General features: G+C 47.7%; 7 protein-coding genes and 1 non-coding gene across 17 annotated transcripts in view; 3 read left to right on the top strand and 5 right to left on the bottom strand.

The window, feature by feature from the left end:
* Positions 1-5,599: 5,599 nt before the first annotated feature.
* Positions 5,600-46,810, bottom strand: PIR (pirin). Of its 5 annotated transcripts, none has more exons than XM_061563925.1 (11): positions 46,715-46,810; positions 44,451-44,868; positions 40,568-40,676; positions 33,660-33,758; positions 33,097-33,177; positions 30,061-30,270; positions 17,294-17,378; positions 9,963-10,007; positions 8,563-8,645; positions 6,857-6,923; positions 5,601-6,325 (listed from the first exon to the last, which is right to left on the bottom strand). In XM_061563925.1, exons 3-11 carry the CDS (start codon positions 40,658-40,660, stop codon positions 6,207-6,209), a joined length of 882 nt encoding a protein of 293 aa, XP_061419909.1. In that variant the 5' UTR covers positions 40,661-40,676; positions 44,451-44,868; positions 46,715-46,810; the 3' UTR covers positions 5,601-6,206. The 5 variants fall into 5 exon arrangements, with proteins under 5 accessions (XP_061419912.1, XP_061419909.1, XP_061419910.1 ...); XM_061563926.1 differs by having other exon boundaries at positions 46,688-46,786; XM_061563928.1 differs by lacking the exon at positions 40,568-40,676 and having other exon boundaries at positions 5,600-6,325.
* Positions 46,811-48,352: 1,542 nt separating this feature from the next.
* On the bottom strand, positions 48,353-61,576 carry RAB30 (RAB30, member RAS oncogene family). Its single transcript, XM_061563930.1, has 5 exons — positions 61,516-61,576; positions 56,852-56,954; positions 54,939-55,022; positions 52,228-52,411; positions 48,353-51,549 (listed from the first exon to the last, which is right to left on the bottom strand). Exons 2-5 carry the CDS (start codon positions 56,936-56,938, stop codon positions 51,272-51,274), a joined length of 633 nt encoding a protein of 210 aa, XP_061419914.1. The 5' UTR covers positions 56,939-56,954; positions 61,516-61,576; the 3' UTR covers positions 48,353-51,271.
* A 2,134-nt stretch (positions 61,577-63,710) lies between these two features.
* On the bottom strand, positions 63,711-79,799 carry FAM199X (family with sequence similarity 199, X-linked). Its single transcript, XM_061563931.1, has 8 exons — positions 79,738-79,799; positions 74,292-74,338; positions 72,444-72,656; positions 70,414-70,630; positions 69,197-69,376; positions 68,896-69,057; positions 67,266-67,559; positions 63,711-66,244 (listed from the first exon to the last, which is right to left on the bottom strand). Exons 1-8 carry the CDS (start codon positions 79,777-79,779, stop codon positions 66,074-66,076), a joined length of 1,326 nt encoding a protein of 441 aa, XP_061419915.1. The 5' UTR covers positions 79,780-79,799; the 3' UTR covers positions 63,711-66,073.
* Positions 79,800-81,425: 1,626 nt separating this feature from the next.
* On the top strand, positions 81,426-81,497 carry TRNAE-CUC (transfer RNA glutamic acid (anticodon CUC)). The gene has a single exon. It is a non-coding gene; the product is annotated as a tRNA-Glu (tRNA).
* A 5,065-nt stretch (positions 81,498-86,562) lies between these two features.
* Positions 86,563-96,548, top strand: SCRG1 (stimulator of chondrogenesis 1). Its single transcript, XM_061563935.1, has 3 exons — positions 86,563-86,730; positions 93,038-93,324; positions 94,842-96,548. Exons 1-3 carry the CDS (start codon positions 86,716-86,718, stop codon positions 94,909-94,911), a joined length of 372 nt encoding a protein of 123 aa, XP_061419919.1. The 5' UTR covers positions 86,563-86,715; the 3' UTR covers positions 94,912-96,548.
* Positions 96,549-97,032: 484 nt separating this feature from the next.
* Positions 97,033-115,531, bottom strand: LOC133349999 (histone deacetylase complex subunit SAP30L-like). Of its 3 annotated transcripts, none has more exons than XM_061563934.1 (5): positions 114,087-115,531; positions 112,317-112,569; positions 105,527-105,619; positions 102,234-102,332; positions 97,033-98,986 (listed from the first exon to the last, which is right to left on the bottom strand). In XM_061563934.1, the coding sequence occupies exons 2-5, from the start codon at positions 112,485-112,487 to the stop codon at positions 98,864-98,866; spliced, it is 486 nt and encodes a 161-aa protein (XP_061419918.1). In that variant the 5' UTR covers positions 112,488-112,569; positions 114,087-115,531; the 3' UTR covers positions 97,033-98,863. The 3 variants fall into 3 exon arrangements, with proteins under 3 accessions (XP_061419918.1, XP_061419916.1, XP_061419917.1); XM_061563932.1 differs by having other exon boundaries at positions 105,527-105,652; positions 112,308-112,569; XM_061563933.1 differs by having other exon boundaries at positions 105,527-105,652; positions 114,087-115,528.
* Positions 115,532-117,465: 1,934 nt separating this feature from the next.
* Positions 117,466-122,920, top strand: LOC133350003 (high mobility group protein B1-like). 2 transcript variants are annotated; one of them, XM_061563940.1, is made up of 5 exons: positions 117,466-117,614; positions 120,744-120,961; positions 121,079-121,227; positions 121,553-121,727; positions 121,838-122,920. In XM_061563940.1, the coding sequence occupies exons 2-5, from the start codon at positions 120,812-120,814 to the stop codon at positions 121,988-121,990; spliced, it is 627 nt and encodes a 208-aa protein (XP_061419924.1). In that variant the 5' UTR covers positions 117,466-117,614; positions 120,744-120,811; the 3' UTR covers positions 121,991-122,920. The 2 variants fall into 2 exon arrangements, with proteins under 2 accessions (XP_061419924.1, XP_061419925.1); XM_061563941.1 differs by having other exon boundaries at positions 117,523-117,614; positions 120,747-120,961.
* A 2,426-nt stretch (positions 122,921-125,346) lies between these two features.
* GALNT7 (polypeptide N-acetylgalactosaminyltransferase 7) overlaps positions 125,347-144,179 on the bottom strand; it is a 40,857-nt gene continuing 22,024 nt past the window's right edge. For 2 of the 3 annotated variants that reach the window (XM_061563937.1, XM_061563936.1), the window contains exons 8-12: positions 141,276-141,398; positions 140,060-140,278; positions 138,337-138,435; positions 137,264-137,392; positions 125,347-134,769 (exon numbers count right to left, since the gene is read on the bottom strand). In XM_061563937.1, coding sequence (XP_061419921.1) covers positions 134,632-134,769; positions 137,264-137,392; positions 138,337-138,435; positions 140,060-140,278; positions 141,276-141,398 — 708 coding nt within the window. In that variant the 3' untranslated portion in view covers positions 125,347-134,631. Of the gene's footprint in view, positions 134,770-137,263; positions 137,393-138,336; positions 138,436-140,059; positions 140,279-141,275; positions 141,399-142,240; positions 142,358-144,179 lie in introns of all 3 variants that reach the window. The other variant, XM_061563939.1, reaches the window with a different exon arrangement.

The following is a 144,179-nucleotide window of genomic DNA, read 5'->3' on the forward strand; positions in this document are numbered from 1 at the left end:
AGAGGAACGGGAGGATGTGGATGGAGAAGAGGGGAGTGCAGGAGAGGAGGACATCGGGTCGAGGGAGAGATGACGAAGATGCTGATGATGCTTCAGCTGCTGCTCTTCACACGGTGATCCTGCTGCTGCTGCTGACGTTGACCTAAGTCAACCCTGACCTGCACATAAACTAAATCCCAGAAATGTTTACGCAAGCGATCGTTACTGTCGCTGTAAACAATACAATTAAGACTGTCAACCCTTTTAAAACTCGCACGAGAAACGTCACGCGCGCTTGTGCGCAGCCATTCATTTCACCCCGGGGCTGCTCCGGGTCGGCGACGGCACACCACATCCAGTATACCCCCCTCCTGCCCCCTGCCTTCCCGCTCCAGTCTGGCAGTGACCCAGACAAGACCCAGCGAGACCTTCGATGCATGTGCGTCCCTCCACGCATCCACAGCACACGCCGAGTGACGTTCGCGCGCTTCACGATCCAGCCGCGGTCCGTTCCACCGTGCGATGAAGACTTTCCCGAGCCGCCGCCATCAATTCGCCCTCCTGCGACGCAACAATCCACCGAGCTGACCTCATCGCTCCATCTCCTCGATGGATGTGCTCTCGGGAGCGTTTCCAATCTTCCTTTTGGCTGCCACTCCGCCGTTGCGAACGAAACTTTTACCCTTTCATCCGTGACCCTATTATAATTTTTTAAGCTATTTTATTTTTTATTTTAACAGGTAAGCACCACTGAACTACACAGTGGCTTGTCATCGTGTTGAAATGTAAAGCAGCCAAATACTCAACTCTTAAACGCGTGATGTTGATTCTCAACGTGGAAGGGGGGAAAAGCCGGAGGACCCGGAGAAAAATCCACGCGAGCACGGGAAAAGAGAGAGAGAGAGACACGCAAACTCCAAATATACAGCAGCAGGCGCCAGGGTCGGGGATCGAACCACCCACCCACTACCTCCCGTATACCAGGCGAGGGAGTTAACATCTCACCACCTGAGTTGCTTCATTGCTGTAACTTTATTTTCTTTCGTTTTCCTTTTGTCCGTTTGGTGAACCCCAGATCAGTCGCTCTTGCGAATGCGACTCATAGCTGGTCACTTTTGAGTTGTCAGCGTGGTTAATAAACAGAACAATGAACTCAACTCGCCGTCGTATGTATGCATGTCGAACGTCTTGCATAGCCAGCCGACAAGCAAACTAAACACACAAAGTCAGTCCGAAAGAAATGTGCTCTCCAATACACGCGGTTCGTGTCGTGAGTGAGCGACTGCAGGCCCGCGCGCCTCTACTCAGGACGGCGAAATATAATAAACTACATTTAAACAAAACAAAAAAATCCCCCTACTTAGGCGCGCATACCTGAGTCAAGTTAGCAATGTTAAGGATGGCGTGCGACAGTTAAGTTCAAGCAAATGTTACTTCGGGTTGACGTCACGTTTACATCCTGGGGAAAATTATAGCCAACACTGACCAGCTTCTGCAGGAATTCTCAATCGCAGCTCACGCGCGCGCGTTATCGTGAACAACACACGCACACTCGCCCACGCGCGCGCATACACACACATCCACAAAGACAAAGCCCCCTCCCCCCCCCGTATAGCCTTAACAGACTCTTGGGGCAAGTGTTGTTAGCGAGTTGCACCTATGATGGGTGACCAGCATCACGCCCCGATCGCCTTTGTCTCCCGAGTGGCCACCAGGTACTTATTTGAGGCCGAGTCGACCCAGGAGAGGTCCAGGACCGGTTCAGATAATCGTCACTGGTGTTGGCCGTGAGCGGGAATCGAACTCGGGTGGACGGCTTCGTAGAGCTCAGCGCGCTAACCGCTGCACCACCGCTCTCCATACATCAACACACACGATCTCACCCACATCCACAGGCTCATAAACACACACACGCGCACTGATAAACATATACACACTCACCCACATAGGCATTTACACTGGCTCATACACAGAGAAACATAGACAGACGCATGCATTACACACACAGAGGTACTCACATGCACAAACATACACAGACGGAAGCGCGCACACACACAGACTACCGATCTCACCCAAATACACAAACACAGACGCATACACACAACGACAAAGATCCCCCATATAGCCTTTTAACAGATTGTTGGGGCAAGGGGTGTGCCGGGTGGGTGTAACCAACACCACGCCCGGCCGCCTTTGTCTCCCCAGTGCTGATATTCACACACTTTACCTGGCGCTCGTTTAAGGCTGAGTCGACCTAGGTGAAGGCCGAGGACTAGGACCGGTTTCAAACAATCTGCAACCGTGAGCGGGAATTAAAACTCGCGTCGCCGGATTTGTAGCGCAGTGCGTTGACCACTGCGCCACCACTCACGGACAAAGCACACGGTCTCTGGGCGCAGTTCAGCTGCGCAAGGGAGAGAGGGTGAAGCAAGACCGTAGGCATGGAGTCAACATTGGGGGGGACCAAATCTTCCAGGGGGTCTGGGGGTCCCCCCCCAGAAAAAAAATTGAAATTTGAAAACGATCGCGTGGACTGTTCTCTGGGACCTCCGGGGTTTCTCTTCACATTTAAAATCAACGTGCGTTTAAAGTATTTGGCAGCTATACATTTCCAACACGATAAGCCACTTCGTTGAGCTATCATTTGTGACCATGTCGCTTCTGAAAAAGAGCTGCGTAGCTCAGTAGGCCTAACCTAATAAAATAAAAATAAACGTTTTGATTAGTTTTAATTTAGTCCTCGTAAATGTTTATTACATTATACACGCTATACGATCCAATCCCAAAATAAACAAACGACGCATCATATGCTGGGAAAGCCTGCAACGAAAATTAACGGGGATAAGGATTCCCGTGCGGCTCTGATCGTACATCAGCGTCTCGATGACGCGCATTGGAATGTGTCGTGAGTGGCAAGGCAAGTCGGTGGACTGGCAACTGCCAACGAATGACCTGAATGTGGCCCATGTGGCTCAGAGGTCAGAGGGCCGAGCTGGCACCGTTGAGATCCTGGGTTTGACTCCAGGTAGCTGCACGTGACTAAAACCGTGTAGTGAGCTGTTGGTCTCACCCCCGTTCTGTATGTATATTGAACTTCTTTCGCATCGTACGTCAAAAACGGTGCTAATCGGAGGTGCAGGGGAAGGACAACTAATCACAAAAAGCAGTTCTAAAGAAATGAGTTTTCAAACCCATTACCAATGACTGCACACACAAACTACCACATCAAAATTTTTTTTGATAAATTCCAGCACTGAAAATTTACAACAAAAATTGCTTTGACTGTCACGTCAGAGCGAGCGGGTAAGGTCCAGGTAAGGCCCACTGAGCGATTTCGCTCTTTTTCAGTAGCGACCTGGCCACAAGTGATATTCCAATGAAGTGGCTTATCATCATGTGGATATTTATAGCAGCCAAATACTCTAAAAGCGTGTTTAAAATATGGAGGGAAAACCCGGAGGACCCGAATAAAATCCACGTGACCACGAGGAGAGACACGCAAACTCCAAACATATAGGTGTCAGGGTTGGGATGGAACCCACGACCTCCTGTATACCAGGCGAGGTAGTTAACATCTCGCCACCGTGGTGCCCTAACTTGAAGAGATCTCGGACGTAGTTCTGCGACATCCACTTCGGCGGGGCCTTTGCCCATCACGAAGGATTCGCGCACCAACTCTGCGAGAGATCCCAACGGATTCTTCGTCCGGTGACGGACGCGATGCCAATAACGCACTCGGGACGGAAATGGTCGGTAAATGATATATATTTATTTTAAGCCTGGAAATAAATCGATAGAGAATTAGCGATTTGCCAACGATAGAGTCGTACACTTTGAAGCTTTCGTGACTGCAGGAACCGATACTCTCTGGTTCTTTCGCTGAAGTCACGTGGACAGAAAAAATCATAAAAGAACACGACGTTTCGATCGCAACACAAGCGTCCGCCATCACCTGATGATTATTTTTGTCTACGTGACTTTACCGAAAGACCCAGAGAGTACGGAGTGACCTCTTTCCCACACCGCAGTCCCAAGGCTGCTTGCTCCAATACCACCACCACTCCCACCCGTAAAATAAACCGCCTCCTACCCTGAGAAAGTATGAGAGCATGTAAACATCAGAGAGAGAAAAAAAAACCCAAGCGATCCCTATTCATAGCAGACGGCCAGAGCGGGTGCAGCTGTTGCTGTAGGGCTGCTGTAATTACTGAGCGCGGGGCTTGCTGTGCTCGGTGAGAATGCTGTGTGTGCGGGAGCCCCGCGCGTGTTTTTCACCGGCAAGCGCATTCACCAACAGCGCTTGCCCCAACAGTCTATAAGGCTACAGGCGATACAAAGACAAAGCTCCCCCGTATAGCCTGAACAGACTGTTGGGGCAAGTGTTGTTAGCGAGCACCTCTGAAGGCCGGCAACGGCACACCGACTGCCTTTGTCTCCCCAGTGGCGATGTTTTACACGCCGCATCAGGTACACATTTGAGGCTGAGTCGACCTAGGGGAGGCCCAGGACCAGTTCAGATAATCGTCACACGACAGGCTACCGGTGTACACACTTTAAGGCGGCAGGCGTATAGACACACACACGTTGACCGTTTTTAGAGGTATTGAATGGGTTTGGAAGCTGATGGTACCCACTTTTTACCCCACCACAGGCAATCCAACGACTTTACACTCACCTATGCTACCTGATAATGATGCTAATGTTAATGAGGATGTGATCACAATGATGTGATTATAAAGAAATCAATACACATATAAGTTACATGCAACAGTGCTTTGAGATTTTTTCCCCTTAAAAGTCTTAAGCACATGTATATATTAAAACTATTTAGTAAGCAGGAAATTAACTGTTGGTAAGACACACCCACACACGACGATGACAGTTTAGAGATGGCGATGGGGTATTGGTGATGATGTAGGCGATGGTGCCGTAGGAAGCTATCGTGGCGACCGTTTTGTCGGTGATGGTTGCGGTCATGTAGGTGAAACATGTGCCGATGATGATGGTGCTGATGAGGCCCATGATGACCGTGTGATGGTCATGGTGACGGCAATGCAATGGGTGACGATGACGGTGGACTTGGTGAAAGCGATGGTAGTGGTCGCAGGCGATGGTGGTGATGATGCCCACTGAGCAGAGGTCGCAATCGGGTACCCGATACCCGTTGCCCTACCCTATACCCGGCTACCCGTACCCGGCTGGGTACGGGTACGGGTACCCGTTTGCGACCCTGGTGCGGCCGGGTACGGGTACGGGTAGGCCGTGAGTCACTGGTGAGTAACCGTTTGTAACTCATTTCCCAACGTCTTGTCTCTTTAACACGTAGGCTTTCGCGACCAATATTATTCATAATCAACGTTTTTGGGTTTATATCGCGTTATTTATAAATGTGTCGTAACCCTCCACCACCCGACACGGCCAATCAGTAAAAAAGTGTCACGTTGACAAAAGACAAAGAGTTCACTGCTTTAGCCCACCAGTGTGTTGAAGCGCGAAACCACAACATTTACAATTTGAGTACGACGTTTCGCTGGTAATTGCATCCAGCATCACCATTCTGGCAAATTGCCCGATGATGCTGGATGCAATTACCAGCGAAACGTCGTACTCAAATTGTAAATGTTGTGGTGTCGCGCTTCAACACACCGGTGGGCTAAAGCAGTGAACTAATTGTCTTTTCCCAACGTCTTGTCTCTTCTCACAATTCAAGTTCGTAGAATCAACCCACCCGTGCCTGCAACCTGGCTTCATCCCAGAGGTCGCAATCGGGTACCCGTATCCTACCCGATACCCGGCCGGGTACGGGTAGCCGGGTATCGGGTAGGGTACGGGTACGGGTACCCGTTTGCGACCCTGGTGCGGCCGGGTACGGGTAAGGAATAAAAATCCGTTTGCGACCTCTGCCACTGAGAAAAGGAATGAAAAGCTTTGATGATGGTGGCTGGCCGTAGATGGTGACAATGATTGTGGTGAACACAGAAGCGACACAGTAGGTCATGGTGATGATGGTGGTGGTGGTGGTGATGATAGTCGTCCGATCGTTGCTGGTGAAAGTGAAGATAGCGGTGGTGATGACTCAGTAGGTGACAGTGAAGAAACAGAGTGATTGAAGTAACAGTTCAACATACATAGTGTCGATCGTGATGATGGTGCTGGAGATGGTGTCAATGATGATCATGGGAACGATGATGATGATGATGGTGGTGGTGCTGTACGCGATGATGCCATCAACGGCGGTTCCCATTCTGGGATTTCCAGCCCTTGGCTCGCTCGAAACCGTTGGTTCCGTTGCGGAAGTCAGAGATGGCCTCCTCAATCTCCTCCTGCGTGTTCATCACAAAGGGTCCTGCAAGACAAGCATCGACATCAACACAAAGACAAAGATCCCCCGTATAGCCTTTAACAGACTGTTGGAGCAAGTGCTACTATCGAGCACCTATGAAGGCTGGCTCGGGGCGATGTTTGCACACCGCACCAGGTAATCATTCTAGGCCGAGTCGACCTAGGGGAGGCCCACGACCTAGGGGAGGCCCAAGACCGGTTCCGATAACACCAGTGACGATTATAATCGCGAGCGGGTGTCGAACCCGGGTCGCGCCGGGTACGTAGCGCAGCGGCGCTGACCGCTATGTGCCACAGTTCCCCGTTGTGGTGCAGCGACGTTGCAGCGACGCCGCTCAGTCTTGACACGAGACGCCGCTGCCTCGGCGTGTGCCAGTGGTGGAGGCGTCGTGTGGACGCGCGGCCCCTGCCAAAGGCGTCTGGGAGTCCCTCTCTGACCCCGAATGTTTCCCACACCCTAAATTTAGACACTGCAGAAATCCATACTGTTGTTGTTGTTGATGATGATGGTGGTGGTGGTGGTGTCGTTATTTACCGTGCTTGACGATCGGCTCATTAAGAGGTTCCCCGGCCACGAGCACGAAGTGAGCCTCCTCCAGATCCTCGGGGACGGCAAACGTCGGGGAGATATGGGGAGACGCGGAGAGATGCGGGGAGACGCAGGGAGACGTGGGGAGACGCGGGGATCGCGGGGAGACGTGGGGAGACGTGGGGAGACGCGGGGATCGCGGGGAGACGTGGGGAGATGTGGGGAGACGCGGGGAGATGCGGGGAGACGTGGGGAGACGCGGGGAGACGTGGGGAGACGCGGGGAGATGCGGGGAGACGTGGGGAGACGCGGGGAGACGTGGGGAGACGTGGGGAGACGTGGGGAGACGCGGGGAGATGCGGGGAGACGTGGGGAGACGCGGGGAGACGTGGGGAGACGTGGGGAGACGTGGGGAGACGCGGGGAGATGCGGGGAGACGTGGGGAGACGCGGGGAGACGTGGGGAGACGTGGGGAGACGTGGGGAGACGCGGGGAGATGCGGGGAGACGTGGGGAGACGCGGGGAGACGTGGGGAGACGCGGGGAGACGCGGGGAGACGTGGGGAGACGCGGGGAGACGTGGGGAGACGTGGGGAGACGTGGGGAGACGCGGGGAGACGTGGGGAGACGTGGGGAGACGCGGGGAGATGCGGGGAGACGTGGGGAGACGTGGGGAGACGCGGGGAGATGCGGGGAGACGTGGGGAGACGCGGGGAGACGTGGGGAGACGTGGGGAGACGTGGGGAGACGCGGGGAGATGCGGGGAGACGTGGGGAGACGTGGGGAGACGTGGGGAGACGCGGGGAGACGTGGGGAGACGTGGGGAGACGTGGGGAGACGCGGGGAGATGCGGGGAGACGTGGGGAGACGTGGGGAGACGCGGGGAGACGTGGGGATCGTGGGGAGACGGGGGGAGACGTGGAGAGATGTGGGCAGACGGGGGGAGATGGGGGGTGACGTGGGGAGACGTGGGGAGACAAGGGGAGACGGGGAGAGATGGAGGGAGACGCGGGGAGACGTGGGGAGACGTGGGGAGATGCAGGAGACGTGGAGAGACATTAATTGCGTTAAACATGTGAAACATTGGAAACACATGAGATATTGAACACAAGAAACGTGTGCAGCACACAGAATACGTTGCCCATGCCAAATGTTGTCTCTTTGTTATGTCATAAGCCAAAATCAGGCCTGGATTTAATTACAGCCTCTCAATGGCAGTGGAGAGTGATTGGTCGTGAAGTCTGTAATCGTTAGTCTGTAGTCATCTGTAGTCATCAGGTTTGGTGATTTGAAAAGTGTATTGGTTTAGCCATGTTTGTTTGTTGTAGTACAGAGTTAAACTGATGGCCTTAATCTAAGTTGTCTTGTGGTTGTTGTTGGTTGTTTGACTTGCATCCCACTGGGATTTTTGCACACAGCGTTGGTGTACGGTGCTTTTTCTGCAATGTTTTGCTGTCTTTTCTTGGATTTTCTGTTTGCACTCAGTCACATAGTCACTTTAAGATGTTTTTGTTCATGTTTTTTTGTTTGTTGCGGTTGCACCCGATTCAAGAGCCGAATGGCTCACAGTGACTATACCTAATACATGAACTTGGTCGTGAAGTCAATGTCCGTTTGGAGTTGGCCATTTGGTGGTGGTCATGAGTCAGTATTTGTTGGGTGTTGCTCGTTGGTGGTTTGTTCGGTGCTCGTCGTTATGCGGCGGTCGGGCACCTGGTTCTGCATGAGCACGTGGTCTCCGTCGCCCAGCACCACGGTGTGATGTGCTTCCACTCGCTGCTCCGCTCCCGCTGGGCCTGCCAGAGGCAGCGGCAACATTGGGGATTGTCAGCAAGGGCAAGTTCAGAACATCCTAGTGCCCGCCTACTAATCCCTCTCTCTGCTCCCCCCCTCCCACCCCCACCACCGACGCGAACTCTGCGGTGGACTTAGACGGATGTGGGTAACCGCGAGCATAATCACCGAGTCGCAAGTGGATTTCGGCACGATCACAGAATTCATAATATAGGTTTTTGGGTCAGATCGCGTTATTTATAAATGTGTCGTAACCCTCCACCACCCGACACGGCTAAACAGTAAAAAATGTGTCACGTTTTCAAAGGACAAAATAATTCACTTCTTTAGCCCACCAACTTCTTTAGCCCACCAACTTCTTTAGCCCACCGGTGGGCTGAAGAAGTGAATTATTTTGTCCTTTGAAAACGTGACACATTTTTTTACTGTTTGGCCGTGTCGGGTGGTGGAGGGTTACGACACATTTATAAATAACGCGATCTGACGCAAATAATGGGCACACCTTCCTGGGTCAGGACGTACTCGGATGAAGGCCCTCGTTCGTCCACGCTGGGATGGTGGTGGTGCAATCATTATCATTCGGGTCATTGACCCATCGACTTATTCCATATTTATAACACTCTAGGTAGCGCTAACCACTACACCACTACTCCTCACTCACACTTACGTTCTTACACTCACTCTCTCAAACTCTCACACTCACTCACATACACTCACTCTCAGACTCACACACACACACTCACTCTCAGACTCACACACATACACACACTCTCACTCTCACACACTCAGACTTACACACACACTCACTCTCACACTCTCAGACTCACACACACTCTCACACACTCAGACTCACACACACTCTCACACTCTCAGACTCACACACACTCACTCAGACTCACACACACTCACTCTCACACTCTCAGACTCTCACACACACACTCACTCATTCTCACACTCTCACACACACTCACTCTCAGACTCTCGCACACACACTCACTCTCACACTCTCACACACACACACTCACGCACACTCACACACACTCACACACTTAGACACTTTCACACACACTCACACACACTCTCAGACTCTCACACACACACTCTCACACACTCTCACACACACATAATCAGACTCACACACACACTCACTCTCACACACTCACACACACTCAGACTCACACACTCTCTCTCTCACACACACACACGTCCCCCCATGCTCCCCACGACCGTGTTGGACGCCGCGTCACAACCCAAACCGCCGTTGCCGCCAGCGACAGCGTGCCGGGCGACGGCGCGATCGAAGTGGCGGTGTGGCTCACCCAGCGTCACGGCGCCTGCCAGCGTGTACACCATGCCCGTCCAGCCTGCAAAGACAACGCGCATGTGCTGTGTCATCCGTGACGATTTCTGTGTTTTCAGGTCAACGGCAAATTATTTCGATTTAAAGCTTTCGTGACTGCAGGGATTCATCTTCTTGGTTCTTTCGGCAAAGTCACGTAGAAGGGAAAAAAAAACTTATATAAATTTATTTTATTATTTTATTTTGTTTTATTTTATTATTTCCCTTCTACGTGACTTTACCGAAAGAACCAAGAAGAGGCAAATTATTTGTCCGCGATCTCGAGCCGCCCCATCCCTTTGCGCCGGGGGGCATCTGACGGCACTTCCATACCGCGACGAGCGTCTTACACGACATCTCCTCTCCACGCGGGTGAAAGGGCACCAAACCCAGTGGCTGCTGGTGCTGCCTAATCGGCATCCATTCGAATTTGGAAAAATTTGAACCGCGGCAACTGGGGCACAACGGCCCACGGTGAGGAGCGAGGAGAGTTTTACGATGGGGGGCAATGCCCCCCCACCCTCCCCGCCATCGCCCCCTACCTCCTGGATCCGCCACCGTTGCCTTGTGCATCTCAAACAATCCATCTCCTTACCGTGACCCACCACACTGCCCCCCCCCACCCCTCCTGCAGTTCATGAGAAATCGAGTTTATCAGAAATACAGCCTGGGCACTCCATTTCCATCCCCCCAGAGAACTCGGTCTGCTATTCCTCCCACACGCAACGCGTGGAATTGGCCAAAACTACCCAACAGAGCTGGCGCGATTACGTCGAGTGATGGACGAAGATTCTTCTGGACTTTTTTTTCTGGTCATTTACTCGGGGCCCCGTTTGAAATGGCAGCTGCCCCCCACGTCCAAGTGCCTCCCGAAGGAGGGAAACCCCCAACAAGCCACGCCCAGCGAGACGTGGCTGACGATGCCGATGCCACACCAAGCGCTGACCGTCACCGGTCATTTTATTCCGACCATTTTCATTTTATCCGATTGTTCGACGAATCAACCGACGATCGTCAAGGGTAATCGATTACTCACATAGCAGATAGGACAGTTCTACTCGTAAATTCCTCTTCTATGACCACCCCTTCCTCTCTCTTTTTCCACACCTCCCCGTCTCCCTTCATGACTTCACCTTCCTCAATCCCATGCCCCCCCCCTCCTTTACTCCCTCGCTCCATCCCTCTCGAGCCCCCCTCCCCTACCCTGCCCCCCCACGCTCACTGGCCACGGTATCTCGCGATCGCGCCCGGAGTATTCGCGCCGTGGCAGCAGCCCGGCCCCTGCGATGCCGTTTGCGGCTCGTCGAGATAAAAAAAAGCCCAGACTCACGCAACCACGGCACACGGCGTGGCCAAAACCACCACCACCACCGCCACCACCAAAACAACAACCAGACACAACCGCGTACTGCTGCGCTGCAGGGGGGGAGCAGCAGCAGCAACAGAGAACCACGTGTGTGTTTGTGTGTGTACGTGTTTGTGTGTGTTTGTGTGTACGTGTTTGTGTGTACGTGTGTGTTTGTGTGTGCGTGTGTTTGTAGCGGTAGTGTAGCAGTTAGCGCGCTGCGCTATGAACCCGGCAACCCGAGTTCGATTCCCCAACACTAGTGACGATTATCTGAACCGGTCCTGGGCCTCCCGTAGGTCGACTCAGCCTCAAATGAGTACCTGGTGCGGTGTGTAAACATCACCCCTGGGGAGACAAAGGCGGTCGGACGTGGTGCTGGCCACCCACCGTTCCGGCCTTCATAGGTGCTCGCTAACAGCACTTGCCCCTAAGTCTGTTAAGACTACGCGGGGGATCTTTGCCTTTGTGTGTGTGTAGGAGCGACGCTCACAACAAACGAGCTGAGTGCCGGGCGGATAAACACACAGCAAGTTGGCACAGTTGAGGTGGCGGTGGTGGTGGTGTGGGCACAGATGATGGTGGAGAGGGGGGGGGGTGGGCACAGGTGATGGTGGGGGGGGGGGCACAGGTGATGGTGGGGGGGGGGGCACAGGTGATGGTGGGGGGGTGGGCACAGGTGATGGTGGGCACAGGTGATGGTGGGGGGGCACAGGTGATGGTGGGGGGTGGGCACAGGTGATGGTGGGGGGGGTGGGCACAGGTGATGGTGGGGGGGGTGGGGACAGGTGATGGTGGGGGGGGCACAGGTGATGGTGGGGGGGTGGGCACAGGTGATGGTGGGGGGGGGCACAGGTGATGGTGGGGGGGGCACAGGTGATGGTGGGGGGGGGCACAGGTGATGGCGGGGGGGCACAGGTGATGGTGGGGGGGGCACAGGTGATGGTGGAGGGGGTGGACACAGGTGATGCACCTGCCAATCATTTCAGTCAACCCGGGGCACCCGGGGTCTGCCCTGTGACCTTCTGCCATCGGCCGGCGCAGGCGCCATGGTGACGTCCCCGCCACTTAGTGGCAAATGACGGTTGTTGTTGTTATTGTTGTTGTTATTGTTGTGCCGAGGGGGTCGACTCAGCCTCAAATGAGTACCTGGTGCGATGTGTGATGGTGGTGCTGGCCACCCACCCCCTCGTGTGCCGTGGTGGCCCTCATCGATAATATACCCTGCGCAGGCTGCACAAGGGCATATTTGACTTTGTACCTGTGCGCGTGCATTTGTGGCGCACACACGAAGCGCACCTAGCCTGGCACAAGCGCTGTCGCGACGTCAACCGTCGCTTAGCGGCGAACCGCGGCCGCTGTTTTTGTGTCGGCAGGCTACTCTAACAGTCTGACTTTGCTGGTCACGGCTCCAACCAATCTGTGCGGATGGGGGCCCTCCCCACCATCACCAACTCTGGCTCGTCGATCAGCGCTCGGCTCGGTGCGGTGTGCAAACATCGGCACGGTGTGGCGGTGGCTGGGGGGGGGAGAAACAAGGTGGTAGGGGGCCGGGCGCGTGTGGTTTGCATTTTCTTTTCCACCGGCCACACGACCGTCAACTCGCCACGCGTCGGTGCTCGACTCACGAAAGGAACTCGTTGTGCCCCCAACCACCGCAGCGGTCGACGTGGTGGGGTGCGGGGAGCCCGCTCGTTGCCTCGGTGTGTCTGGGTTCTCGAGGTCCCCGAGGTGTTTGTCTTTACTCTCTGATGGCATCTGGTTCTCGGTTTTGTGTTTTTTTGTTTTGTTTGCTCCCCCCCCCCCCCTCCCTTAAAACTCAAATGAGTACGCACACGCACACAGATCCCCCCCACCCACCCACCCACCCTGCTTCCACCCCTGTATAGTCTTAACAGACTGCTAGGGCAAGTGCTGTTTGGCGAGCACCACGCCCGGCCGCCTTAGTCTTCCCCGCAGTGCACCAGGTGCCAATTGAAAGGCCGGGTCGGGTATAAATTCGCCACTCGTTGATCGGCCGCGAGCGGGATTAGAACTCGAGGTGGCTGGGTTCATAGCGCAGTGCGCTGACCGATTCTGCTGCCGCTCCCCACACACACACACACCCATCCCAGCTCCACCCTCTGCCACACACACACACGTACGTGCGTGTGTGTGTGTGGCAGAGGGTGGAGCTGGGATGGAACACGGGGAAAGCCAACATTTAAAAAATATATAATAAATATAATAAAACCCATGGAAAAGGGGGAGAGGGGGAACAAAAATGATGAAAGAATAAAAATAAAATTGCCGCTTGCACACAACATCCGCTGGAGAGGGCGACTCAGTGGAAAACCCGCGCGGTGGCACACACACGCGCACACATGCACCCATTCACGTGCAGACACACACACACGCACATGCACCCATTCACGTGCAGACACACACAAAAACGCACATGCACCCATTCACGTGCAGACACACACACACGCGCACACATGCACCCATTCACGTGCAGACACACACACACGCACATGCACCCATTCACGTGCAGACACACACAAAAACGCACATGCACCCATTCACGTGCAGACACACACACACACACGCGCACACATGCACCCATTCACGTGCAGACACACACACACACACGCGCACACATGCACCCATTCACGTGCAGACACACACAAAAACGCACATGCACCCATTCACGTGCAGACACACACACACGCGCACACATGCACCCATTCACGTGCAGACACACACACACAAACACACATGCACCCATTCACGTGCAGACACACACACACAAACGCACATGCACCCATTCACGTGCAGACACACACACACAAACGCACATGCACTCATTCACACGCACACACTCGTGCCAACACAGGCACAGGCACACACAAATACCCCCTGGGTATCCTTTTAACAGACTGTTAGAGCAGCATCTCTGAAGGCCGGCACGGAATAAGTGGGGGTGGGTGGCCAGCTCCACAACTGACCGCCTTTGTCTCCCCAGTGGCGATGTTTACACACTGCACCAGGCATTCATTTGAGGCCCAGGACCGTTTCCTATAATCGTCACTGGTGTTGGCCGTGAGCGAGAATTGAACTCAGAATAGCGGCTTTGTAGAGCAGCGCACCCACCCACGCACACACACACACAAGCATCCATGCACACGCACACACACAAGCACCCATGCACACGCACACACACACACACGCACCCATGCACACGCACACACACGCACACACACAAGCACCCATGCACACATGCACACGCACACACACAAGCACCCATGCACACGCACACACGGCACCCATGCACACATGCACACGCAAACACACAAGCACCCATGCACACGCACACACACAAGCACCCATGCACACGCACACACACAAGCACCCATGCACACGCACACACACAGGCACCCATGCACACGCACACACACAAGCACCCATGCACACGCACACACAAGCACCCATGCACACGCACACACACAAGCACCCACGCACACACATACACACACAAGCACCCATGCACATGCACACACAGCACCCAATCGTGTCAGCACAGGCACACACAAATATCCCCGGAATATCCCCCAGGTAGCCTTTAACAGACTGTTCGGGCAAGTGCTGATGACGGGCACCAAGCAAAGCCGGCACTCCACACGAGGGGGTGGGTGCACAACACCACGACCGTTGTTTCTGCCACTGCTCATGCCACACCAGGTACTCATTTATTTCCGAGTGGACAAAGCGGAGGCCCAGCACAGATTCAGATATTCGTTATCAGGCGTGAGCGGGAATCGAACTTGGGTGGCCGGGTTCGCAAGCACAGTGCGCTATCCACTACACTACCACTCCCCACACACACGCACGCCACACAGGTGCGTGCACAAATTTGTAAGAACACACACAGACGTGTGTTCATACAAAGACAAACATCGCCCATATAACCCACAAAGACTGCAGGGGCAAGTGGGAGATGGCGTGACCAACACCATGCCATGTCCCACTGCTAATGTTTACCAGCTACACATTTAAGGCTGAGTAGATATAGAGGAGGCCCACGACTGGTTCAGATATCACTCCCAACTGATGTTGGCCGTGGCTGGGAATCAAACCTAGATCGCCAGGTTCACAGCGCAGTAGGCTAGCCACGCTACGTGCACATTGAGGCCACGTGAAGTATTGAAGGCTCGCTGGCAGGAGGTCACAGGACAGACCCAGGTGCCATGGGTTGACTGACTTAAGAAGACCGGCAGATGTATACGCACACACGTGCACACTTGCACAAACACAAGTACACACTTGCACGCACAAACACAGCAGCAGGCCACACGTCACCAACAGCAAAGGAGGCCGCCGTCTGTACGCCGGACCACATGATCACCAGACCACATGTACAATCGGACCACATGAACGGCAGACCACACCATTAACGGACCACACGTACACAGGCTCGCACGGCCAGTAGACCGCTAAAACGGCAGGCCACATCATCACACAGACGTCCACCAGGCCGCATAAACATCAGCGGTCAGGTTCACATCTCGACGAATCGGCGAAAACACATCGGCTTGGCAACGGGCCCCGCGAGCCGTTTACGGAGCGAAAGAAAAAATCTCCCCAACAGCACGTGGATCCGCCTGCAAATCTTCCATCGCGCGCACGCACACACGCACGCACGCACGCACGCACGTGCGCGAGATGGCACGAACGAGCGGACCTCCCCGCGCTCGACGCGACGGAGCGAGGAAGCGCGAGCGACGCCGCGCGGTGGCTCGGCTCCCAGGGATGTAAAAAAAAACGCACGCAAAGCCGAGCGACATTTATGCCCTCCCCTTTGCTTTGTGTTTCTTTCATTTCGCGTGGCGCCAAGAGAGCTGAATCTTCTCGCCGAATTGTTTTTTTTCCACGCCGCCGGTAGACAGACCGCAGTCGGCGGGCACGCGACTACCACTCGTGGCCTGTGATGCTGCGAGAGGGATACTGGATGCGGCAGTGTGCCGGGCACAGACATGTATGTACGTATATTGAGCTTCTTTCGAAAACCTTACGTAGCCAACGATGCTAATCAGGGGTGCGTGGGAAGGACAGCAAACTAAACACAAAAAGCAGTTTCAAAGAAATCACTTTTCAATCTTGGAATGTTTTCTCGGGACGCGGACCGGGACAGACCGGGGGGTGGAAACGAAGCCCTGGTGGTGCCTCACCGGGGCGCCTGGGTTCATTCCAACACCACACCGCCACCGTCGACCGTCTGCGTCCCGTTACGGAGTGGGCGTCTGAGTTCACGCCTGAGCAAAAATTAAGTATCTGTATATAAAAAAAACGGAATTGCTTGCAAATCACTCACAGAATGAGTCCGATATCGTCGCAACTCAGAGGCAAAAGCAGAGGTTGATCTTTGGACAGTGCTCGGATGGGCAGTGAAATACGGTCAAGTAACCGCCGCAACCAGTGTGGCATGGAGGGGGAGCCTCATCCAGCAGTGGATTGAAAATGGGGCTGCACGCGTCCACACACAAACCTCAAAACAAAGAAGCACGCTCGTCAAAAGCAACGGCACTTCTTTACAGCACGCAGACAGAGAGAGACAGGGTGGTGCCTATGTGCTATGCAGAAGGGCCATTGCCTGAAACGTTGGCTAATGTATATATGTTTTTTTTTAAGGCCATAGGGTCACTGACGGGCGTGCCGAGTTCTTTTTTGTTTATTCTTCTCGCGAGTTCACCGCCAAGGCGGCAGCGGCGTCGCCAAGTAACCCGTTTCATTTTGACGACGTCCGCAATCGATCGCTCAACCCGCGCACACGCGACGGGCGGTCGGCTTTGACGCGGCAGCGCGACAGACCGCCGCTACGCTCGACGGTGGAGGGACTTGGTCAAACGTCACCGAGCGAAAGTCTCTGGAAGAAAGGGCCCTGGGAATCGCGGGGCGTCGCCGGCGTTACTGGAAGGGCGCGTCGTTACCCTGCGGCACAGGCTGGGAGTGCGTGGCTCCCTGCGCCAAGCGGAAGTCCAGGTACATCGTCGGCGTGCGGGTGTACACCTTGGACTGCTCGCACACGGACAAAGTGGGGAGACACGGGGAGCGGGAGACACGGGGCGTTATTGCCAGCACCGATAATGCTCACTCGTTCATCCACCTGCTCGCTCGCCCATCTACCCATTTTTATTGTTGGGTCACCCACAAAATTCGACATCCACCCACTCATTCACTCACTCACCCATCCACCGACTAAATCACCTACCCATCCACTTGTTGACTCGCCCATTCCGTTCACTCACTTGCTTCTAACCCACTCAGTGAACCGCTCATTCAACCGCTTGCTCATTTGATCACCTGCTCAACCACTCATCAACCCGTGAAATCGCTCGTTCATCTACTCGTGTTCCCATCTGTCATCCAATCGCTTGTTCACTTGCTCGCCCGCTCTTCGACAGGACAAACTGCTCATCCGCCCGCTTGCTTGCTCGCGTGATCATCTTGTCAACCACGCGTCCACGCATTAAATCACTTGTCCCCTTGCTCGCTTACTTATCCACCCGCTCGATCCTGTCTCTAACCGGGGCTGCCCTCGCGTTAACGGGTCTGCTGGCCGGTGGGGGGTGGAAGGGTGGGTGGGGGGTTGCGTTTTACGGTGGACATTAATCTCTCCCGCGCCGGAGACGCGGTGTTTATTTGGCTTCGTGCGGGTGGTCCGGCGACTCGTCAATTCAGCTGACCACGGCGGTGACCCCTGACCCCGAGAGGTCGCTCCCTCGAACCGCGTTGTCTCTGCTGCCGGCCGAGATAACAAAATAAAAAAAGTGAAAGCTCCCGAACTTACTGACGGCTCTCGACACTCGAACTGCGAACGAGCATCAGGGTCAACGGATGAGCCCACCATTTTTTTTACTTGATACAGCGAGCGTGCTGTGACGGTTCCACCTGAAGACGGAGGCTTGTGTTGCCTCCGAAACGTCGTGATTTTTATTTTATTTTTATTTTTTACCTACATGACTTTACCGAAAAAACCCAAGAATATGATAAAACACCTACCAGTTCATGTTGAAGAGTTTGATCGGAATCAAAAATGGCTTTCCGATTGATCGACTGGCCTCCACAATGGGAGTGCGGAATATTCACCACTGGCTCAGAGCCCACCGATGGCGATGAGCGAATGCCCAAATGTTTGAACAAATAAACCCTCTGATTGGACTTGATACCGAATATATACACGACTGTGACTAGACGACCAAGTCTAACGGTGTTCTGGAAGGTTTAGAAATTTGCCATGTGACACAAATGAAGTTGAGTCTGTTTATGAGTCGAAAAAAAAACGTGAAAACCAACATTCTCAAATCTTGAGCCCACTCACAAATTACTGTCGAGAGGCAGAGTGGTTTCACTCAAGTGGGCAGCGTTGCTCTAAAAGATCTCAAAACATACGAACCTCATCCTCGGTGAACCGAGTCATTTGCCTGCCATGGAGTGTGACGCTAAATTCAATTACTATTCTTAGGTTTTTCGGTAAAGTCACGTAGGTAAAAAAAAAATCTAAATTAATGAAAGTAAAATAAAATACAGCTGTCGGGCTGTGACGGTTCCACCTGAAGATGGAAGCTTGTGTTGCCTCCGAAACGTCGTGATTTTTATTTTATTTTACTTTTATTAATTTTGATTTTTTTAACCTACGTGACTTTACCGAAAAACCTAAGAATATGAATCCTTGCAGTCACGAAAGCTTCAAATCTAGAATCAATTACTATTACCACGACGAGTACAGCACACGTGCTTTCATATACCATCATAGACACACACGTACCGACATGTGAATTGAAGGTGCAACGCTTAACCAACCCCAGCTCCAGCAATTTGCTGAATTGTCAAGATTCAGGGTCTCCATTCGTTTAATTAAGGTCGGATTCTTGTTTTTTTACAAACACGGCGTCAAATAGGAGTAGAGCTTCCAGTGGCTGCTCCAGAGTTGATGCGAACCCACTGCATACAACAACAAATACAAATTCTAGATTTGAAGCTTTCGTTGACTGCAAGGATTCATATTCTTAGGTTTTTCTCGGTAAAGTCACGTAGGTAAAAAATTTAAATTAATAAAAGTAAAATAAAATAAAAATCACGACGTTTCGGTGGCAACACAAGACGGAAGCTTGTGTTGCCTCCGAAACGTCGTGATTTTTATTTTATTTTACTTTTACTAATTTAAATTTTTTACCTACGTGACTACTGAAAAAACCTAAGAAAACAAATACAAAGGCCGCAACAGACTCTTTGGGGCTGTCAGCTAGCGCCTACCAAGACCGGCACTGCACACGAGGGGGTGGGTGGCTAGCACCATGCCCTGGCCGCCTTTGTCTCCTTTGTGGCAATGCTTACGCACCACGCCAGGTATTCTTTTGAGGCTACGTCGACTTAGGGGAAGCCCGGGACCAACTTAGAAATTCTTCACTGGTTTTGGCCGTGAGCGGGAATCTAACTCGGGTTGCCGGCTTCGTAGTGCAGCCCGCTAACCACTACGCCACGGCTCAACGCGCGCGTACAACAACAGATACAAACTGACAAACATTTAATATCGTTTACGCACGCGATCAAAGCGCGTATCTTGATCTTGAGAAGGCATCTCAATCCATGAATCGATGCGTCATGCCACCCCGGGATTTGAGCGCACGAAGCCCAAGCGCTTGTTTTTTTTCAGCTCTGACCTCGGCTGGGGCTCGCTCGATCGGCGCACAAATGAACCTTCCGAGGTGGCAGCGTCTCCGAATGGCTCGCGGCACAACAGGAAGGCTCCCAGCGTGCTGTGCGCATGATGGCAGCAGTGTCACGGCCACCGGATCAAAAATAGCTGAACGCGCACGGCCGTTTTGTTTATAGGCATCAAGGAGGACAACAAAAGCAACTTGCGTATTCCCTTTAACTCGCTTGCGAGTCATTTAATCCGCGTGTTCCTCTTCCCGTCTCCCAGCGGAATTCTAAGCACGCACCTCTCCGTGCTTCAGCCGTTGCCCCATTTTGCAATCGTCAGCGGCCGTGTTTCTGAGCCGTACACGTCACACCGATTACGAATGTTCTCCTTTTGGCACAACGATACGTTTCTATTCCGTTGTCAGGTTCAGATTTACAAGAGTGCTCCACCCTGCTCTCATCTCTAGACTCTTCATTTAATCGTTTTCATTCCCAGTCTACCTTCAGCATCTGTCCTCGGTAGACAAAGACAAAGATCCCCCCCCCCTTCCGTGTAGCCTTAACAGACTGTTGGGGCAAGTGCTGTTAGCGAGTAGCACCTATGAAGGCCGGCACGGCACATGAGAGGGTGGGTGGCCAACACCACGCCCGACCGCCTTTGTCTCCCCAGTGGTGATGTTTAAACACCACACCAGGTACTCATTTGAGGCTGAGTCGACCTAGGAGAGGCCCATGACAGGTTCAGATAACCGTAAATGGCGTTGGCCGTTAGCGGGAATCCAACTTGGGTCGCCGGGTTCGTAGCACAGGGCGCTAATCACTACACTACCGCTCCCCACATGCACGCACTCACACACTCAAACACACACACACATATACCCCACTGTGTGTTCCAGTTGTGTGCTTCTGGCAGATACTTCCACTCGTTCAGTGAACTCGCTGTTGTACGTGACCTTTGTGTTGCTCGTATTGATCTTGAGCCCCACCTTGCAGCCCTCTTTATTAAGCGCTACTTCAATCGTTCCCTTCACCGTAGCTCCAGACCCCGTGCCGTCTACGACACCTTTCTCTGCACGTATTACGAACGACGTTGGCTCCGCTGATCACATCTGGATTCGAATAAACGACGTCCATTTCGCCTACACGAAAGAATTCATCGTGCCTGACGGGAACACCAAAACGAGTAACAGGTGGGCCGCGAGAAGGGGCTACCGTTTCCCAGTGTGACTGTGGCCCCAAACTATCGAACATAAAATATATATTTTTGGTTATACCACGTAAGGCCTACCGAGCTGTGTAGCTCATTTTCAAAAGCGACCTGGCCACAAGCGGTAGCTCAACGAAGCTGCTCATCGTGTGAAAATTTATAGCAGCCAAACACTCGAAACGGAAGAACAGCAAAACGACACAAACCCTCTCCCGTAGCTCTCTCGTGGCTAGCAGACCTCGGCACTGGCATTTAGCTCCTGAACAAATTGCTGCCATACGCAAGAATAAAAAATAATAAAAGTGTTGTACAACCCGGCACACAGTATTATGGCCAATGCATTTTCTCACCAGTTAGAGCAAGCACTGGAATTTGTTTAGGTATTACTCTGTTAATAGGTGGCCACACGGCTGGGAGACCAGAGAACAGAGCTAACACCGCTGAGATCCTGGGTTTGAATCCAGACTTCAGCGACTTCTGACCCAAACTGGCATCTCCCGAGTGTAAGTGAGTTGATGGTCTCAGCCCGTCCAACGATGACCGCACTAAATAAAAAAAAAACATCGCGATCAACAATGCGGTTCCCCACTTTATTCGGCTAAAATTCCCGCCCCGAGAATTAAAACATCGGGTCGGTCCATCACGCGTCGAACATTAACTCTCGTGCGCGGAGCGAGTGGGAAAGCGCTGCCCTCTGCGGCGCGCAAACCCGAGGATCACGTGACAGGACCTCCAGAGACGCAGCCTGGCGGCAGCCGCCTCTGTGCGTCGTTCTCCAACACGCAGGGTGAGCAACTGCTCTGACGCGAGAAAGTCATCATGTAGAAGGGAAAATTTAAAATAATAAAAACAAAACATAATAAAATTAAATTCTCACGACGTTTCGGCCACAACGCAAGCAGCCGTCCTCATGTGAAGAACAGGTCTGCCGGGAAGACAGCATCTGAATGAAACACCTTGTCAAGGCGCTCTTCCCCCTCCAACCCAGCTTAAATATACGCTCCAAGCCTGGTGGTGTTTCATTCAGACGCTGTCTTTCCGACAGACCTGTTCTTCCCCTGGGATGGCTGCTTGCGTTGTGGCCGAAACGTCGTGAGAATTGTATTATGTTTTATTTTTATTATTTTATTATTTCCCTTCTACGTGACTTTACTGAAAGAACCAAGAAGATGAATCCCTGCAGTCACGAAAGCTTTAAATCGAAAAAAAATCTCCCCGTCGCCGCCGCCGCCGCGCGACGCCGATAGCACGATCGGGGGGGGGGGATTTGGGGGTAAAACGACGAAATAGGAGGAGGAGGATGAAGGTACAACTCTCCGTGTAGCGGCGAGACGCACGTGCGTGGCGTAGGGGGCCCAGTGGGCTGCACTCCGCTCCACAGGGCCCGGAGATGGGGGGGGAGGGGGGTAGAGACCGCGTCTGCTTTCACTTAAAAAGACACGGAGCAGGGGAGGCGAGGGTTTGGCAAAACTTACAAACAAAACCTCGCTGCCGTGTCACAATCCACCAGCTGCCCGGGGGCCCCAGCCCCCCAGACCACGAGCAGATGAAAAAAAGTTTAAATGTGCAAAGGAGGAACTTTAACAACGAAAGAAAATGAGGGCGAGACAGCGAACAGAGATACTGTCTGGTGGCGCGCGCCTGTGATCCAAAAATTTGTGAGTTCATGGGCCCTATGTGAGTCTGTGGGTCGTGTGTGAGTCTGTGGGTCCTGTGTGAGTCTGTGGGTCGTGTGTGAGTCTGTGGGTCGTGTGTGAGTCTGTGGGTCGTGTGTGAGTCTATGGGTCCTGTGTGAGTCTATGGGTCGTGTGTGAGTCTGTGGGTCGTGTGTGAGTCTGTGGGTCGTGTGTGAGTCTGTGGGTCGTGTGTGAGTCTGTGGGTCGTGTGTGAGTCTATGGGTCCTGTGTGAGTCTGTGGGTCGTGTGTGAGTCTGTGGGTCGTGTGTGAGTCTGTGGGTCGTGTGTGAGTCTGTGGGTCGTGTGTGAGTCTGTGGGTCGTGTGTGAGTCTGTGGGTCGTGTGTGAGTCTGTGGGTCGTGTGTGAGTCTGTGGGTCGTGTGTGAGTCTGTGGGTCGTGTGTGAGTCTGTGGGTCGTGTGTGAGTCTGTGGGTCGTGTGTGAGTCTGTGGGTCGTGTGTGAGTCTGTGGGTCGTGTGTGAGTCTGTGGGTCGTGTGTGAGTCTGTGGGTCGTGTGTGAGTCTGTGGGTCGTGTGTGAGTCTGTGGGTCGTGTGTGAGTCTGTGGGTCGTGTGTGAGTCTGTGGGTCGTGTGTGAGTCTGTGGGTCCTGTGTGAGTCTATGGGGCCTATTAAGGTTCTACGTAAATCCGCAGAACCTATGAAAATGCATTGGTCCTTATGTTTTAAGGGCTGACTTAAAATGAGACTTATATTTTTATGATCGGAGTTAAATGAAAAAAGGTTATATAATTTGAAGCTTTCGTGATTGTAGAAATCCATGCTCTTTAGCTATATAACCTCACAGCAGCTCTCTCGCCCGCTTCAGCAGTTGTCCTGCTGTAATTGTCTCACCTGATGACGATCGCTTGTGTGGCAATCAAAACGTCGTGATCTATTATTTTCTACCTACGTGACTTTACCCGAAAGAACCAAAGAGTAAGGTTATATAATGTTGGAGCACATTTGGCAAAAAGCTCTGCTCCTATCATCATCATCATCATCATAAAATGTCAGTGTCATCTTCATCATCGTGACACCATTACCACCATCACTGTCACGAATGCGACCGCCACCGCCATTGATGCCACCACTATGACCATGATCCAGGTGTAATGGTGGACACCCGTGATGGCGCACACCTATGACCCGGCGCTTCGGAGGCAAGGGTCAGCGGATCACGCAGTGATTTGCGAGACTCCCAAAGTTATGCCGAGCTGTGAGGTGGCCCAGAGGTGGCAACACAACAGCAAGTGGGATCATGTACCAGTCTGTGCGGAACACCCCCTTGTATGCACGTGGGCTTTCTCCCACATGCATAGCACGTAAAAAAAACATTTACTAAACATTCACCAGAAGGATTCCTCCTGACAACGAGTCTTGAGACTCATTTACTAGTTGCTGGATGATACATGATTATTAATGTTCATATTTTAATATGAAAGCCTCACTGAGTAGCAATAATCATATTCACGATATTCCTGCTTGTAATATTTGGCGAATTCCTCTTAGTTTATATATCTAAAATGTGTTTTTGTGGAAGGAAGCTGGCGAGATTGGTAATGCACGCTCACAATCTCCTCTGTGTAGTTGGCCTGTCAGCGACCAACTCACTGTGCTAACAAGTAAGTCACCATGGTGGCGAGATGTTAACTACCTCGCCTGGTATACAGGAGGTCGTGGGTTCGATCCCGATCCTGACGCCTGGATATTTGGGGTTGGCGTGTTCTCCCTGTGGTCGCGTGGATTTTTCCCTTCACATTTAGCTGCCATAAATTTCCACACGACAAGCCACTTCGTTGAGCTATCATTTGTAGCCAGGTCACTTCTGAAAAAGAGCGATGTAGCTCAGTGGGCCTTACCTGGTAAAATAAAAACAATTTTTAGTTTAAGCAAGAGGAGGCCCCATCACTGTACAATTCCACCTAACCTCCACCACCAAGCTCCACCTTTGAGTTGCGTGATCGCAGCACCCGGCCAACACCAACAAAACCGCGAAAAGTTTTTTTTTTACCGCAGCCTTTTTAGCCGGAAACAAAAATTAGTAAAAAAAAAAACACAAGAACGCCGAGTGAGGTTTAAATGAAAAGGCGAGGGGCTCGCAGCGGCAACTTCACAAGCAGCTGCTGGCTCAGAACCAACGTGAGGAGACGGGGGGGGGATGGGGGACGGAGACGGGGAGATGGGGGATGACGGGATGAGAATGGGGAGATGGGGGAGATGGAGAGAAACGGGGAGATGGAGAAACTGGGGAGATGGGGGAGATGGAGAAGATGGTGCAGCTGGCCTGGGGAGGCAAAACATTGTATAATGCCGACATTGCTCACTTTGTGAACCGAGAAGAGAGGGGAGAGAGAAGAGGACTGAGAAGCAGAGATAGGTGAGGACAGGAGGTGTGGTGAGGATAAGAGAGAGAATACGTGGTAGGGGTTTAAGGAGAGAGATTAGGAGGAGAGTAGAGGAGGAGAGAAGAGAGGGGAGGAGGGGAAAGGAGTCGAGAAGAAGGCAAAGGACAGGAGAAAGGGGAGGACAGAAGAAGAGAGGACACGAACATTTTAAATAGGAGAGAAGATGGAGAGAAGGCGGAGAGGAGAAATTAAAAGGGGAGAGACAAGAGGACACGACAAATTAAAAGGGGAGAGACAAGAGGACACGACAAATTAAAAGGGGAGAGAAGACGGAGGAGAGGAGACGAGAGGACAGGAGCATGGACAGAAGAAGAGGCAAATGGAAAGGATTCTAGATTTGAAGCTTTCGTGACTGCAAGGATTCATATTCTTAGGTTTTTTTCGGTAAAGTCACGTAGGTAAAAAATTTAAATTAATAAAAGTAAAATAAAAACTAAATAAAAATCACGACGTTTCGGAGGCAACACAAGCTTCCGTCTTCAGGTGGAACCGTCACAGCACGATAGCTGTATCACTTGTTTTTATTTTACTTTTATTAATTTTTATTTTTTTACCTACGTGACTTTACCGAAAAAACCTAAGAAAATGGAAAGGAGTTCAGAGGAGTTCAGGGGCGGACAGAAGGGACGGGGGAAAGTCGATGAGAAGAACGATTAACAATCAACGCTGGTGATTTTTTTCCCCCCCCTCCCACACAAAGGCCACGCTGGACTTCACAGAGCCCCGTCGACAACCTCAGGGTAACCAGGCGACGAGGCCGCTATCGTATCACGTTTACACTCCGGCAGAGAGCGAGCGAGAAGGAGAGCGAATAAGTAAATAAATAAATACCATAAAACAGGCAACCCCCCCCTGCCCCCCTCCCCACCACCACACACCAATTTTCCAGATCGGATTTCCATCCCAGCAGGAGGCCGACACCTGGCTTGTTGGACACAGCCATGAACAGTGTCGGGTTGGTTTGAAATGTGAAACAAGGTGCTACGCCGAGTTAGAGGCAGGCGACACACGAAGATAAAGATAAAGGTCCCCCGTTATAGCCTTGATGGACTTTTGTGGCAAGTGCTGTTAACGAGCACCTATGAAGGCCGGCACGGCGCACAAAGCCGTGGACTGCCGGTGTACTACCCACCGCTGATGTTTTCACATGGCGCCGGGTACTTGCTTTAAGGCTGAGTCGACCTAGTGCAGGCCCAGGGATCGGTTTCCGATAATCGTCACCGGTGGTTGGGGACCATGAGCGGGAATCAAACTCGGGTCGCTGGGTTCGTGGCGCAGTGCGTTAACCACTGCGCCACCACTCCCCACAACGCGCACAGGCACACACGTACACGTGCACAGAGACGTGCATACGCATAGGTGCGCAAACGTGCACAGGTTCACACGTGCATGCACGCACTCATAAACACGCGCGCAGGTACAAAGAGAAACCATCGCCCACGTGCAGTCAGGCCATGTGGGATCAATTGCCCTGTGACCCCCAGCCACTGCCAACACTCCGACTGCTGACGCAACGTAGCTCCTTGGGCTGTCACCAGGACTATGACGTCTCAATTCAGGGAGCGGGTGCCTCACGGGATAATAATGACAGTGAGCATGGCGATGAGGTTGAAGGCAATTATGATGATTTCGATAATGATGACGATTACCATGATGACGCTACCATCGTCAGCATCATCATCATCATCATCATTTCCATCACTGCCATCCTGATCGGTCATAACCGCCGCTGCCACGGTCATCGCCATCATTGCCATCACATCCCTCGTTAGTATCTCCACCGCACCTGCATCACCGCCAACATCGCCGGAGTCATCACGGAGGGAGGAGGGGGGGGGCTAGGGGGAGCGACGGGACGGTGGCGGGGGGGCTCCGGAAGTCGTGCGGCCTTGGGCACGGTGCCCCCCCCCCTCTTCCCCCCCTCCCCCTCCTCCGTTTCCACGGCCCCCCTCCATCCCACCGCTTCCCCTCCACTCCACTCCCTCTCATTCTTCAACTCTCAGGGGCCTGAGGAACAAACACGAAGGAATGCCGCTGCCGCTGCCGCTCTGCTACGGTGGGGGGGGGGGGGGGTGGGGGGGGAGTTGTGGCGGCGGTAAAGTTAAGCAAATAAAAATAAATAACCTCGACGCAGAAAACACAAACAAATATTAACGGCGGCGGACGTGACAGTTCCGATGGGACCCGAGCCGTCACGTGTCCGCCGGAGAAATAACAAAAATGTAAAATAATTTAAATTCCTGTGTCGCCGAGTCACCCGGCTCAGAAATAAGACGTCCCGCAACAACAAGCTGGGCAAGCCAGCCGATGAGGCGAGCCGCGTCCACTTGGCACTGCGGTCGTCCCGATTTGACGGCGGTCAACAGGGAATGGATAAAAAAGTAAAAAATTAACCCGTAAAAACAAAGTTTTTCACTCTAAATCCTTTATATGCGTGGCGGCTAGAGTCCTCTCGTCCTCTGGCTTGAGATGGCTGCCACCTATGGGTCAGATGATTGCCTGCCACCATTAAGCAATTGGTAATTAAATATAATTATTTTTTCCTAAAAAGTGTAAAATTTAGGAATTTTTTTTCACGAAAATAAATTGTGACGCACAACGAGTCTGTGTGCAAAATGTCAGCTCGATTGTATCACGGGAAGTGGGTTAAAAAACGACCGAAAGATTTGCACGGTCGTAAGCGCGCAAGCAAGCAAGCAAGTGAACTTAATATAAAGGATTTAAAAAGGCGACGGATTTTGTACGGTGACCCCTGGGTTTTTTTTTTTTATCTATCATCATCACCGGCCACGGCTAACATCAGTGGCCGAGTGATATCTCCCGAAAGAGGTCCCCAGCGCTTGCTGGAGCAAACCCGTTGCTGGGTCGGGACATGCCCTCAGTGAATTGGAACAATGCGCACTCCCACACTGGAACTAATTATATGATGCATTATCCAGGACACCCTCAACTGGTAGTGGAAGTGTGATGGACACGTTGATTTGTACCAGGTCCTTAGCGCATTGCATTATGAAACCCCTGCTAATCCAAGTTCGATTCCAGGCCATGGATAAATTTTGCAGCAAGTGATATCTGAAAATGGTTCAGGGCAAGCCTCCTTCACCAACCTGCACCTACTAAAGTGGTGACGTATGGCCAAGATGGACAGACATCGATCGTGCGTTCAACATATCTCCCTTTTACAGTGGCGAGCCAATGAATCGTCATATCGGGGGGAGGGGTTCATGATTCGATTCGAGAATCAATTATTTTCCTCCCCCCCCCCAACACTGTGGTAAATGTAGCGGCCTCTAGTGGCTGTACAAGAGTCAGTCAGGCAATCCCATCGCGTAGAACAAATAGGAACCGAAAAACATAATTTTGCGTGCGATTCGATGCGTAGTTAGTGAGCCTTTTGCAATCGATGTTAATCTATTAACGGTCGACGAACTCCTACGCTCAACCGCGAGACCAAACGAGATCTGAAGTTCAAAGCTTGGCGATAAATGATAATTACCGAACATTTAAATTCTGGCCCTTAAGGGTAACGAAATCGGCAGAGGAACGGAATGCATGTTTTTGCACTTAAATTGCCCTAAGCTGAAGTTTAACGTCGGCTACTTTTTTTACGCGATAATGATGCCGATGGCAATGCTGTGGCCCGTGCAACGCTGTTCTTAACACAGCCCGTGGCGCAGAGTAACGTTTCGCGGGGGGAAATAACTCACAACTTTGGCTCGAACCCCGCTTGGGACTTATGTTTCGTCGTGGTAATGTAACTCTCGGTCCGATTGGCTGAACAGGCCATTGTCGCGTGGTTCTCAAGGCGATGCCAAATCCAACACGCTCGTCCCAGCAGTAGGTGGCAAATTTGGGTCAATGTTGGCATGTGGTTGAAACCATTGGATCAATGGTGGCCGAATGTTGTATGTATCATACCTGTCAACCCCTTATCAGTGCCCTACCTTATTACAGACCAATTCAGACCTTATTGGCCACCCCGTGCCCTTACAAATCTCAACGTTCATTCTACAAAGTCCCATCACAAGGGAGAAACACAAACAAACAGACACATTTTTTTTGCCTGTATTGAAACAGCTGTTCGCTGTATGGACCTGAAAACTCAATTTCCCTGTACGAGAATATGGGTAAACCGTATGGGTTGGCTGTGTCGGGTGGGGACGGGTTTTAATGACGCATTTATATATTTACGCGATCTAACCCAAAAAAAACCCTCTATCACAATGCGTTGATTATTTTTTTTTTTACAGAGGCCAAGCAGGTGCCTCCCGACGCCGAGATCTTTGTCTTTGACCGGGTTGATGATGAACGCGGCGATCAATTCAATGGAAGTGGTTCAGTTGGAAGTGGTGCTGATTGTGGTTTTGGTAACCCCAGCGGCAAGAGACGGTGGTAATGGGACATTAAAAGTTCAGCCCCGCAATTGCTTGCTCGCATCACTGCTAGCAGAAGAGGCCTCCGCTCGAGATATCTTAGCCCCTCTCCAAAGCAAATTTGGCCTACTCTTCCACGCTGGCTTAGGCGTCGTGGAAGAGGTGCGAGCACCCACACTTTTCTCCCCACCGCACGCGAGCTGCCGATCGATTAACTACGGCGCATCCAATTTGCACCGCCGCCGCGGGCCGCAGCGTTTCAACCGGACGACACCGACGGCAGGACTGAGATAGAACCGGCGACCTCTGAATCGCAAAGTCCTGCCATGTGAACCATCATCGCGCCACGGCGGCTTCCGAGGGGGGCGGTAGCAGCGGCGGTGCCGTCCCACCTTCTGGCCCAGCGCCTCCCCGGACACGACGATGACGGTGACGCCGTCGCGCGTGGCCTTGGGGATGTTGGCGGCGCGCAGCTCCTGGTAGGCGGGCTCCACCATCTTGTCACTGGCGCGCAGGTTCACCCACAGCTGCAGGCCGTGCGCTGGGCCCGCGTCGTTCACCGGCATCTCCGAGTGCACGACGCCGCGCCCGGCCGTCATCCACTGCGGGGCATCGCACGGCATGGCAGTCACCGACCCGACGAATGAACGCCGTTGGCCGGGCACACGGCAACCGGGATCAAATCGGGGTTGTCATTTATTTCGCAGGACGACAATCGTCACGATAGCAGTTTCCCTGAGCTTAGTGATTGATTTTTGTTGATTTATTGCGTCGTTTTTTGCACTTTGCCATAATTCCAGGTGGAGATTTACTTAAAAGTGTATTCAGCTGCAGTGCCCTCAACATAACCCTGGCATATTTGGTCTAATTATTTCCACTTTACAATCTGTAACGCTTACGACGGGCACACTATCCTTTCGAGAATTCTTCATGGAGTAATTAAATTAAATGACTAAAACGACGAGGCGATAAAACACGGTTACCCATAATGCAATTTGTTGGCACCTTATGAAAAAAAATGTATGCTTAGTTTATGCGAACGTATTTTAACTGTTGAAGGGTTTGTCCATTACTAAATATCTACCGCAGTACAACTGTCTCGTATTCACTGTCCGAGAACGAGGAGCCACTGAGGTCAAAACCGATAGGAAGTTGGGTAATTTCGTTTTTATCACTGTTCAACCAAGACTGAAATCATTAACGCATGAGCTCCAGTCATCTGTTTTTTGTTTGTCTGTCTGCCCATCTGTCTGCCCATCTGTATGTCCATCCGCATGCTAGTTCCAATTTGTCCAGGCTATTCCCAACAAGTCCCAGATACACTGGGGCGATCATTCCTATTTATCCCAAGTTGAAGGATTTCTATCAAAGCCCCCGGTCAACTTTCGCTCGGTGGAATTTCGCTAAATCTATGCTTCCCCCCATAATGTGGAACTCCCCTCCCTCGGCTGTACCCACTGTCGGGACTCTTCCCTCAGCCACCCGTGCTGTCGACTCCCTGCCCCTAGTCCAGACTCAAGCCCTTCACTGTTCTCCTGCCTACGACTGGCTGCCACTTTCCACAAAATTAAATATGTAAATATACCCGCTGCTTCTGCGCAGCAACTCGTAGAGCGGTCACGTTCGAATGCTACAACAAATTTGAATTCTCTTACTATTGTACAGTGGTGAACCGTTGTCCTACATTTTGAACAACAAAAACATGTGCATGCATTTATGAATATTCTAAGGGTACATTCCAAAATGAGCCTCTTCATTGGAGGCTCAGTCTAGGGAGACCGGTAGCGTTTTTGCGATCGGGCCTTCAAGGTCACGCGATGACACCGGGAAAGCGTCGTGCGGGCGTCGAGTCAAAAGAGTCCGCGGTTGCAAAACCCGGCGAAAAAAATGTGGAAGCACTCAAAAGGACGGATAACAATCGCGTGCTGGGAAAAACGACTGCTGCAAAACATTCGGCGGGAAAAAAAACGTCAGGACTACAAATGGAAGGACGATGGCTGGGCAGGAGCGCAGAGGTAGGAGAGTGCGAGTTTAGGAACTCGCAGGTTTACTTGCCGCGGGTATTAAGGTAAGTTTATATAGCCCACTGCCAAATCACTCGTAAAGCGCCCGACCTCAATCGACCTCGGAAGCTAAGCTGACTTGAGCCTGGACAGTGCTCGGATGGGTGACCACCGTGTACAAACAAGTTGCTATAGGCGGCTGCGGAGAGACTGCGATCAACAGAAGGCAGGTGCAGAAATGTCCATTGTCGTACGGTACACGACTTCTATTCAGACGAGTCCAAGCTCGCCCATTCTCACCAAACCCACAGTGACCAGCGTGACCCAGTGTGGTAAAAACAACCCCCAGGACCCGCACGGTGCGGTGAGGCCCTCATCCAGCAGTGGATAGACAAAAGGGCTCTCCAGTGTGGCCGTAAACACAGCAAGGCAGCTGTGTGCACAGGGGCTCGGTCTTCGACGACCTTTGGTTTGCGCGTACAACGATTGCGGAACGGACAAACATCGCATTCATCAATAATCATTTTCAAAATGTGGCCATCTATCAGCAGGTGTCCCGAGTGCGAGTACACAAGTAATCAGTCACTCCCCTAAAATTGTCATGTAGTTTTGCATCCTTGACTCTAAAGGGTCCTTGACCATAAACATTGGGCAGTCCACGAGCATTGGTTTACGCAAACCTGTCTCTGCTGATGCAACACTGACAGTCAAATCCGGTCCAGAGTTGTTGGCTTGTATAAAACCGATGCTGCCAATAAGATCCACTCCCAAAAGGCCATGTGGCCAGTGGGAATTGTAAACAAAAAAACTTCATGGTGGAGAGACAAATATATTATTTATTTGTAATTCCATTAAAATGTTTTGTCCACTCTCCCGCACAGGTCAGGTTTCTCAAGGAAGTAACACGCATCTCACAACTTGCACTTTGAAAAGTGCTTTTGGTTGTCGAGTGATAAGTATGTATGAATGTTGAACTTCTTTCGCGCCGTACATAGCCAGCCGTGCTAATCGGAGATGCGGGGGAAGGACAACAAACTAAACACAAAAATAAATTCGTTTCAATCTAGATATTTAAAAGTGCGTAGCTCCAGTGGCTTCCTAACATCGGAAGGAAGAGCGTTCCAGACGGCCGCAAAAGCGCATCTGAAAGCGCGCCATGCAGTGACCATCGAAGAGTTATAAGTAGAATGACAATACATTCATATGAGTAATAATGATAATTCCATTTGCTGTCACGATACGTGACTTCAAATTCTTTATGATCACCCCGATCTTGGTCAGTCCCAATGCGTCACAGTCATTCCAATTAAGAAATATGACCTTTAACCTGTAGGCCCTTATGATCTGTCACCTGTGGGCCACCACTCCCCCCCCCACCCCACCTCGTAACCACTAGCCCCCACAAGCCCCCGCGCGACCTCTGACCTGCAGATCACCGGCGTGCAGCGTGCCCTTGTGGCCGCAGAAATCTTCGTGCGTGAAGGCACCACTGAGCAGGTACGTCACCTGAGGGTGGTGGCGTGACAATGTTAGGGAGGCAAAGGGGGGAGCGAGGTCAGAACAGAAGGCAGCGATAATGTTGCGACCGAAGAAAAGGAGGGCGCGGTTGGCTACGCACGGTGCGAAAGAAGTTTCAACGCAACAATTTTTGTTTACAAAAATTATTCGACGGTTCCATCGCTAACAAAAGGGGAAATTGGCCCAATGAGATGTGACGCGATGTGTTTTGGGAGCACAGCGATGTGATCAGTGTTGCCACCTCGGAGTTACAAAAAAAACCTGGGACACATCTTGGGGTGAAGAAGATCTCATCATTCCGGAAGAGGGGAGAACTACATGTGAACGCGACCGAAACTTTTTAACGTCACGGGTAGACAACTACTGCCACCCCCTCAACAAACAGATGATGATCCTGAAAAAAACAGTGCAGGTGCCAACTGTAGATATGCTTCGAGGTCATCGATGAAACCGACGGATCATCGTCGCACCGTCTCGAAGCCGCGGTGCGGGTGATCGGGAAACCCGGCCGCCGATCCTGGCGTCGTTCGGAACTCGTCCATCAACAGGAACGGGTCCAGGTTGTGCAGCTGGCAAAGGGGGCGGGGGGGGGGGCGGTGCATGGAGGAGGGGCAGATACGGAAGCAAAAAACGTGAAGCAACGCCCGCGGGCCGGCGAGGAACCGCGCGAACGATTCAGACACACACACTCCCGATTGGCATGATCGGCTCTGTACGGTGCAAAAGAAGTTCAACATACATACGTATGTACCGATTCTTACATATGTGTTACATACAGGGCCGGATTAAGATTTTGTAGGCCCCTGGGCGACAGGCACTGTGAGGCCCCTCCAGTAATATTTCCAAAAGGAAAACAAAGTTAAGGAAAAATACAATTATTTTTTACAAGGCTAACAACAAATAAAATTCAGCATTCACAAATGAAATAACCTGGCGGAGGCCCCTGGGCTGCAGCCCCTAGAGTCTCTTGCCTTCATCCGGCCCTGCTTACATAAGTTGGCACCGTTGGGGGCACAGCTGGTGCATCTGCCAGTCATCTCAGTCAGTCAACTCATGGCACCACCTGGGTCTGCCCCGTGACCTCCTGTAAGTGAGCCTTCGACACTTTACGTGGCCTCAAAGTGCACCTGGCCTGGCACAGGCGCTGTGGTGACGTCACCACTACTTAGTGGCGAATGTCGGCTGTTGTTGTGTGAATCTATGATCTAGATTTTAAGTTTTCGTGATTGCAGGGATCCATACTCTTTGGTTCTTTCGGTAAAGTCACGTAGGTATAAAAAACGTGACTTTACCGAAATAACCAAAGAGTATGAATCTATGATGTCAATGAGCAAATGCGTGCATGTGTACCACTACACAGGAATGTGTGTGCGTGCGTGCGTGTGTTTGCGTGTGTGTGTGTGTGTATGTGCACAAGTTAAGTGGGGGTACGACTGCGTACGACCGTGCAAGAGTGCGCACGCGTACAGCTGCATCGGTAATGTGTGCATGCGTGCGTGCGTGTGCAGGTGTCCGTGCATCCCTCATTGTGCGCGTGGGTGTCACAGTGCAGGTGCGTGCGTGCGAACGCCTCCACGCCGACGCGCGTGCGCACGTGTGTATGCCTCTGTGAGCCGTGCACACGTGCGTGTGTGTGCGTGCGTGTGTGCGTGCATAAGGGCCACGCCAGGTGTCCTTGCTGGTCAACCTTGACATGACCTTCCACGCCACTGCCACAACAGGACGCTGGGGAGCCACCAACCTCTGGTCTCCGCTCACCGGAGGTCCTGGCTACTGGTGGGGGGTAGGGGGTGGGGAGGGGGGGTAACGCATCACCACCCCCAACACACAACCCCCCCCCGCCCCCCCCCCCCCCCTAAAAAACTTCATCTCTCCCCGGATTCCGGAACTGGATTCGGCATGGCTCATCGAGTCACACTATGGCACGCCAGCTGGTGGAAAGATTGAGCTGGCGCTGCGAAGAAGGAAATTCCTTTGACGGATACTACACCTTGTCGTGGGTGTGTGTGTGTGTTTTTTTACGGCTACGTAACTCCCCGCTGTGTGTTCCCGCTGGATCCCTGTTGCACACGAGATATTTGTTGTCTCAATCGGCTCTCATCGTTATTGTCATCGGCCACGACCTATATCATACTCTCAGTTTTTTCTGTAAAGTCACGTAGGTAAAAAATGAAATTAAAATTAATAATTATTTTATTTTTATTAATTTAAATTTCATTTTTTACCTACGTGACTTTACAGAAAAAACTCAGAGTACGAATCCTTGCAGTCACGAAAGCTTCAAATCAAGAATTAACGACCTTTATCCCACCGCTGAATGAAGACCTCCCCACGCCGTCGCAATCTCTGCCCTGGTCACGTGATGCCCCACAATCTACGCAGCTCCCGTACATCGGCTGACTTCATCATCGTTCCATCGCCACAGGAGATGCGGCGGTGGACTGAGGTTCTCTCCTTTAGCTGCCACTCTTTCGTTAGTCTCGACGACTATCGGCCACTTGCCCCTTAGAGCGACTTGTCCTCGTTAAGTCCACTTATCCTGCTGAACAGTCCGTGTGGTGTCATCATCATCATTCCACCACAACAGACACAATTAAGAGCAGCATTGCATCGAACACAAAAACCTCTATTATGGATAATATTGGTAGCGAAAGCCTATATGTTAAACTGAGCATTGCATGGGTCTTCACATTAAAAATGGTTTGCCCTTTCAAGGTCCTGACCCCTGCCATAAGAATCTGGAATTTCCATCACATGGCACAGAGCTGGATATGGAGATGAGTGGCACCCCATGTTCACTGGAACAGAGGACATCTGTTACTTGACAGCTTGAATTAAACTGGGTGTCTGATTGTAACGTTCCATACCGTTGTAACAGGCCATAGTATACCCACAAACCGTAGTATACCCGGAGTTAAAACGGCCTAGGCTAGATTATACCCGGGTATATTATGGCCTAGGCCCATTTATACTTTGGGGTATATTATGGCCTAGGCCAAATTATGCCCCTCTACGCCAAATCATACCCCCATGATAGTAATAGTGTTGAGCGATATACACATTAATTACTAAATATTTCCAACATTTTATTTAAAACTGTAAACACATAGACTTTGATTGCTTCAACCAGAAAAACTTTCATAATAACCCTAACCCTAAAAATGCTTCAATTAATCAAATTGAGATTCTTACTTCCATGTAGACGATTTTTAGATATCGATTGAAGTTCGTTGTCGGCTGTTCTCTGTATGAATAATTGCCTTTGAACTTTCACATGGGGCATATTTGGCCTGGAGGGATATGGTCTGACCCAGGCTAGTTTAAACCCCCGGGGGGTATAGTTTAGCCTAGGACACTTTATCCCCCCGGGTAGACTCTGGCCTGGGCCAAACTATACCCGGGTTTAATCGGGGCAGGGGTTATTTTAGCCTGTTACACCGGGATAATAAATGGGGCAGCCGTCTGAAATCGTCTCAAGATGGCCCGGGCCAGTCTGATACCTCTCAGAACTCGAGCTGGTTACAAAAAGTGATTACACATGACCTGACAAATTACTCGCGTTTCCACGCGAGTCGGGCAGGCCTTTCACAGGAATACTTCCGAGTAAGACTTTCCCAGGAACGCTTGTGAATAAAAGAACAAGACCAATGCCCGGCGGTTAACTGTACAATGAAACATCTGTGCCACCTACGACATTTTTTATTGCAACATTTTTGGTGATATATTTCCAATCGGGCCCAAACGCTTGGATGTAGGGAACACACAGGCCTGGTCTTTCGTTTAAAGTTTGCAGATAGTACCCCTTTGCTCTGGTTAATATCTAAGTTTAGGGGAGCAATTTTATACATTTTGGTCGATTTTCTGCAGGCTAAATTCCCAAAAGGCTACGCAATTTCACGCTAAAGCGTTGTTCACAATGGATCACCTTCATGAGAGCTATTGTTTCTCTCCATTATAGACGGAGGCAACGCGTAAACGCTTTCAACCCGAGTTGAAAATCGTAACAACAAAATCTAAAGCTCTACCCGAAAATGAGATGTGAAAACGAGCCAAATATATATAAATATTTTAACCAACATCGCTGCCCCGAATCGCGACAATCATCAAATCCCTGGGGGAGATTCAATCGTTACACCCCAGCAATTTTAGAAAATTTGAAAACGATTAAAAAAATAATACGAACCCCTTGAAAACTCAAGAAAGCTCAAATTACCGAACTCGATTAACTAATTGCAACACTGCCGGCCGAGCCACTGCCGCCGTGCGAGCCGTGACGGCAGGTGGGGCCTTTGTGCTGTGTGTGGCCCCTTTCATAGAAACTAAATCAATTTAAAAAACACTCGGGCCCTCAGAATAAACCACGAGCACAAAACGCCGCCTTGCAGAAATTCCACGAGCAATTGAACTGGCGGGTAGTCAGAAGTGGGGGGGGGGGGGGGGGGGGGGGCTGTCGGCTAGGTAGGAGAGGAAAAATGAACCGTGCAAAAACATCCTCTCTTGAAGAAAAAAAACAGCCTGAGCTTTTCCAAAAGCGGTGTGTTTCGCACGTGTAGGAGTACTTGCGGCCGTGGTGGTAGCACCGAGCACGCGCACGGCTTGCAAATCCGAGGTCGCCGACTCTATTCCATCTCGCGGCCGCGGTTTGTCAATTGGCAGGTCGTGTGTGGTGGGGTGAAACGTGGGTAATTCGACCTCTTCCGCGACGTCCGGTTGGCGTGGAAGAGTAGGCCAAAATGCCCTCTCCAGCGCGGCTCTCCAGAGCCCCCTCACAGTGCGGAGAGGGCCCTTCCGCCAACAGTGGCATAAGACGGCCATTTATACCTCCACCTTTTTCAGGAAGACATAGACTCCCTCTGAGTTTAAAAGGGGCACTGCACAGCATTCCATGCCATCCGCAGTACGATTCCTCGTCGGGATATGCACCAACAGCGGCAAGTGCTTTCTGAACAAGGCCCTTCGGTCAACTTGGCGTTAAACAAGGCCTTTGGTGAAATATGGATTACTCATTCAATAAGTCAATAGTTTTTATACACGTGGGATGCTAAATGCATCGTCACCATCCCAGCGCGGATGAAAGTGCCTGTTGGTTTGAGCATGTCTAAGGACTCTGTGGTATTTTACGAGCATTTCTCCCTTGTAATAAGGAAAGGCGGACCAATTGTTTATTTCAGAATGACAGTCTTAATTGGTTAACATTGTACAAAACCCTAGTAAATGCCACTTCATGATTACACCGGCGATCATTCAACATCCGGAGCTTTATTTCAGCCGGAGCTGTCTGGGGCTGAGCACCGTAAAATATTTCCAGGGTCCGGGTAGTTGGGGATTTGGAGGTTGGGGGGATCAGGGGTTCCTCCCGGAATATATTCCATGAGAAATTAGGCCCTGGACCACATCCTTTAAAGTGTCCTATACGTACGTCCGGAATTGTGGAACAACTGCCCTCGTGGCGGCATGACACAGGTGGCACACGTGGAATAAAATGCTGAGGTCCGGCCATCAGACACTTCCGAAATGCCGGTCATGCTATCAGACACCGATCCTAACGTGGAGTTTTTTCTCTTGCTTCACCGTGAGAGGGCCCCCACTGGGTAGCGAAAGATTTACAACTCTACTGGCAGAGTGAGCAGTTAAATAAACTTAAGCAGACATAATGCAGTATCGGCATAGGACTGTTTTAGAGTTATACGTAAGCCCTCATGACCAATCTTATGATGCGTAATTTGTTTCTTTTTTTTTTGCTGAAAACCCCAATCAATCAGAACGTTTGTCCACATGACAACTCGATTTGATTCGCTCTGTCGGATGGTGGAGGGTTATAGTTAAAACAATGACGATATACGTACACGGTCGAACGCAAAAGAAACCAATTATGTATCATATTAATCTATTTGAATGTCATTCGCACCGTTTGCCCGCTAAAACATTTGACCTTTGAAAATATATTCAAGGTTATTTCACCGCTTGATGTATTCCAGTAGAGTTGTAAATGTCTTGCTCTACAGTGGGCGCCCTCAAAAGGATGAAACATACAAAATCCACGTTATAAATGGTGCCTGATTGCCTGGCTATCATTTCGGAAATGTCTGATGATCGCTTGACCGGCAATTCGGAAGGGGTCTGATTGACAACCAACTTTACCGGCACTTTGGAAGTGTCTGATGGTAGCTTGACTAGCACTTCAGAAGGGATCTAATCGATAGCTTGAACGGCACTTCGAAAGTGTCTGATGGTAGCTTGACCGGCACTTTGGAAGTGTCTGATGGTAGCTTGACTAGCACTTTGGAAGTGTCTGATGGTAGCTTGACCGGCACTTCGAAAGTGTCTGATGATAGCTTGGCCAGCACCTTGGAAGTGTCTGATGGTAACTTGACCGGCACTTTGGAAGTGTCTGATGATAGCTTGGCCAGCACTTCGGAAGGGATCTAATTGATAGCTTGACCGGCACTTTGGAAGTGTCTGATGGTAGCTTGACTAGCACTTTGGAAGTGTCTGATGGTAGCTTGACCGGCACTTCGAAAGTGTCTGATGATAGCTTGGCCAGCACCTTGGAAGTGTCTGATGGTAACTTGACCGGCACTTTGGAAGTGTCTGATGATAGCTTGGCCAGCACTTCGGAAGGGATCTAATTGATAGCTTGACCGGCACTTTGGAAGTGTCTGATGGTAGCTTGACTAGCACTTTGGAAGTGTCTGATGGTAGCTTGACCGGCACTTCGAAAGTGTCTGATGATAGCTTGGCCAGCACCTTGGAAGTGTCTGATGGTAACTTGACCGGCACTTTGGAAGTGTATGATGATAGCTTAGCCAGCACTTCGGAAGGGATCTAATTGATAGCTTGACCGGCACTTTGGAAGTGTCTGATGGTAGCTTGACTAGCACTTTGGAAGTGTCTGATGGTAGCTTGACCGGCACTTCGAAAGTGTCTGATGATAGCTTGGCCAGCACCTTGGAAGTGTCTGATGGTAACTTGACCGGCACTTTGGAAGTGTCTGATGATAGCTTGGCCAGCACTTCGGAAGGGATCTAATTGATAGCTTGACCGGCACTTTGGAAGTGTCTGATGGTAGCTTGACTAGCACTTTGGAAGTGTCTGATGGTAGCTTGACCGGCACTTCGAAAGTGTCTGATGATAGCTTGGCCAGCACCTTGGAAGTGTCTGATGGTAACTTGACCGGCACTTTGGAAGTGTCTGATGATAGCTTGGCCAGCACTTCGGAAGGGATCTAATTGATAGCTTGACCGGCACTTTGGAAGTGTCTGATGATAGCTTGACTGCCACTCTGGAAGGGGTCTGATGATGGCTTTACGTCAGTAAAAGTGTGGAAAACGAAGAAGCGATAAAAGCCGGACTCGTAAAATCGTCACAACCGTTGTACCCCATGGCGGCCAATGCCGCGCCGCACGCGAGCTCCCACGCCCTCATCCTGCTCCACGCTCGCCACGGATTTCACCACGAGGCGTCCCGCCATCGTCGCTCGCGCCGCTCTGCCACCACAGCGGGGAAGCGCGGACGTGTGAGGGGGCGGTGGGGTGGGAGGTGAAGGTGGGCAGAAATACGAAATTAGTTATTTGGTCATGCTGCGGGGTGGTCAGCGGTGCCCAAGCACAAATAACAAAACATCTCAACACGTTTGTCAATAGCACTGTGGCTTTAAAAGGGGGGAAATATGTATATATAATAGGTTTTTGGGCATTAGAAATGATGGTGGTGGAGGTGGTAGTGATGGAAATTATGGTGTTAATTGGTGGTGCTAATTAGGTTATAGAGTTATGATGGTGGTAGAGATGGTGGTGGTGTGGAGATGAGATGGTGGTGGCAGTGATGGTGGTGATACAGATGGTAGTGGTGGTGAAGGTGATAAGAGATGGTGGTGGTGGAGATGATTGTGGTGGTGATACAGATGGTGGTGGAGGTGATAGAGATGGTGGTGGAGGTGATTGTGGTGGTGATACAGATGGTGGTGGAGGTGATAGAGATGGTGGTGATAGAGATGGTGGTGTTGATAGATATGATGGTGATCATGGTGATGATGAATTCCTGATGGCAGTGATTTTAATGACGAGAACGATTATGGTAGTGATGTTGGTGAGATTAATGATAAAGTTGTTGGTGCAGATGACTGTGGTGGCGATGATGATGTTCACGGTATCAACAGCTATAATTATGACAATGGTTATGATGAAGGTGATGATGATGTTAATGATTATGATAATGGTCATTATGATATGGGCCGTCCATAAATGACGTCACGCGATTTTGGCCGATTTTTGACCCCCTCCCCCCCTCGTCACACGGCGTCACACAAAGTCAGACCCCCCTCAAATATGACGTCACAAAGCTCTGCCCCCCCCCCCCCCAAACCATATTTCCATTTTGAAAATAGCACATGCTTCAAATCACTTTCAACTATTGTCATTGTAGTGCGTATTTAATGTGGCGCTGCACTCTGATGTTGTAGGAGAAAACATGTATAAAAAGGAGGCGTTGGAAAGCTTAAATTTTGCATAAAATTCACTTGAAAATATTCAACGTCTAACTAAAACTGCAGATGTTCAGAATATTATATTTAAATGATCTTATAATTATAAAATATTTAAAGTACTTATAACTATTAAAAAAATACTTGGAACTTTGTAGTAGAACGAATCAAAATGGAGAGTACAATTATAACAATCACAGATTCATTCCACAGAATGAAAAGCCCTGGTAGAATAATTAAAATCTAAATGTTTAATAACAATCATTCAATAGTTAATAATGAAATTTTATTTTAAAAAATAAAGTGTTGTTATAACAATTATATTTAATTAAGTAGAACGTCGTTTATATTTATTTAAAGTTGCGCATTTTTACGTGACGTCACATTTCTCAAACCTCCCCTCCCCACACATCGTCACAAATGTCTGACCCCCTCCCCCCCCTAGGTGCGTGACGTCATTTATGGACGACCCCATAACGGTGGCAGTGTTTGACAGTGAGAGTCATGGAAATTATGGCAATAACTACACAGACTACGATAACACATTGAGATAATGACTTTACTTAAAAAACAATACAATCATGTATGTTTACACTTACTTAACAAAGTCTAAGTCTTTTAGTACCAATAATAAGTCACGCAAAATAAGCGTTTCCTTAACCCTACACGTGACCCTGATCCAAATCTTTGCGCCTAACCCCAAGTCTGCCTCCACATGTAAACAAAACCAAGCCTTAACCTTGAGCATACTGTAGTTCCAGTTCTAAATATAGGCACAGATGTAACCCCCAACACAGCAGCCCTATCTCTGTATACCGCAAGCATTTATATCACCGCCTGCATACAGACACACGTGGAGACAGATGCATGCACACATAGCCAAGCTCACAGACGTACACGTGTACACAAAAAGATGCATCGTGGAGCGTTAACAGACTATTGTGCCAAGCGCTGTTAGTGTCCACAAGTAGACACGCATGTACACTTGTACACACACACAGTGTAGACGCGTATAAACACGTGGGTTATCACACACACACACATCTTACTCACACATTGTCTCACACATGTACACAATCGCATACAAAGACAAAGATCCCCCGTGTAGCCTGTAACAGACTGTTGGGGCAAGTGCTGTTAGCGAGTATCTATGCACATCTCACATACACACACAAGTACACACGCAACACACACACACAGACGCACACTAAAACTCCCTGTGCTCACAAGTAGACGCACATCGACAAAGACACACGCACACGTGGACAATCTAACTCTCACACCCACAGAACATATCCACGTGGACAAACGCGTGGAGTACATCTCCAGTAGACAAAGATCACCAACCCCGTGTCGCCTTCGTAGACTTTTGGTGGGTAAGTGCTGTAAGCAAGCACCTTTGAAAGTCGGAAGAACCAGGTGCATCTACGCAACATTTTCATCGCTGTCAAGGGGCCGTCCATAAATGACGTCACGCGATTTTGGACGATTTTTGACCCCCCTCCCCTCGTCACACGGCGTCACAAAAAGTCAGACACCCCCCCCTCAAATATGACGTCACAAAGGTCTGTTGCCCCCCCCCCCCCCCCAAAAACCATATTTCCATTTTGAAAATGAAACATGCTTCAAATCGCTTTAAACTATTGTCATTGTAGTGCGTATTTAATGTGGCGCTGCACTCTGATGTTGTAGGAGAAAACTTTTATTAGAAAGTCAATTTTATTAAGTAGAACGTGTTGTCTATATTTATCTAAAGTTGCGCATTTTGATGTGACGTCACATTTCTCAACCCCCCCCCCGCCCTCGTCACACATCGTCACAAATGTCTGACCCCCCCCCCCAGGTGCGTGACGTCATTTATGGACGGCCCCCAACCCCTTTTCAGCAAGCCAATTCAGACCCTATTGGTGAACCCCGTGCCCTTTATAAATCTCAACGTTCATCCGACAAAGTTCAATCACAAAGGGAGAAACACAAACAAATAAGATAAATTATTTCTTTCACCTGAAAACTCAATGTCCCTGCACAAGAATACTGGACAACCCCTATGGGTTGACAGCTATGCATTATACACACGTACAATCGCACACGAGTACACACACACATGTATAATTCACACTCGCACACTACATCGTGTGCCAGTGTGTACACTGCTCTCTGTATGTATAAACACCATAATACAGACGAGAAACACTCACAACAACAACGGCAGACAGTGGACACTGAGCACGTGTGTGTGTGAGCCTGTGTGTGTGTGAGTCTGTGTGTGTGTGTGAGCCTGTGTGTGTGTGTGAGCCTGTGTGTGTGTGAGCCTGTGTGTGTGTGAGTCTGTGTGTGCGTGTGAGCCTGTGTGTGTGAGCCTGTGTGTGTGTGTGTGAGCCTGTGTGTGTGTGAGTATGTGTGTGTGAGTCTGTGTGTGTGTGTGAGTCTGTGTGTGTGTGAGCCTGTGTGTGTGAGTCTGTGTGTGTGTGAGTCTGTGTGTGCGTGTGAGCCTGTGTGTGTGTGAGAGCCTGTGTGTGTGTGTGAGCCTGTGTGTGTGTGAGTCTGTGTGTGTGAGTCTGTGTGTGTGTGTGAGTCTGTGTGTGTGTGAGCCTGTGTGTGTGAGTCTGTGTGTGTGTGAGTCTGTGTGTGTGTGTGAGCCTGTGTGTGTGTGAATCTGTGTGTGTGTGAGCCTGTCTGTGTGTGTGAGTCTGTGTGTGTGTGTGTGAGTCTGTGTGTGTGTGAGCCTGTGTGTGTGTGTGTGTGATACACAGTCACAGGTACAATACTTCCTGCTCACCTGTCCAGGCAGGTAAGGCAACTTCTGTCTCTGGAGTATCTGCTTCTGATCAGTCAGCCGTTGCGGATGAACCCTCGCTATGGGGTGGTATTGACTCGTAATGCAGATATGTGTCAGTGTGAGTCTGTGTGTGTCAGTGTCTGTCTCAGCGTCTGTCTCTGTGTCCGTCAGTGTGTGTGTGTCAGTGGCGTGTCGGTGAGAAGTGCCGAGTCACGATTGCTCAGTGGTGCTGGTGGTGGGGGAGCGGTGGGGGAACGGTGGCGTCGTGGTCCCCTGTGGCCACGAACCCGGCGACCCGAAACGTTCGATTCCCGCTCACGGCGGCGATTATCTTGGAACCGGTCCTGGTGGCCTCCCCCTAGGTCGACTCGGCCTCAGATGAGTCACCGGGTGCGGTGTGTCGTAGAAACATCGCCACCTGGGGGAGACAAAGGCGGCCGGGCGTGGGTAGTGCTGTGCCACCCATCCCCCCTCGTGTGCCACAGGGCCGGCCTTCATAGGTGCTTACTCGCTAACAGCAATTGCCCCTACAGTTACAGGCTACACGGGGGATCTTTGTCTTTGTTGTATGTCTCTAGGTGCTTGCTAACAGCACTTGCCCCTACAGTCTGTTACAGGCTACACGGGGGATCTTTGTCTTTGTTGTATGTCTGTAGGTGCTTGCTAACAGCACTTGCCCCTACAGTCTGTTACAGGCTACACGGGGGATCTTTGTCTTTGTTGTGTGTCTGTAGGTGCTCGCTAACAGCACTTGCCCCTACAGCCTGTTACAGGCTACACGGGGGATCTTTGTCTTTGTTGCGTGTCTGTAGGTGCTTGCTGACAGCACTTGCCCCTACAGCCTGTTACAGGCTACACGGGGGATCTTTGTCTTTGTTGTGTCTGTAGGTGCTTGCTACACAGCACTTGCCCCTACAGCCTGTTCAGGCTACACGGGGGATCTTTGTCTTTGTTGCGTATCTGTAGGTGCTTGCTGACAGCACTTGCCCCTACAGTCTGTTACAGGCTACACGGATGATCTTTGTCTTTGTTATGTGTCTGTAGGTGCTTGCTGACAGCACTTGCCCCTACAGTCTGTTACAGGCTACACGGGGGGTCTTTGTCTTTGTTGTGTGTCTGTAGGTGCTTGCTGACAGCACTTGCCCCTACAGTCTGTTACAGGCTACACGGAGGATCTTTGTCTTTGTTATGTGTCTGTAGGTGCTTGCTGACAGCACTTGCCCCTAAAGTCTGTTACAGGCTACACGGGGGATCTTTGTCTTTGTTGTGTGTCTGTAGGTGCTACTCGCTAACAACACTTGCCCCTACAGTCTGTTACAGGCTACACGGGGGATCTTTGTCTTTGTTGTGTGTCTGTAGGTGCTTGCTGACAGCACTTGCCCCTACAGCCTGTTACAGGCTACACGGGGATCTTTGTCTTTGTTGTGTGTCTGTAGGTGCTTGCTGACAGCACTTGCCCCTACAGTCCTGTTACAGGCTACACGGAGGATCTTTGTCTTTGTTATGTGTCTGTAGGTGCTTGCTGACAGCACTTGCCCCTACAGTCTGTTACAGGCTACACGGGGGATCTTTGTCTTTGTTGTGTGTCTGTAGGTGCTTGCTAACAGCACTTGTCCCTGCAGCTTGTTACAGCCTGTTACAGGCTTTGTGTCAGTGTGAAATGCTGAGTCACGATTACTTCCATGTTGCCCATCATTATTGGAGGGTCAGGCTGGGGTGGCTTTCTCGCTCGGACCGCCTTTGTATCCCCTGGCGCCAATGATGTATCACAGCAGCAACAGGCTACTATTTAAAGGTCGTGTTGTATGTTGGCCGCTGTAGCGAGATTGGTTAAACTGGATTGACAGATCAGCTTCGCCAAAGCCAGACCACACCTATAAAACATACTCGTGTACACACACACGTAGAACACCCATGTACACACACGTGTAACACATATACACGTGTACAGACAACGTATTCTAACCATGTACACAACCACGCACGTGTAACACATACACGTGTACACACAAATATACTAACCACGTACACACCCATACACGTGTGTGGGTGTGTACACGTGTGTGTGTGTGTGTATACGTAATAGCCACACACACTCACATGTACACGCACTTCCGATTAGCACGGTTGTTTACGTACGGTGCGAAAGACGTTCAACACACACGTGTAACACATATATATACACGTGGACACACAAACGTATACCGCCATGTACACCCACACACGTGTACACGCACCTCCGATTAGCACGGTTGTCTACGTACGGTGCGAAAGAAGTTCAACCCCGCACTCAGCGTCAGAGCTCGGCAAAGCAGAGGACAGTGATGACATCCAACGCTGCTGCTGCTGCTGATGTCACCGGGCGTTGGAGTGGGGGTGGTGGTGCTTCGATTTGTGGGGTCATGGCGCCCCCTGGCAGTAGGATCACCAAACCTGATTCACTCAAACCAAACCTGCTTCATTCATCCAATAAAACAAAAAATCATTACCGCCGAGTTACAATAATAATTATAGATTTTGTTCAGAAGCGACCTGGCGAGCACAAATGATAGCTCAACTAAATGGCTTTTTTGTACCACGTGGACATTTATAGCAGCCAAATACTCTAAATGCACGTTGGTTCTAAATGTGGAGAGACAAACAGGAGGACCCGGACAAAAATCCACGCCACCACGGGCAGAGACACATGCAAACTCTCAAGTATAAAGGCGTAAGGCTCGGGATCGAACCCACGACCAGCTGCATACCAGGCGAGGGAGTTAACATCTCGCCATCGGGAAGCTAAGCAGGTTTTGAGCCTGGATAGTGGTCAGGTGAGTGGCCGTCATGCACAAACAGGTTTCCATCGGGCTTTCAGGGCTAGCCTATAAGACAGCAGAGGGCAGTGTAGAAAAATATGTTGGACTGTACTTCGATGCTGTCACGTCAATGCTCCCTGACGTCGCCAACAGGCACTGACCAGCGTGGTGAAGTATGGTCAAATAACTCCCACGACCCGTATGGTGTGGGGAGGCCCTCATCCAGCAGTGGAATGACAAACGGCCGGACATATATACAGTAACATTGCAACCCAAACTGAGCAAAAATGCCAATGTTTTACGCAGATAAGTGAGCACCTCCGTTGATGATGCCAACCCAAAAGTGGAAATTCCTCATTGCCATGCCGGGAGCAAGCATTCCCAAGTGACAGTTCACGCGTGACCATAGCATTGCATTTAAAATGAAAAATACCGAATGGGAACAAGAATGTACATGAATGGAACTCGTGCAAATCCGACGGCAGGTTACATGCACGTCACTGGATGGGCCAACAGCTGGGCAGAAGGCGAGATGGTTCCAAGTGTCACACAAGTATTGGGACAGCAGTGGGCCAGATGCTGGTCTGGAGATAAGCGTTAGGATTGACGTGGGAAAAGCGACACTCAGCATGAAAAGGGAGCTTGTGATAAGGCGGATAAGCAGAGGGGAATTGAAGGAGAGACTCAAATAGAAGTGGGCACTACGAAGGAAAGACATTTTGAGACGGGAAGGTTTTGAGATATAAATAAGTGCGACGACAAATGGAGAAAAAAATCAAGTTGGAATGAAAAAAAAAGATAATTTTTGAGGTGCTCGAATGGGGGTCAGGAGTAGAGGTCTCATTGGAGCAATTTAGAGTGGGCAGAAATATTTGGAGTGGACATCGCCAGACCAGTGGCGTTGACAAATGTTACATCATAACGGTTAGTTCTATAAGGAAAGACTAGTCAAAGTTGAAGCAATATTTTCCCTCATATCTCACAATAGTCTTGATCCTGCACCTTAACCCCAACTCTGAGTCTAAAACTGAACCCCCATCTTGACGCTACAACACTCGACACCAGCTTTTACGCACAAATATAGTCAAACGACAGCAGGGCACGCATTTTGTATCGCAAAACATTTATTAGTACCAAATACATCGGTGCCCCCGTTGTGCCTGTGCGCGTGTGTGATGAGTGCAATAGCGGTCAATGATTACGTCAGCCTAAGTTCAATTCCAGGCTATGATGAACATCACACGAGGCAGCAATTGATATCTGATGTCAATCCCTAAGTCAACTCGGCCTAAACCGATTAACCTATATTGGCCGTGACGTCGCACACATGATCAGGGGGGAGACAAAGGTGGCCCTGACTTGCGTGTTGCCTGCCCCACCACCGATTCTAACATGCGTGCTGTGAGCCGGCCTTAATAGGTGCTCGCAAACGGCATCCTTGCACCAAGAATCCGGGATGTTGGTCTGTTTGTGTGTGAAACATACTGCAAGTTCAAGTTCAGTAGCTGACAACAAACATCGAGAACAAAACTGACAGTTACATCGACAAATGTTCACATTGGCAGCATCTCAAATCAAAGCATCTTCATTTAATCTCTTTTGTTGTCTTAACCGAAATGTTAACGCAGGCTAATCACGAACAAAACAAATGCATTTACGTCTAATAAAATATATTTACACCTGTTTTTAGAAAACAAAACACGCTATTCAGTTTCAGACTTGGTCAATAACTTAACTATATCCTGTTTGTTAAATTACCTACAGTATTCACATTTAATTATAACAATAATAAAAACACTTCTATTAATATCCCAGCTTTTATAAACAAAAGAGCAGTCAAAAATTTATGAGATGTTGACTACACATTTTTTTGTAAACCACACATTCTAGTCTATCGGCTCAGATCGGATAATTAAATTTTGCCAGTACCACTTTCGGTGATAAAACTTTAGTGAAGCTACCGATTATGGCCGGTGTCATCTGCGAGTCGCTGAACGACAAGATATTGAGCGAATAGCACACAACTCGCAACGGCTATCAAGACAAGACTCATCCATCCATTGCGGCGAAACGGACGACAACCGCCAACAGCATTGCGACCGACGCTCCCTTGGCCATATAAATAACTCGTTAGCACAGGCGTTTTGGCAATTCAGGTGGTACAAACTTCCTGGCCTATAAGACGACTCAATACACTTGTGCTATCCATTTCATTGAATAGGCACATTCACGTTTCACGTTACCACGCTGAGTACGCGCGCGTGATACATCGGGTCCTGTGCGTATCTCTTTATTTCAGTGTTTCAATCCGAAAACATTTTTGAGCAGCGTTTTAGGTTCCCACGTTTGGCTGGTGACTAAACACATCTCACATCGTACACCATCGCATGCTTGAGCCCCAGAGACATCTCAACCTGTGGTCCTTTTATTTTGTCATTCGGAGAAAATCGGCAAAAGTAAAAAATTTCCACACAAAGCGCTGCCTACCGACTTCCAGCCAACCTTCTCAGAATAAGTTTTGGCACTTTCGGAATTGGGATTCGTGTTTTTAATAATACAATAACTGGACGTCACTTGATAAACTTCACTGCTCTATTGGAACTCCAAAAACCTCATTCTGCCCTTCCGAGGGAGGGGTGAAGACTTCAAGGTTTAGACCGCGATGATGTCACCACGCGTCCACCTCCCACTTTCTACAAGAAACACGACCAAAAAACAAAAACACCTCACTTTCAGGACAAAAAGACGAAGATCCCTCCGTTAGCTTCCGACTGCCAAGACAAACTTTGCGCACTGCAGAGACAAAGGGGGCCTAAGAGTGGGTTGCTATCTGGCGAGCATCGCACGTTCGTCCGTCTTACCGGCTTTTATAGGCACTTGCCTCGGTAGCTAATGAAGCAAAGTGGAGGGTCTTTATCATTCTTGGGACAGGCACTCAAATACCAACACCCCACAAACACACCAATGTTGCAAATACATTTTCATTTTTTTGTGTAACCGTTCGTTGTAAATCTCTTATCGCAAGCAAAATGTCCTTTCCGGGGAGAAGAGTTTACGCATGGGAGCTTGGCGTAGCGCGCCTCGGTGTTTTTGGCGCATCCCACGACGACTCCCGTCCTGTACGCGCGATGATGCCAAGGAGTGAGCGAACATCGTCCCGTTGTTTAGTTTTTCCGCCTGGGGTCTCGGGGAAGCGGTCGATGTGGTGGGAGGGTCATCGGTTGCAGATGTTTCCACGAGTAGGGCCACCCACCACCTTCAAACACCAACACCGTTGCCGCCACTGCCGCCACCACCACCAGCGGCAGCAGCGGCGGCGGTTCAGAACTTCTGGCCATGATGTTCCAGCTGGCATCTGCATTCGACCTGGCTTCTTGTTCACTGAGAAGGCCAAACAGCGACGAACGTTTTGCCAAATGTGATCATTATGGAGCCGGCACAGACCTTGATGACGACGCTAATGCGGCGCAGTCCCGTTTGTTGGACACAGATGTCCAACATGAATTCTTAAATTACATACTTATCTTTTTATAAACGGGGTGGTTAAATGTTGGACAAATTGAATTTCATTTTTTGTATCCATGTTTTAACAATTATGTATTACATACAATATCCCATGTCGCCCAAATATTGTACTCTTATATTCTCTTACCCAGATCTCCCCTGGCGAAAGCTCTTAATTAAAGAACACAATTTATTTAAATAACACGACATCGTTTCGGGTATTTCTTCTTTGCTGCGCTGCAATGTGGTTTATACACCGACAATGGTGTGCAGTGGCGATGTACCCACAATTCCGTGCGAGCCTTGTTGCACAACCAGAAATGATGGTGGGGGGGTGGGGGGGGGGTATAGGGGGTGGCCAAACGTCGCTCGCTCTACGGGCCCCGCGCTAGTCCCTGCCCTACCCTCCACTGGACGCGAACCCAGCTCAGCGGCTCGCTCAACGAACCACGCGGGGTCAGCCTTTCCCCGTGACCATGAAGCCGGGAGCCGGGAGCAGTGCGGCTCCCGTCCCCCCCCTCAGAGGTTGCAGCAGGAGGTGAAGTAGCTGACGGGTTTCCCGTCGCCGGGGAGGCCTCCAGGACCGCACGAGTGGGAGCGCGGAGGGCCTGGGGCGTCGCCCAGGGCGGGCTGTCTCGCGTCCAGCGCCAGCCGTCGCGCCAGCTCCACGAAGAGGCGCTCGACGTTCTCCGCCTCCTTGGCCGACGTCTCGAGGTAGCGCAGGCCGTGCAGGCGGGCGAAGGCCTCGGCCTGCTCACGGGTCACTTGCCGCACGTCGGCAAGGTCCAGCTTGTTTCCTGCGTGTCGGGGACGGACGGACGGACGGGAAGTTGGCTTGGCAGACAGCGGTACGCTGTTTTTAGTTGCCCTCATCTGTAAGGTAACTTTCTGAGGGGCGGGGGGGGGGTCACCTCACGTGAGGTGATCTCACAGGAAGTAACGTCGTATCATTCTGCCACCATCACCAACAGGTGAAAGCAGATTGCTGCAACAGACACATTGGCAACAATCGCTCCGCGCCACCTCGTGTAGATCGCTACACACCGGGGCCAAGGCAAAGACGTGAATGCAAGCATACTCGGCAGCGGCGTAAGGATTAGTGAGCAGGCAGTGCTAACCTCAATAAGGCACTAGGGTGTCGCTAGATAGACCTAAAAATCATATTTCACAAGACAACTTAACGAGTATCATACCAAGCAAATTGATACGGCAAGGATCCTGAATGGCTCCTAAACCTGAAAGTGGAGGGTTTGTCTCTTGCCACTAGGGGAAACCCAAAACAGCGCTAGATTTAGCGACAAAACCGCCAAGTTGGAAACCGTCGCCTCTGATGTTTGGCAATGGGAAACAACCATCGCGATAGGACAACCATCCCACCCCTAACGCCACGTCGCGTCACGCAGCGTCACTTTTCGTCGCGTCACATTGCACGTCGCGTTACGTCGCGTTACGTCGCGTTACGTCGCCGCCCTCACCGACGAGCACGCGGGGCACGTGGGCGCTGGCGTGCTGCTCCATCTCACGCAGCCACGCGGGAAGGCAGGCGAACGTCTCCTCGCTGCTCACGTCGTACGTGAGCACCAGCGCGTGTGCGCTGCGGTAGTAGCTCTGCGTGATGGAGCGGAACCGCTCCTGCCCGGCCGTGTCCCAGATCTGCAGCTGTGTCGTGCGACGGGTGGGATGGGCGGTGGGGAAGAGGTTGTTGGGGGGCGGGTGGTTGAGATGGGAGAAGTCAAAGATTATTATATAGGTCCACCACCCGTTGAACAAATTGGGGCAACCGGACTGCTAACTAAACGTTTATGAATGAGTCAAAATATGGATTGGGAAGCGAGTCGTAAAGGACAATACGCCATGACCTATCCACTGCCTAGTGAAGGCTGAGACAGCCACTACTACTCTACTACTCTATACCCCTACTACTCGCACTTCCAGTTAGCGCAGTTGGCTAGGTACGGTGTGAAAGAAGTTCAACATGCAAAGACACACGTGTGTACGTACGTACACACACACACCCCACGAACACCATCCCACATTGAAACAACGCGGTGAAGCACGGTCGAACAAGACCCCACACCGACACGGCGAGAGGAGGCCTCCGTCTGGCGGTGGATCGACCGCGGCTGATGACGACGACGACAAATTTAATTCCCACTGAAGTGCAAACCCTCAAGACAGGGTGTAAGCGCGAAAGTGGCGAAAGGCGTTGGTGGGATGAGATGGCCTACGGTAACCCACGATCGATTGCCCACCCGGCCTTTCCACAAGAAAAAAAATTCTCAACTTCAAACTGTGTGGCCACCAAAGATGGTGGCCACATAGCCTTAACAGACTGTTGGGGCAAGTGCTGTTAGCGAGTAGCATCTACGAATACCGGTATGGCGCACGAAGGGGGTGTGCAGCTACCACCACCGCCACCGCCACCGTCGGGAGATTTTCCTTTATAAGAAGGCGTGTGGGGAATTCAAAAGAGCAGGCGCGTACACGAGAAAAGCGAGACGTGAGAGAGATGAGGGCCTGGGTAAGGGAAACCGTACGGCGCGTGGACAGGAGCCAACTGTTGCTGTGGACTGTGGGAGTGAACGTTTTCTTTTTTGTCGCGTTAAACAAAAAAAAAGTTTTACGGGAAAAAGCACCCCGGCCAACTGGGCAAACATAAACACGCATTCGCGAGCATGCACACGAGCACACGTGCGCATTAGCACGCACGTAACACAACGAGAGCAGGTATGTATGTGAGCACGTGCACCAGCACACGTGTTCACGAGCGCGTACATGAGCACGTGCACGAGCACACGTGTTCACGAGCGCGTACATGAGCACGTGCACGAGCACACGTGTTCACGAGCATGCACGTAACACAAAAAGAACAACAGCCGCCATTCGCCACTAATTGGTATTTACGTCACTACGGCGCTTGGGCAAGGCTTGGTGCACTTTGAGGCCATCGCATGAAGTGTCAAAGGTAGGAGGTAACGGGACAGACCCAGGTGGACTGACTGACTGAGATGACTGGCAGATGCACCACCTGTGCTGCCCACTGTGGCAACACATGTACATATACAAAAACGCACGCATGTGCATATATATGTAGAGGTGTAATTGTGCATGGCCACGGATGTTGAGGTGTAATTGTGCATGGCCACGGATGGCCAACAAACACAAGGGGCGGGGTTACGGCCGTACACAGGGGAGGTGCTCGCACCGACGTCCGCACCTGCATCCCCCACGGGCCCCTCCCGGGGGCCGAGTCCTATAAAAGGTGGTGAGCCGGAGGGCTCGAGGTCGGGGCTCAGCTTTAACCAGAGAAGAAGGAAGACCTGCTAGAATAGGCCCCAGAGCTCCCCTGGCTCACTGTCCTTATAAGGGCCGACCAGGGCAAGCCGGTGGCGTGGCCCCGAGAGCCCAGACTGACAAGCCGGTCTGGAGACTCAGGGTGCCGGGATCCCAGCTTGACCAGGGCTGGGATAGATAGCCTCCCCTAGCTCCGTAGTGGAGGACTTGGGCATAGGTTAACGGGGTTAGCTGTTGTGTATCCCTGTAGCCAAGTGACCCGTAATTACTGTGTGTGCACAAGTTGGTGTAATAAACAAGTGTGCCTCCGATCCTGTCGTCAAGCCTCCTATATACTTACTACATATATATACCTAGGCGTGGCCCAAGCCTGTTTCAGATCTTCATCACTGATGTTGGCCCGTCAGTGAGAATCGAACGTACACACACACGCACTCGCACTACGTGCACCCGTGTTTGCAAGGCGTCGTCTGTTGCCAGGGTTGTGACGATGGCATGATCGTTGATTGCCCGTCTGGCCGTGAACATTGCAGGGTCACACTGTCGGTAGGGGTAATGCGGCTGCTGTGGGTAGGCAGTTGCTAGAGTAAGGCCGCTGTGGCATGTGTAGACAGTTGCTACGCTTTAGGATGTAGGCAGGGTGAAACTGTTGAAAAAATAGTAATTTTAGCATTGGATAGATTGCTGATGTTTTGGCTGTTTGGAAAAATTAGGATTCTGGGATTTAAAGACTTGGAATGAGCATGCTGTTGGTATGAGTGGGCTGTTGATATATAAAGGCTGTTGGCATGTATAGGCTGTTGCATGGGTAGGATGTTGGCATTGAAAGGCTGTAGGTACGTGTATGCTGCTGTTGGCTGTTGTGAAAGTTGGTGTAGTTGATGCTGGGCACCTTGATCTTGGTTCCGTCCACCTCCACGGTCTTGATCATGAAGTCCACACCGATGGTGGCTCCCTGACCGGGCGGGAAGAGCCCCTACGCACAACCACCCCACACAACCACAACCACACACGCGCACACAACCACACAGCCCTTTGTCAGTTCACTGCTGGGTGAGGTTTCTCCCCACGCCGGGTGGGTCGTCTGGGTTATTTGACTGCAATTTATTACGCTGGTCAATGCAGGTCGGTGAAGTGGGGGAGCACTGGCTTGTGAACATACAAGTACAGTACAACGTCGAGATTGTTCTGCATTGCCCTCTACTGCCCAGCACGCAGTCCCCCGCAAGCCCCTCACACCTGGGCTCAATGCCGTTGGGATTCCGAGACCCGTCGAGACCGGACAAATTGTGGGAGATTTGTCCGAAGGGAAAATTGTTTAAATGTGTAAATGACAAGAAGAAGGAGCAAAAACACCAATTAAATCTTAATTAATAAAACGTGGCCCTCCAACCGAAAATGTATTCTCCAAAGATGTTTGTAAAAACTCAGCGTAATCAAACCATTAAAAAAAAAAATCTATGAAACTGATTTCCACTTTGCATGACCGAGAGAAGTGCTGACAATGAGACTAGGACGACCGGAGCGGAATTTTCCATTCCTCTCATTGTCTGTGCAAAAGAGCGTGCCGTTGTCATAAAAACCGTCATGAAGTCGTGACCCAACCCCACGACATCATTGTCATATCAGGACATCCACGTATTAAATGACGCACACTGCAACACAGCGGCTTTTAGGCACTGTATCCATCTAAATCGCTGCTACTGTTGAATCGCCGCATCTGTATTTTGGAATGAACTGGTGATTACACGAAACGTTGAATCAATTCCATCTTTTCGTGGCTCAAAAGTGTTGCTTCGAGAACATTACTGCCACAGGTGCGAATACAATCCCCGATGATCCAACTGTTCCATCGAATTATTGAATATGTATTCAATGACTTCCCGAGTCACATGCACATTTTTATTGAAATGGTCTACGCATAATGGGAACCTCATTTGCCAGTAAAAATATGATAATTGGTTTTCTTACCCTTCTATCTGGCAACAAAACTGCGCCTTTTGGCGTCATCTGGTCCAACCCATGTGAGACTAGGCTCTAAGGAAAGCTGTCTCGGGTGTGGACCAATCAACTTCAAGGACAGTGCACATTATCAGAGTTATGTCTTTTGTTTGAATTATGACGGCCTTCTTCCTGGATTTTGTCATCTTATTTATTGAAAAGATTTAAATTTATTTCACATACGCGACGTATAGCACATTGCAACAGTAAACATGCATCGTCACGGCGTTACAGGTCGTGCTGGAACCTTATTTACAGAGCTCAATTGCTGGAATCTCACAGGATTGGCTGAGCTTTTCTTAAAATAGCCACACAAGGGGCAGAGAAAAGAGATGGGTGAGAGGGCAGAACGTTGTCTATTTTTAAAATGTTTTTTGACCAGTCGTATATTACTACTCGGTACTTTTGATGGAACCTATCACATATTGTAATCCCATGCAACGTGCCACCATTGCGGCCTTTCAGAATCAGATTATTTATTCATACAGGAGGAATCCCATGAGCTGTAAAGGTCTTTGTCACAGATGTCCAGGAGGGACAGGTAAGAACGTTACAACAACCAACAATATAAAAACACGACAGTCGTGCAAAGTAGAAGAAAGGTGGTGAACAAATCACCCAAAAACACACAAGTAAAACTAAACCATCCCCATCCTACAAAGCAAAAGCCCACTGAGGTATTAACTTGGCCATCACAAATGAGAGCTCAACAAAGTGGCCTTTCAAGGGTACGTTGCCCTTCGGTGGAGTTGGGCTTAGGGTCAGAGGTCACGGGTAAGAGTGGGGGGGGGGTGTTGCTCAAACCTGCGTGAACCTCCGCACGAGGCAGGTCTTGCCGACCCCCGCATTACCGATGAGAACGATCTTGAAGAGTAGGTCACAGTCTTCCATCCTCCTGGGTCATCACCTGTCAATGGACACAAACACACCACCACCACCCCCCGTGCAGACTCTATCAAACTGTCGGGTGTACGTGCTGTTAAGCGAGAACCGATTTAAGAGTTCTATTCTCTCGGGCGATTCGATGTAAATAGACACAAACCCGGAAAAAGCTCCTCCGCATAGCCCGAATCAACACCGCTGGGGCACCTGCTGTTAGCGAGCATTGACTAAAGGCCGACACGGTACAGCACACAAAATGTTTATGCAATGCACTGGGTACTTGGGAACTATTTTATGGCTGAGTCTACCTTGGGGAAGCCCAGGACCAGTTCAGAAATTGACAACTACCATGGGCCAGGGTTGGGAATCGAGGGTCACCAGGTTCGGTGCACACTGCACCACCGCACACATACATACACATGGACACTGGCACATGCACGCATACACAATCAAAAGACAATAATCCCCCGTGTAGCCTTAACAGACTGTTGCGCCAAGTGCTGTTAGCGAGCACCTATGAAGGCCGGCACGGCACACGAGGAGGTTGGTGGCCAACACCACACCCGACCGCCTTTGTCTCCCCGGTGGTGATGCTTACACGGGTACTCATTTGAGGCCGAGTCGACTTAGGAGAGCCCCACGACTGACTAGTTCAGGTAATCGTCACTGGCAGCCCAACGAGCATGCTCACACGCGCGCATGCGTTATCTCTTAGGCGCGAGGTGATGTCACTGCACGGCACGCAATGTGCTCGCTCTGCGGTGATGTATTCGAGCAACTCCGTGACCTTTATTTAGGGGACTGAGTTAACCTGCGGCCGGTCGTTACCGTTGTCGTATCGCTCTATGAGACAAACCGCAATGTTCTTCGTTAACCGACAGCCTCGCAGAGTCTCAGCCGGAGGGTTCTGCTACATTGGTGATGTTTGGCCAATTCCATGGTTAAGGCGTTTGTGTGGCTTCGTGTGCCAGCAAACCGGAGAACACGGAGAAAACACAGCAGTCGTTCGAGGTTGGTGACGACACTCAAAAGCTCCACACGGATCGATTGATCAATCAATGTCTGTTCTGCCATCTCCTGTCCACCTCACCGCACAATTCTACAATACATATTCTTAGGTTTTTTCGGTAAAGTCACGTAGGTAAAAAATTAAAATTAATAAAAGTAAAAAAAAATCAGCTATCGTGCAGTGACGGTTCCATCTGAAGACGGAGGCTTGTGTTGCCTCCGAAACGTCATGATTTTTATTTAATTTAAATTTAACTTTTATTAATTTGAATGTTTTACCTACGTGGCTTTACCGAAAAAACCTAAGAATATGAATCCTTGCAGTCACGAAAGCTTCAAATCTAGAATCTACAATACATGTTGTTCCCAAGCAGTCTGCCATTCAAGTACTAGCCAGGATCAAACCTGCTTAGCCTAGAAAACCTGACGAGATCGGGCGTATTCAGGGCTCATTTGGTCGTGAAAATGTTTCAGTTGAGGGATGATGGGGGGGAAGAGGGGGGAAAAGGGAGAGGGGTTTGATTCTCAGCACATCATCATCCGTCCAGGACCAATAAAATGAGTACCACTTTGTGGGAAGCTAACCATGGATGGAGAGAGGTTGTTATCTGCAATGCGATTGTGAAATGTTCATCACCGGCTCACAGCAGCAAATGAGAATAGCACTTTGCCCCAACGCTCGTTTTAAACGGCGAAACACACATTTCTGTACTCGGATTATTAAATGAGCTAATTACAGTGTTTTCAACGCGCCGTTACAATGCGATTGGGGGAGTAGGTGTGAAGTTTGGTAAACGTTCGCGTGGTATTTTAGTAGCTTGCTGCAAAACGAACATGCGGTTGTTTTTTTTAATTCATCGTCTCTCTCTCGGTCTCTGCGTCTCCGTGCGAAATGAGTCGAATTGCCGAGGATTCTTGAGGATTTGAGCACGGGGAGAGCGAGGAGCGGGCCAAGCAAGCTGCGTGGAATCTCCGCTGTGGATGTCCTATGACGTCACCCTATACACAGGGAGTCCTCGGGAGCGAGGTGATCACACAGAGAGAGAGAGACACACGAAGACTTGGGAGACATCATTCCTTGTCAACCCACACGGTTTACCCACCCGTATTCTTGTACAGGGACATTGAGTTTTCAGGTCCATACAGCTGTTTCAGTACGGCAAAAAAAACAGTGTCCCTATGGTTTTGTATATCCACAGGGGCAGTGCCTATTTGTTTGTGTTGCTCCCTTGCGATGGGACTTTGTAGGATAAACGTTGACATTTACAAGGGCACGGGGGTGACCAATACGGTCTGAATTGGTCTGTAATAAGATAATGGGTCGACTGGTATGAGACACGGAGACGATGGCGAAGAGCAGACATAGAGACAGACAAGAACGCAGAATTGGTGAGACAATGAGACGCCATAAACAACAACAACGACACAAAAGGTAAAGCAGAAATGGTCAAGACGAACACACGGAGACACAGAGGCAGACGTGGGCACAGAAGATATGCAGATAGAGACACAGAAACAGAGTTATGCATAACCACAGAGACATGTAGGGAGAGAGAGAATAAGGAACAAACAAACAATGAGAAACAGGCACAAATACACGGAGGCAGACTTAGCTAAAAACAGAGACATGGGAGATCCAGACCCACCGAGACACGCGGAGAGATAAAAATAGACACCGAGACAAAGAAAGTGAGATGCAGATGACAACATTACAGACACGAAGCCGTGTGGATAGCGAACAAAAATTAGAGACGCATGCAGATGCAGTTGAGACACGGTGAACTTAAACAGAGATGTTCATCGAGACCCAGAGGCATGGAGAAGTGAGACAGAGAAGGGAAGACAGACAGACACACAGACAGCCAGTGAGAGTGTGCACACACATTCACACAAAGACAAAGATCCCCCGTGTAGCCTTAACAGGCTGCTGGGGCAAGTGCTGTTAGCGAGCACCTGTGAAGGCCAGAACGGCACATAAGGGGGGGGGGGCAACACCACTCCCGGACGCCTTTGTCTCCCCAGTGGCGATGTTTACACACCGCACCAGGTACTCATTTGAGGCTGAGTCGACCTAGGGGAGGCCCGGTTCAGATAATCGTCACTGATGTTGGCCGTGAGCACTCACACACACTCACACACACTCACTCACATTCACACTCACTCACATTCACACTCACTCACACACACACTCACATTCACACTCACACACTCACACACACACTTGCACACTTGCACACACTCACACTCACTCACACACTCACACACACTCGCACACTCACACACACTCGCACACACTCACACACACTCGCACACACACACTCACACACACTCACTCACTCACGCACACTCATACACGCACACTTGCACACACTCACACACTCACTCATATTCACACATTCACACACACACTCACATTCACACTCACTCACACACACTCACTCACACACACTCACGCACACTTGCACACTTGCACACACACACACTCACGCACGCACACACACACTCACTCACACACTCACTCACACACTCACACACACACTTGCACACACTCACACACACTCACACACAGACTCACTCACATACACTCACACACACACTCGTATACTTGTGAACAGCAGCCGCCATCCGCCACTAAGTGACGGGTGATGTCACCACAGCGCTTGTGCCAGGCTGGGTGCACTTTGAAGTCGTCACGCAAAATGTGTTACATACACACACACATTACAAGTATCATATAATTCACATTCATACGTCCATAATACACCAATACATACAGACTGGCACATACATTAAACACACGCGCAGATACGCATATGCAAATACACTTACCAGGCACCCACATATACACACAATGGCACAAACACACACGCACCTATACGCAAACTCCCATAAATATGCACACACAAGCATACACACACGCGCATACATGCGCGCACACATATACACACCCATTACATACATATACACAATCATACACATCATTGCCTATACCGTTCGTACAAACACACAAACACACACCCATACATAGGTACATGCCCCATACATACATGCACTGACACTCATACATAAAGAGGCACACACATACACCCATACATACACACCCATACAAAGACAAACGCATTCACACCCATACACGCACACCCAATACACATACACAAGCGCACAAAAACCCCATACACACACACCCACTCCCCGCACACACACACACACCCCACACACATACACACGCGCACAAACACACACACACACACACACCCCATACACACACACCCCATACACACACACCCCATACACAAACACCCCATACACACACACCGAACATACACATACACACAAACCCCACACACACACCCCACACAAACACACACACCCCATATACCGACACTTACTAAACCACATTTGAGCATTTAAAAAAAAAACCGTGACAAGTGAAAGCAAACAACGTGTTCTTGACCGACCCTTCTTCCCATGCAATTGCACGTGAAAGAAAAAAAAAACACAACTTGCAAACATTTTACACAACGGACAATGACACAATCAACGCGCACATTGGACACACACACACACAATTATCTTACCTCCCCCCCGTGTTGTAAGCACCCGCCAACTCCGTTACAACATCACAGATGGGAGAACACGAGGTGACGTAATGCTCTAGCGTGGCCACGCCCCCACTTCCGGGGGTGGGGCCGGAAACAATGCCGGGGGGTGGGGGCTATTGTCCCCCGGGGGGTGGGTAGGGGGGGGGCGGCAGACGGGGCTGGCCAATAGGAAGCAGGCAGGAGCCCGATTGTAAATCCTAATTCGCTTAAGCAACGGGGGGCATTGTTTGACCCACGTGGATGGTTGATTGAATATGGCAGCGCGCTTAGGAGCGGGCCCATTGTGCGAAATTAGCATTGGTTATAACCATAATTATTACGTTGAATTCGGGGCGCTGCTTCCCGATAGCAGAGCTGTCAAACCCACACGGGTTATCCGTATTGTTGTACAGGGAAATTGAGTTTTCAGGTCCATACAGCGTACAACCGTTTCAATACGTGAAAAAATGTTTTTTGAGATTTATAAGGCCACGGGGTGACCATAATGGTCTGAATTGGTCTAAGTAGGCACCGAGAAGGGATTGACAGGCATGCGAAAGTGTGTATGTTCTCGGTTCCCGTGGTGGCGTTTGTTTGTTTTTCTCCGGGTCCTCCGGTTTACCCCTCGACATCTATAAACGTGCATTTAGATGATTTTGCTGCATTAAATTCCACATAAGCCACTTCTCTTTGTGAGCTGTCATTTGTGGCCAGGTCACTTCTGAAAAAGCTCATAGCTCGTTACCTGGTAAGTAAAAAACGTGTTTAGTTTAATTGGTTTGTTTTTAAGTGATTTGTCTACCTTTCATATACTCTGCACTTCTATCATGTCTGTGTTGTTGTACCGTTATGACGTGCTCCTCCTGGACATGTGGAAAGAGCTTTATAACTTAACAGATTCCTCCAGTATATTCCGATTTGCAAATGTGATTTGTAACGAATCCTTACCGCTGTATTTGTAGTTCAATGTTAAAGGTGACATTTTATTGGACTTGTTTTCTTGGTGTAGTGAGACAGTTTTTTTAGTTTTTGCTGCCTTACCTTAAGTTTGATGAATCAGACTTATATCGTTTTTGTATCGTTTGCGGTGTTCACTTTCCGACCCGCTCAAATTGGACGTGTGAAAGAGCTTCATAGCTCATCCGATTCCTCCAATCTAAATAAATATTCTTTATAGCTATTTCTCGCTTACCGCACTCGCCCCAACAATGAGGCTCTGTAGGGGATCTTTGACTTTGTGTTGCATGAATGACACTATGTATTGGTGACTACGTATGTATGCAAGATGTTATCTCCCTCGCCTGATATGCAGGAGATCGTGGATTCCATCCCGACCCTGCCCCCTGTACATTTTGAGTTTGCATGTTCCCACCGTGGTCGCGTGGATTTTTCTCTCGGTTCCTCCGGTGTTTCCCTCCCCATTTATAATCAACATGCGTTCAAAGTATCTGGCTGCTGTAAATTCCCACGAGCAATTGTGGCCGGGTCCCTTCTGAAAAACAGCTCCATCGCTCAGTGGGCCTGACCTGGTGAAATAAAAATCGTAAATCGCTTCCCAGACCGGACGAGGGCGGGCGCGCTCCGGATGGTTTGGTCACATGGGCAGAGTCGGTCTCTGCATGCACATTTCATAACGAGCAGCAGCTTTTCTCCCTCCTTGGACCCCTCCCACTCGAATAAACTCCCTTGTACATCAATGAGTGCCCCTAAACCTCCTTCCGTTTCTCTTAATGCTCACCTCTTCTCGATTGCCCATTCTCTTCCCTCTTCCCTCCACTCCTTCCGACTATTTTATGATCCCAGAGTACACACTTGTCATTGTCACTCATTCCACAATTCTCTTCCGTCCCATGCCAACTAAATAATTCTTGTTCGCGTTTTGTAAGCTATGTCAAGCGCCCTTAAAATTAAAGTTGCCAAAAGTCATGGTTTTATCCAGGAAAGTACCTGCAAATTGAGAGTTTCAAACGCAGAAAAGTTTGTAAAAACCTGGATTGTCCTCTGGTTAAAATGCTATGGCCTCATGCTCAAGTCACGGATTTTGCCACACTTCTTAATTTACTTCTGTTAGATCCCAGATGTTGTGCCAAGGTCAGCCTCCCACGGTACCCTACCATCTGGCTTTAGAATTCCCCTCGATTGCAATCTCTATAGGTGCATAATAATACCACCGTAATGACAAACAAATGGAGTCATAAACTCAACTCTATTACAAGAAAAAAGTGTTACACAAGAACATGCATTGTGTACATATCGACAATATATCTGCGCGTTTGGAGGTTTTTTTTATACGGTGGTGATTAGTTCACTGCGTTGATATCTGAACATTGCCAGAACCCACCCCAGGTAGACTAGCCCCGACATGGGCAGCGTCCGGTGCCGATTTTCAACCAACAACCAATGGGGAGACAAAGGAGGCCGGGCATGAATGACGCTCGCCCAACGCCACTACTAGACAATCTAAGTCAGTCTGTAAAAAATAAGCAAACAATTCAAGCATTAGAAACACGAGTTTCAGCATTCGATCAGCAACCCAAATAAACAAAGTGAACCACCCAAGTCCAATTGAGATAATATGGCTTCACACCAAAGATAACCGTTCCACTCATAAGTTGCCATTACTGTTCACAAAAGTTACGAAGTTGTGAGCAAGCCACCTGTTAAATTTCGATTTGAAGCTTTCGTGACTGCACGGATTCATCTTCTTGGTTCTTTCGGCAAAGTCACATATGTGACTTTGCCGAAAGAACCAAGCCGCCACCTGTTGTCGATTGGTTTGGCGATTCACATTGGCTATATAACATCTGCGTTTAAACTGCATCAGCACCTGGTATTGTATCGTGCATTATCTGCTTTCACCGGGGTGTGTGTGGATCCAGCTTCATAAAGGGAGGCGAGCGGTAGTATGTTCACACAAGCCAAGTACAGCGTCACAAACGTATAAATTTATGTATAGCACACATCTACAATTTTTGCAATGTCCGACTGCAGCACAACGCGTGTAAATATTTCATCTCTCTTACAATGTGTACACAGGTATGCATCTTAACATTTAGACATTATCGTGGAACTTTGCCAAGAAAAAAATAAGGGCGTGCACTGCTACAACCACATTATTCACAAGCCACTTGTATAAAGCATTTAAACAAAAACAGTTGTTTGCAGGAACTGATGCTACCAAGGTAGTAATCTACAGTATGTGTATGTATGCACGCTGTTATGAAAACTTGCAAGAAAATGAATAAATAAGTAAAATAAAAAACATTTACTCTTCTACGCAGCAAGTGTGTTGTTTTTTTTTCCTTTACACAAAACACACATTTGAAATGTGATTTTGATCTACTGAGGTTGAGCGCCGTTTAAATCGCAAATCATTTCATAACGTCTAAAAAAAGTTGCACAAGCTTAACTAATATTAACAACTCCCGACTCACACCGGCAACACATCCGCTTCTTCCCAACTGTGGCTGCGAAACGTGGGGGGGGGGTAAGGGGTGCTAAATAAAACAAATTACAGGATGTGAAGAGACAATGTGGCAGCTATCCAAACGGGAAAGGATGTGTTGTTGGTGGGAAAACAATTTCCATCTAAATTCGACAGCCTGTTCTGCAAAAAAAAATTGCGCAAAAATGTTTCTGCTAACGAGAGGTGTAACGATTAAACTGCCCAAGGGAAATGATGAATAATTGAGAATCGTCACGATTTAATTCAGGAATATATATTTTTTACATTGGTGAATATTGTGGCCACTAGTTTGAAAAGGCCAAGCGAAACCTATGCCTTACAACATATATGAATAGAAAAACGTTGATTCTTGCACATGCGATTGGATGTGTAAATCACAAGCTATTAAGTATCGATATTAGTCAATGAAAATATGATCAAATATCCCAGGTTCATCCATGTCAGGTCTCATAAGCTAAGCAGGGTGAACATGGATAATGCTTGACCACCATGCACAATTAAAGGGTTGTCATAGGGCTTGTGAGGTTACGTGGTGAGCAGCAGAGGGCAGTGCAGAAAAATAAGTTGTATTTCTATGCTTCCACATCTGTGCTCCCCACCTCCACTCACTTGCACTGACCAGTGTGAAGTATGGTCAAATAACAACGTGCACAAGGAGCGAGGAGGCCCTCATCAAGCAGAGGACTGAAAAAAGGACCGTACGTGTCATATTAATCCATGAACCTACACATCGTTACACCTCGATCACAAACGCATGAGCAAGGCTGGCAGAGTAGTGATTTTAACATGTAGGTTTTCGCGACCAATATTATTCATAAAGGTTTTCAGGTTAGATCGCATAAGTAAAAATGTGTCATAACCCTCCACCAACCGACACAGCCAGTAACATCTACAATTTGAGTCATTGAAAATGTTGTGTATTTACTCTCCAACACACCGGTGGGGGGCTTAAGTAGCAACTGATTGGCACGCTTTGTTTACATGACAAACCTTACTACCCAAAAACCTTTATTCAGAGTGGTGATGCGGTGCAGAGAATGGCGGGCGAAGGGGCGAGTGATACGAGCGGTCGGGCTGCGCGACGCGACGTTAGGACAGGATGTCCACGTCGCTGGGGTCGTCTTCTTCGGTGACGCTGAGCGACAGGACCTCCTCCTTGGTGAACAGGCCACTTCGTTCCTCTTTGCGTGCCTGCCGCTGCCCCTTCAGCTGCTGCTGACGCGCCGCCTTCTGCTGCAGCTTGCGCTCGCGGGATCGCTTCTGTGAGACCGGACGACAAAAACAAAAAAGAGAATGTCGAATTTACATACACGCACACGTGCAAACATCGCACTCAACGTGCTAGCGCCCCACCTCTCACGTCACACACCCACACTATTATGGCCTCATTCACCACATATCTTGCTCATCATCATCGTTTGTAATTAAAATAGCAACTTGTTCAAGCACGGAAGGCCTCTAGGCACTAATACGGCCGCCCCCCCCCCCACCCCGCTCTAACAATTTTGCTCAAATATGCACACCCATTCACCTGGTCAAGCACTCATCTCGCCCCTGTAGGGTTCTGAACAAAGCCATTGACTAGTGGAAATGCTTGTTTGGCCATTGTATCGTAAGTACCGTAAATTGTTATTTTTTAAAGCAAATGTCACGGAGGCTAAACTGAGGTGCACATTTGTTGCTCAGACTAGCAGAGGAGCATTGCAATACACAGACGGGTGAATCAGAGATGCTATCAGAATTTTTTTGTCTCTGTTGATGCTTCCATCTCCAGGCCCGATGGAAATAATACACGAGGACAACTGTAAGGCAATTGTGGCAAGGACAAAGCATGACCTATGTGCAACTGTAAGAACATTGTCTGGCAATGATATAGAAAATTGAAACTGAATAACGATTTTTTCAAATAGCACTCTACTACACAGCGCATAGTCATGTGACATCTGACTGGATGCTGCATGCTTGATTCCCCTCAGAGGTTAGCAGCGATTTGGGGATTGCTGTGTTTAGAGGCTATCAGCAATAACAAATAGTACTGCCAGGTAAAAAAAAAGTATCTCCTCGTACCCAATTAATGCAGCTGAAGTGATTGCGGTGATTATTATTTGTGAGCTATTTCAAAATGGTAGGCCTCACGGGGTCATGGGCAGTATGAAATTAAGTTGCGGGCCTCACGCGGCCCGTGAGTCATATGTTCACCCGCCCATCATGGCCTTCGAGGGGTACCACCAGCCTGCAGCTCTTTAAAACACCGGGGGCCTCCACACCACTCCTCACTCACCTTGGAGTCACGTATCCTCTCTGCGGCCGACACCGACAGGTTCCCGTCGCTGTGGCTGCGGCTCAAGCCGCTGCTGCCCCCCACTCCACTGCTGCCGCCACCACCAGAGCTGCTGCAGCCGGCACTGCTTCCGCCCGTCCAGCAGCCGGCGCCGCTGACGCTGCTCCCGCTGCTCGTGCTGCTGGCGCTGCCGTGGCATGCGCTTGCACCGCCCCCCTCCAGGAGCCCCTTCCGCCAGCGTGGCCGGCGCAGGCTCGCTGGCGCCCCGCACCGCTGGTGGATGTAGTTGCGTACCTGCAGCAAAGAGAAAGATCAGTTGTATCCTCGTATGGGGTGGGTTTTGTTCTGGGATCCCAAATGTGATTTCCTGCAGAGGCGTGTTGTTTACCCACTGATGAATGAAGGCCACCCCACACCGTCGGGCATGGGGCTTGTCTGAAGGAAGTGCATTTGCATTGGTCAGCGTGGCTTCATGAAGGGGGGACGCAGGACCAGTTCAGATTTCGCTCGTCACAAATGTTAGCCGTGGACAGGAATTTGACTCGGATAGCCAGGTTCATAGCGAAGTATGCTTACCAGAACTCCTCACAAATTAAATATTACTTCAAAATAGAATTGGCAAAATTTCAGGAAGACAGGACATGGCCGGATGGCTTTCTTGAAAGGGTCTGATGACTAGTTGAGACTTCCCTGGATAAATAATTAATCTTATTTAAAAAATGTGACATGGCCGGATGGCTTTTAAAGGTCGCATCAGAACATTAACCCAGCACAGCCATTAGCCTAAGTTCACATTCGGCTTCCATCCAACTGAGATTAATGCCGGTTCTCAAATTTAGCGAAATGTCTCACCTTGATAACCGGATTTTAATTTCTTCAGACATGGCTAATCCATTAAAAAAATACAATTCATCAATCGGCATCACTTTGGATGCAATATAGTTTGGATTTAAATGCTATTTTAATGTGACTGTACCTCAAAACTCAGTACAAATGAGAGTGGAAGTGCACTGTGGTTATACGAAGGGACACTTTTTTGGGAATGGACTAAGAGTGGAAGTTCCACTGTGCAGGAACAGAAAAAGGCAAATGAAAACAATTCTTAGTCAGAGTTGGTAATGGGCAGAGATAATGAGGAAGATCTTGACCCCTTAAACAGAGGGGAAAAGTCTTGAGAGTGAGGACAAAGATAGTTCTCCAGACAACGCAAGACAGCTGCAGAGGACAGATTTCCCATTGAGTGTGTTGAGTGTTGGAATGGAGGGCATGTGGAGGTGAGTAGAGCGAGATGAGTGGGGAGAGGTAGGCAGCGATGGTTCATGGAGGATCTTTACGACTATCAGTGCAATCTTGACATTGACCTGGGATTGAATTGGCAGCCAGTGGAGGGGGCAGGGAGGGACTACAACCCTGGGGGGGGGGGGGGGGGTGTTTCTTTGTTTCCGCTGCATTAGCCAGATTCATGTGGTGACAAAAAAGCAGCCACACATCTCATTTCCCCCATTGTTGTTGATATACATCGAGATGTTTGTTTAAAAAAAATGAAAAAAAATCCCTTAAATTGGGTTCATGTCCATGGGGGAGCCGTAAGTTGTGCAACGCAATACTTTGTGCATGCGGACGAACATACTTCCTGCAGCTTGACGTCTGTCAGGCAATTCAGCTCGATGATAAACTCATTGTCCGTCGGCGACACCTGGGCTCCGGGATCGATGATGCGAATGATGTCTAGCTGCTCGCGAAGGCCCATCTCCGCACTCACGCGCCGGCTCAAGTACTCGATGTACTCCACCTGCGGTAGAAAGAATAAAAACAAAAACACTCAAACGAGTGATGGAATGGCGATATCCTCAACCTTGATTGACTGATTTCAGTCAACTGCAGATGGGCATAGGATAAGTGTCGTCGTGTGACCGTGTGCGAGCGCATGCCTGTTCGTCGTTGGTCATGGCACTCCAGGGAAGTTCCTCCAGGTTGCGTTGGTGTCTACCTCTGCCCCTCCGAGCACGGCCGCCCCTGCCACGTCCACTGGGACGGGGAGAGCCGGGGATGCTGGGGACGACGTCTGACATGGCATCGCTGCCGCTCGCGACGTCACTCCCACATGGAAACTGCAGGTCGAAGAGCAAGAGGGCAACAAAAACTGTGAATGCGAAAATGGCGTAACGGGCGTTACAGGCACCCACTTGTATGTTGTTGTCTTTTACCCAAAGAGTATCGAGATTTTGCCAATTGGTGTCAAATCACTAACACGAGGAATCCATTCGTAACTCTGGCAGAGCAGTGCAAGGGAACGGTCATGGCAATGGATTCCACCGAGTACCACAGAGCAACTTCTGAGATCCTTCCAATGAGCTCTGGCGAAGGCAGTTGGGGGCAGCACTTTTGCATCGGCTTGATACGATTTGTCATGAATAAGAAACTGGGATTCCATTCCAAAACAGATGCTTTTGGCATCTCATTTCTATTATGCATAATTTTTTCTCTCGCCTTTCTGATTTTGTTCGCACCACGAGCGTAAAAGCTAAATTAACATAGAGCTTATGTGGGGTGCACATACACCGAATCCAGAGAGAGCAACATCATGTAAAACCTGCTCACACAACTACCACCTTACAGCCATGATCTGTGATATCTGCAGGCAAGAGGTTTTCACCACCAAATTGGGTTAAGTCTTGCACCGAGGCCACAAAGCACACCACAAATCTTCACTGAAGTCATCCTCAAGGTGATGTACAGTCAATAAATATACTATGTACAGTGGTCGAAATAAGATAATATTTCACAGTATGCCATCCTGGCACTTCTCACAACACTAAGCACGTGCACTGGAACTTTTCAGAACAGTTAAAATTTAATATTCCTATACTACGGTGTTTCCACAAAGGGGAAACAGCAATTAACATGAGCTGCAGACCAAATAGGTATCGTACTGGGATGTCTTCATTATCATTAAGAGCACTGACAATTTACAAAAATTATAAGTAATGAAATGCATCACGAAGGTAAGAACCAATTTTAATTCATCAAACAACGCATCGTACATGCCTCCTGATAACTTCGGCGTGATCCACCAACACTTCTGTACTCACAGGCAAGCTCCAGCATCGGCACGCAGCATGGTTACACGGCACCGTCCCCGACTCACCTGCCAGTCGATCTCGCTGTCGGACCAGTCGAAGAAGGACGAGACATCGCTGCAAACGCTGCCCTCGCCGAACAGGTCAAAGGTCATTCCCTGCAGGTCGTCGGGCAGCATGAGGCCGTCGTCGGGCTCCTGGTCACCCGCGGAGACGGAGGAGAGCAGCTCCTCACTGCACTCTGAGCTGGCAACACTCGTGTCGCACGACGCTGCGTGCCACCCGCTAAACGCGCACATCGCGCACACACCAGCAGGTAACTATTAACGAGTGCCATCCAATGTTCGCGCGCACACACTGTCACAGACACTGGCACAGACACTGTCACACACACTGTCACACACACTGTCACACACACTGTCACACACACTGTCACACACACAACAGCCGCCACTATCCAATAAGCAATGGTGGCATCACCAAAGCGCTCGTGCCAGTTTAGGCACTTTGAGGCTAACTGAAGTATCGAAGGTGTTCTGGCAAAAGACCACAGGACCTCTCACCTGTGCTCTACATTATACTAACACGCTCACATCACACAAAGACACACACACACAACATGCGCCATACACCACTAGTATTGTGGGACAGACCTGTGGAATGGGTTAACATATCGCGCACACACACAACCACATGCGCACGCACGCATCCACATGCATGCACACACAATGTTGGGAATGTTAGCAGGAGTGCACGAGCACAAATCTTAATTCGCTCTTAAATTAAATAAGTTTATTTGAATATGTAGACCTTCAAAAGGTTTAATTGATGATCAAAGTTCACGGAGAAAATATTTAATAGCCTTGGTCGACTTAAGAGTTGTAGTGTACATTTTTAAAGGAAATTCATGTAAATGTCTGTACTTTTAATGAAACACTTTTCGTTTTACAGTGTTTGCTATATATAGCATAAAAGTTACTTTACATGTTCATTGAATGTTGTGTAGTGAATAACAAATTTCACAACTTTTGGTCCCAAGGCACTTCACAATATAAAAATATACAATTGTACAACTAAACTGTTAATTGCCAAGCGATAGTGCGTTCACCACTTGCTGCAGAGGTTCATGGTTCCAATCCACTGGTTATCACTGCGGGTGTACTAACCTTAAAGATCCCGTGACGTCATTCACAAGAGTAAGCCATTTTGTGCCGCAAGTCATGGATAAAATTTGTTAAATTACCCGCAAATTAGAAATTCAGATTATACGTAACAATCTTTGCCACCCCCCTCCCACCGGAACGTGAAAACTGGGCAGGACCCTCTTTAAAAAGAGTCATGAGATTCAGCGAGGCTCTCCGAGGTAAACAAGCGCAAGAATGATTTGTAAAATAAGAGGGTTGACAGCAGGGATATACTTTCACTTGCCACTAAAGTTAGCTGTGGCCAGGAAGTTATATCAATAATGTCACTGTATGGTTCTCTTTGGCTATAGAGTTAATACATTCCAGCAGAATATACTGAAAAGCTGTGGTTAAAATAAACCTGGCCAGATAACATGCAAAATTATTTGGCTCGACAACCAACTGAGACTGAAAGAGCGAGTCAATGAATGAGCGGGAAAGTGAGTGGTTGAGTGAGTGAGATAATGAACAAGTGTGTGAGCAGGTGAGTGAAATGAACAAGTGGATGTGGGGATAGGTGGGCGAGTGCAATGAGTGAATGAGCGAGTAAATGGATGAGCGGACAAGTCAAATAGTGAGTAGGTGAACGAGTGAGTGGTTGCGTGGACACACGTGAGTTAGCGAGTGAGCGAGTGGATGACCTTATGAATGAGTGGTAGGTCAACTGGTCACGTGAGTCAGTGACTGAGTAGGTGAGTGATTGACTGGCCTTGTGAGTGGGTGAGTGAGCTACTTAGTGGGTGGCTGAATGAGCGATCAACAAAGAGAGTGATTTAAGTGAAAGAGTGAGCGTACAAGTCAGTATGTGGATGAACAAATGAACAAGCACACGCCAACCGCCAATGTTGCTCAACTAACACACCGCTGTGATGATATGAAAAAGTAGGGGGAGGAGGGACAGTTAGAAACCAGACCTGCAGTGCTGCAGGGCGAGCGATCCGCGGTGGCGCACAGGTGGAGGTTCCCGCCCAGTCGAGTACGATGACACGGTAGAGGAGCCGTCGAACGGGGCGGCATCGGATGTGGCACCTGTGGGAGCTGTCGAGCCCAAGTGCCGGTCCGATACGAGAAACTGCCAGTACAGGCCTTCATGTCTCCCATTGCCGCCGCCACCGCTGCAACGGCCACTGGGATAGGTATAAATTACGCAAAATTAAGTTGGCACATCAGCATGGTCCACACCTCAGATTATCAGGGTTGGCTACATCGGGTGCGAAAGAAGTTCAAGATAACATGTCGGAGACACTAAACTGCACATAGTTCCTCGCACTAACCAGAGCGGATTGATGTTAGCTTTGGCCACAAATGGTACTAAAGTTCAGTGCAGTATGGTAAACACTGCACCACTGTTCCCCACTAAGCCTATCATAGCCTACTAAATATAATGCAGTGTTAATGACGCACTGCAGGTGGTGAGTATTTGTTATTTGTTGCCGCATTGGGCTGGCAATGCAATCTCTTAATTGTAATATATACTGTACTGTTCTTACACACATCAGAGCAGAAATAATTCGGCATGTAATGATTCATTCATCGTAATCAATTATTAAAACACATATGTTGCACGTTGAATTATGTAAGCATTAATTTCCAATGTATGGATATTTTATGCAAATTATATGGTAGCGCTATTTTTTGGATGAAGCAATGAGTGTTTTATTTTGGGGGTTTTTCTGTTTATGATATGTGGGTGCTATGTACAGGGACTGAAGATAATCTCTTAAAATTATTATTATTTTGGCACTATGATGGGAGCACCTGATTATAATTGTAAAGTTCCCCATTCACAAAACTTAAAACTAATGCCCTATGACCCAGGACAAAATCTCGGTAAGCAGGTTTTCCTCGCTTTATGTGTTCCAACAAAACGGCAAAACCACATGAGAAAACTGCCTTCTGAGCAGCGCATACAAAAAGACAAAAATCACCCGTGTAGCCTTAACAGACTGTTGAGGCAAGTGCTGTTAGCGAGCACCTACGAAGACCGGCACGGCACACGAGGGGGTGGGTGGCCAGCACCACGCCTGGCTGCCTTTGTCTGCCAAGTGGTGATGTTTACACACCACACGAGGTACTCCTTTGAGGCCGAGGACTGGTACAGATAATCGCCACTGGCGTTGACCGTGAGCGGAAATCGAACTCGGGCCGCCAGGTTCGTAGCGCAGCATAGCGCTAACCGCTACACTCCACACGTTGTTCCATGTCTGACCGTATAGCCGCGTACAAGTGAATTCAAACCACATACAGCACTTTGGATAGAAATAGGTCTGCCAAATATAAGCAAAATTCCACAAGCTGAACCTGTACAAGAGCTGTTTTTGGGGTATTATTTTAATGCTGTGTACTCGTGCAGCTCTTTTGCCAATCCACTGCTGGATGGGAGCCTCCTTATGCCTAGCAGGTCATTTCAGTTATGTGGTCACACTTCACCACCCTGGCCAGTATGAGTTGGTCCAGGCAGGCAGCAAAAACGTGGGTAGCAGAGTAAAGTACAGCAGATTTATATGAACTGTCCTCTGCTGCCCACAACTTTATCGTACGTAGTGTACGGCACCTCTGATTAGCACGGTTGGCTATGTATGGTGTGAAAGAAGTTAAACATACATAATAGTAGCTGAGAAAAACATTCTATATTCACACTGTGAGCACCTGATGGTGCAGGTAAATTAACATTCCCGTAAAACGCGGGGTCTAAAAACTGAAACGCGCCTGAATCCAAAATAGACAAATAAATCAAAGTGAATGTCTGAAGAGTAACGTACCTCCACATGTCATCAGAGCCCAGGTCTGAGAGGGAGCATTCGCTTGTCTGCAAGTGAGAGAGAACAAATGTAAAACAACGTAAATGTAGGCTCGCTCTACCTTGATATTCACGTTCCCCACACGCGAGATTTCGTAAACAAAGACGTTACATAACTACTGCCTGAAGCTTTTCAATTACACTTGCATTCTGCACAGTATTATGCCCAAGAGGAGGGTTTTAACAAACTCCAGTCTTCTCCACCCTCCATGGTCTGAATTTCAACATTTACCAATGATCTTTGTTTACATATCAATTCATTTGTGCTTTGTTGAACTACAAATGAAGTCGTCACAGGCTAAACACATCTGAAGAATAGATATTAACTATCTTGTTTTGCATTTAATTAGCTATTCCCCTCTTTTTGACTATGTTGAGTTCAACTTTCATCACAGCAGCCCTCTGACTGCTTGTGTGCAGGCACAAGATGGATTGTTACATTGCCGTGAGAAAGGGTGATGGGCTTGGGGAAGGCATTAATCGAGCTGAAGACTGGTAATGGCAGACAATGATTGATGAATATTAATCGGCGCTGTCGACATCACACGGGATACACACGTAATCTATCTTAATATGATCAGCATATCCCTGTCACGTGGAACATGTTTATGTGTCATCGGGTACGTGAAGTAGGTAATGACTTAATATGTGATGCTTATAAATTGTTCGATTTGGCCACGACGTAGTTTAAAGCCAATAATCATGTTACATTTACAAACACATTATTTATACGTGCCAATGTATTGATCAAACTCTGACCAGTAAAGTTCCTGGCTGAAGAATTTTCACGACTTAATTTAACATCAACGTAAGAAGTTTCGCTCAAATTGGTTTGAGCTTCCATCACAGTGTATTCGGAAATCTTGTCGGGCGCTGGAGGGTTATTGACAAGAACATTAGCATACAACTACTACGTGACCAAACACAAAAAACAAATATGGACCAATGTGCTGGCTATAAAAAATGTTTTACGTCCAATTAATATCTATTTGAACATAGAAGACTGGAAGATTTGGAAAAGCAGACCATTGTGGATGAAACTCACAGGAGTTTCTGAAATCCTGCATCAGTGCGTTTGCACCAGCACAATGCAGAAATCCCTCCAAGACAACATATCAATAGGTAACAACGAATCAATGCCACTTGTCATTATCACTACAGTCCCCTCAAATGGCTGGTACTCATAGAGAAAACATATGACCACGACCGCTTAAGTCTTTTTCTCACAACAACAGTATTTACTTTACAAAATGTTTAGCAAAGGTGAATAATCAAGGTTTTTTAGGAGTCCTACTGTGGCGTTTGGCCAATGCATGCTTGCGGGTGTTTAAAAAAAAAACATCTACCTAAGAAAAAAAAGCCCCACCCATAAAAATGAAGTGGACTCAAGTTAAATGAAATAAGTAAACAATCTACTTTGCTATACTGGCCCATACAAGCACAGCATCGCCCTGCCACTGTCTGCCTCTGCATGTTTCTCAAACACTGCATCAAAACAAAGGATCGTCGGAAAAAAACATCGATGGCACCTCGACCACGCATGGCTAACCCTTAACAATTTATACAATCAGCACACCACTTTGGGGAAGTCATTACCGACTGCCCTATGGCTAGACTGGCTTCTGCCATCGAGCCATGCAATTTACACCAAAGTTGTCCACGGAATTGAACACAACTCCAAGACGTGTTCGAGAATAATAGCACCTCCGATTAGCACGGCTGGCTACGTATAGTGCGAACGAAATTCAACATACATACTGCCAATTTTTGCCAAGATATGACCAACTTTGGCACGTTTTGTAATTACAACTGTTTAACAAGTCTTTACAAGATTGCAAGGTAGGCCATCAACACCCCCCCCGACACCCCCCAATCAAATTCAGCTGCAGTTTTACAGTAAATGCCATCAGCCTGTGCTGGGTGGTGTGAGGCTGTCGAGGTTGGGAGGGTTGCGGGCAGCGTGCGGAGGACACTTAATCTCCTCGCAGCCTTTCCCATTAAGCGCCCCATTACAATACAGTTTGGATTAGCCTTCTCAAATCCCTCGCGTGGACACAAAGCAAGTGTCTCTCTTGCGGGAGACATGAGGGTCAATGAGGCAGATGCGCTGCGTTTTAAAGAGAGGTCCAGCCACTGGAGCCATTGCCTCTGGGTCGCATGGTGGGAGGTCATAAGATACATTATGCCAAAGAAAGTCTGTTAACCAACCAGTGACGCAGAGCACCTGTCTAAAAATCACTTTTTGCACTTATTACACTGTGGAACAAATTTTTTTATTTTTTTATCCCTGGGGAGTAAGTGTTGTTTTCTCATTGCTTATGCCTCAATCCCCACAAACTTTGCTTTTGTGACCAGGACAGTGATATTTTGAAATTTACCTATTTTCAATGAGAAGACGTGTGCATTTGTGTCATTCCTTCATGTAAAGTCCTGGTCACAAAAGCAAAGTTTGTGGGGGAATAATAGCCATTTTATATACTTAAATGGCATAAGCAATTAAAAAACTTACACTTAGTATTATTAATATTGGACTTGCTTGTCTCCATCTTGCATGCACCTTTATGACTGATGAGTTTCTCATCTTTTACAATAAGTTTTAAGTGTAAGAATTGGTATATTATACCTGTGCCCACCGGGATCAGGGAGGTCTTGCCAACATAAAGCCCCCCAAGGCACAAAGGCAGCGGGAAGCAGTGATGCATATACACTGTATTGATGATTACCAATAATATGCACCCACACTAGCAGGGAGATTAACCCTTCTGCTGTCTAAAATATGACCACAATTTTTGCTCTTTTGAGTTGGGCGGTCTAAAGCAAGGCTGGGTGGGCAAAATAGGCATATAATATAGTGACGTTATGTGACATCTAATGTATGATGGAAGAACCGACCCTATGGTTACAAATGTCCCGCATAATATCAGCTCAGATCACACTGTCCGATGTAATTTGAATGTGGAATTCCCACAATTTTCCAAGGAGACAGGTCCCAAAGCTTGTTAATGCATGGCAATACTTCGAACTGGCATAATGTAAGAACGATTGCCATGTCAGCCTCCATATTTTTGTTGTATTAAGGCAGTGCTAATGACGAATGGGGTGAATTAACATTTATAGGTATGATTTATTTTATAAATTACAGAGCTTAATCTGCTGCAGGATGAAAGACTCCCCACACGGCATGTCGGTTGAGAGTGATGTTTGACCACATTTCTCCATCCTGGGTCAGTGGTAGAAATGCTATATTCCCACAGTGGAGGTACATTCACTGTGGATATAGGTCATTACATTAATCCATGGGGCACTGCCCCTAATCACAAAGGTCCTGGGTCAGGCACAAATTACGTCAATACACCCTCTCATGCAAGGTTTAGTTATTGTTTATACACGCGTGCCTTAAGACTGCAGTAAACTGTGGCAGTGAGTCACCACTAAATATCAACATACCTTAGGATGCATAACGAATACAGAAAGTAAATTAATTGTACACTGAATACCAAAACAGTGAAATAAGTAAACATCTAACAAAGTACATGATGTTATTTACAGCATACAATTTGACTTATACCATACATTAGATACACTGTGCTACGAACCGAACTACCAGAGTTTAATCGCCGGCCATGGATAACATAAGCAGCAAGTGATGTCCAAAACGATCTTGGCGACCCCCATTCACCAAGCCTCAACTTAAAAAAAATTAACTATTTTTAATTTAACCAGGTAAAGTCCATTGAGCTATATAGCTGTTTGTCAGAAGCGACCTGGCTATTACAATTTATAGCTGAAGTTAGTGGCGGCATATTATGTGGGCATGTATTTCAGCCAAATGCTCTAAAGACATGTTTCTATAATGTGGAGGGGAAAATCCGGAGGACCCGGAGAAAAATCCACGCTACCACGGGGAGAACTTCCACACTCCAAATATACAGGCGTCAGTGTTGTGATCGAACCCACGACTTCCTGCATACCAGGCGAGGTAGTTAATATCTCGCCACTGTATACATTATTTGGTAATAGTGTTGGCAGATGGTGCGGCATTGGCGTGCAATTATGTGCTATGACGAAGGGCCACTGCCCGAAACGTCGCCTTTTATATGTTTCCTTTCAAGGACCAGCGTGATAAAGCACTGTTTGGTTAAACTAGCACATTCGTTGCCGATACGGCATGGGTGACGGGGGGATTATTATTGTTTACGCGAGACCTGGACATACCCAGCAGAAATAGTATTCTCCATCTAATTTTATTCACCGAAACAGTACCCAGCCTTAGCCGGTGGTGGAAAAATCCACTGTCATATGCCAATAGATGCTTCCCAAAAAGGGATACGCAACACCAAACACGAAAAACCACTATGGGTTAATACGATAATAGCAATATTGTTTTCACTCCAGTAACGTAGCGTAAACAAATCGGATTGATTTAACACGCAAACAATACTATCCATAAGAGGCTTTTTTGGGTTACATCGCTTAAATGTGTCTGAAAAACCGCCACCATCCGACACGGCCGATCAGTAAGGTTTGTCACGTAAACAAAACACGGCAATTCATTACTAGTACAGCACACCGGGTGGTGTGTTGGAGAGTAAAACCCACATTTACAAGTGGTACTGGAGACGTCACGTCGTAACTCGGATACCATTATCACGCCACTTCTGACCTAAACTTTAGTTTCAATTCCTTCTTGATTTGAAGCTTTCGTGACTGCAGGAATCCATACTCTTTGGTTCTTTCGGAGAGTTCACGACTCATATAAGCCAAGGTGTGATATCTAATACAGGCACAGTATTTGTATCAACCGCGCTGCTGGAAGAGGGCCTATCGACACCATGCGAGTCGTGGTGGTTATTTGACCATACTCCACCACGTAGGTGCGTTAAGGCGGGGACAAACATATACGTGGATTCACAGTTGCTAGTACACAGCAACACATTTGTATATAGTATTGTACTTCATGTAAAGCTGCACGAAATTATTACACCACACGTCCCTTTGAATGTTTACAATCACACACACGCGAGTGCAATACTGTACGATTTACTCCGATATATTTTCGATCGCTAACCCCCTTTGTTAAAACCACACGAGTCTTTTCAACGCACGCAAAACCGTGTGAGAAAGGAGTTTCAAAAGGAACCCCTCCCCCCGTCCCATTGCCTCGCTCCAGGATGCCACTTAGGGAGTCGTCTTGGCGGGCGGCGCCGCCAGGCAAGGACGGTCCGCCTCGAGGCTTCACTCTCTACCTAGGCCCAACCAGGTGGCGATGCGTTCGCGGTCCAAAAAAAAACCCGTACACAAACTAACAAAAACCCCTAACTTGTCTCGAGCTCATTCATTGCAAGTTGTCGCTAAGTAGCCACTGTAATCGTTGCGAGACATCTGCGGTTAAAGTCGCAGGCACTTACCAAGTCCATAGAGCGCCCAAGCTCATCCTTTAGATTCGCCATTTTGTCCGGCGGCGGGAGAGGCGGTGACGGGAAAGGGGGTGGAGCCTGTCGCTGTCAATCACGCAGCGCGCTGCAATCCCATTGGTCCATCCGCTCAGTTGGGCGGTCACTTGATTTGACGAAGGGTCATTGCCCGAAACGTCGTTTGTTTATTGTACACTGTACTGTATATTATTCTATCCTTTTGAAAAAAGTGCGTTTTTTTTGCTGTTTTGGGGTATCAACTTGCCAACGCAGGATCAACCAGATAACACGTTCAATGTGTCTTCTTGGTTCTTTCGGTAAAGTCACGTAGAAGGGAAGTAATAAAATAATAAAAATAAAACATAATAAAATTAAAACATAATAAAATTATTTTTATTATGTTTTATTTTTATTATTTTATTACTTCCCTTCTACGTGACTTTACCGAAAGAACCAAGAAGATGAATCCCTGCAGTCACGAAAGCTTTAAATCGAAACGTTCAATGTGACACATTTATGCTTAAGTACGTGCAAATGTAACTATTTAGAGTGCATGCAGGCAGTGGTTAAGGTTGAACTATTTATAAAGCCAATTCACGACGTTTCGGAGGCAACACAAGCTTCCGTCTTCAGGTGGAACTGTCACAGCACGACAGCTGTATCAAGTGAGAGAAATTCCAAGAACACAGTATTTGTATATGTACTGGTTGAGGGTAGGAGGAGCCAAGGTAGACCAGGAATATTATTTCTGTGAGGTTCGGTGCGGCTGGAACACGCTGTTAGGAATGGGCCTTTGTTGTGTAAACTAGGTTGCGGATGATGTAAAGGTGCGTGTAAAAGGGACTGCGCCTTTTTTGTTACTAATTAAATTTTTTTTTACCTACGTGACTTTACCGAAAAAAACCTAAGAATATGAATCCTTGCAGTCACGAAAGCTTCAAATCTAGAATTATTTATTTTGTCGAGGCGCCCTTCCCCTCTTCCAACCCAGCTTAAATATACGCTCCAAGCATGGTGCTGTTTCATTCAAACGCTGTCTTCTCGACACACCTGTTCTTCACCTGAGGACGGCTGCTTGCGTTGTGGCCGAAACGTCGTGAGAATTATTAAAAAATGTTTTATTTTATTATTTTATTATTTCCATTCTACGTGACTTTACCGAAAGAACCTAAGAATATTAATCCTTGCAGTCACAAAAAGCTTTAAATCGAAATTTATTTATAAAGCCATTACGCGTCGAAGCCGCGTGCTGATTGGTTATAAATACAACAAGGGGCGGGGCGTAGGCGGAGTGTGGGAGGGGAGGGGCTGGGTGGGGACGGGGCGTGGGCTGGGTGGGGGCGGGGCTTCTGTGTTCCCGGTGCAGTGGGCGGCGCACGTGACAACAAACAAAGCGCGGGAAAAAAAGAGGGGGGGGGCCCGCGCGCTTGGCCGCCACGTGGCGCCACCGCGTGGCGGCGTCAACGTTTCGTGTCTCGTTCCTTTCTTTCCGGCGGGGTTTTGGCGAATTGTTCGGCGGCAGCGGCGGCGCTTACGCGAGGCACACGCTCGTGTCACAATTTCGCGCGCGAGTCGCGCAATTAGTGAATGCATCACCAACAACAACAAAATCACATTAATGTACATTTATTTACACCGTATGGTGATATTATATAGGACAGATGATCTGCTGGTGTACGTGATCCCTGGTGGTCTAGTGGTTAGGATTCGGCGCTCTCACCGCCGCGGCCCGGGTTCGATTCCCGGTCAGGGAACACTATTTTTGGAAAATTTTAAGACATTGACCATGTTTTCTCATTTGTTGTTTGCTACTATAGCCAACTAAAGTAGAATTTTTTTCTGGTATATTTCATAATTGTATTCTCATGTGCCACAATATTTAATTTGGTCTCTTGTATGTATCCTGTTTCATCCTGCGTGTAGTACTATCTTGTACGGTGATTTGAACAAATGGTGGAACATCCAAAATAACTGGGTTAGGTTGTATCCTGACTTGAAAAGTAACGATAACAAACAACTAATAATTCACTTTTATCCAGGACATACTAAGTGAGTTACATTCACCTGTTTAAAGTAGGGTCTTGCATTTGGATGTTCGATCGCAGCTACTTGTTAGATTAAACTAGAGCAATGCCGTGGAAACTCATGATTTTGAGAGGTTAACATTTAAAAGCCCACAGTCGTGGATTGCCATCCACACCCACTTGATGTACTGCCATCTCCTGGCCAACCCCTAGCGATGCACAGACGTGTGTGTGTGTGACCCACGCCTCCGAAGTTGTGGATTTAACAGGCGCGTTATCGAGCGACACCCAACTGCAATAAATAACACGAGTAAAAAATTAACCCGTATAAACTAATTTTTTTACTATAAATCCTTTATATGCGTGGCATCGGTTTTATTTTATTATTCATTTCTGTTTTTCTTGAGTAAGAGTTTCATTTTTATCACATTGGTATTTTAAATTAAATATGAAAAAAAAAATCCCTAAAAAGTGGAAAAATTGTCACGCACAATGAGTCTGTGTGCAAAATGTCAGCTCAATTGGATCACGGGAAGTGGGTTAAAAAACGACCGAAAGATTTGCACGGTCATAAGCGCGCAAGCAAGCAAGCAAATGAAGGATTTTAAAAAAAAGATATGTACTTTAAAAGTTTGCTAAGGTCGAACAACCTCCGATCCCGAACTAACGAACAAGTTCGGTTTATCCATAATACAGTTTTTTTGGGTTAGATCGGGTAAGTATAAATGTATCGTTAAACCCGCCACCACCCGACACAGCCAATTAATCAGTAAGGTTTGTCACGTAAACAGAACAATTCGTTACTAGTACAGCACACCGGTGAGAAAATTCACAACATTTAGAACGAATTGGCACATTCTGTTTACGTGACAAACCTTACTAATCGGCTGTGTCGGGTGGTGGCGGTTTTAACGACACATTTATATTTATGCGATCTAACAAAAAAAAAACTGTATTAAGGATATTGGCCGCGAAAGCCTACTGCGTGTTAAACTGAAGTTGAGTTTATCACGGTTATGAATACCGCACAGTACTGCATAGTAGACTCTTGATTTTCCGCGTGCAGTTTATCCGCACACCTGAGATGTTGACACAAATTAATAGCTCGTGAATTTTCCCTGAAGCCCAAATGAATAATTCCTGGACATTTTTTAAAATTACAAATCACACGTTGCTTAAACCGAACAAATATGTTGCTCCGGTTGATCCGAAATCCACGTGATCGTCCCTACACTACAGTGGTTGCATATATTTACAACAGTGGGGCGAAGTTACATTTTTATTGGCATAGCTTTGCTAACATCCACTTAGTGGGCGAACTCTTCAGCGCTGACAAATGCGGTTTTTGGCAGAGAGATCCGCAGAATTTTTTTTCGATTATCCGTTATTGCCAATCATCCACGGTCGTCTTCCCCGTCATTTGTGCGGATAATCGAGTATTCCTGTACTTAGATTGGAGACTGGCCAAGCCTCCGGGGCTTGGGATGTGATGCGGCCAACAGGTGGCAGCACAGCGAAGGGTGGGGGGGGGTGAGCCCTGGCTTTTTCGCGATCTTCCCGAAGGCAAACACTTAATAATGGAAATGGCCAAACAATCTAACGAAGTTCCCTCCTGAAAAGTTGTTAAACTCGGTTAAATATTCCTGAGTAAAGGGCATTTTATTATTAAGGAGTTAGACGATTCCATTATCAGCCATGCACTGTCCACTGCTGGATAGCCGTTATCATCTCCTTGATACGAGCTGATTACATCGCTCCATCTCCATGTTGGTGGTACTCTTGGGCATGCATCCGTCATTTGGATGCCACTCCGTGGTTAATCTCGCCATCCGCACCTAATAATGACATGCCCTGTACAAGACCACGTACTTCTCTGAGCAGTCAATAGATACAATAGCTATTGTCTTGTTTTCTGTTGTAACGTTCTGACCGACACCCACTGGACGTCTGTGAAAGAGATTCATAGCTCATCGATTTTCTCCAGGATAAAGAAAGATTTTGTTCTGAAATAAGGACAAATCAAGAGGTACGACATAAAACACTGGGTTTCCTTCAGGAAGCAGGATAAATAATTTAGGTTATTCGAGTCAAAAATCGTATAACTTTGACCATTAACCAAAATATTGTGTTTCACTGGAGCAGACGCTACTGGTGCCGTGTGCTGTGATTTACGCGTTGCTTTCTTTATCCGGTAGCGTCCCAATTTGAACTGCGATTGAATGGAATTATTGAAACGTGGCTCATTTCTACTTGAATCTCATTCAACTTCATCCGAAATGCGTGTAATTCCGCAAAATATACACTGTACAAAACCCAGACGTGTTTTTCCTGTTTGTGAGCAGGATGGATTTTTTTAAAGCACATATTCATTCTCATCCTTCGTTTAAAACGTTTCCAGACAATCTTTTTCAAATGCGAAAAAGTAATTTTGAGAGCAGCAACAACGCAGGAAGCACACAATCACGCATCTTACCTTGGCACCAATTATTAAACTCGACTCATATTTGCCAAGCAATGGGAGGGCTTGGCAACTTGTCTAGCAGCAACATTAACTCAGACCGACCACCTGGGGTAAGGCAAACACACTACCATGACTACTACATAGGGAGACCTCACAGGGCTGCATGTGCAGGAGGGCATACTTCCTATATTGGGCTGTGGGGGGGGGGGGGGCACATAAAACCAAGTGGGGGTACGCAGGGCCACATAGCAAAGCAGGCCACGCTGGCAGAGGCCACCTGGCTTGCATTATGGGCTCTTCTTATTCTCTGCAAAAACTCACCACCTCAAGCAGCCTGCGAAATGTGCTGTTGCTGTTGGACCACATTTTACTCTCGTTTGACCCCAGCGGGCGCTTGGTTTCCGTTTATTTATGCCCCCAAGGTGGCCTGGCTTTGGTCACACGTGCCGCACATTTGTGGGCACGAGCGGACAATTGTACAGCAAATTAATGAAACGTCTTCATTCTCGGCTGCGTGAGAGCACAACGAGACACGATACACTAATTTATTGATATATCTAAAAGCCTCACAAATCCCGTTGGATGTCAATGGAGGTTGTTTACCGTGCTTCGTCAGGAGGGGTTGATGAAGGGTTGACCCAGGACAAGTTCATGCCCCATATCACCTCCCGTTGATGTTTAATGTGGCCAGGAAAATCTGGGCAGGCATATCATATCACCAGATGTCGAACACTAAGCAGGGTTAAGCTCAGCACTTTCATGGAAGACTGCCTGAGAATACCAGGTATTGTGGTGGTTGGCCTGCAACGTGACCGTAATGAAAATGTTAATCTATCTGTACGTAACTTTTAAAGATACCTCTCTGGTATGTGCGGCTTTTCTCCAGGTTCTCAAAGTTCCTCACGCAAGCCAAACACCCCATTTATGGCAATGTACAAACATCCCAATACAGTATGAAAAAAATTAACCCGTAAAAACAAAGTTTTTCACTATAAATCCTTTATATGCGTGGCGGCTAGAGTCCTCTCGTCCTCTGGCTTGAGATGGCTGCCACCTATGGGTCAGATGATTGTCTGCCAGCATTAAGCAATTGGTAATTAAATATTTTTAAAAAATTCCCTAAACAGTGTAAAATTTTGGAAACAAATTTTAACGAAAATTTATTGTCACGCACAACGAGTCTGTGTGCAAAATGTCAGCTCGATTGGATCACGGGAAGTGTGTTAAAAAACGACCGAAAGATTTGCACGGTCGTAAGCAAGCAAGCAAGCACGCAAGCAAGTGAACTTAATATAAAGGATTTAAAAATAAGAATAGGTTTTTACCCTTTCTGGCAATAAAACAGGTGTTAAGAAGATGTTCAAACACCAAATAGAAACCTTTTGCAAGGAATCAAGTCTATATTAATCACACCAACTTGTGGTGAACATGCTCTGATAAGATTTGCATTGTTTTTGAAACTGATTGCCCTACACCAGAGACAGCCTTCTTTAGGGTCTAGTCTCACCAGTGTCAGACCAGAGAACACCAAAAGGCGAACTGTACAGTATTCTTATGTTTTCATAATTTTATACTGCCAAATAGGTCCCAATTTGTATCCCAATACAGGACTGTCCTGAAAAATATAACTGAGACTCCATCCTAAATAAAAGGCATTCTTAGGTTATTTTACCTTATACATTACATGAGTATGTTATGAAAGTAACTGTTGTACATAGTGTAATACTTTATAGTACTTTATAAACATTTGTATCGAAGCTTCCGGACCTGTATGTGCAACCTTTGAACATTCTCCCATACACATTTCAAATGGGTTTCCTCTGGGCCCTGCTCCTTTCTACCACGTGCAAGCAATTTACAAATAATGGGCCAAACATCAGAACACAGCAACCCTTCTAAACATGGGTCTTGGCATTGCTCGGTATACCAATAGCAATAATGGTAATTTGCTCGTTACTATTGCATTAAATATTGCGACTGGGCAAGGAATCGGGCCGGCATTAGCCGTCTTGGGCATTGTCTACGCTCTGGTAGACCCCTACGACTGGCTGGCATTTGAGCCACGGTTTTTTTTATTCCAGAGAGAAAGAAAAAAAATGGTATTCAATAAAATAAAGCTCAAAGCCCTGCAAGAGTCCATTCGGCGCTAAACTGTGCAGTTTATGTTTTGTGCGTTTGTGGCTGCCCTTTCCAGAATGAGCTCAGGCCGCGCTGCGTTTTAATCCCGCGAGGGTGAAAAGGGAGTTTGGGTGGAGGCCAGGGAAAGGGCTTAGTTTGGAATTGATTCTTTTTGGCTGCCGCTGACTTGGTGCGTCTGTGTGTGAGAAAAAAAAGAATGAAGGCGGGGACACGGAGGGGAGTAGGGTTGTAAGTGTGTTGTGTAGCGAACGGGTGTATATAAGGGAATTGATCTCGTGACGGTCTGGCCTTGACTATACACAAATCCAGGCGGTGGCGCCCAGACGAAGGGAAGCCATCTGAGGGTTAATGCTCTCAGTGAAGGTAAGTCAACATTGGATGCTGCCCACACACATTATGCTCGACATTATAATCGTAAGATTCGTCAGTGGGAAATGTTAGCAATTATTTACACTGTTGACTGTACCCGAGTTACGGTTTTGAGAAGATGAGTTTTAATCCTGGCTAGGATAATTTCAGTGCAAGATCATCCTCGTCGATTTAAAGCTTTCGTGACTGCAGGGATTCATCTTCTTGGTTCTTTCGGTAAAGTCACGTAGAAGGGAAATAATAAAATAATAAAAATAAAACATAATTAAATAATTCTCACGACGTTTCGGCCACAACGCAAGACGCTGTCTCCCCGACAGACCTGTTCTTCACCTGAAGACGGCTGCTTGCGTTGTGGCCGAAACGTCGTGAAAATTATTTTATTATGTTTTTTTATTATTTATTATTTCCCTTCTACGAGACTTTACCGAAAGAACCAAGAAGATCATCCTCATCATTCTAAGATCAGGAAAAAATAAGTACCAATTGGTGGGGCCGCACCTCTTGATGGTAAGCCAAGAGTGGAGTTGAGATGAAGACTTGTCCCCTCCACAGGAATGTGGATTTTCCACCACTGGCACGGCTCAGCGTTCATTTGAGCATGGGAACACTTAGACCTTTTTGCTACTGAATGTTTCTAAATATGTTCATTCTGTCACCGAATGTATAAATGTACAAAATATATATACTTCCACATGCAATAAAATTCCAAACCAAATGTTTTCCAGTTGCATTTGTTTAATCAGGCAAACTCTGGAACGACTTTCACTCTCAGCAGTAGGGTGCGGCCTGTTAAACAAGTATTATCGGTCTTCTTGGTTCTTTTGGTAAAGTCACGTAGAAGGGAAATAATAAAATAATAAAAATAAAACATAATAAAATAATTCTCACGACGTTTCGGCCACAACGCAAGCAGCCGTCCTCAGGTGAAGGAACAGGTCTGTCGGAAAGTATTATCGGGTTACCAAGATGTTGCAGGCAAGTTTAAGGTTTATAAGGTGCGTTTTTAAAGTTGGCAAAAGGATTTCATTGCTTGGCTCGCTGTACTGTTGGTCTGCTTTGGAAATCGCATAAGCTCCCCCCATCATCTTCCTGTTACGGATGACATTTTTCAGTCTGGTTCTGTTGGAAAATATTTAACTTGGGCATTTCTATTTCTGTCATGAAGCAAATGGAGTAGCAAATGTTGCAAAAATATCAATGCACGGGGAGGTTGTTGGTTCGCTCAAAGATCAGGGATGCTGAGATCCTGGGTTCGAATTGGGGCAGCTGCGGATGATTACGTAGTGATTTGACGGTTTCAAGTTGGTCATCAATGATTGCACACACAAAAAAGTCCGCACGAATAATACATTTGCTGTTGTACTTAATTTGGCTAAATTCCAGCTCTGAGAATTAAAAACATCGGCTTGACTGTCAGGCGACAAATCCGTTGTCTCTCTAGCGAGGCGGTTGGGAAAATGCTGCTGCCCAGTATGAGGGCAATTTGAAAATATTTCATAAGTAGTTCTGTGAAATTATGTTCCACGGGCCATTCTGTTATACAGTATTTCCAAATTGATTCGTTTTCTCATGATACGATGCCTATCGCACTTGGCGGGGAAAGGCAATAAATAATATTAGATCAAGATCCAATTATCATCTTTATTTATTATTTAAACAGTTAATTACGTGTTCCTGGTTATATATACAAAGCAGTGGTGCAGTGGTTTGCATACTGAGTCATGAACACAGAAACTCGAGTTCTATTTCTGGTAATGGTTAACATCAGTGGCAAGTGATATCTGAACTGTTCTTGAGCATGCCCTGACGGCAATCCGCACTAATCGGCATGGTGAAGTATAGTCAAACAACGCCTCGTAAGATAGAGCGGAGAGAGTCTTCATTCAGCAGTAAATAAAAAAATTATGTAAGTCGTGATTGGTTTATTATATTAAACAAAAAAAAGTCACCCATGGTGGCTCATGACTGAAATCCAGCACCTTTGCAAGCAATAGTTAGTGGATGACACAGATACTGTATTCGTGGATTTCCCAAAGCTGCCCGGCTGTGACGTTCCCAGGAGATGACACGACAACAAGCGGGTTTATGAACTAATTATAATGGTGACGCTGCATTAGCAGTGATGCAGGAGCGCCACTGCTCAATTATTGATGATCCATACGGACGGCTGAATGTTGTCCTCTGGCATGCGAGGTGAGTTTTCTCAGGGTCCTCTGGCTTCCTCCCACACAAAATAAAACAGCCCCTAATTTAAACTTGAAATTGGCCAAAACATCTCAACGAGGCAAGATCCTCCTAAAATAATATTGTTAAGATTCAGTGGGGCTTTTATTGCTAAATAAGGTATTATCATCATCATCATAGAGGCATCATTCACGAATATTTTATGGTCATATAAAGCAGGGTATAAAGCTAGGACACTGTGACATATTTGGCATAAGTAATCTAGACCGTGGTTTTCCCAGAACACGTGTCTTGGGTGGCTGAACTTTTCATGATTACTGGGCAGAAGATTGGCCAACACCTTCACATTTTGGATGTAGGAGGAAGCTACAGTGGTTGAAGAAAGCCAACTCATACCAGGGGATTTCACACACAAAAATTACCATACACATTAATCAGCAACCTATTTGCTACTGTTATCTACTTGCAATCTCTGAGCCCAGAAGTTTGTGTGTATCGTTCACATGATGTTCTTTGCATGATCAACCAACACACTTGTATTACAGATGTGGTTACTTAGAGACAATGGAAAAACACACACGTTATAAATGAACAATTATGTAATTTATCACTTTAGGAAAGCCTCACTCCATTCGGCTAACGTTGGCATGTGGTTGGAGGTGTTCGACCAAAGATTATCCCAGAATTCGCCCCAATGTTCCATGTTTACTGCGACTGAGTCTCAAGTATCTTTTTCACGACTGTCCTGGTGCAATGGGGGTGAGTGATGTTTGGCCAAATCCATGAATGGGCATTTGCTTTTCACGTGGGAAGAACCCAGAGAAAATACACCACACATACGAAGGGGCAGCACGCAAGCTCCACACAGATAGATTCAATAATCCATTGCTGCACTGCCATCTCCTGGTCGCCTCACAGCACGAGCCTATAGCACCTGGTATTCCCAGGCAGTATCCCACAATCCAAGTGTTCAATAACGGGGTATAGTTAATAAACGACCTTTTAAGTTGCATAGAAAAATTATCGTAACACCCATTAATAACGGAAAATATAAACGCCAACAAAAAACATGTCAAATCAGTCCATCTGGTTCACTTTGAATGTCCTGTACTGCATTTCCACTTCATTACCCCATAGCAACACAAAAACATAACACAGCCAGCGGTCACACGTGTTTGTAAAGTCGGGAGTGGCGGGGAGGCATCTCCAAATGACGACATAAAAACACTGAGAAGAAACGCATAAAAAAATTATGCAACTGTAAAAATATGCACTCGTGTTATTGTGCGGGTTTGTATGGCAACGAGCGTTGTATCCAATTGGTTCACGTCCATTGACCACAACTCGCGTTTATCTTTATATTATAAACACAACTCTTCCGACTTGTTGTTCCGCTCTCTCCCTGTATACAATTGTCCATGTTTAACGAGTAACGTGTTATAACACGATGGTGGCGCTTTTAGGGTGGCAGTTTTGTGCCAGAAATTCGCCACGTTTTTAAATAAAAAAAGAACATTTTGACATGCTTTGGCAAAAGGGGTAACATTCTAAGAGCAATGAGCGTCAAAATAATGATTAAGATTGATAATCAGTGTGTTAAGGTGACTAATTGTGCTAAGTAATTAGGCACATTAACGTATCTGTCAACCCATACGGCTTAACCCGTATTCTTGTACAGGGAAATTGAGTTTTTAGGTCTACACGGCGTACAGCCGTTTCAATACGGGCACAAAAATAATGTGTTTGTCTATTTGTTCGTTTCTCCCTTGCGATGGGACTTTGTAGGATGAACGTTGAGATGTATAAGGGGCACGGGGGTGACCAGTAAGGTCTGAATTGGTCTGTAATAAGGTAGGGCACCGATAAGGGGTTGACAGATATGCATTAATGGTATAAACAAAATGTGTTAATCATAAATTTCGATTGAAAGCTTTCGTGACTGCAGGGATTCATCTTCTTGGTTCTTTCGGTAAAGTCACGTAGAAGGGAAATAATAAAATAATAAGAATAAAACATAATAAAATACAATTTTTTCAGACGCTGTCTGACAGACCTGTTCTTCACCTGAGGACGGCTGCTTGCGTTGTCGCCGAAACGTCGTGAGAATTTTATTATATTATGTTTTATTTTTTATTATGTTATTTTTTATTATTTTTTATTTCCCTTCTACGTGACTTTACCGAAAGAACCAAGAAGACGTGTTAATCATCATAGCGTGCACATCCCAATTTAACATTTGCTGTCATGCAGATGTGTCCCTAGCGACCCCCTGTGGCTCTACAGCGCATTACAACCCACAGAGTTCTAACTCCACCGCGTAAACCAACCAAGCGTTCGAAGTTAATAATTTGGTCATTTAAGGTACATTCAGTAAATTGTCAGCGCATTTGATGGCCTCAAGGCCACCGCGAAGTAAGACGCTGCTGTGTTTCACCGACGCGAATCTGCGGTGGTTTCACAGCAACGGAGGTTTTTTTTACATCATGGGACCTTCCCTTGTCGGTATCAAAATATAATAATAGGTTTTCTACCCTTATTGGCAAGAGAACAGTTGTGTTAAGATGTTAAAATGATCAGCACGAGACTAAAAGAACATCAGAGAAATATTAAATACTCACAAATACAACTATCAGCAATAGCAGAACACGCGTGCCAACAAGGACACTCAATTGATTTTGATGTTGAAGTTCTGTGCAAAACCAGCTACTACTGGCCAAGACTAATTACATAATCTATCGAAATTGAAATAAATAAACATTGTTTTAACCGTTCTGATAGCTACCGCCTTAGTGCTGCGTGGAAGCAAATAATCAAATCATAAATTGTTTAAATGCCTTTAAACAATGTTCACCTTTTGGTGTCCTCTGGTCTAACACTGTTTGAGACAAGGTTCTAAAGAAAGCTGTCTCTGGTGTGGACCAATCAGTTTCAAAGACAATGCATATACTATCATAGAGAATCGTCTTGGTTCTTTCGGTAAAGTCACGTAGAATTGAAATAATAAAATACGTGACTTTACCGAAAGAACCAAGAAGATGAATCCCTGCAGTCACGAAAGCTTTAAATCGAAAAATATCATAGAGCATGTTTTTGTTTGCATGTTCGCCACATGTATAAGTGGTGAATGCAGACAGGATTCCTTGCAAAAAGTTTCAGTTTGGTGTTTTAACATATTAACACAACTGTTTTATTGCTAGAAAGGGTAACAACTATTCTTATATAACGGGGTTTTTGTTTTGTTTACACATTTTTCTCCAACTTTTATTATTCTGTCGGTGCTACTGCAAAGTGTTCCGGCTGCTAACAATAATGACAGCTAGTTGATAATCGATTATCCATCCGGCTGCTTACAACATTATCCAAAGGCTGTGCCCAGTCCGGCTATCGGCACCGCGTGCGTGACAAAAAAAAAGTTGCTACGCTTGATTTCAGTGTTAAATATTATATGCAGTACATTATACACTACATACAACTTAAACACTGAAAATACTGCACTATATTGTATACATCAACCCATGATGCAGTCTTCTAGATTGGAGTGGTAAGCACGGTGCAGTAAATACTGCAACTTTTCTACAGTGATATTTTTAAAAATCTATTTGTATTTTCTTGGTTCTTTCGGTAAAGTCATGTAGAAGGGAAATAATAAAGTAATAAAAATAATAATAATATAATGTAATAAAATAATAAAATATAATAATAGAATACATTTAATGTTTTATTTTATTATTTTATTATATCCCTTCTACGTGACTTTACCGAAAGAACCAAGAAGATGAATCCCTGCAGTCACGAAAGCTTTCAATCGAAATCTATTTGTTATGTTTATTTATGCAAATTTGACATAGTAAACCAATGTAAAACACGAAAAAACCCGTAAAACAATACCCCAAAAACCTAATGTCATACGTAATTTAAAACACAAAAAACCCATACAACAATACCCAAAAACCTAATGTCATACGTATTTTAAATAACGACGTAGTGATTATCCGGCGTGTTTTAAAAATCTGGCGCCCACCGAATAATCGATTATCCACTGTTGACCACGTGCACCGCTTACACGTGGCCTCATCTTCCCTCCCATGCCGCACGTCTCGCCGGACCCACGCAGATGCATTCACTGGCGCTCCTTCTCCTCCTGTCCCTCGTCGCCTTCACCTCGCCGGAGGCCGTGGGTTCCCCGCAGTCTCCCGACGTCACCCGGACCTCGTCAACCCTCTGCAAGGCTCGCAAGATGCCCTCCGCGGGTGCGTGCGACAGCGAGATACTCCTGTCCGGAGAGCTGGGCGGAGAAAACCTGCGAGCCGTCTCACCGAGCCTCCCCGATCACTACTGGGAGGGCGAAGGCTGCCGTATCCTGTGCTTCTGCGGGGCTGGGGAGCTGATGTGCTGCCCCAGGTAAGGATGATTTAGATTGCGTACAAGTGGCGGAGGGAGTGGGGCTTGGGTTTCAGGTGTGCAGGCTGTGCAACTGCACCCGGGGGAGTCTCACTTTGAATCGACGTCACAGGTGACCGAGGAAGAGGGGTGTGGTCTTGGTGGAGGTTTCCCACCTTCAAAAGGCAGCACGTGGAGGCGTTCACCATTCTTTCGAAGGGCTCAAAGTACAGTGGTCACTCGGTTTACGATGCTATCGAGTCACGATATTCCGATTCATGATCCGCCTTCCATATGGTCCAATTGTTTCTATTAACGATACATGTTCGATTAACGATGTGTTTGCGATATCACGCGGCCGCTAATTTCGGCCAATCGGAGCGCTCCGAAGTGAACTCGGAAGACCTCAGCCAACCAGCGACGTCCTTTTAATCGACCACGAATAAAATAGTTGAATTCGTTTTAGTTAATTAATCTACATAGTTGACTAATCCTCCCCAGCTGTAGATCTGTCAGGCAGCGATGGAGAGTAATGGTGGAATCGCTAGTACCGGCCGTGATGACCTCCTGACCTCGTGCCACCATCCAGAATTAAGATTCATTCCACTCCATACGACTCTCCAACGCAGTGACCAGCACTTGCGTAATCGATTGTTTGGGAGATGAGATTGGTGGATCATGCAAGGATCCATTATTTGAATGAGACTCCGACACAGCTGAAGGCAGTACAAGTAGGCTGTTGACTTATATGTACAGATGTTTTGAATTGTATCCTTTCACAAGTGTGCGTTTTCCCAGCGTACTTTGGTATTCTCTCAAACACAAACCACTCATTCGACAAACATGTTGCAGGACTTTTCTGACAGAGCCTCGAGGCTCAGTGAAGCTTTCTGGCAAACACGACTTGTTTCTGTATATGTATTGGAATAACAATGACAATCATTGGGCCATCGGGCCGCATTGGCCAAATATTAATCGGATACGGTGGTGAGGTGACCAGCTGGGTCAGAGGTCAGAACTCTGAGCTGGCATCAGAGTGAGGTGCTGGACTCGATTCCAGGCAGCATATCCTGTAATCAAATCAGGTTCTTAAGTGCAGCGAGTGGATGGTATAAGCCTGGTCACCAATGACTGCACAAAAAAATACCAACACATTACATTTGGTTCTGCGCTTAATTCGCCAAAAAAATCCAGCTCGGAGAATTAACAAAATAAGTGGATTGTCTTGCCATGCAACGGATCTCACTCTCCTCTGCAGGGCACGTACGGAGTGCTGCTCTCTGTGCGTGGATTACGTGTCACTTGAAGGGATCTCAGAAGTAACTCTGTGATATCCACTTCTGTGGGCCATTCTCCAGCACGGACTGCAGTGTTTTGCGCGAGGTCCGATTGGATATTTCGTGTCATAACGTGATGTCAAGTGTACAATTGGGTTAATACTGGCGAAAAAATTATGGGAAAAAATGCATGGGGTGGAAACCGGTATCTGGATGCCCCTAATTATTGTAATTGAATAATTGCTACCATCCTACCCGTAGGGAGGTGTTCTTCGATCCGACGGTGCTACCTTACATCCCGTGCGACTCCCCCATCAAAACCAAAGATTGAAACTCAGAGGATGGATGCTGGGCAAGCCGCAGTCCAACTTCAAGCAGCATGAACTCATTCACCAAACTACACCAGTCACTCATCAAGTAAGTTCACTCGACTTCTTTAGAAACTCATTAACTCATATAGGAATTCACTCGATCGACAAGCAACTCACTTAATTTCTTGATATATTCACTGCACCAGTCACTCAACAGTTGAATTAGCATACTAAGCAACTCAGGAAGGAACTCACTCAACAATAAGCTCACTTCATTAAGTGAACAGATCACTCAGCAAGTCAATTAACTTGCTTCGCAACTCACCCCATACACTCATTCACTTAACTAATTTATCAACTCACTCATTCAAATAATCTGCTCAACACCTCACTTCATCGATTAGCAACTCATTTGTGAACTTACTCGCCACTCGATTTCCATTCATCTAGCATCTCACAAAATGCCTCATCAACAGACGGAACAACTCCCTGATTTTTATGGACTCAATCAGTCTACTTCATGTCCCTATTCTGGAAGAGGAAGGTTTGTGTATTACATTCATCTTGCTATTAATTTGAGGCAATGACTAAATTAATTCCCGCTGAATTAAAGCAGCGGCACATTTTTGACTAATCCCAGTAAAATATAAATGGCACAGGTGACAAGTGGTCAATTAAAGACGATTAAGGGAGACAATATTACCTTCGGTTGGGCAGGTACAATTAATTTGTGGCATTAATGTAACGCTTATAATATAATTAAGGTTAGGCACCGGTTGTAATATATTATCACCGAGTAGCACAGAAAACAAGACATTGTGTAAACTATAACTTTGGTTCACAATTAGTGTATTCATTAGAATAACTTATTCCAATATATATTTTAAAGAAAAGGATGGATAAAAAAACATATACCTCCTTAAATGTTTTTTTTTCCCAGCCAAAGACAATCACAAATACGTTCATCTTTTGTTTTTCAAAGAGGTACACAAATAATGGAAACGTTTTTTAAATCCGTGTAGGTGGAGGAATGTTTAATCAGAATCTGTTTTTAAACTGATACTCGATTTCTTGCTCAATTCGAAACCCAGGACGATGGCTACTCTGCCGAAGCTTTAATCCTCCCGAATCCAAAACATTCTGGGTTATCACGCAGATCCCATCGATCCTGTCATTCGTAACAGATTCAACTGGGGCACAGGTGGTGGTGCCTTATGGGCTTATTAATCACAACATACCTTTGTGTGACATAGTAGCGTTGCTTCAGTGTGCCTAACAAGATGTCTAACAAATAGCATGGAATTCATCAGCTGTTAAAAACAGGTGCGCGTTTCACAATCCACGCAATGTTTTTATTTGCTAGTTTACCTTCAATAATTTGCATATTCGTTTACCGTACATTAACTGCAGTGACTATATTGGTATGTAACGCAAGTTGCACTGTGTGATTTAGTTTGTGTAGTTTGTTGTCCTTTCCCTGTACCTCCGATTGGCACTGTTGGCTACGTACGGTGCGAAAGAAGTTCAACAAACATATACGATACGTTTTAAGAGATCGAGAGGAGATGAATACAGTGGGATTCCTTTACCCAGCGGTGGGAAGTGAAAGGCTAAGACAACACTCTGTAATGCAATGTATTAAAACATTTGTAAGCTCCATTGTGTTGCGTTTACATTTCTTTAGATCTATATCGATTTCAAGTTGTCATTTTTTTTCTGATGTTGACCACGCCGCCACCGCTGCAACACGGCTTTTATTTGTCGGCTGAGTTGATCGGGGGAGAAGGCTTGCTCTGTGTTCAAACACCGTTTGCAAATGATTTTAATAATTGGTCAGAAATTCAACCCCAGGTCACCAAAATCAAAGTGCAGTCTGAACAACGTACACACCGATGCCATCCCATTGTTTTTTTTGTTCAAATCAAAGCACATCGCTCACTCCTCTCATCTGCAATGTGCACAGCTGCCTCAATGCAGAATATTTTTTGTTATTCCAATTCCTCCCAGAGCTCAGCTTTTATCCATCTTTCGAACTTCAAATTACTTTATTGATTTCAAAACATTTCATCTACTCTCACGTACTCTTCTTACTCGAGCCATGTTATTGGACACTTTACTTTAATAAAAATACATACATGAAAGCGATTTAAAACTTGTCTTTATTTTGTAGTTGGGAAGCAAATGTACACGTCATTTTTTTTTCAATAAAAGCTTTGGTGAACACGTAAAAAAAAAAATCTGTGGTTAAGTGACGACTCTCGATGGCTCTGCAAACGTGATGCAGGCCAACGAGAGCGGTCAAGGCGCAAACCGCAAATTAAATATGGGTCAAATGCACGTAACGTTCATATAAAGCTCGACACTTACACTTTACATCTGCGAAAGTTTTTTTTTCCTATTTACCTTGCTTTTTCTTACTAAATTAATTTATTACATTTTCTCTTTCATCACGTAAAAAAAAGTAAAAAAAATTCATGTCGCTTTTTTTTTCATAACCCAAAACTTCAATTACATTTGTATCCAGTAAAGGCTTTCAGTTTGGTAGTTAAAAACCACACGAAACCTGCCGACCTCTTCATCTCCAGTGCTTGTGTTTTCGGTGGACGGACAGAAAAACGTACGGCTCGGACCGCCCACCTGTTATTTCCGTCCGCCAACAATAGCACCCAGAAACACAGCAAAACGCATCCTGGCAGTTGCGTGTTGTCTTCAGCCTTCGCACGCGACAAACGGTGTGGAAGATTTTCGGTGACGCCGAGATACACCATAAAATGCCACCACACCGCTGGAACATGGAATTTCTACCACTTGACTAAATAAACGAGCTTTAAAAATGAGATGACCACCCCCCAATGGTCAAAAGAGCAGGGAGGGGGGTGGGGTCATTAACAGGCCCAAAAAAAAGCAAACATCCTTTTAAACCGGGCATAAAAAACTGTAAATGTTTAAAATGTTAAAAGAGTATGATATTACTCAGTCAGAGGTCTTGTGATTGGTGGAAAAAGTGAGTTTGCTCATTAAGCCCGTGTGTACGCAGGTTCTCTCGTGTCAGTGTCTTGACTAGTTCTCACGCAAAGATGCATTTGTCGGAACTCGCCAATCGGCAAGCTTCACGAACAAATGCGATCAATCCTACGGCACAAAACACGTTAAGCTCCCCAATCTTACTTTGTTGGGAGCCAAACGCAGACTTTGCGGGGATTCGTTTGTTTGCTGCCAGGATGCATTTTTCCAAGGCCTTCACTGGGGGTCGGCATGAATTTATTTTCGCACCTCTGAATGTGGCCAACGCTGACAACCGTTGGTGCCAGATTGCCAGAAGGGACGCCTAGAAGCGCCAAGTGCCGAGTAGGAAAGCGCTCAACTCGGACCGGCGAGTCAACAACGTGCCGGGGCCAATCGCAACGAAGGCATCCTCGTGCCTCAGCGTCTTTGCCGACTGCACGCCGAGTGCAAGAGATTGGAGAGACTTCAAAAATAACAACCACGTTTCGTCAACCCGCTGACGGCGTAAGGTGTCTTACGTTCACAAAAAAAACTGATCAATGGGATACGATGGGAGCAGCAAACTCGGCACATGCACTATGTTCAGCCGAGTCCCTGATCGCCCCCCCCCACCCCAACCTCCAAGAAAAAAATGACCTCCCCATTAATTGGCGATCTCAGTACGAGCACTGGCCACACTTAATGGCGTTGCCAACGCGCGTGTGGCATTGGTGGAGGTTGACTCCACGTTCACGGAGCAACAAGCGGGAACCCACGTGCGTGACCTCCGCACTCGTGGCACTCGCGACCCCCGTGGTGTGAAGTAGGGGAATGGAAGGAGAGTACACACAGGGCCGCAGGTGCCGCGTGTTTCCGTGCGGTCGGTCGGGCGTGTGCGCGAGGCTCAGTGTACGTGCGTGTGGGCGATGCGGATTCGGGGTTCGGGTGGGACTACCCTTCGATGGGGGCGGAGAGAGGGGTTGACCTCTATCCGGTGACCGTTTCCGGCTTCTGGTCCAGCTTGCTCTTGTTGTTCTTGACCATGTAGATGAAGTAGGTGAGCGTGTCCTTCTCGCTCACGGGTATGGTCCGGAAGTGGCGGCTGATTGTCTGCAACATAGCAAACGCAAGTCGGCGCCGTCAACTCGATCATTTACGCAGCTGTAGTGAAGCCCAACTCTCAATAATATGAATCGTGACATAATTGTCAAGTAAAAATAATTATTTTCTTAAAACAGCAAAGCATCACGGTTTCATGACAAAGTGTGTTATTTTTCAGAAGGGTTCTGCTGCAGACCAATCTCTTATATCAGTATTTTAAACAGACAGGATGACACCAAAGTGCTCACATAAAACCCAGGACTGCCTGCAAGAAAGAGAACACTGAAAATGTTACGCAGGTAGGTCAACAACCAACTTGCTGTGCTGTCTTCTGCATGCATACTCTTCAGGGCAGACGAGTGACATGCACACATTCTCTCTCCGAGATCTACCAAAGCCCCTTCAATTCGATGGATTACAGCCACGCGGTGACACCAACTACACCCGGCTAAATTTGGTGCCTTGGGAGTCTTAATTTTAATCTTCAACATCCCATCTGTTGAATAGCACGCTCGAGTCGTAAACATCGCCGCCACCCTTTGCTGGAAAAGGCGTCACGTTTTCTTTGCCGCATAAGGCAGAGACGTAGCCTATTTATCCGTCCCCTGGTAAGACCAACCCCCGCCCGGCTGCCTCCGTCTGCCCTTCAGAACGGATGTGCGATCTCATTACCGCTCAACGTGTGCACGTTGCTAATGCGTATCAAGTCCCCCGCTCGCTTGAACGATGACGGGCCACGTCTGGAAAACCGGGCGAGACCGGCTTGCAAAAATGACGTATTGTCTTCATCAACACCGAGCGGCTCACGCTCAATTCAAAGCCGTGCCATTTTTATTTAAAACAAAGACGGAAAGATTTTGCATACAATAAACACTACTACACTGTATAAAAATACATTTTACACGGACTTCTGTCCTCCTCTCTCAGCCTTTGATTCCCCGGTGGAATGGTACACAAAATAGCGCGACTGGATTACGCATCAAAGACTGCAGAATGGCACAGCCAATAATGTTTTAAGCCGCAAATTGTACGCCCATGTGCACATGCCGCAACAATAAATGGAGAATACCCGCCAATGGCGATCCCGACTCGCCGAAGGAGGACCTAATAACGCATGACAATGAGCTTGTGGGCGCGCACGCACACAATTGTATGCGTCCGCATGCAGCACTGCCCACTTCCATCCATCACGGGCATGGGAGAGTAAAGCCGCAGCCTCCGCTTCCTCCCACAGCCGCCAGAATGTGTCACAGCAACCTGCAAATCCCTTGAAATCCGTTGGCTAACCCGCCCCTGCCCATCCTCTGTGTGCCACTCGTGTGCATCCATTACCTAATTCCTTCACAATACACCGACGCCTCCTTTGAAACTGCTTTTCATCCTCTCTCGCCATTGCCCGCACGCCAATTGATATTTTCTCGCCCGCAGCAACGGATTGCAACGAAGCTGGTGCCATATTACCCCAGTATACGTGGCGTTGTTCCAGAATGAGAATTAAGGTGGTGTCTCTTGTGCACAGCACTCGCCCAGTATGACACCGCATCTCCCCCATTGTGCCTTTTTTGTTTCTCTATGCGAACGAGACAGCTTGCCAGAAATACGGAGGCACTCTGCCCTCTCTGCTAGAAAAAAAAACTTATGGTAACTGTTACTATGAATCCTGCTCAGATTGTGCGAAACGGTTGTAAAAACCCTAAACGTGTATCGTGTCCCCTTTAGGAAGCAGTGACCCCATTCACGCAGCCTTGTCTGGTCATGACCCGACACTCCATTGCACACACCCCTTTAGCTAAAGCTGCACCCAGCTTTAGCCGAGATGGGTGCTGTGTAGTTGCAGTCTGTGTATGCGGACAGCGTTGTTGCGCCCGGTATGGATTTTGTGCATGCGTGTGGATGTGCGAGTGCACCTAGTGCATACTGAGGAGCGGTGGCGCAGCAGTTAGCGTACTGCACGACGAAAACAGCAAGCGGAGTTCTATTTTCGCTCATGGTCAACACCAGTGACGATTATCTGAGCTGGTCCTAGGCTCCCCGAGGTCGACCTCAGCCTCAAATGAGAACCTGGTGCGGCGTTTAAACATCGCCACTAGGGAAACATAGGCGGGCATGTGTGGTGCTGGCCACCTACACCCTCATGTGCCCTGCCGGCCTTGATAGACGCTTGCTAAGATCACTTGCCCCAAAAGTATGTTAGCTATACAGGGGACCTTTGCCGTTGCACCGAGCCCAGCACAAACACTGTGGTGACATCACTGCGAAATGCAGCAGCTGCTGCTGCTGCTGTTGTTGTATGCATGTGGGGAGCAGTGGCACATTGGTTTGTGTGTTGCACTTTAACCGAGATGACCTGGGTTTGATCCTCATCCAAGGAAAAACACCCGAGGCAATGAATGAGCATCTGAACCTGTCGTAGGCCTCACATAGGCCAACCGAAAACCTGGGTGCAAGGTGCAAAATATCAGCAATGGGGGGGGGGGGGAGAGAAAAATGGCCAAGCAAGATGTGAACCTAGCCAACCATCTCGCGTGCAGCGCCGGACGTTAAGAGATGCCTGTTTACAGCACTTGTCTCTACACAAAAAGGTACGGGAGGTGTGCCAGCCCAGATATTTCTTGCTCGTGCCATTTCCTGGAGAAAGGGGCTTCCCAGGAGAGGGAGCTCCCGAGGACCTTTCTCTACCACGCTGGCCAGATGTCTTGGAAGCGGCAACACCCACACACACACCTTAATCATCCCAGCGCGCGTGACCTGCTTATCGACTAATTGTGGTGAACCCATTAATGCTGCTGGGTGGGTAGAGGTGGGGAGATTTAAAAAAAAATTCACATTGTTCCAGCTGCTGTGGGGGAGAGTTAAACAGCGCCCTCGATATTACACCATAGCAGCAGTCTGTGGCTATATACCACTGCATATGGATAAATGGGGGATCTTTGTGTATACATCTTCAGCTTGTACAGTCAATAACTGTATAGAGGCATAAAAGGGGATCTGTATAGAGGGGTACTGGGTGATGAATAGTGTGTTTAGAGAGGTACTAGGTGATGAGCAGTGTGTGTATAGAGGGGTAATGTGTTGCCAAGTCCGAGGTACTTGCCGAGTGTATAGAAAAACTGATGGTTCTTGTGCATGCTACATGTGTGTGTGTTTGTATAGGAGAATTTCTGGTTCCTCTGTAGTCTATTGTGGATCCCGTGTGTCCGGCGGGTGCCAAGAGCTGCTGCCGATTCCAGCGTACTCAACGTGCGTAGTGCCTCACCTCCGCCAGCTGTGCCTTGTTGAGGCCTGGCCTTGTCTGCAGTTTGTAGTGCCGCTTGTACCGCCTCAGAGTGTTCACTTGCAGCTGAAACAAATCCACCTGGCACAGACACGAGGCACACACATCATTCAATATGCCATCAATAGGACTGTCACACTCGTGATGGGCCAATTGCTCAAGAGCTCACATCATGCCATTACTAAACAAAGTAAAAAAAAACAGGATTCAAATTTGGTTTGTTAACTTAATTCAGCGTATTTCATTTCCGGTAATTACAACTGTCAGTTTTATTTGCATCACACGTGCCGAAACACTCTTTACAGGGAACATGAAAGCTGTGCCCGGAGAGTTGATAAAGAAGCAAACTTCAGTAGTTGTAAAATCAACTTTTGTGGCCAGTATCTAATCGTTCCAAGTGAAATCTTGTCTCATTACAGAAAACTGCAACAGCACAACTACAATATAACAACTGATTAAACACAGAATAATGCATATTCTTGGGTCTTTCGGTAAAGTCACGTAGATAGGTTCAAAGAAAATAAATTTTGCCCCCTCACGCGCATGATGTTTAAGAGGAATCAACTGCAACTCTGAAACGTGACATTTCATCAAATTGCAGGAGGTGGGTGGGGAGATGGGGTTTGGACCCCTCGGAATGCAAGTAATACTCTGTGCATACCCACCCCCTAACAAACTTAGCGTTTGTCACAGTGCTCTCCACAACTGGAAAAAAAAAGTTGGGTGGAAGGCACAAAAGAGTGTGCCATCAGATGAAAAAAAACAAGGCACTTCGAAGGAAGGCATCTTGAAAAAAAAAACCACCAAGTGAAAAGCCACAAAAAAAAACGAAGAGCACAGTGAAAAACAAGAAGTAAAACCAGGATCCCAGAAACTCCATATTTTGCATTAACTCTAACTCTTATTAATTGCAACTTTAATCGTGTCGTTTGTTGCCGTATGCTTGGCAAACTGGGCCTCAGGGTCTGCGTTCAGCAACCGTGACATCATGCTATCACAAGCTCATAATACGTTCGAAAAAAGTTCTGGCTGGCCTCCTGCCTGGATTCCTGTCTGCCTGGCTGATGCGCAAATGCGTTTGTGCGGCAGTGACGTCACCGTGTGCACGCCACCTGCATCCCACAGCGCTGCGCTGGGCTCGTGCGTAGCTTTGACACCACGCCTCCCTCCCTTACCCACCATCCACCCCGGTCATGGATCCCACGCACAATTGCACAGACAGTGCTAGTTTATATATATATGTAAAAAAACAATCCACATGAAGGAGAATGATTCATGAAGTCAGCTGCCTACTCAGTGTAACCGGTCCGCCCTATCCCTCTCCTTCCGTGATCGTTACGAGGGGACAGGCCGGTTAACAAGTAAAAACAACAACATTAGTTGATGAGTTCAGAGGTGATCAGTGGATACTCTGCGTTGTATTCTGCCCTCCTGAGAATCGGATGACTCCACCACCAAGGGACACCAGAGGGTTGTGTAACTGCAACTCTTTATTTCAAAGTGTTCTTCTGAGGAGCATTTGTGCATCTGTAATTATGACCAGATGCACACCAATCAATCCCAATTCACACCACCCCAATGCTCAACCCCCGTACTGTAGTGTCCACCCGAATCTGAATAGGTGCCCTATACCCTGAATTGATTACGCTACTGGTGGGCGTAGCCTACTGTGCACTCACGTGACTGTGGGTCCAATCACAATTATACTTGTGGTTCAATTTCGATTTAAAGCTTTCGTAACTGCAGGGATTCATCTTCTTGGTTCTTTCGAATGAGATTCAGACGCTGTCTTTCCGACAGCCCTGTTATTCACCCGAGGACGGCTGCTTGCGTTGTGGCCGAAACGTCGTGAGAATTGTATTCTATTATGTAACATTTTTATTATTTTATTATTTCCCTTCTACGTGACTTTACCGAAAGAACCAAGAAGATACTTGTGGTTCATTTACATTAAGCCCATACCGGCTACATCAGCATGGTAACAATTATTCTTGACAAAAATACGATGAATTGTCACAATTCATGGTTGCAATATGACTCAAGAAACGAATAATCGTTTTGGCTCATTTTCACCATTTTGTTTGTGTTGTGCATTGCTTTATCTAGCTAGTTTGTACGTTAGTCTTTTCTCCATTAATCTAAATATTAAATGACCATATATGTTGGGCATTTTACATTGTACTAATTGTAAATGTATTCTTTCACACGTGATTCAATGCATGCAATGTGAATGTAAGAATGTAATTTTAATTGACGACTGGATGCATTGTTACATGCCCACTGTCTACCCTCCAATCACAAAAGCAGAGCACAGCAGAGACGGGTAAATAAAATCACAAAATCCATCACCATTGAGATTAATGCTACATTTTAAGAGCAAAAAACATAGCAAGCTAAAATGTATTGCCACTATATATGTTTCTCTTCTTGGTTCTTTCGGTAAAGTCACGTAGAAGGGAAGTAATAAAATAATAACAATTTTACATAATAATATAATAACATAATATAATAACATACTAACTTTACCAAAAGAACCAAGAAGATGAATCCCTGCAGTCACGAAAGCTTTAAATCGAAAAATGTATGTTTCTGTTATGAGGCAGCGAGTTTTTATTTAATTTAAATTCGGGTTGTGCACCACTGATAACGATTCCTTTATAAGTCTATACTGGTGGCGCACAATGCTTTCTAGCCACTTTGGAGGGCAAGGATTGGTGACTCGTGTAGAGATTGGTGGAAACTCCCAAAGCCAATGGGTTGCACAGTGACCAGAAGACAGTATACACCAATTGGGAGCATTATCTCCACGGTATGCGTGAGTTTTTGCTGGTTACTCTGAAGCCTCGCTAACACTTGGATCAAAGACTGCCTGAGAATACCAGGTGTTGTAGGCTTGAGCTGCAAGGCGACAGTAAAACAATGTACTCTCGAGCCTATGCAGAAGGTGCGTGGTTTTTTGTCTACTCCGGTTTCCTCCCGCACGAAGCAAAAGACTCCTTTAAATAAGGTACTGGCCAAACATCACAATGCAGTTCTGATTAAGGGAGTCAACGATCACGGAGGCTTCCCCGCACAAAAAAGATTACACTATCCTTATTGGTAACATGAAATGGTAAAAAACGAGTTGTCCTGCACGAAAGTATAAGCCCCCACCTTGCCTCCCGTACGATCCTCCCCGGTCTCCCCCAGGAACAAGTTCTTTCACTTCCTACCGCCCTGGTGACTAAACCCAACTCCAACAACACTCCCCGCCGTGGATCACCGCCTCTGCTCACCTCGGGTGACTCCAAATCATGGTCGGGCGAGTCTCCTCCTTCGTCATCACTGCCTTTGCGCTTCCTCTTGTTGCGCACGCTCTGGATGTAGTTCTTGTGGAAGTCGCAGATGTACAAGTGCCGCACCTTGTCCAGCAAGGCAAAAAAGGTGAAAAAATATAAGAACGTGAAATGAATTGGTTATGGGGGCACTCATCGCTCGCGAGTTATTGTGCGTCATTGCCGAATGTGGTTGCCGTTTTTGGTAACGTTTCATCACCTGAAAGCATTGGTAGAAAAATGTTATTATAATTATTCATGCTCGTTACCTAGGATTAACACCGTTGGCTACATGCGGTACAAAAGAAGTTCAAAATACATACGCAGAAATGTCTCACTGAGGCTTGTGACTCTTTTCATCATCATCCTGCCAAGTTTTCGCATGAGGGGGCAATTATTTCTACGTATATTTCAATTACATAATTGGTGGATTATTGTTCCAATTTGGATATCGACAAATGTGTTACGGAATTTCACAAACGCTCAGCAACAAAAACAGGCAGGGCAAGAACGACTGGGACTGAACGCCATTAATCTCTGGCATACAACAACCACCATCACTGCAAGATAGAAGAGCATATTTAAGAGACATGAAGCTATGAGTGACGACCTTCCCGGCCTCTGCAACCGGTCACGGATATTAACGAAGCACACAAGCGGTCGGAATGAGAGCTCTTAAAACAACCTCTCATGGCACAACACAAATACAAAGATCCACCGTATAGCATTGACAGACTGTTGGGACAAGTGCTATTAGCGAGCACCTATGAAGGCCAACAAGGGACTCGAGGGGGGGGTGGTTGGCCAGCACCAAGCCCGACCGTCTTTGTCTCCCCAGTGCTGATGTTTACACACTACACCAGGTACTCACATATGTAAGTCTGAGTCGACCTACGGGAGGTCCAGAACCGGTTCAGATATTCATCACCGATGTTGGCCGTGGTGTGGGAATCGGACTGGGGAGCGAGAGGGGTCGCCGGGTTCGTAACGCAGTGCGCTAACCGCTGCGCCACCGCTCCTCACACGACACGGCCTGAAGTGACTGTGACCCATCCGGTTTGGCAAAGCTGGAGAACGAAAATAAATCTGTAAACATAGTAAAAAAAACCATGCACGATGGGACGCTCTGCATGCAACGCACGGGAGTACAGTACAAAGACAAATATCCGCCATATAGCCTTAACAGACTGCTGGGGCAAGTGCTGTTGGCAAGCACCTATGAAGCCTGGAACAGCACACGAGGGTGTGGGTGGCCAGCACCATGCCCGGCCGCCTTTGTCTCCCTAGTGGCGATGTTTACACATCACACCAGGTACTCACTTGAGGCTGAGTCGACCTAGGGGAGGCCCAGGACCGGTTCAGATAATCTCGTCACTGGTGTTGGTGGCCCTGAGCAGGAATGGAACTCGGGTCGCCGGGTTCGTAGCACAGCGCGCTAACCGCTCCACGACAGCTGGAAACCTACTAAAGCCATGCCCCATGGCAGCCCTGCATGCAAAGGCGTGCAAAGACAAAGATCCCCCGCATAGCCTTAACAGACTGTTGGGGCAAGTGCTGTTAGCGAGTACAATAGCATCTATGAAGGCCGGCACGACACATATGGGTGGTCAGCATCACGCCCGGCCGCGTTTGTCTCCCGAGCGGCGATGTTTACAGGACACACACACACGTGCACCACCGCAACACTCTGTCCCGACGGCATTGCAACTGGGCTGTGCTTCTGCAGCATCAGCAGCAGGGTCATGACACGGTCGGGTACACAATGGCTGAGGCTCAGGCACTCGGGTAAAAAGAAGGCACGCGAACTTGATCTCGGGTTGCCATGGTGGGCCCAGCAGGAATGTAACCGCCCACAGTTTTTTGGTGGCGAGGCCTGCCTGCCTTGCCTGCCCTCTTCTAAAAAAAAAGAAGAAACTGCCTACTACTACTACACACACCCCATCCCCCGGTATGGGCCCTTCCTACCCTTTGGCGAGCACACTCACACACAGAGCCGGCGATTGTGCCTAGTGGCGCCATTCACTCGCTGTAAAATAAAAAAAAATGCGTAGCCTGGTGTGCGGGGTATTCTTTTTTGTTCGCCTGCCCTTTGTTAAAACTTTTTGTTGTTGCTGATGCTGTTACGATGGATTTTCTCGTCACTTTGCAGATTTCATTTTCGTTAGAAAGTGAGTTGAGTTCCACCGCAAACGGGGGCCCCGGACTTCAACGCAGTACACGAAGCAGCGCTAATGGAACATGATTTGAGCTTTTGACGCGCAAGCCGTTGCATTTTTAAGCAAAGCACAAATCGGTGGACGCGGGCAGATAGATGCTGCACGGGCAGCAGGATACACGGGCACAGGCAGCTGAGATTAATGCAGGAACTAAGGTTCCCATTACCACTAACAGCGTCAACTAAGTGCCCTATTTTTGTTTATTGGCTGGGCTTTAGGAGCACAACGTGAAATGGGTAATCTTTTATATTGGCAACAGCATCGATGTTTTACGGCAAGGAGCTCGCTCGCAGTCTGTTAGTGCCAGAATATTTTCTACTGTACATACTTAGCTTGATACAAGTTATTATTTTGATGACTAAAACTACATGTGTACGCTCTAAATTCCTAACGAAAACAGTCCAGTTTGATCAGCCTATTATCAATAGCCCTGACAATAGCAGTCCAGTTTGATCAGCTTATTATGAAGAGCAATTGGATTTGTAGACACCGCTATAATAATAAAGCCCACATTTAATAGCTGATACACACGATACAACATCCGAGAAGATGGAGTGATGAAATAAACTCGTGTGCAGGTGCTAGGTGGAGTATATAGCTGCTCGCTAACAGCACTTGCCCCAACATCTGTTAAGGCAATAGGGTGGGTGATCTTTGTCTTTCTATCACAGCATTGAGATGATGGTTGCTGAAGGAAGCCTTCATCAAGCAGTGATGATGGAGAATTAAATTCAGTCCACAAATAAAGTCTGGCTGTTTGACAGACAATATCAAGAAGCACTGGCTTGCGATGTCTGGGTTGGTGGGGATGGTGCAAAAGGCATGGCCAGCTCAAGCACGAACCTTGCTGGTGTGCAAGACTCCCACCTGCTGGGCAAAGAGGTGATGCCTATACCAGTTCGCAAGTCAAATCGTTTTTTTTCCCAAAAGCTTCCAGCGTTCTCAACTAACGTGCGTGATTTTTTCTTTCTCCAGGCACTCCGAATTCTAATGTCGGAATCTCAATCCCTTAAAAAATACATTTTAAAACGATATAACACTTTGCCTTGAACAACAATACCGCCACACGATGACTGACATTTCTTTCTGTGCAAATCCACCCAGCGGGCAAGCCAGCCGCAACCACAGGGCGGTTGGTTGTGCTTGTAAAAGCCCTTTTGACAATTGCTGCCACATCAGCTCTTTTTTTCGAGTTCCTTTAATCTCAATCAATCGAATAAAAGTATGAACTCTTATCTGTTACACCTTCACTTGTGCAGTTTTGTTGCTGGCTGCTTGGCATTTTGGGGGGTGGGTTGCCTTTGTGCCTGTGCTCGGCAAGTGATAACAAAAAAAATCCACTGCTGGATGAGGGCCAGTCCCATGCCATTTAGGTCGTGGGTGTTATCTGACCATATTTCACACCATGCTGGTTCATGCGGGTGGCGTGAAAGCAGAGACCACAGACATAGTGAGGGAGATATTGCAAGGACACTCTGACGACCAAAGATATGAAAACATCACGCTTGCGTTATTATTTATATTATAATCATAACTTATTCACCCAGGAATACATGACTGACCACGTACGGTGCGAAAGAAGTTCACCACACTGTACATACGTTGCACGTTTTTAGCCAATGGGAAGAAACCGAACAACACAGAGCAAACCCATGCAGAACAGGAGGAAAACATACAAAAATACGCCGTGCGAGTCAGGAGTTAAACCCAGCTAATTCCTGTTCCGAGGCACAAGCGGTGATTACTGCACCACCCCTGCAACGTCTAACGATGGCAGCCCCCCTGGGTTGCACGACACTAGCGGGGGAAGTGTAGACTACCAGCCAAGTTGTTGTGCTGCAACGCGGCCCCATTGTGTAAGAGATGGGGCAGACACAGTGAGAGTTTTCTCTTTCTGGCTGTAAGTGCAGTAACCTGTACGGTGAGACAATCGGAGCACTGCACGGCTGACAGGCAGTTGCCGAGAGGACCAAGAACGTAGCAGAGACCGAAGCAAGGCCGTGTTCGACAGAAAAGGTGATGTCAAAAGCGAATTCGGTATGCACACAGTGCATGCAATATTCCATGCACGGCTATCATGCAATGCACCGGCAGAGATTAAGACCAACCTGCAATACACAACACAGCCTGTGCACACAAAACATCTGCAGTATACCACAAGGACTTAAAATGGCACGCACGGCTACAATACTGGCACATATACAAAAGGCCAAATTAAATGCAATGCAGACGATCTAAAACATTGTCAGATTTAAACTGTATTTATAATAAACGGCCCTTTGTTAATCCACTGCTGGATGAAAGCCTCCCGATGTCAAACGTGTAATGGAGGGGGGTGTTTGACCGACCATACTTCACCACACTGCTCAGTGTAGGTTGGTGAAGTGGGGGGGGGGGGGCAATGAATTATACATACACAGCACGGGGTGGCCTTAATCGGTGAGCATAAATGCACAATAATGTAACCAGATAGTAAAGCAGTTAACCAGCGGAACGTTCATTTGGCTATACTCTAAAATACTTTTAACAATAAACGACACAATGGCACTATCCCGATGAAGATACAGGTGCCCCCCAAGACGTCCCTGCGGAAGTGATAATGAATCTTAGTGGGCCCTTATACGAGTTAAATAAAAGGATGCCGATTTGTTTTCATATTCAGTACTAGTTCACAAAGCCTATCTTCCCCAGGCAAACGTTTTCAATAAATAAAATACTTAACCTGATATGATTGTTTACAATTTTTATCTACGATCGGACACAACTACTGCAAAAATTTATATTTTTCCGCAAAAAACACTAAAATTGTCGACGACTTGATTCAACTTATTATGTTTAAAGACGTCCCCAATCGGAAAATTCTCAATTTAAAGATTCCGTTCTTTTTTTATTAGAAAGAACAAACATTAACGAACTTAATACTCTGAGGGGATGATCCTATCTTTTAACGTTTTCGAATAATTAAGATTTGAACATCATAAAATGCGTATTTTTTCATTCAAAACCTGCTTGAATCCGAAATATCTCAAAAACAATAAAATATAGAATAGTTCGTCGTTTATGGGGTACTTAAAATCGAGATATGAGGGCCTTAAAAATTAAAAATCTCGGATTTTCAGATGTTTCCTGTTCTTTGAGCTTTCTACTTTGTCCGGAAGTACCCCAGATGGTTTGAGGAATACATCTAGATTAAGGTCTCTATTTAAAGATATGCAAAATCGTTGAACCTGAACAACTGTTTTTGATGAACATTATAGTCAATTAATTTAATGCGGTGATTAAACTATAGTATGCCGCTTTTTATATAATTTGGCAAAAAATGTCACTGCATTTCTTCCAAGTACACCGTTATTCAGTTTAGAAATATTCTAAACAAATATTTTTTTATAATAGGGTTTTCCCCTTTTTTCTGGCAACAAAACAGGTGTTAAGATGTTAAAACACCAAACTGAAACCTTTTACAAGGAATCATGTCTGCATTAACCACAATGCTTGTGGTCAGAATGCAAACAAAAAACATACTCTGATAATAAATGCATTGTCCTTGAAACTGATTGGTTCACACCAGAGGCAGCTTTCTTTGAGCCTCGTCTCAAACGGTGTTAGACCAGAGGACGCCAAAAGGTGAACAGCACAAAGACAATGCATCAAAAGGCAAGGGAGATCCCATGATGTAGCTGCTTTTTTATTTATTTTTGCACCTCAGAATAACTGTGGATCTTTGATAAGACTTTTTATCTATCATTTTACAATTTAAAGTAGTTGGTTAATTTTATAGCGTGATGCACAATTTTATATCCTCGTATTGTAAGCTAATCTTGCAATATTTTCCAAGGAATTTTAAAAGTTTAATACATCCTTATATATTGCTCATTCCTCTACACCATCCCAATTGTTTGTTTTTACTTTTTGCTCTCCATCCAGATGTCTCTTGCAGCAGAGCCTTGTGTTCACAATGCTCCCACCTATTCATTGCGCATCCTATGAAGGGATTATTCCCTTCTGGACTTAGGATGAACAGAATGATTTAATAAAGGATGAATGTTGTGTACATTTGTTATTGAAGGTAGGGACCCAATGAGGTTGTTGCTGTTTAAGTGGGAGACTTGCGATAAGTGGTGGCCTGATTTATTGACCAACAAATTCTAAGGCAAATGACCAGAGTGGTTTATTGAATGGCTCAATTATTTTAAGGAATGCTTAATTCATGGAATAACTGGACTATGGAATGACTAATGAATTAAATAATGCCACGACAGATTGACTGCTATATGCAATTACTGAATTAATTATGGATTGAATGATTTGTGGAATAGTTGATAGGATTAAGTTAGAAAACGCCTGATATATGGCATGTCTCATGGCTTGACTGAGCTGACGAATTTGACTCGCCGAGATATTATGGCCCACACGACCCATGGCACTGATTGAACCGACTGAATGAATTAATCTCACACGTGCGCGCACACACACACGCACACAAAGGCCCCAAGATATTCTCTCTCGCTGCCCGCCTTTGCACGTACAAGACTTACGCTGCGGTCAATGTCCAGCTTGAGCTTCTTCTGCGAGATGCTCTTCTGGATCCTCTTGCTGAAGCTCGCGTTGCCCGCCGGTCGCCCGCACCGCTCTCCGTCGTCGATGAGGCAACATGTCTGGCCCAAAGGCCCGTCGCGGCTGTCCTCCTCCGTGCTGAAGCCGTTCATCGCCCTACGGCCTCGCGTGTCCACCTGCAGCTTGCCGCCTGCGGAGTCCCGTTCAGTCCAGCTGAAGTTCCCGTCCGTCGTCCTGTTCACATCGTTCAACTTTTTATTATACGCACAAACCTGCACCGCATACCTGTCAGGTCCATATGGTATAAAGCCGTTTCAATAAGGGCAAACAAAAAATGTTGTCTATTTGTGTTTCTCCCTTGTGATGGGATTTGTAGGATTAATGTTGAGATTTATAAGGGCACGGGGTGACCAATAAGGTCTGTACTGGTCTCTAATAAGGTAGGGCATTGAGGGGTTGACAGGTATGTAATGGTGAGTGTAGTGGTGAGTGTACTAGTGGTGAGTGTACTATTGGTGAGTGTACTAGCGGTGAGTGTACTATTGGTGAGTGTACTATTGGTGAGTGTAGTGGTGAGTGTACTATTGGTGAGCGTACTAGTGGTGAGTGCACTAGTGGTGGTTGTCTACTTGTTTGTATTTCTCCTTTGTGATGGGAATTTGTAGGAAAAACATTGTGATTTATAAAAGGCACGGGATGACCAATAAGGTCTGAATTAGTCTCTAATAAGGTAGGGCACTGATAATGGGTTGACAGGTATGTACCGTAGTACCTCTCTGCTCGAGTGTTTGTTCACCTGCATGATTCACCTAACACGTCCACGTGTTTATTCTCAACTCTTCTCCCCCCCCATACCTCTTTAACCTTTATGCCCACCCCGATGTGCCTACCCACCTGTACACGAGTGCAACTCTTTGTCCTGCCCTCTCCCCAGTGCTGCGCTCTCCGCCCTGGTATCTACGTCCACGTGCATCTTCGAGCCGGTCTATCACCTACCCCACCACCTCCACCCGTCAGTCCACACAAATCGCTCTCGCCCTACCTACCTACTGGGTGTCTTCTTGTCCAGTCACCCACTAATGCATGTCCCCACCTGCCCCACACAGCCAGTCACCCACCCCTATCTCGACAGCAGCAGCCGATATAAACTCGGGACTAATTCGCTCTAGATTTGAAGCTTTCGTGACTGCAAGGATTCATACTCTTAGGTTTTTTTCGACAAAGTCACGTAGGTAAAAATAAGCAAATAATAAAATAATAGAAATAATATTATTTTATTTCAATTATTTATTTTATTATTTACTTATTTTTTCCTACGTGACTTCACCGAAAAAACCTAGGAGTACTAATTCGTCTACTTACCTACCCCGCTAGACTCGAGGGTTGCTTCTCAAAGCACGTGGCGGCACGCAGCAGCCCTCCCTCTCGGACCACCCGGTAGATGTTAGACAGCTGACGAAGGTTTCACGACAATCAATGCTGTGCTTTTACTAAGTTAGTAGCGTTTAGTCACCACACTTTGCCCGTAGATTATCTTTGTACCTTGACGTCTGAAGCTCTGTAAGGTTCGACGTTGCACTACGATTGTTGTTGTTGTTGTTGCAGCCTGCAAAGTGTCTTGCTTGCTTGCTATATCACATCCACGTTTGCCTTCCGGGCTACAGCTTTCAAATCGCCTCTTACTACTCCACTGCCCGTCGCTTTGTTGGCTATCTCCTGCAGATGTTGTGTTTGCTGTTCGTGTCGCTTACCGACCACAGCAGCAGCAGTCAATCCGCCGTCGTCGTCGCTTGCTCCTCGGCTGTCTCCGTTCGTCCTTCTTCTGCTTCTTTGCTCGTAAGACCACCAATGGCGAGTCCGGTCGACTGCTGTGTTCGTCGCCTCGCAAGTCGTCCTCTCTTCTCGAACACCTCGTTAGCTTATTTCACTCGCCCCGTACGTCGCCTGCTGTGTAAATGACGACCGCCGCTTTGCAGCTTGCTGCTGCTGATTGCTGTTGTTGTAGCTGCTGTTGTTGTAGCTGCTGTTGTAGCTTGTTTGGTAGCTGCTGCTGCTGCTTCTGCTGCTGCTTCTTCTTCTTCCAATCTCCCGCTGCCCCCCTGGTCACCACCTACCGACACCGCCTCCCGGCTCTCGCTCCACGGCCTTTTAAAAAGCGCGACCACCTCCACCACCCCGACTCTTCCCTCCGTGTGCACTCTGATGCCAGGCGGTGCTGTCTGTACCACTGCTGCTGTTTGTACGCTGCTGTTGTCTGTATGCTGCTGTCTATATCACTGCTGTCTGTATCACTGCTGCTGCTGTCTGCTGCTGCAAACTAACCCCCCACCACCCCCTGCTGCGTGCTGTGTACTGTACCGTGTCGCACACGCCGCGGTACAGTAGCGACACGGCTGTGTCTCTCCCTACACACACAGCCACGCGCTTTGTTCCGTTTGCACGGCCACCACCACCAACACCACCAACACCGACACCAACACCACCCCCCCCCCCAAGCCCCCCTGGCCCTTTCCGCTTCCACCCCACCAAGTAAAATTAATAGCAGCGGTGCAATAAAAGAACGGGCCGACTGCGCCGACGATGAAAAGCAAGGGGGGTGAGGATGAGCCAACAACGATGTGGTTGTTAATAGCTCTTGTTGTAAAGAACTGCTACTAACTAACTGCAGCCTGCTGCTACTAACTACAGCCTACTGCTGCTGCTACATGTGTCAGCGCATTCAACATGGCAGCGAGGGCCACGCCGGCTTCCTACCTCCTCCGCCCTCCTTAAAGCCACCACCACCCACCACCAACCCAACTACTAATAACTATAACAGCGGGACTGACGATTACAATACTACGAAGGTGTAACCCCGCCCGCCACCAAATAGCTGCAGAAGAAATGAACACGACAGCAAATCCCCACCACCATCAACGCCACAGATCTCACGGGTTGACGGGTTGACAGAAGTTGCACCCGCGGTGAAGTCGAGCCAACAACAACAACACAACAACAATGTTGCTCCCACCAACATCAACGTAATGACTCCCCACCCCGAGACTGACTAACTAACTACAGCACTCTCGATTCTGTCCGGCTGCTGCTGCTACCGCTAAAGAGAGGCGGGTGACTACCCAAAGCATCACCGCCGTGGAGAGGTGGGCACAGAACGCCGGCGTCTTGTTTGGATGTTGAAAGCCAAACCCACGAGACCCCCCGCCCCGCCCCTTACACCCCCCTACACCCCTCCCCTCCACACACCCCACTGCCCCTCCACCCCTCTCCTCCCTACACCCCACTCCCCCCTTCATCCCCCCCCTCCATGCACTCCACTCCCCCCTCCACCCCTCCCCTCCCTACACCCCATTCCCCCCTCCACCCCTCCCCTCCATATACCACACTTCCCCCTCCACCCCTCCCCTCCCTACACCCCTCCCCTCCCTACACCCCACTCCCCCCTCCACCCCTCCCCTCCATACACCCCTCCCCTCCCTACACCCCACTGCCCCCTCCACCCCTCCCCTCCCTACACCCCTCCTACTCACCAACCCCAAACGCCACTCGGGCCTGTCACGCGTCGAGGCGGGGCCTCGCGGGAAGTGGGCGGGGCCTCGCGGGAAATGGGCGGGGCCTCGTAGGAAGTGGGCGGGGCCTCGCATGAAGTGGGCGGGGCTTCACGGAAAGTGGGCGGGGCGTATTGATGCGAGCGACGATACGGGGCGTGATTGTTAACCAAATTTGAGATGCAAGGTTTGGCAAATAATAATTAATTAATTAGTCAGAATATTGTATTTATACTGGAGGAATCCGATGGGCTATGAGGCTGTTTTCCCACAGATGTTCAGTCGGGGCGGGTCAGAACGTTAACAGCAACGAACAATACAAAAATACGATAGGGAGTGCAAAGTGCACACAAGAAAGGTAAACAAATTACCCAAACGCATACAAATTAAATTAAACCATCCCCGTCCTAACCAGACAAAGCCCACTGAGGTATTAACGTATGAGTTCCTGCAGTCACGAAAGCTTCAAATCAAGATATGAACGTATTGTTCAAAAGTGACCTGGCCACAAATGATAGCTAAAAAAAATAAAACCCGTTATCAGGAATAATTCATATGGAATTTTTTTACATTAACAAAATTCAATGAATTCGTCAGTTATCAAGGTTTTATTTGTTATTTGTGTGTATCACAGTGGACTCACTCTCCCAACTCTTTCCCCAATAATTGTGGCCTTAAAGTAAAACAAAATATATACTGTAACAGGCGACGTTTCAGGCAATGGCCCTTGATCATAGCTCATGACGTTGCGCTTGTGTGCACCACTGCCAAAGCAACATCAACACATATGTGCTATGAAAAAGGGCCAATGTCTGAAACGTCGTCCGTTTTTATTTCCCCCCCAGTGTTGTTTATAAGCCCTTCGTTATCTGTGCCCTCTGTTCACTAGCCAATCAGAACACGAAGAGAGAGGGGGGGGCGGTGCTTAATTAAAAGAAGGCGGGGCTAATATCCAACCCCCCCCGCCGCCCCCCCCCCTTGCGTGACGCGCCTTGGCCCCGCCCACCCGGCGCGAGGCGAAGGGTGCGCGTTGGAAACGCGTCAAGAGGGAGGGGGGGGAAGCGCGCGGCGAAGCCCCCCCCGATCGCCCATTGGCTGACCGTCGATGACGTCACCAGGGCGACGACCAATCGGATTTGAATTTGGACGCGCCAACTCGAGAGTGCGGAATGGGGGGCCCAATTTCCCCCACGGTCTCGTCGCCTGCGGGGGCCGGAATCGGCGGCACGCGCCTCCGCAGGCGTCGCACTCGCAGCCGGCGATGCGCCGAAGCTCGAGGCGATTGCCGTTTTCTCGGTGCAAAGCGAAATACGTGGTGCATGTGACCAACCGGGGCATATATTCTGCACGAAAGTCGTCCCAGCGGCGTTAATCGGCGCCCCATAAATAATCTCGCATGACACATCCCTAGCCCTGAGCGCGGTGCACGCAATAAGCGCCCCACTATAGCGCGCCTCGCACAACGTATAAGCACTACTACGGTGTCAATGGGGGCTCTACGGCTTAAAAGCGAATCTCCCGCGCTTTTCTCTCAGCGCCGCATAAATTAGCGCTCGACCAATCGGGCGCCGTCTTTATGCGTTTGGACGGGGAACCTCTGGCCAATCAGGAGGCGCCTCTCATTGGCGCGCGCTGACGCCAGCCAATAGAAATCGCCGTCTCATCGCCCCCTCAGCCTCCCATTCTCCAGCGTTACGGCGAGGTGCACAGTGGAGAGGCAGCGAGCGAGCGCACGTAAGTTACGGATATTCGCCGTCGGTCGCCAGCGTTTCGTCGCCAATTGAATTCCCGTCGAGTTTCCCTCGGGGCCGTTGTGGTGCGCGATATGGGCGCGTTTTTAGACGCGTGCCCGAGCCGTGAGCACAATTTTTGTGACTCAGTTTGTGCGAGGCGGATCTACATATAATGGCCGACAGTGCTTAAGCTTCTCGGCAGTGTTCGCGAATGGGCGCAACTTTGAGTGCCGTGCGTTTGCGTATTTTTTGGCTCTGAATCGCCACGTTTTCGGCGTCATTCGTCTCGGGAGAGTGGCTTTTCTCTCAAATGTAACGCCATATCGGCTGCGCGATGGTTTTTTGTTATATTTTTAATGCGAAATCGCCTCAGCCGAGTCTGCCTCCCCCGCGCGCCTCCTCCCCTCAGCCACCCCAACTTACCCCGCCTCCCCTCCTCGAAACCCTTCCCATCGCTCCTCACCCTGGCGTCCGCGCCACCCTAGCAAGTTTAAATACAATTTAACGGATAAAGACTAAAAAGTACGATAGGTTAATACATAACCAAGATGGCAATTTTTTTGTTGTAAATAAATATACAATTCACTCCGGACGGCAAATGGTGCCATTTTGCGCGGAGGTGTAGTTTTTGTTGTTGTATCGCCCGTCATCCGCCTTTACTGCACGACTCTTTATCGCCTTTACTCATCTCCATAGATGCCGCGTTACTCATTGACGTTGGCGCGCGCTCGGCCTCGCGCAACCGCCCCCCCCCTTACCCCCCCCCCCCCCCCCCCCACTGCGATGGGCGCGCGAGCTTCGCGCGGGAAAAAAAATCGCGCGCGCTACTGCCGCTGTTGCCTACCGCCTCGCGACATCACCCCCCCCATCATCACCCCCCCCCCCCATCATCACCCCCCATCGCCCCCCCCCCCGACATCACCCCCCCCGATATCACCCCCCCCCCCGATATCACCCCCCCCCCCGATATCACTCCCCCCCCCGACATCACTCCCCCCCCGACATCACCCCCCCCGACATCACCCCCTCCCCCCCCCACATCACCCCCACCCCCCACATCACCCCCCCGAATCACCCCCCCCCACATCACCCCCCTACCCCTTCCAGTCGCCTTCCTCACTAAATCCTCCTTCAACCGCCTCGCGACCAAATCGCCCCCACCCCCTCACCCCCCCCCCCGTGTATCGCTATGGGGGCGCGCGAGTCGCGCGGGAAAAAAAAGACCGCGCGCGTCGCTCGCGAGGCGAACGTTGGGCGCGAGACCGCGGGGGGTTCAGTGGGGGGGGGGGGGATTGAGGGGAGGGGGCATGGGGGATTGAGGGGAGGGGGCATGGGGGATTGAGGGGAGGGGCATGGGGGATTGAGGGGAGGGGCATGGGGGATTGAGGGGAGGGGCATGGGGGGGGATTGAGGGTTTTTCGTTAAGAGCTGCCGCGTTTATCTCTCGCCGCGTGTAAAACTAGAAAAATTGTGCAGATTTAAAACAAAAAATTGCGTTAAAACGTTCACTTTAGGTAATTTGAGGGAATAGATTACAAGTGAAGTATTTTGTGTGGTTTATTTTAATCCCCACACCCCCATTCTTACCCCGCGGTCGCGCGGGTTGATATTTCCTCACGAAAGCCGATTGCGTAATTTTTTCACTGCTCTTATTTCAAAGCGTGCGCGTGTGAAGAAACACGCACACACACATCGTGCTTTAATAACACGACGATGGGCGGCCGAGCTTATTTGCGGGTCGCCATTAGCGCTCGAAGCGCTGCGTTCGTGTTGGGGATGTCCGCACGCACCGAGAGGCTGTGTAGTGGTGGTGGTGTTGGTGGTTACCGCCAACAAAAACCTCTTTAAACTTTAGCGAGCCGGGATTTATTAACGTCGCTAGAATGGCGTTGGCGGTGGTAAATAGAGAACGAGAAGAAGGGTGTTGTATAAGAAGAGGGCGATGGTTGTGGTGGTGGTGTTGGAGACGGCTCGCAAACTCGAGCCAATGGCGGAAGGCGCGGCCGCGTAAAATGGCACCGAGGAGGAGGTGGGAGGGGGGGCTCTTGTAGCCGATTTAACGTTACGACTCCAGCCAACACCACCAACCAACACCACACCTACATATACTAGACATTTCGCCTTGATGCCTGTGTGTTTTCGTGCTTGAGAAAGAATACACGCGCCGACAATGAGCGGTAAAGGAGAGGGTGGTGGTGGTTTAGAAGGCAGCTTCGCGAAATGGCGTCCCAGGTTTATTTTTTGTTTAATTTTTTTGTTTAATTCGAGGGTTTTTGTTGAGGGAAAGGTTTGTTATTTTTTTAGAATAGTCAAGTTGGCATCGGGATATTTATATGCCGCTGTTTTTCATAAACATTTTTATATTGGTGTATTTAAAATAATATTTATATGGAGCTTTTGTGAAAATCTGAATGAAAGTTCTCCCTCAGAAAATATTATGAAAATTTTTATCTACTTAATTTTTTTGCAAAAATACACTTCCTTCCAATTATATAGCCCTCCAAAAAAACCTCTACCTCCCCCCCCCACAGTTCTCGTAAAAAATCTACAAATATACCAAAACTACCAAATTGATTAACCTACCACATCTGAAATGTTGGTAACCCCCGCAAATTTGACGCAATGCCCGCCCGATTAATTAGCATCCTGCCAGTTAAGATCTGAATGCAAACGAGTTCTTTATGTAGAAAAGCCAGCAAATGCCCACGCATGTTTGCGGATAAACCACGTGGGTTTCAGGTGGTGCCGTTGCGCAGAATTGCTTGGTGACATAACCACACACCAGCCAGCAAAACTCTAATAACGTATTATCCAACATTTTTACGCATTAGTCAACGCTGTTTGAGCAAGAACGATTGTGCTCTATCTTGTACTCGGTCATTAAGCTCATGTAATATTGTTTCTGTAGTAATTGTAGTGTTAATGAAGTCACGTGATATAAGTACTAGCGAACAATTGTAAAAGCTTTGTTACATTTTAAATTATACATTTCCAGAGAAGAGGTACCAAATTGGTTCTATATGTTCCAAGTTGGATAGTTTTTACACAGCACCCAGCTCTGTTAAAGCTACAAATGATGTGAGCTATTAAATATCTAACGTCTGTTTGTACCACTACCCTGCGATGGCAGTAGTGTCAAGGAAATAAGAAGAATCTTGAGCAGCAAGTGTCGGTGACAGCGGCCAACAAGAACCAACCATGGGTAAGGGAGATCCGAAGAAGCCCAAGGGCAAGATGTCGTCATACGCCTACTTCGTGCAGACGTGCCGCGAGGAGCACAAGAAGAAGAACCCAGAGGCGTCGGTCAACTTCGCCGAGTTCTCCAAGAAGTGCTCCGAACGGTGGAAGGTGAGCGACCGTGGCAATCATCGAGTCTCGCACTGTTTTTGGGACTGGTCTAACTGACATGTCAAAGGGTGAAATTGTTGTGGTTTTATTCAAGGAATACAATTTTTTGTCATACAGACGATGTCTGAGAAGGAGAAGACTCGCTTTGAGGACATGGCAAAGGTGGACAAGGTGCGGTATGACCGAGAGATGAAGACGTACGTGCCTCCCAAGGGCGAGAGGGGCAGCAGGAAAAAGAAGGACCCCAATGCCCCCAAGAGACCCCCGTGAGAATCTCATCGCACGCCAGTTATAAATAACAGCCCTGTTAATTGGGCCTGATGCAGTAGGGTGTTATTATCAGTGTTGAGAATAAAAACACATTATTTTATTGCACTGTTGAAACTGCTTTGTTGCAATAATTTTATGTTTTCTGTGTGCTTTGTATCCATTATTTTGCCTGTCATGTTATGCATTTTTTTTTCTGTTGCTGTTGTGTTGGCCCGTGCTTTTCCCCGCAGGCTCTCACGCAGCGAGAGTCGCTCCCTCACACTGTTTGCGTGCTTCTCCGCGTGCGGCGAATGCTGCTCCTGCGCGTGCGTGCGTCTCTAGGTCGGCTTTCTTCATCTACTGCGCTGAGTACCGCTCCAAGGTGCGCGCCGAAAATCCCGGTCTCACCATTGGCTCCATTGCCAAGAAACTGGGTGAGATGTGGAACAACGCTCCTGCTGACGAAAAGTCGATCTACGAGCGCAAGACAGCCAAGCTGAAGGAGAAGTACGACAAGGTGAGTGCAACAGGAGAGGCTGCTTTCTCATCTTTCCTCGTGTTGGGTAATTTGGAGACCTGTAGTGTTCACTTGGACAAGGTTGCATGGTTTTACCTCTGTGTTTACAGGACATGGCTTCGTACAGGTCAAAGGGCAAGGTCGAGACCAGCAAGGTTGCCTCGAAACCGGCCAGCAAGCAGAGGGATGATGACGACGATGAAGATGATGATGAGGACGAAGACGAGGATGAGGACGAAGACGATGATGATGATGACGAATAGGAGTGCTAGCAGGAGTGTAAATGGAAGTATGGTGGGCTTACTTCACGGTTTGGCTGGTTTCGCTAACGTTAGTTTCCTCTCACTTTGTTTGAAACTGGTTAGCTGTCTGGTTGGAAAGGTGTTTTGAAATTTTAATATTGAAAATCTATGGATACCATACATGAATAGAAACTGTGTACGGATTGTCCGCATTAATAAAATCGTCAACACCCACGGGTGGTTCATAAAACCAAAATTGGAGTGTGCAAAAACATTCCCATGCAGACCTCATTGAAGTTACGATGGTGACACAGGGAATTGTGAAGTAAGCTAGCTGTAAAGAAAACAAGATAATACTTCAAATAAATACACTCTTGTACTTACTAAACTTTAGTTCGGGGTTTTTGTGTAAGGGATGCCATGGTTACTGCAGCCACAGTTTGACGAGCACTGAATTTAGTGAGCATACCTGATGACATTTTTTGCTGAGCTTGTGCGTATTATATGCTTAAGGCAATAATGGCTAGATAATTTGGAAACTGCAGGTTTGTGGCAACAGTAATAGATGAAAACCTGTCAATTTTGGCATCTTTAGTAGCGTGTTGTTGCCGAGTGAAATTTTTGCTAGCGATTCAAGGATGTGGCAAATGAGCAGATGCTTTTCAGCTATAAATGGATCAATGTACACTGTGTTGTAAGTTACTGCTTCATGTACAGGCTTTCTCTTCCCTTTAAGCATTTATGTTTAAAGTGGAAAGTGAAAACATTTCATTTGGCGCTTCATTGTTGCTTGCCTTTTCTAGTTCAGGCTTTTTTTTGTACAAAAAATAATTGCAGTCGTAAAAAAACTGCCAAATGATTATTCTAGTACATTAATACAGTACTCGTGAGCTGCATGTTTTATTGTGCTTTTTGTTCTGTATTTGATTTACTAATAAACATTTTAGTGACTTTGCTGTTAATGTTTATACTTTGAAAAAGTGTCTCGGTGGTGGAAGTAGAAAGACAAACATGACTCAAAGGAGCTTGCATTCAGTTGCTCAGTCTTGGTGTATTCTGCCTTTGGAATAAACTGACCATACTGAGAAATTGGTTTACATCAAGGTTTAATGAAGAAAATGACCTTATGCATCTTAGAATTTTTCATGAAAATTGTAAACACTTGGCCGCAATGCCAGTATATATCCATATGAGCCATAACACATTTTAAAAGGTGTTCATTAAAACAAAATCCATATTAAATTGAGAATGTCGTCTGTATGATCTCAACATGTATACGTGGAAATTATGGAAGTGCAGTTTCAGAAACATTGACCAGATTGAGTCACTGATATTTGAAACTTAAAGCAATCAACCACATTTTGCTTTTTCCCATTTTAAGTTTATTCATTTGCAAAAACCACAACTCAAATAGGCATTCTATGCGTATTAGAATGGCATCATTGCACATAACCATGTGATGGCCACGAACTTGGCTGACAGAACTTTTTGGTATTTTAAGGACAAGGAAAATACTGAATTAGGGTTAAAATTGTATATTTAATGCATAAGTAACCAAATAATGAATGGTTATTAGTTTGCCACGCTTAGAAAATGTCCAGAGTAATGCACGTGTTTCACCTTAACGGAGAAACGAGAGCTGCTATAGTGTCATGGTTACCACGGTTTGCAATCCAGTTTTACCGATTCGATAGTCCGGGCACAAGTACATCGAGGCAAGTTTCCAGCCGAATAGGTTTCTTCATGTGGTTGGGTAAATTATGATTATCGCCCACCTCTTATAAAATATCTTGTTGGCATGAAATGGTAAAACAGCGTTTGCTCTAGTCGAAGCATTTCTACTACCAGTGGCATAAACAACCAGTTGCAGGGCTGCACCTTAACTGAAAAACCTGTAGCGGGCGGTGACTTAGGCTGCCATAGGGGTTGAACAGCTACTGCTGGCCGTGTCGCATGTTAACTGGTGCATTCATTCCACAGGAAATGGTTACCGGTCCTGACACGAACCAGTAATGGATGATAAAAATGGGGCACTGATAAGACGTTTAATACTTCACCTGGTACAGTATACAGATCGTGAGTTTGCACCCAACCATGTCGTGTTTGGAGTTTGCATGTTGTCCCTGTGGATTTTTCTATGGGTTTTCCGGTTTTCCCCTCCACATTTAGAAACGTGCCTCAAGTATTTGGCTGCTATACATTTCCACATAAGCCACCTTCGTTGAGCTATTGTGGCCAGGTGGCTTATGAAAAATAGCTATATAGCTCAGTGGGCCTTCCCTGGTAAAATAAAGTTTGGTTTTAGTTTTAAAAGTGCTGTACCAGTTAGTATAACAATCCCCGCATCTACTGTTTTACTGTTTATAACTCATCAGAAAAGCTAAGCCATTGTTATCTGTCACTTATGCTTGGAAACGTAACGTCGACTAGCCCTCCCTGCACTGGGGATAAATTCTGCACTGCCTAAAGTTCCTATTTTAGGAAGCAAGACATAACAGCTAAAAAACGGTTTTATTTTCTTGGGACTCAATGTTCGCATGAAGGGCATGTTGGGCGATATCCATTATGCTTGGAGGTTGACACCTTTGTATGGATTTTGAACTTCTTTCGTACAGTGTCTAGCAAAACCGTGAGAATCAGGTGTGGGGAAGGTACAAACTAAACACAAAAAGCAGTTCTTACAAAATGAGTTTTCAATCTTGAGTTGTGTACATATTGTTTTGTTCCTGCCTGTCAAACTACCTCTTCAGCCACAGCAAGTGCTTGGACCGGTTGGTCAACGAATACCTCGGACACAAATCAGCAGAATGCGATGGCACATAGTACTGGAGAGTCATAAATCAGCACGAACTGCCCGAAATATTTTCCACAATCTCAACTCTTGAGACCAGGGCTATCCAGGTTTCTATATATGCCTGGGGCAGTATGCCACATGCAGCCTCCTTATTCATTAGGGACAATAATAGGTCCTTTGTGGGATCCTATTTGTGAGGCCTGGGGACAATTTGCCTATTTTTCACACCTACCACCTTCCAAAAGTTTAACGTTTATTCTGTTTGACCAGGTGAAAATTCAAGAGACCAGGATAGTCTCATTTGCACAAGACTGCACAATATGTGCAGGAAAGGTGGCGTCATCTGGACATGCAAAGCACGCCGAGATTTCTGTTTTGATGGTTAGCCATTTGAGTATAGTTTCCAGTTTGCATTCATTTTTATGGCTGTTAAATTATCTGAGCCAGATAAAGTGAGGGATTTTAAAGACTGGACACTACATAATACAAAACAGTTGATTTTCCTGCAAATGTTCACTTGCATGTCACGCGAGAATAAAAATAACAAGGACCAAATGCAATGAAATAAGTTATGACAATGACATGATTGACAATATATACACTTTATTTATCACCACTGAAAAAAAACTGATCACAATTATAAAAATAAGCCCCTATTTCCAGTGTACAGATTTAGTTTTACTATCTCTCGTTTAGCAGAAGCATATTGCATACTGTCAAGTGTAACTATTTGAAGCAAGGGTTTGTTGGCTTAAGGAGCCACTTGATTTTAAACCTGATGCAGGAGACCAGATTGCATGTTTGTGGCATTGTAAATGAAATGGAATATTGCAACACCCCCCTCCCACCTGCCAATAAGTTCATTCAGCATTTTATAAAATTACATGCTGCCAATGTCATTCAGTTTTACACAATTCCAACCAACCTGATCTACAGCAACAGTTCTATACTGCTAGTTCTGTAAAAGTGGCTCCGTGGTCCCAAGGCCAAAATTATCATGGAATCGCACTGCCGATCACTGTTACAGCTACTTCGTATCACAAATGTAAAAACACATTAACGTGTCTCAAAGATGGACCACAAACTACCATGGTGCTTGCCGTATTCTCCAGATTATAATAGCCGCTCGAGAAAGGAAGACACACCTCATACTTGTGCACGGTATCAATTAGGTTACACAAATTCGGTCGCGCGCACACAAATGACCACCTATTGGGGGGTTACAAGACGCAGCCTCAACGTTTTCTTTAAAATACTGGGGCGGGAAAAGGGTGCGTAATAACACGGAGGCTACGGTAACAAGATGACAACGCAACACCCGTTCAAGAGAAATTCACCAATCCCAGGTCCTTGGCGGCCAAATATAGTTGAATTTCCTGCACATCTGCAATTCACATTCTCTTTTTGAACATGCATCTATTTTTGGTGTAATTTTCTTTCAAGCATTACTTGAAAACACGACAAGATAAAACACAGCCTTTTCCCAGGACTTGTACAAAAAAAACCCCACTTCACTTTGCATGGAAGATACATAGCTATAATCATGGCACGTTATTTTTTTTATGGAAAAGAATTACTCCATAGAAGCGTCAATTCAAATTGCAGTGGTTTATCCCTCGTGTTTGTCCCCCAGTTTACAAAAAGGAGTTAAGACGAGAGTGGAAACAAACAGCTTAATATTTCCAACTCGCCAAATTTCAAACCTTTCATGTTCACATTGCTTCATAGGCTCGATTCATGTGCATGTACAGGGACCTTATAAACCTAAAATTCCTTGCAAAAAAAATTCTACGAAACAAACAGATCCTCCAGCCGAAGGGCACGGCTTGCATTAGAGCAATGCATTTTTAGCTTTTGGTTGTTTACCGCGTACTTTGTGCATTTCACAGTGAACGATGAATCAGTAGGGCAGTACAGAACAACGGCACGGTGTTTCAGTGGATCCCTGGCACTAGCAGTGGTTTATGATTTAATGTCGCACAAATTGCTGTTACGACTCAAGTTACTTTTTGCAGTCATGTTAAAAAAGTCCCCCCTTTTCCAAATGCAAGTCTGCCCCCTAAGTATGTCAGACAAATACATGTCCTCCCTTTTTCTGTCGAGGATATATAAACTTAACACTTTAAGATTTTCATTTAACAGGGGAATTGACATTCTTACAATCAATTTTCCCATTATGCAGTATTATTTAATCTTCCGTCAGGCACATAACCCCAAACGTCCCTTAGGGCAATTTTGGAATGTATTTTTTCACGTCCAGGGGGGCAAATTTCACACACTGGATCCACTCCTTCAAGAAGATGACACCACATTGACTGCTCTCATTGTAGAGCTCACAAGACGTTTTGGTCAAGTGGTGGTCCACACAAATGGTCTCGGGATGCGAGACGTGTCATGGGTGCACGAGCCAAGTCCATATTCGCCAAACTCAAAGATGACCCGCAAAATTACCAAACTGGGATTATACATTGGAATATAAAACTTGTAATTTGAAGTTTGCAAACAGAGTGGAGTGTTCTAATATATTTTTGTATCATCATGACTACCCTCATATCGCGGGAATCTTCACGGCAGCTTTGGGCACAGATGTCACGTCAACCACAGGTGCCAGTGTTCTCATGACATTTGCGATCAAAAACATCATTAAGTTACGTTGTGTATACATATAAAACGCTTATACCCATTACATCTAAGTTATTTGTCCTACACACCTGATAACAACTGAATAATTTACGAATGTAAACTTGAACATGTCTATACAATTAAATGAAACCCATCAGCCCGTCCATAAAAAAATAGAACAATTCAAAAACATCACCGTGGTCGCGAGATTTGCGTGTAAAGGAAGCTCGCTTTGTTAAGATATTAATAGAAGTGGTCGCAAAGTGGTCGCCTGCAGAAATCGGTGTCGACACGTGGCAGGCAACAACCACACCTAAAGTCGGCCTGCATACACATGCAATTTGCAACGTATTAAAACAAAAAGGCATCAGAATTTGTTTTTACTTTTCAGCATTTTTGTTTTTCAAATATCAACTTACAGGAGTTATTTCCTATGGAATGTATCATCACGACGCTGAAAACCGAGTTCCCAGTAGGTTGGTTTATGCGATTGCAACGACAGTAAAAGAAACAAACGCATATGATTAACTAAGAGAATAAAGGCCATAACATCGGTCACAGCCAATGCATAACACAGTAACCCATCCCAAGTAAAGCTATAAATAAAATGTAAAAACAAAAGCTTTCACCGTTTTGTCCTGTAACGATTAACATACCGCCTAACACACACCAGTTGAACAAACTAAAATAATAAAACAAAGTTAAAACGTCAGGAAATGGGTCAGAAGGCTGGGTCACGTATACTGTTGTGTGTTTGTCTCTTGCGGAATATTGCGATACAAAGTGACAACGGGCCAACCATACACAATGAGGAAGATATAGATAGTCCAGGTCGATTACCATGCAATCATATTCCATACGTTTGGTTCCTACCATAACCCTACTCCCAACAAGCTTAGGCGAGGGCGTATTAAGTGGTAGGCGACATCCCAAGTGAATACCATTCAGTAGATCTAAAAATGGGGGCAAATGTGTTTTTGCAGTGTCACATGTTGCAACTTAAACGAGCCGCAAGTGGATCTGCGAGCTCATCCACAAGGCTTGAATCGTAAAGTCAAACAAAGGCGCCCTTTAAATACACTTCTGGTATGTGCAAGACGAATGAGAGGGCTGTAGATAAGGGCAGTCAAATCATGAAAACGGTGCATTTGAAATCTTGCGAGCACACAATCCCACATCACATTTTTCAGTGTCCCCACTGCAACCAGCAGACATAACATTACACTTTCAGGACTTGAATACAGGATGTCATGTTGAGCCCAATAGGATACCGAGTTGACAAATACGCGAGTAACGTGACCCACGTTTAACTTGTACGGTAAAAAGATGAGTAAAGCATCGTTTTGGGAAATTGTTACGTTCCCCCCATCTATTTTAGAATACAACGCAGCATTACGACTGTGAGATTTTTCTCAACTTGTTTGGAAGATCCCCCTTTGTGTGTTTCGCGGGCGTCTGTGCACGACCACACTCAATAATGACTTACGCGGACAGAAGTTAAAGACGACTTCGAAGTTTCACTCCGTAGGAGGTTGAAACAAACACAAACGTGCCAAAGATTCCACCACAGACAACTGCGATTATCATCAATCCGCAAACCGGATAATTTCTCCCCCGCGGCTGCGTCACAGTATCTCTCTTTACAACAAAGCGATTATAACATTGCATCAAGGAGTTTTTTTTTAAAGAACAATCTCCCAAAAATGTAAATTAATTCGAGAGAAAATAGATTTACAACCGATCAATCCGTTACTGTTAAAACGGTCTCGCACATAAAACACCACTTGTGACTCCTGGAAGTTTGTGTGCTTTTGGGACCGTGACACAGATGGAGGAGAGGCTTTAATTACGATGTTGAACTTATTTCGCATCGTACATAGCGCCAAGCGTGCTAATCGAAAGTGCGGGGAAGGACACACACACACAAACACAGTGGCTACTTTCACAATCATCCCCCAACAGCAGCGCACCAACTTGAATGATCGTCAACCCAATTAAATCCCCCTATGAACATCTGTGTATCCTTGTCAAAATCATCCAATTCTGACAGCCACACACACATTGTACGCCGCTTTCTGCATGCATGTCACTCATTAACACAAAAGGTGGCCAAATCTCTCGCTCTCCTGCTAAACGTGTAGAGTAAACCCATGCGCAATGATCAATCGATCCATCCCCCCCCCTTATGCGGACGGCATTTTTGCAAGCGCCTATCTCTCTGGATATGTATGCTTAGTGGCCGTGCGTGTAGGCGTGAGGATACAATGATAATTCTGCGTGACTTTACCGAAAGAACCAAGAAGATGAATACACATATCCCTGGCAAGCATTGCCTTCCATGGACCGTGGGGGTACACGTGCTGTTAGCGAGCAACTACAAAGGCCAAAACATCACCGCACCCGGCCGCATTTGTATCACCGGTGCTGATGTTTACACACCGCAGCAGGTATTTATTTATTGCTGAGTTGACCTAGGCGGGGAGCCCGGGACCGGTTCATGATATTTGTTCTTAGTTGCAGCGGGAATCGAACTCGGTGCAGTGCGCCAACAACACACACACAGCACACACACCAAAACCACTTACTCAGCACACACACACACCAACGCACACTCACTCAGCACACACACACACACCAACACACACTCACTCAGCACACACACCAACACACACACTCAGCACACACACCAACACAAAGACAAAGATCCCCAGTATAGCCTGAACAGACTGTAGGTGGAAGTGCTGTTAGCGAGCACCTATGAAGGCCGGAACGGTACACGAGGGGGTGGGTGGCCAGCACCACGCCCGACCGCCTTTGTCTCCCTAGTGGCGATGTTTACACACCGCACCAGGTACTCATTTAAGGCTGAGTCGACCTAGGGGAGGCCCAGGACCGGTTCAGATAATCGTCACTGGTGTTAGCCGTGAGCGGGAATCGAACCCGGGTCGCCAGGTTCATAGCGCAGCGCGCTAATCGCTACACTACCGCTCCCCACACCAACACACACACACTCGCACACACCAACACACACACACACTTAACATACACGCGCGCCACACACACGCGCACGTGCGCGCACTGGCTCAGTCCAGTCAACAGTGGTACGTGCTGCACAACACCGCATTCAATGGCCGCAGCGTGTGAAGAGAGGCTGTTGCGCAATCACCCCCCACCCTCCTCACCACCCTCCTCACCACGGCACCACCACAGGCCGCCAAACGAACTGCAACAACGACGACGCCGGCGGGAGGGAGGGATGGAGCCACCCCTCCACAAACTCCGCCCCACGCAGTAGCAGCCGCGTCCCCGGTAGGGGGAGACGTGGAGCGGTGTGCCGGCAATAGGCAAAAAGTTGAAACCAACCAACAACAACAACCCAACCACCACCACGCTTTACAATCGCCTTTCAACCCGTACGGTTTACCACGTATTCTTGTACAGGGGAATTGAGTTTTCAGGTCCACGACGGCGCACGGCCGTTTCGATACGGGCAAACATTTTGTATATTTGCTTGTTTCTCCCCCTGTGATGGGACTTCGTCGGATGAACGTTGAGATTTGTAAAGGTGCACGGGGTCACCAATAGGGTTTGAATTTGTCTGTAATAATGTAGGGCACCGATACGGGGTTAACAGCTCTGCTAATGCGAGTGGTTACTCAAGGCGCAGGTCAACGCAGTCCAGCCCGTGAGTGAGCGCGGTGCGCGCAATCGTGCCAGAGTTCAGGTGCACAATCATGAGAGGGTTCAGGCGCACAATCGTCTACGGACCAGCACTCACCGAGCGGCTCCTAACGGTTCAGAGGTAGAGAGAGAGAGACGGGAGATGATGACACAGGACGTGGGAAGGAAGAGGTCGGGTGACAAGCCGTGTGACTGGCGGTTGTTCGATGGCAAGGGTCGCTGGCATCGATTTGTATAGTCGTACAAATATTTTTGGAGACCCTTAGGTAAAAAAAATAATTAGGCGATTTGAAAAGTGGGATGGGACTGGATAAGGTAGGAAGTCGAGGGAGAGAGAGGAGTCGCGAAGACTGGAAGTGCTGTGATGCCTTAGTCTTGAATTCATATCTTTCGTGTTTCACAGGCGCTACTTTATGTAAACTTAAACCATGTGTTTGGTGCTTTCTGCTCCGTTTGCAGTGGTTCCCAAGCACAGTTGAAAAAAAACAACCTCTAAACGTCCGCCAACATCTACGCGATCTAACCCAAAAAGACCCCGCTTTATGATGGATAGTGGTCGTAAGAGCCGACTGCGTGTCACACCCAATAACAATGCCTTCTATGGGAAGATGTACACTAGGCAACGTTGTGGGCAGGGGACCCTTCTCCAAATCACACACACACATCATCATATATGCACATACGTCATGTGTGTCCTGTGAAGGGCCTCTGCTCAAAACATCGCTTCTGACATATTTTTCATTTTACGTTTTATCGACGTATGTGTTGAATTTTTAAAAGTTAAACCCGGGAACGTTTCCGAACAGCGACGCCTTTCCTAAAACATCCTGCTGCGCCAGGAGACAACAATGTCTACGCGGAACGACGAATTGACACAACGCAGTGGCATAGCGCGGTTGGCACGGGCCCTGCTGCATGTTGAACTTCTTTCGCACCGTACGTAGCCAACCGTACTTATCAGAAGGTGCAAATTAATTGGGCGTCCAATGTCCCACCCCCTCCACTCCTCTTCGTAACCTCCCCGGTCCACGTACCCCCCCCACCCTACGGTGCAGTTGCACTACCTGCACACTCGATAGCTACGCACTGCTCCCGACAACGGAGGGCAGCATGGCCTCAACGGAACCTCAACAAGGCTGCGTTGCAAAAAATGTTTCAGCATCACTTGCAGCGTACACGAAAGACGGGGGAGATTTCAAGGAAACGCCGGGCGCATACCCAACCGTATTCTTGGCGACCCGTACTGCAAAAGGAATGTACCATGCACAGCGATTATTTGACAAAATAAAAACTATAAATAAAAATACATCTCCTTTTAAAAAATAAAGTGACTTCTTCAAGTCAGGGCCCCCAAAATCTGTTGGTACAAAAATAACAATGTCAAATAAGGTCAAGATATTCATACCACTCAAATCCGTTTATCGACTGTGCTTCTATACTCCCACTGTGGTCAATTACTTCCCACAACCTACCCGGCATGGGAAGACCCCCATCCAGCAGTGGGATCGACTAAAGGCTGGACATGTACAGGGAGGGGGTCCAGATGTCATGTGACCTCCAATTGGCCCCTAACATTGTTTTCTTCCCTTTGCTCATAAATTTCCCTTTTCACACCCAATGGTGTGCAAGCATATTAAGTTTTAGAGAATTAAATGGGGATCACAAGACACCTCCTGGACCGCCCTGTACACATGGGTTACCAACGGCCGTGATTATGTGTACGCACAAAGACTCGGGGGGGGGGGGGGGGGGGCGGCTTTGAAGGTATGAAGAGCACAAAGGTGGCCGATCGCTACAGAAGCTACTTGCCGCAACGCGACACAGACGCGGTGTTACGAGCCCTGCCTGCGTGTTAATTTAGCAATCCAGGGCTACCGACAGACGCTCGTGGCTTCTGCTATCTTACACAGCGACCTGCACGATAGGCTGGGCGACCCTAACACTAAACTCGAGTTAACAACTCAAGTTTGTGATCATGTTAAAAAAAAAAGTATCACGTTTGAAATTTTTTTGAATTTACACATTTCCAATTCACAAAAATAACAAAACATTGTGTGACCCTGCGTTGGTAGTTGTGCCCAGCATAAATAAAATAAAAAGTGACGCATTCATCAATAACATTGCGCTAGGAAAGGGGAAAAAAATACACAATAGGTCGACGTTTCGGGCAATGGCCCAACTTCATCGTAGGAAAATTCATGGCAATTTGCCCAGAAAGTCGAGTATTCATATACTTTCTTCCCCCCCCTCTCTCAGGCAGATGTTGACAAAGTGTAGAAAATTCACAAAATACTTACTTACGCGTCGAAACGTAAACTTTTGTTTTGCTGCGGTCCATTATTGTTGTTGGTATTGTAATAAATTAAGCAACCGAGATGTTGCAAGTTTATTTAAACGTACGTAGCCGGTCCACGAGTATTCTGTGTAACTTCAGAATTGAAATAATTAGTTCTCTCGTGCCCCAATGCAGCACCTACCAACTCGGGAGCATTGCAACGAATTTGGTTCCGAAATGACAAGGCTGAGCCACTGACACAACGTAAATATTTATAAAAAATACATATATATAGGTCATATCTTTTTAAGACTTGTTTCAATATTATTTTCCATAAGGATAATACATATACTGTATATATGTACACGCGTGCACAATATGTACACGAAACCAGTATCACACACACATGTATGTGTATATAGACACATATTGTACATATGCTATATACACACACACAAAAAACCCTCCCCCCGCATAGCCGTAACATATTGTTGTGACTAGTGCCTATCAAGGCAAGCATGGCACATGAGGAGGTGGGTGGGCAACACCACGCCCGGCTGACTGTCTCCCCAGTGCCGATGTTCACACACTACACCAGGTACTCATTTAAGGCCAAGTTGACCTAGGGGAGGAAGCACTGGTTCGAAATATTGGACACTTATTGGTCATGAGCGGGAATCGAACTCGGGTCGCCGGGTTCGTAGTGCAGTGCACAAACCACGACAGCACTGCACTCGTATACGCACGTACAGTATATATACTATATACACACGCTGATAGAGATACAAACACGACAAAGACAAAGATCCATACATAGGCCCCTACATAACCTACACAGACTGTTGGGGCAACGTACACAGACCACACACACGTACATATATGTAAACGTGGCTGTAAGAGGCGTGTAACGATGATTCAGATCGAAATTAACGGCCACGAAACACGTATCGAAGTGTGCGCGTGAGAATCGATCATTTACAATGTATGGGTCGTACACAAAATTACACAAAGGTATTACATTTAGGGTTAATGGAGCAAACGGAACTCAACATAGGAGGGAGGGAAAAACACACACAAAGAAACAATACAAACAAGGTGATAAAAAACGAGACAACAAACAAAAACCTCATCGAATTTCGATTGCAATCATGACCCCGAAATCGAGAGAATCGATCACATCATGGGGGGGGGGGGGGGGGGGGGCGGTGAATCGTTACATGCCTAAGCATGTGTGCTTTAGAGACGTCGATGTGCAGGTCACGCGGTCCCGAGGGTCACAGAGGTCACAGGTTAGAGGCCGACGATGTTGTTCATCTCCCACTGCTGCGAGGTTTTGCCGTCCTCGCACGTCGCCACGAACACCTGGTGCAGCAGCTCCGAGCGATCGAGGCACCATCCCTTCGGCGTGTACACAAACACGTGCTTCTCCTGGTGAAGGGCAGGGGAACGTGCGTGTGAGTAGGCCTCGGCAAGGTAAGGTAATTGTACCCTTTTTACCGGGTAAAAGGGTGAAGGTGTCGACCTGCCAAGGGGTAAGGGTAAAGGGTAGGGTAAAAGGTAGGCTCGTTGCTTTTTACCTTTTACCTTACCTGCTAAAGGGTAAAAGGTAGGGTAGAGTGATTGTATTGTGGTAAGGTAAAAGGTAAGGTAAAGGTAGGCTCGTTGTTTTTACACTTTTACCTTACCTTGCCGAGGCCTACGTGTGAGATTAAAAAAAAAATTTGCATTCTGCTTACAAATTCTTTGAGAGCACATGATCTGTAAAAAGGACTGGGGAGTTAGACAGTTAAATTATTATTTGGTTCTTTCGGTTAAGTCACGTCTAAAGATAAAATAATAAATTAAATTAAATAATAGCATACGACGTTTCGATTGCAATTATTTAATTTATTCGGCTCAAGGCCAATGAGACCTGACCTCATAAGACAGATTACGTATAAAACGCACTGCCAGTGTTCTTTCATAGCGACAATTTAATCCCTTTCATCTCAACGCAAACCAACGTATCGGAGGAGACCGAATCACCGTCCCATGACCGAGCGGTAGAAAGAAGGTGATGTTGAGAAGCAAACATCTCGGGCGAGATGGAATCGCTGCTCCGTCGCTGCCTTTCAACATTATCACACTATCCATCGCTCAGTGTCAAACATGAACGTTACATCTTGCATTTTGAATTAAATGAAGTGGTCCCTTATAAAAAAGAAACGTTACTGTTCCTTTCCATCTTAACATCGGGCCTTCGACAGAAACACTCCGTTGCTGGAGTGGACAGCGCATGGAGGGGAGTAGAGTGAGATGATAGGGGAGAGGTAGGAGAGTGCATGAGGGGAGTAGTGAGATGAGAGGGAAGAGGTAGGAGAGTGCATGAGGGGAGTAGAGTGAGATGAATGGGGAGAGGCAGGAGAGTGCGTGGAGGGGAGTAGAGTGAGATGAATGGGGAGTGGCAGGAGAGAGCGTGGAGGGGAGTAGAGTGAGATGAATGGGGAGAGGCAGGAGAGTGCGTGGAGGGGAGTAGAATGAGCTGAGTGGGGAGTGGCAGGAGAGTGCGTGGAGGGGAGTAGAGTGAGATGAGAAGGGAGAGGCAGGAGAGTGCATGAGGGATGTAGAGTGAGATGAGAGGGGAGAGGCAGGAGAGTGCGTGGAGGGGAGTAGAGTGAGATGGGAGGGGGGAGGTAGGAGAGTGCGTGGAGGGGAGTAGAGTGAGATGGGAGGGGAGAGGCAGGAGAGTGCGTGGAGGGGAGTAGAGTGAGATGAGAGGGGAGAGGCAGGAGAGTGCGTGGAGGGGAGTAGAGTGAGATGAGAGGGGAGAGGCAGGAGAGTGTGTGAGGGGAGTAGAATGAGCTGAGAGGGGAGCAGTAAGCAGGGTTAAGTCCATGGAGGATCATGCAGATTGTAAGCGAGATCTTTAAATCGATTCGGGGACTGGATTGGGAGCCAGTGGAGGGACTGCAGCACTGGTGTGTGATGTGGGAGTTATTTATAAGCGCCGGAGATAAGCTGCATTCCTGCACAGTGAATTTACACAGCTACCTGCTAAACGTGCCAGAACAGTTCATGCAATAAAAACGCAACACGTGCGTCATTAACACTGTTCTAAAGAGGAAAAACGATCCTGAATGTTACTGCCCAAAATATTGTCTATTACATGTATTTTTTAGGGTAGCATTAAATAGCGCACGTGTTGAGATTGTGCTAGTTGTGTTAGCGCACCGCTGCAAAGACAAAGATCCGCCGTGTAGCCTGTTCGAACAGGCTTTAAGGGAAAGTGCTGTTAGTGAGCACGTATGAAGGCTGGCACGGTAAACTAGGGGTGCGTGCGCCCAACACCACGCCCAACTGCCTTCGTCTCCCCAGTGGCGATGTTTACACACCGCAACAGGTACTCATTTGAGGCCGAGTCGACCTAGGGGAGGCTCAAGACCGGTTCAGGTAATCACCACTGGTATTGATGGCCACGAGTAGGAATCGAACTTGGGTCGCCGAGAGTTGGTAGCGCAGCATGCCAACCGCTACACTACCACTCCCCACACACGTACACAAAGAAGACAAATAACAGACTGTAGGGGCAAGTGCTGTTAGCGAGCACCTATGAAGGCCGGAACGGTACACGAGGGGGTGGGTGGCCAGCACCACGCCCGACCGCCTTTGTTTCCCCAGTGGCGATGTTTACACACCGCACCAGGTACTCATTTAAGGCCGAGTCGACCTAGGGGAGGCCCAGGACCAGTTCAGATAATTGTCACTGGTGTTAGCCGTGAGCGGGAATCGAACCCGGGTCGCCAGGTTCATAGCGCAGCGCGCTAACCGCTACACTACCGCTCCCCATACGTACACACACATGTACACACACATGTACACACACACTACACACGGGTTTTTTTAATTTTTTGAACGGCGTATTGCATCGCCAGGGCGATCGTACCTTGTCGTACGTCCACTCTTCGAACTGCTTCATGCCGCAGTGCATGATGGTGATCTTGTTGCCGTCGCGATGCTGCGTCAGGCACTGGTCGTACTGCATCAGTTGCTTGGCTTCGTTAATTCGGAACAGCTGTGGCGAAAACACGCAAGTCGCAAGGTCGCTCAAATATATTTTCCCGATCCGTAAAGTAGTAGAGCGCCAAGTTCTGTGAAAATCTTAAAAACACGTTTCATCGCGATGCACCAAACCACCTGAAATCCACCAACCTCCACCTTGTCAGATCTCAGAAGCCAAGCAACGTTTAGCCGGGACAGTGCGTGGATGGGCGCCCACAATGCACAACAGATTTTTAAAAGGCCATTGGTCGGCCTACGTTGTCTGCAGGGAGCACTGCAGCAAATTGTTCTACAATAACGATGCTCCAACGTTTATGCACGTGTGCATGTTGAACTTCTTTCGCACCGTACGTGGCCAACCGTGCTTATATCGGAGGTGCTCGCCACCTACGTCAACCCGCACCGACCAGCGAGGTGAAGTACAATAAAATAGCCCCTATGAACCACACAGCATGAGCGGTTCGTCACCCAGTAGTGGGTTGACAATAAGGGCTGAGTCGTGCACGCACTGCATCACAGAATCACACAAATCTTTGATTCTTTGCACTATTTAGAGTTATGACCTTTGGTCAGTGTAGTACACGTGCATGTCTCTATGCGTACATGCACATATAGATGTGAATGCGCGTGTGTTGGGAGCAGTAACGTAGTGGTTAGCGCATTGCACTACGAACCCAGCTACCCAAATTCCAATTCCTGCTCCCTGCCAACATTGGTGATGATCATCTGAACCAGCCCTGAGCATCCCCCGAGGTCGACTCAGCCTCAAGTGAGCATCTGATGCTGCGTGTAAACATCAGCGCTGGAGAGACAGGGCTTGGTGCTGGCCACCCACCCCCTCGTGTGCCATGCCGGCCTTAAGGAGGTGCTCGCTAACAACACTTGCGACCAAACAGTCTGGTCAGGCTGTGTGGGGGGGGGGATCTTTGCCTTTAGCTTTGTGTGTGTATGCGTCACCTGGTTTCCTCCCATGCGGTGGCAGGGTCCAAGTTCCACCACTCCTCCGTTGGTGTGCCCCATGCTGTCGATGCAATAGCTGGAACCCAATCCGCGTATCTACACCACGGACACACAAGCCAATCATATACACGAAGAACAATAGATAACAGCTGCCGCTAAGGGGTGGCAATAGTGTTCGCCAGAATGCTTGCACCAAGCTACATGCAGTTTGAGCCCATTTGCAATGGCGATGGTTCCTGGGTAAGAGGTCATGAGACAGATTCGGATGTTATCAGTTAAAAAACGAAGGTGAATAATCATACAGACCAGACATGCATATACCACATTCACACATGCACATTCATTCTCCACACAAACTTTATGTGTTTTAGCCGCCCAGTCCTCTGTACCGGGCACTCCCCACTGTGACCGCTTACTCCGTTTTAGGCGCCTGGCACGCTGCTGCTCGTTGTTACTAACGACTTTCCTCTGCCCTCAGTTGTTGCTGTTGGAGGGCGACTGCCTTGAACCTCCCAGTAGCATCCTTCACAAGCCTCCTCCTCCACAGGAGGCTGATCTTGACACCGCTGGTACCAGTCGTTGGCAAGTCCACTCAGCTCCACATCTTCCCGTACTATGTCAGTCCATCTCTTCTCTAACCCATGCGCTGTGCCCATTAAGCCTCTACCCATATGCACAAAACACAAACAAAGATCCCCCATATAGCCTGTAACAGACTGTTGGGGCAAGTATTGTTAGCAAGCACCTATGAAGGCCGGCACAGCGAACAAGGGGGTTGGTGCCCAACACCACGCCTAGCCGCCTTTGTCTCTCCAGTGACGATGTTTACACATCACACCAGGTGCTCATTTAAAGGTTGAGTAGTGCCATGGTGGCGTGATGTTAACTACCTCGCCTGGTACACAGGAGATCGTGGGTTCGATCCAGACACATGTATGTTTGGAGTTTTTATGTTCTCCCAGTGGTTGTGTAGATTTTTTTCGTGGGTCCCTCCAGTTTTTTCCTCCACATTTAGAATCAACACCCATTCAGAGTATTTGGCCGCTATAAATTTCCACGCAATGAGCCACTTTGTGGCCAAGTCGCTTCTGAAAAAAAGAGCTATATAGCTCAGTGGGACTTACCTGGTAAAAGCAAAATAGTTCAAGTTGCCCTCGGAGAATCCCAGAACCGGTGAAGATAATCATCACGGATGTTGGCCCGTGAGTGGGAATCGAACTCTGGTCGCCCGGTTCGTAGCGCAGTACTCGAACAACCACACTACCACAGTCAGTTTTGTACCAGTTTAAAAGGGTAAAAACCTACTACTATATTTTGCCACTGGTAAAAGAGATCTCATAGTGTAAATGCTTACCCCGAGCTCTCAATACTCTGATATTGCACTGTGTTTGAGGTGTACGCCTTCTGGTGTCATCTGGTCCAACACCAATGGGGACTAGGCTCTAAAGAAATCCGTCTCGGGTGTGGACCAATCAACTTCAAGGACAGTGCATATTATTATCATTATCAGAGTTGCTTCGTTTTGTTTGCTTTTTTGACCACTTGTGTTGTGGTTATTGCAAACATGATGCCTTGAATAAAGGTGTCAGTTTTGTACCAGTTTAAAAGGGTAAAAACCTACTACTATAACCACACTACCGCTCCCCCACGTGGACACACCGTCACACACGTACACACACACACGCGCGCGCGCACACACACAAAAGCTGCATGGACCCACCTCCCCCCAATCGACATTGCGCGGCGGCAGCGGGTAGAACTCGGGGATGTCGTAGGCGATGTTCTCCATGAACCAGCGGAAGCTCTTGCAGTTGTGGTCCTCGCGAAACTTCTTGAGCTCCGTGACATCGCCGTACGCGATGCCCTGCGTCTCGGGCCGACTCGCGTAAAAGTAGTCCCGGTACTCGTCCCACCACACCTCGACGACGCGCACGTAGTTCTACGCCCCCACCGACCGGAGGAGGAGAGGTCGCACGGGCGAGAGACGCGTTAAGGAACGTCACGCGTCAAAGGAGGACTGCACCCAATTGTTATTATTTTTTAAAGCCAGCGGTTATCTTGTAAATGGAGTCACTCCTCCTGAAACACGTGGTTTCAGCAGTGATGCCATTGCCAGGAAACGATCCCAGATAATGAGGATGGCAATGATGATGTGTGGTGATGATGTTGGTGATATCACAGAATGACTTATAATGTTGACATGGAGAAATATCCAAATAATGCCTTGTTTGTCACGATAGCGATATTAAGAATGATAGATTTGATATTACGTGTATAAATATAAAATGTGTTGCTATGAATTACATACAATTGCATATTAAACAAACATTTGTTGATCATTATATACTACATTGCTACACTACGAAAAATGGTTGTATCTAATGTCAGGAGCATGAATAGCAAAGTCTGCCTGCATTGTGGGACACGAAGGAATAAAAATCGTTTGAGCTAGGACGATCAATCTACACACACACACACGGGCGATACGCTCGGCAGTGTGAGGATTTAAAATGGAACGAGCGTCATCCCTCTAATCCCCACCACATCGCCGTGGCGCTGGGCCGTTGGCGATGTGCATCGTTTCGAGAAGAGTCTCCGATGCGTTCACCGACATCTCCAGCTGCGATCGTTTCTAATGCTTCTGTTAAACGCTGTCCAAGATCAATCAAGATTTAAGGAAAAAAATTTATATATATATATTTTTAGTAAATTATGAATAACCACACTGCTCAAAACTTACTTCTAAGCGTGAGTTAGTAAATGACGGCCGATAACCTTTATAGTCACCCCTGTACATTAAAATTATCAAACCGATGTCACACTGTGAAGCATGCCAGTGTGCCAGTGTGCTTCCACCACCTCCCTCCTTTACCTTCCCCCCTCACCTCCCAAAGGTGGCACACGGCCCCCCCCCCAGCCCCCCTGCTTCTACGCACCTTGAGAGTGAGAGAGGAGCCCAAGCCGGGCGGAGGGGGGTTCCCAGCCCAGCCATGCAAGCGGTAAATGTGTCCCGCACGTGAACACGGCACAAAGAGCACCTTTCCTCCACATTGCCAAATCTAAAGCCAGCAGGCGTGTGCGCGCGTTTTGTGCGTGTGTGCGCCGTGTGGGAGGGAAGGATAGGAATACAGAGAGAGGGAGAGAGAGAAGGTGCAGAATGGGCAATGCGGCAATGGCACTCGGATGGTTGACGCGTGGGCTCACAAACGCAGCCGAGTTCAAACGTCGGTGGAGAAGCGAGTTGTCTTAACGTTTCGGGAGTGGGGGGGCGGGCAGTGGCTGATGTAGGAGTTTAGATCTCAAAGATCTCAGTTTTATTCAATTGAATCATTGGTTTTTCTTTAACGAGGTTCTGGGTGCTAGGTAAATTACTTTATTAGAAGCATACAATTAAATTTCTGATTCAATATCGTCAACGTGCGTTTAAAAAAATCGCACGCGTATATATTGGTGCGTATAAATGAACAAATCCTACACAAACACGTGTAGTGAGAGGTCACTAGATCTCATGTCCAGCCTCACAAAGCGAGGAGGGAGTGGAGGAGGGGGCACAAGGGTCCGTGTGCTGGTTGCACATCACAGCACCCACACAACATACGGGCACATCTCGCTTCTCCACGTCGCTCTCCCAGGAAGAATCCGCGCGAGAGGATGGCCACATGCTCGAACTTTTTTTTTTTTAATGGCGGCCACAACCACTGCCGATCGACTGCAAGTTTTACGTCGAATGGCAAAAATATTTTCGGTCGACTATGGGCCAACCTCTCACTTGGAATCAATCTCTCCGTTTTTGGGAGCCTACGGCGCCTGTCCGCTTACTGACACGCAGAAGGGGCGCGTGGATAACTACGCAAGGGAGCGAGAGCGCGACTGGTTTGTGGCGGCGGCGAGCGACGGTAACCTGCACGACAGAGAAGGGTTTTCCGGAGACGGGCGAACCGGCCCAGTCGGGTAACCTGTAGATGTGGCCGGCTCGCGAGCACGGCACAAACAGGAGCTTTCCCCCGCACATCCACAGCTTGCCAGTGCCACCGGCACAGGAGAGGGGGGAGGGGGGGGGGGCACAGGCTCACACGTTAGGGCCGCGGGACAAGACACGAACGGCGCAGACAGACCGTGGACGGCGATCGGCCCTGTTGAGCCTGTGCAAGATGAAGGCGGCTATTGGGATGTATAAACGGGAGTTGGGGGACCAGTACCTTTCACGCCCAGCTGCCTATGTCTAATCTAACCAGGGACTGTAATTGAGTGTATATGGCGTTCATGTTAGGGCGAGTAGATCTAATGGATCCCCCCCCACCCTACCACTTCACCAACCAATACTGACCAGTATGGTGAAGTATGGTCAAATCACCCCCCCCATAACCCACACTATGTGCGGGAGGCGTTCAGTTGAGAGTTGATTGGCTAAAGGGCTATACATGTGCACACGTGATGTAATGGGCACATTCAGAGTGATTTGGTCAGGTCTCAGAGGCAAATTAGGATTGGGCTTTGATAGCGCTTGGATAGGAGACCACCATGCACAGCAGGGGCTGAGTTTTGGGCGGTAGATGGCAGTACATAAAACCCACTTATTGAACTGCGTCTCGGATGTAACACTGAATGCATGAACTGTACTGATGTGCTCTCTGCCTTCTCAAACACTTACCTGACCACTGCTATGAAATATGGTCAAACAACCCACAAGACCGACATAGCATGGTGGGAGGCCTTCATCAGTAGTGGGTGAACAAGGCTCTCTCTTTACCCAATGGGCATCTAGACCAATCTCAGATACCAATAGCCACTGTGGGGCATCGAAAATACGTCACTAGGATTGCAGCGCAGCGTGCAAAACCCCCATCACACCACTGCACACACAAAGATGCAGACAAGGACAAGTTAGGGTAACCTGCGCATCCGTTAAAACAATACAACGTATATTCGTGCCTTATCTAAGCAGTGACGTATTAAATCAATACATAATAGCACGTGTACACACAGAGGTAGGAAAGAAGCGTTAAAATCGGATTAGAAACGAGATCACAATTTTGAATAAACATGCACCATCGGCAGGACGCAGCCGGACTCTTTCTTAACAACAACAACACTCCACATTGCCTGCACACCACCACAGATGCCCACCTCGCACAAACATTCCACACGTGTGCATCTCACACAAAACCACCCGTATCCTTTACACCCTTTTGAGTTGAGACGGATGGTCAGTGTCGTGACTAGCCGTGGCACACGGAGGCAGTAGTGAGAAGAGGGAGACAGAGATTGCGAACACGACAGGTGAGGAGACGTGGGTGGCCTACCAACGTCACGATATGATCTTTCGTAAGATATACATTTTCATGATGCGATGATTATCACAATGCCAATTTCCTGTAATGTTATAATTGTATTATGCGGTTTGGTTGTATTCTTTTTGCTCTATTTACAATAATCAAAAAAGTAAAAAAAAAAAAGTTATTTAACTGCTGTTCACTCAACATAAGCCAGCCACAAGTCTTATAATCACTGCAGCTTCATCAATGGATAAACACAGACACGCACAAGCATGGTCAGTTACACAATAAATTATTAATTGGCTGGTGATATAAATAACGATGAAGTCATAACTGCTATTCCTTCCATCAAACTGAAAAATGCTTTAGCTGGCACTAGTTTTAAGGGGTAATAGCTCTAAGTGTAGAACTGTATTCATCGTTTGGTATTTCATAATGAGTGTGTTAAGAAATATAATATTTAGAAAAATAAAATGAGCACCGTTAACATTTATGGATTCGAGAGATGGCGGTGGCATGAGGAGGCCTTCATCCAGCTGTGGAAAGACCATGACTGATGACGAT

This window comes from Lethenteron reissneri, chromosome 32, assembly GCF_015708825.2.
Source record: "Lethenteron reissneri isolate LAM-NWPU_2019-01 chromosome 32, ASM1570882v1, whole genome shotgun sequence".
Taxonomy (NCBI): Eukaryota; Metazoa; Chordata; class Hyperoartia; order Petromyzontiformes; family Petromyzontidae; genus Lethenteron; species Lethenteron reissneri.

Coding starts and splice junctions, on each gene's coding strand:
- LOC133349999 (XM_061563932.1), bottom strand. CDS start 112,487: ATGAACGGCTTCAGCACGGAGGAGGACAGCCGCGACGGGCCTTTGGGC. Junction 102,333..105,526: donor ATGATTTGGAGTCACCCGAG/GTGAGCAGAGGC, acceptor TGTCTGTGCCAG/GTGGATTTGTTTCAGCTGCA. Junction 98,987..102,233: donor ACAAGGCACAGCTGGCGGAG/GTGAGGCACTAC, acceptor GCTATGTTGCAG/ACAATCAGCCGCCACTTCCG.
- LOC133350003 (XM_061563940.1), top strand. CDS start 120,812: ATGGGTAAGGGAGATCCGAAGAAGCCCAAGGGCAAGATGTCGTCATAC. Junction 120,962..121,078: donor AGTGCTCCGAACGGTGGAAG/GTGAGCGACCGT, acceptor TTTGTCATACAG/ACGATGTCTGAGAAGGAGAA. Junction 121,728..121,837: donor TGAAGGAGAAGTACGACAAG/GTGAGTGCAACA, acceptor CTGTGTTTACAG/GACATGGCTTCGTACAGGTC.
- RAB30 (XM_061563930.1), bottom strand. CDS start 56,938: ATGGAAGACTGTGACCTACTCTTCAAGATCGTTCTCATCGGTAATGCG. Junction 52,412..54,938: donor TGGACGGAACCAAGATCAAG/GTGCCCAGCATC, acceptor CGCACGACACAG/CTGCAGATCTGGGACACGGC. Junction 51,550..52,227: donor CGTGCCCCGCGTGCTCGTCG/GTGAGGGCGGCG, acceptor CCCGACACGCAG/GAAACAAGCTGGACCTTGCC.
- FAM199X (XM_061563931.1), bottom strand. CDS start 79,779: ATGGCGAATCTAAAGGATGAGCTTGGGCGCTCTATGGACTTG. Junction 74,339..79,737: donor TTGGGCGCTCTATGGACTTG/GTAAGTGCCTGC, acceptor TCTCACTTGCAG/ACAAGCGAATGCTCCCTCTC. Junction 69,058..69,196: donor CCATGACCAACGACGAACAG/GCATGCGCTCGC, acceptor TTTCTACCGCAG/GTGGAGTACATCGAGTACTT.
- SCRG1 (XM_061563935.1), top strand. Junction 93,325..94,841: donor GAGCTGATGTGCTGCCCCAG/GTAAGGATGATT, acceptor TCCTACCCGTAG/GGAGGTGTTCTTCGATCCGA.
- PIR (XM_061563925.1), bottom strand. CDS start 40,660: ATGGCGGGACGCCTCGTGGTGAAATCCGTGGCGAGCGTGGAGCAGGAT. Junction 30,271..33,096: donor TGCACGCCGGTGATCTGCAG/GTCAGAGGTCGC, acceptor GATGCCCCGCAG/TGGATGACGGCCGGGCGCGG. Junction 10,008..17,293: donor CTCCCAGCCTGTGCCGCAGG/GTAACGACGCGC, acceptor TTGTCTTTGCAG/GCTGGACGGGCATGGTGTAC.